This window comes from Eleutherodactylus coqui, chromosome 3 (genome assembly GCF_035609145.1).
Source record: "Eleutherodactylus coqui strain aEleCoq1 chromosome 3, aEleCoq1.hap1, whole genome shotgun sequence".
NCBI lineage: Eukaryota > Metazoa > Chordata > Amphibia > Anura > Eleutherodactylidae > Eleutherodactylus > Eleutherodactylus coqui.
In genome coordinates, this window is record NC_089839.1 from 81,570,084 (window position 1) to 81,691,979 (window position 121,896).

Sequence of the window (121,896 nt, forward strand, 5' to 3'; positions counted from 1 at the left end):
ACAATTTGCTCACTCTCTATCCAATTAACCCCCGAATCAGTGTTGCTCTGGCTACTATCTCTCCATGGATCCCAAGGAAACATAACACAGTTACTTCAAGGGTCAAGACTACTTATCCCTATGAAATGGAGATCTAGGGAATCACCCACAATCAGTGTCTGGTTAAAGAAAGTCGATGAAATGTATAGATGTGAGGAACTGGTTAGCTGAGAAATGAGAAAGCATATTCAATTTGTAAATCTTTTGAAACAGTGGAAGGGAATTCAGGGAAAGCGTGGATAATGCTGGGTAAGGTATTCCTCTTTCCACTCCGCCATTCGTAGGTGGATTATATTCATGTTATATGCATATTGTTCTTACTTATTACATACACCGCTCTGAAATATATAAGATTTAGTATGGACTTGCATGCTAAAGTATTATTTTTAGCTTTTAAGCAAAAGCCAGAAGTGAATCTAGAAGAAGAGAAGTGTACGGTTTTTTTTCTTATATTTCTTATTCCCTTTAAATCCAATTACAGAAAGACTTTGTGTTTTGGATATTATATGTGTACTAAAGGATATTTTCAAATAGAGAATTACATTGGAAAAGAACCTCAGTATAATGACACCAAAATCTTGGGTGAATATTCAGAAAATAATTGAAAATGTTTAACTTAATAATAGAGATGAGCGAACCTACTCATTTCGAGTAATTACTTGATCGAGCACCGCGATTTTCGAGTACTTCCGTACTCGGGTGAAAAGATTCGGGGGGAGGCGTCGCGGAGTGGGGGGTAACAGCGGGGAACAGAGGGGAGCCTTCTCTCTCTCCCTCTCCCCCCACTCCCCGCTGCAACCCCCCACTCACCCACGGCGCCCCCCGAATCTTTTCGCCCGAGTACGGAAGTACTCGAAAATCGTGGTGCTCGGGCAAAAAAGGGGCGTGGCCGAGTAGGTTCGCTCATCTCTACTTAATAATTATTGAATATTGCAATTTTAATTAACAAATCTTTTGTATTACAAACTTGAAATATAGGAAGGAGGAATTTACTTTGTCCTAGATGTGATGAAGAGGCTCTTTGCATTGTGTGTATTTTCTGGTTGTGCTAGAGGATAAGCAATGCTGGCAAATGGTAGTTGAAAAGGTAAGTAAGGTCATATAAGTTAATTTTCCAATTGAATTAGAGAACGGGGCAAATTACATCCAGAAAATGTGCCAGTTTTCTGGTGCAAATTCAGACAGAAAACAGTTTTACATGCATGGACTGGCTGGCACATTTTAGCCTGTGGGTCTAGCATATAGTCCAGCCTGAAGTTGGAAACATGGTGTGGCCGGATGCAACAGCCAAGCCATGGCCACACAAATTACTGACAAAATTGTGGGGCCATCGGTTATTATGTGTGAGCATGGTTTGGCCTCTTGTGGCCAGCCACATTGTGTCCTGCCACCACTAAGCTGTTTATCTATTTAACATATATACATTACAACATCCAAATCAAGCTAATATAAAAAAACCGACTAGAACCAAGAACTATATTCTCTCTCTATATGGCCAGTTTTAGAGACATGTATCATTGGAGCATTTTCCTACCATGACTACAGGTCTCCTGACGCAAACCCACAGCATGATCCCTATCTATGAAATGAGTGAGATGAAAGTAGTAGCAGTGGTACAAAAAAGACTATGGAGCTCCACATTTAAAACTCAGGACTTACCCCCACCCCCCAAAAAATGTATTTGATATATATATATATATATATATATATATATATATATTAGAGATGAGCGAGCACCAAAATGCTCGGGTGCTCGTTACTTGGGACGAAATTTTCGCAATGCTCGAGGGTTCGTTTCGAGTAATGAACCCCATTGAAGTCAATGGGCGACCCGAGCATTTTTGTATATCGCCGATGCTCGCTAAGGTTTTCGTTTGTGAAAATCTGGGCAATTCTACAAAGTGATGGGAACGACACAGCAACGGATAGGGCAGGCGAGGGGCTACATGGTGGGCTGCATCTCAAGTTCACAGGTCCCACTATTAAGCCACAATAGCGGCAAGAGTGCCCCCCTCCCCCCGCACTGTCAGCGTAAAGATCGTTCTCCTCTGCCATAGCTGTAACAGCTGTGGCAGAGAAGAACGATGTTTGCCCATTGAATTCAATGGAGCCAGCAATACAGCAGGTTCCACTGAAAGCAATGGGCTGCCGGCGATCGCAGGATGAATTGTCGGGAAGGGGTTAAATATATAAGCCCTTCCCTGCAATTCATCCAGAAATGTGTTACAATAAAAATATATACCGGCGTATAAGGCGACGGGGCGAATAAGACGACCCCCCCAACTGTCACCTTATACGCCGGCAATACAGTGGAGCAAAGAATAAAAATCATTACTCACTTCTTCTGACATTCTACAGCGCTCCTGCAGGCTGTTGCTCCCTCCTGGTCCACGGCAGAGTATTGCTTTCTGGACGCAGGGCTTGAAATCTCCGCCTCCATCATTGTCATTGGCTGTGATTGGCTGAAGGCACGTGTGTTTCTGGAGGCGGGGATTTAAAGCCCTCCGTAGAGAAATCAATGCTCTGCCGGGAACCAGGAGGGAGCAACAGCCTGCAGGAGCACCGCAGAACACCAGGAGGGAGTGACAGCCTGCAGGAGCGCCGCAGAACGTCAGAAGAAGTAAGTAATGATTTTTATTCTTTGCTCCACTGTATTGCCGGCGTATAAGGTGACAGTTGGGGGGTCGTCTTATACGCCCCGTCGCCTTATACGCCGGTATATATTTTTATTGTAACACATTTCTGGATGAATTGCAGGGAAGGGGTTATATATTTAACCCCTTCCCGACAATTCATCCTGCAATCGCCGGCAGCCCATTGCTTTCAGTGGAACCTGCTGTATTGCTGGCTCCATTGAATTCAATGGGCAAACATCGTTCTTCTCTGCCACAGCTGTTACAGCTGTGGCAGAGAAGAAGGATTTGTCTTCTATATGTTCTCAATGGGGTCGGCGCTGCTGCCGCCGGCCCCATTGAGCGCATATAGAGAAGATTTATGGTCTTAAGAAGGACCGTTGGGGTTCTTGAAACCTAAAATACTCCTAACACTCTCCCTGTAGCAGCTCCAACACGATAGCACATTCCCTGAACTAATGTCAGAATGCATCTGAGGCGAGCCGCGGGAGGGGCAGATTTCAATACTCGGGTGACACCTAATCTCGCCAGCCACTCACTGCAGGGGGGTGGTATAGGGCTTGAACGTTGCAGGGGGAAGTTGTAATGCCTTCCCTGTCTTTCTATTGGCCAGAAAAGCGCGCAAATTTCTCAGGGAAGAAAGTGAAAGTAACTCGAACATCACGTGGTACTCGTTACGAGTAACGAGCATCTCGAACACCCTAATACTCGAACGAGTATCAAGCTCGGACGAGTATGCTCGCTCATCTCTAATATATATATATATATATATATATATATATATATATATATAAAATCAGTGACAATTTGGAAGGTTGCCAGCTCGGCAAATTGCCTTCTTTCCTCCACGACATAGATAGCGGCACCACCAGAAAACCACATATAAGCCAGAAGTTTAGTAAAAGCTTGATAAATCAGCCCTTTTATTGCAGAAGAACAGCAGTAATAACAGTTAAACATTGTTGTTAATCGCCACAGGATACAAACACAACCCTGGCCGTCTGGCCGCCAAATAACAGTCATCAATCCTGACTATCATATGGGCCTGATGCCGTAACATAATGTCCATCAAATCATACCCAACCAGGGTGCCAGTTTAGAGGGCATCCTCCTCTATCAAGCTCGGGGTTCTCAGACTGGGTCTTGGCGACAGACTCCTAGTCTGTACCTCACCACCATGAAACAGCAAATGGACCGTAATTGACTGCAGTGGACCGTAATGGATATTGAGTTCAGCAACTCAGAGGTTTTTCTGTATTGCAGACACACTCCCACCTGTGCCTGCTGATTAACACGTGAAACCAACCCTTTCCCTGCTAAATATTTCCTTACAGACACTGCTTTCACAGCCCCTGGATTTTTTACTATTATTTTCAATAGGGGAAACCTCGCATTACACCGCATGCACCTAGCACGAGGTGCAATGCTGCCACTGGCCCCATTGTAAAAATGGGCGATGCGAGAGCACTCCCAAAGATAGGACGTGCCGCAAGTTTTTCCCACATTGCATCGCATTGCATTGCATGTGACAAAAAAATTGCTTATGTGTATGACCCCATTTAAAAGAATGGGGTTCATATTCATGTGAGATTTGTGCATCTCACAACGCACAAATCTTGCGTGATTTTCTCGGGCCGTGTGAAAAGTGCCTTAATAATACAGTTAATTATTAGAGATGAGCGAACGTACTCGTCCGAGCTTGATACTCGTTCGAGTATTAGCGTGTTCGAGATGCTCGTTACTAGAGGCGAGCACCACGCGATGTTCGAGTTACTTTCACTTTCATCTCTGAGACGTTAGCGCGCTTTTCTGGCCAATAGAAAGACAGGGAAGGCATTACTACTTCCCCCTGCGACGTTCAAGCCCTATACTACCCCCCTGCAGTGAGTGGCTGGCAAGATCAGGTGTCACCCGAGTATATAAATCGGCCCCTCCCGCGGCTCGCCACAGATGCATTCTGACAGAGATCAGGGAAAGTGCTGCTGATGCCGGAGCTGCTATAGGGAGAGCGTTAGGAGTGATTTTAGGCTTCAAGAACCCCAACGGTCCTTCTTAGGGCCACATGTAACCGTGTGCAGTACTGTTGAGGCTGCTTTTTGCAGTGTTGCACACTTTTTTTTTTTTGTATATCGGCTGTGCAGAGCATTGCGTCCTCAGTCTGCAGTCATTGTACAGAGTATAGGGCCAGTACTGGTGAGGCAGGGAAAGAGATACTCAGGCTATATAGGCAGTGGGCTTTTTCCAAAAAATTGGGGAAAAATACTGTATTTGGGCTGCCTGTGACCGTCTTCAGTTTACTGCGTGTCTGCTGGGGGTAGTATTCCTAATTAATACCCAGCTAAGCGTTACAGCAGGCTTGCGCAAAATTGTTTCCTGGATCTGCTGTCTCTGTTACATCAGCGCCGTCATCCCGCCAGAGGGAAACAGTATACATAATATTATACGCTGCCTACAGTATCTATCTGCTGGGGGTAGTAGTCCTAATTAATACGCAGCTAAGCGTTACAGCAGGCTGGCGCAAAATTGTTTCCTGGATCTGCTGTCTCTGTTACATCAGCGCCGTCATCCCGCCAGAGGGAAACAGTATACATAATATTATACGCTGCCTACAGTATCTATCTGCTGGGGGTAGTAGTCCTAATTAATACGCAGCTAAGCGTTACAGCAGGCTTGCGCAAAATTGTTTCCTGGATCTGCTGTCTCTGTTACATCAGCGCCATCATCCCGCCAGAGGGAAACAGTATACATAATATTATACGCTGCCTACAGTATCTATCTGCTGGGGGTAGTAGTCCTAATTAATACGCAGCTAAGCGTTACAGCAGGCTTGCACAAAATTGTTTCCTGGATCTGCTGTCTCTGTTACATCAGCGCCATCATCCCGCCAGAGGGAAACAGTATACATAATATTATACGCTGCCTACAGTATCTATCTGCTGGGGGTAGTAGTCCTAATTAATACGCAGCTAAGCGTTACAGCAGGCTTGCGCAAAATTGTTTCCTGGATCTGCTGTCTCTGTTACATCAGCGCCGTCATCCCGCCAGAGGGAAACAGTATACATAATATTATACGCTGCCTACAGTGTATCTGCTGGGGGTAGTAGTCCTAATTAATACGCAGCTAAGCGTTACAGCAGGCTGGCGCAAAATTGTTTCCTGGATCTGCTGTCTCTGTTACATCAGCGCCGTCATCCCGCCAGAGGGAAACAGTATACATAATATTATACGCTGCCTACAGTGTATCTGCTGGGGGTAGTTGTCCTAATTAATACGCAGCTAAGCGTTACAGCAGGCTGGCGCAAAATTGTTTCCTGGATCTGCTGTGCGTTCCGTAAGGGAAGTCAGCATCCAACCACAGGCCAATAAGCGGCACATTTAATTACAGCGTTCTGTTTCTGCACTACTGGTAATACAGCATGCTGAGGGGTAGGGGTAGGCCTAGAGGACGTGGACGCGGAGGCCCAAGTCAGGGTGTGAGCACAGGCCGAGCTCCTGATCCAGGTGTATCGCAGCCGACTGCTGCGGAATTAGGAGAGAGGCACGTTTCTGGCGTCCCCACATTCATCTCAGAGTTAATGGGTCCACGCGGTAGACCTTTATTAGAAAATGAGCAGTGTGAGCAGGTCCTGTCGTGGATGGCAGAAAGTGCATCCAGCAATCTATCGACCACCCAGAATTCTGCGCTGTCCACTGCTGCAACTCTGAATCCTCTGGCTGCTCCTCCTCCTTCCTCCCAGCCTCCTCACTCCATTACAATGACACATTCTGAGGAGCAGGCAAACTCCCAGGAACTGTTCTCGGGCCCCTGCCCAGAATGGGCAGCAATGGTTCTGAATTCTCTCCCACTGGAGGAGTTTGTCGTGACCGATGCCCAACGTTTGCAAAGTTCCCGGGGTCCGGGGGATGAGGCTGGGGACTTCCGGCAACTGTCTCAAGACCTTTCAGTGGGTGAGGAGGACGATGACGATGAGACACAGTTGTCTATCACTCAGGTAGTAGTAATTGGAGTAAGTCCGAGGGAGGAGCGCACAGAGGATTCGGAGGAAGAGCAGCAGGACGATGAGGTGACTGACCCCACCTGGTTTGCTACGCCTACTGAGGACAGGTGTTCAGAGGGGTAGGCAAGTGCAGCAGCAGGGCAGGTTGGAAGAGGCAGTGCGGTGGCCAGGGGTAGAGGCAGGGCCAGACCGAATAATCCACCAACTGTTTCCCAAAGCGCCCCCTCGCGCCATGCCACCCTGCAGAGGCCGAGGTGCTCAAAGGTGTGGCAGTTTTTTACTGAGAGTGCAGACGACCGACGAACAGTGGTGTGCAACCTTTGTCGCGCCAAGATCAGCCGGGGAGCCACCACCACCAGCCTCACCACCACCAGCATGCGCAGACATATGATGGCCAAGCACCCCACAAGGTGGGACGAAGGCCATTCACCGCCTCCGGTTTGCACCGCTGCCTCTACCCCTGTGCCCCAACCTGCCACTGAGATCCAACCCCCTTCTCAAGACACAGGCACTACCGTCTCCTGGCCTGCACCCACACCCTCACCTCCGCTGTGCTTGGCCCCATCCACCAATGTCTCTCAGCGCACCGTCCAGCCGTCGCTAGCGCGAGTGTTGGAGCGCACGCGCAAGTACGCCGCCATGCACCCGCACGCTCGAGCGTTAAACGTGCACATAGCCAAATTTATCAGCCTGGAGATGCTGCCGTATAGGGTTGTGGAAACAGAGTTTTTCAAAGGTATGATGGCGGCCGCGGCCTCGCGCTACTCAGTTCCCAGTCGCCACTACTTTTCCTGATGTGCTGTCCCAGCCCTGCACGACCACGTCTCCCGCAAAATTGTACGCGCCCTCACCAACGCGGTTACTGGCAAGGTCCACTTAACAACGGACACGTGGACAAGCACAGGCAGGCAGGGCCACTATATCTCCCTGACGGCACATTGGGTGAATTTAGTGAAGGCTGGGACAGAGTCAGAGCCTTGGACCGCTCACGTCCTACCCACCCCCAGAATTGCGGGCCCCAGCTCGGTGGTGGTATCTGCGGCGGTGTATGCTTCCTCCACTAAACCACCCTCCTCCTCCTCCACAACCTCTGTCTCGCAATCAAGATGTGTCAGCAGCAGCACGTCGCCAGCAGTCGGTGTCGCGCGTCGTGGCAGCACAGCGGTGGGCAAGCATCAGCAGGCCGTGCTGAAACTACTCAGCTTAGGAGAGAAGAGGCACACGGCCCACGAACTGCTGCAGGGTCTGACAGAGCAGACCGACCGCTGGCTTGCGCCGCTGAGCCTCCAACCGGGCATGGTCGTGTGTGACAACGGCCGTCACCTGGTGGCGGCTCTGCAGCTCGGCAGCCTCACGCACGTGCCATGCCTGGCCCACGTCTTTAATTTGGTGGTTTAGCGCTTGTCAGACCTGCTCGGAAAGGTGCGCCGGCTCTGCACACATTTCCGCAAGTCCCACACGGACGCTGCCACCCTGCGCACAGTGCAACATCGGTTTCATCTGCCAGTGCACCGACTGCTGTGCGACGTGCCCACACGGTGGAACTCTATGCTCCACATGTTGGCCAGGCTCTATGAGCAGCGTAGAGCTATTGTGGAATACCAACTGCAACATGGGCGGTGCAGTGGGAGTCAGCCTCCTCAATTCTTTACAGAAGAGTGGGCCTGGTTGGCAGACATCTGCCAGGTCCTTGGAAACTTTGAGGAGTCTACCCAGATGGTGAGCGGCGATGCTGTAATCATTAGTGTCACCATTCCTCTGCTATGCCTCTTGAGAAGTTCCCTGCAAAGCATAAAGGCAGACGCTTTGCGCTCGGAAACAGAGGCAGGGGAAGACAGTATGTCGCTGGATAGTCAGAGCGTTGAGGAGGAGCATGAGGAGGATGAGGAGGAGGGGGAAGAGACAGCTTGGCCCACTGCTGAGGGTACCCATGCTGCTTGCCTGTCATCCTTTCAGCGTGTATGGCCTGAGGAGGAGGAGGAGGAGGATCCTGAAAGTGATCTTCCTAGTGAGGACAGCCATGTGTTGCGTACAGGTACCCTGGCACACATGGCTGACTTCATGTTAGGATGCCTTTCTCGTGACCCTTGCGTTACACGCATTCTGGCCACTACGGATTACTGGGTGTACACACTGCTCGACCCACGGTATAAGGAGAACCTTTCCACTCTCCTACCCAAAGAGGAAAGGGGTTCGAGAGTGTTGCTATACCACAGGACCCTGGCGGACAAACTGATGGTAAAATTCCCATCCGACAGCGCTAGTGGCCGAAGGAGCAGTTCCGAGGGCCAGGTAGCAGGGGAGGCGCAGAGATCAGGCAGCATGTACAGCACAGGCAGGGGAACACTCTCTAAGGCCTTTGACAGCTTTCTGGCTCCCCAGCAAGACTGTGTCACCGCTCCACAGTCAAGGCTGAGTCGGCAGGAGCACTGTAAAAGGATGGTGAGGGAGTACGTAGCCGATCGCACGACCGTCCTCCGTGATGCCTCTGCCCCCTACAACTACTGGGTGTCGAAGCTGGACACGTGGCCTGAACTCGCGCTGTATGCCCTGGAGGTGCTTGCTTGTCCTGCGGCTAGCGTCTTGTCAGAGAGGGTGTTTAGTGCGGCTGGGGGAATCATCACAGATAAGCGTACCCGCCTGTCAACCGACAGTGCCGACAGGCTTACACTCATAAAGATGAACAAAGCCTGGATTTCCCCAGACTTCTCTTCTCCACCAGCGGACAGCAGCGCTACCTAAACAATACGTAGGCTGCACCCGCGGATGGAAGCATTGTTCTCTATCACCATCAAAAACGGGGACCTTTTAGCTTCATCAATCTGTGTATAATATTCATCCTCCTCCTCCTGCTCCTCCTCCTGAAACCTGACGTAATCACGCCGAACGGGCAATTTTTCTTAGGCCTACAAGGCTCAGTCATATAATTTTTCTAAACAATTTTTATACGTTTCAATGCTCATTAAAGCGTTGAAACTTGCACCTGTACCAATTTTTATTTTAACTGGGCTGCCTCCAGGCCTAGTTACAAATTAAGCCACATTAACCAAAGCGATTAATGGGTTTCACCTGCCCTCTTGGTTGGGCATGGGCAATTTTTCTGACGTACATTAGTACTGTTGGTACACCAATTTTTGGGGCCCTCGCCTACAGTGTAATCCAATTAATTTTTTGCCCACCTGCATTAAAGCTGACGTTACATCAGCTGTGATGGGCACTGCAATGGGATACATTTATGTACATCCGGTGGGTTCCAGGGAGCCACCCATGCTGTGGGTCCACACGGAGTTGTAACTGCATGTGTCCACTTCTAAAGAACCCCAGTCTGACTGGGGCATGCAGTGTGGGCCGAAGCCCACCTGCATTAAACATGACATTACCTCAGCTGTGATGGGAAATGCAATGGGATATATTTATGTACCGCCGGTGGCTTCCTGGCACCCACCCATGCTGTCGGTCCACACGGATTTGTAACTGCATGTGTCCATTTCTAAAGAACCCCAGTCTGACTGGGGCATGCAGTGTGGGCCGAAGCCCACCTGCATTTAATCGGACGTTACCTCAGCTGTGATGGACACTGCAATGGGATACATTTATGTACAGCCGGTGGGTTCCAGGGAGCCACCCATTCTGTGGGTGAACACGGAATTCCCATTGCGGAGTTGTACCTGCCTGTGACTATTTATAAAAAACCGCGGTCTGACTGGGGCATGCAGACACCTTGACAGAATGAATAGTGTGTGGCACATAGGTTCCCCATTGCTATGCCCACGTGTGCAGCTCCTGATGGCGTTGGCACAGGATTATATTTCTCATTGCTTCTGTACAGCATTGTGGGCTATCGTCCCGCCCCTTTCAAAGAGGGTCGCTGCCTAGCCATGCCAACCCTCTGCAGTGTGTGCCTGCAGTTCCTCCTCATGGCAGACGCACTTATAAATAGACATGAGGGTGGTGTGGCATGAGGGCAGCTGAAGGCTGCGCAGGGACAATTTGGTGTGCGCTGTGGACACTGGGTCGTGCAGGGGGGGGGGGGTTGGGCAGCATGTAACCCAGTAGAAGTGGCAGCGGAGTGTCATGCAGGCAGTGATTGTGCTTTGTTGGAGGTAGTGTGGTGCTTAGCTAAGGTATGCATTGCTAATGAGGGCTTTTCAGAAGTAAAAGTTGTTGAGAGGGGGGGGCCCACTCTTGCCGCTATTGTGGCTTAATAGTGGGACCTGGGAACTTGAGATGCAGCCCAATATGTAGCCCCTCGCCTGCCCTATCCGTTTCTGTGTCATTCCCATCACTTTCTTGAATTGCCCAGATTTTCACAAATGGAAACCTTAGCGAGTATCGGTGATATACAAAAATGCTCGGGTCGCCCATTGACTTCAATGGGGTTCGTTACTCGAAACGAACCCTCAAGCATTGCGAAAATTTCGTCCCGAGTAACGAGCACCCGAGCATTTTGGTGCTCGCTCATCTCTATTAATTATCTATTCCAAAACTACCTTTGCTGCTTGTATGCTTTGTACTACATTTATTATGTCTTTTAGATGTTGTCTTTTAAACAATTTGAGGCATATTTACTTAGACTGGCATTTCACACAGCGGTCTTAGTAAACTGTTCGCCCTTTTAACAGCAACAAGTGTATTAAGAGGCCCAAGCCAGATAAAAAATCTGTGCCAGCCAGGAGATGGAGTAGGGTTTTGGGTATAATCTACACCATTTTGTCATGTAGATTATAATAAAAGTGATGGGCCTCCTACTGTCAGGCCTGCCGATTTTTTGAAAAGTGGCGAGGGCATGGCAGAAATGTGAGAAAGGTTGCAATTTTGTTACTTGCACCAAAATTGTGACTTTTATCTGTCAGAATTCTGCCGCAAGTTAAATATTTTTTTGAAAAAGTCCGAAAAAGTGTGTGGCATCACTTTTCAGGAAAGGGATGTGACCTGAATACAACTTTGTGTGCCAAAAATGCACCAAACTGGCATAAAAGTAGGCCAACTAATAGACGTTATAAACTTTGATTAGACAGTCTAAAGATGCAGATTTATCATCCAGAATGAGTCACTGTGATAAATTGGGAACATTTTAAGACTGTCAAATCTGCCCCACCCGACTATGAGTAACAAACATATTAAGAGGCGCAAACCTCTTAATACATTTCATCTGGTGGTATCTCAGCGTGCTAAATAGAAAAAGACTACTCCAGCTAGGGGCAACACTGATTGGACTGACAATGCATGGAGTAAGGATTTCTGCTTCTCTCCACCAGTAGTGGATTTGATCTGGTTTTTCTCCCACAAAATAAAAAAATATGAAATAGTTCTCTAAGTGCGTTATGGTTATCATAAGAGCTGCCCAAATACCAGTAATGAGAAGCTAGTCAATGTGATAACCATTCCAAGGTATGGAGGATTAAAAGATTGTTACAACTGAAAACGAAGTGTTTTCCAGCATGCCAAATATTTATTTACTATAGATGGAGAGAATTTCAACCTCATATACATTCTAATCACTTGTAAATAATGTGGTCATCAAAGAAGAAAACAATGATTCTTCAGGAAACAGTCTAGGGCACAGATTACAAAGTCCTTCAGCACTGTAGCATAATTACTGTAGACACCCCAAAACCACTATACTGTACAAAGTGCCTTATCATCTGGAATGACAGTATGAAATGACATCATGTCACTTGTGATACAGACATGTTTGTCACTCCATATAAATTGTTCCAGATTATTCTACAAGGCTGATCTGGTCTCTTGAATAAAGCCAGGAACAGTAGGTAATGATGGCTGCAGATCACTATCTAACCACGTGCACAGATTTTCTTTGAAAGACCCTTTGCCTGCCACAATGGCATGAGATAAAGATGGAAATCCTGGTTTGTGAATATCTGGAAATAAATGAAAAGTGTCTGTCACTAGTGTTGGAGTAATCACTTAATTTAGGTGATACTCAAAGGGTATCGTTATCGTAGCCTTATCAGCCAGGAATGCAAAAATCGATGGTGCATCGGAGAAGAATACAATGTGAAACAAAGAAGTGACGTTTCAAAATTTGCTTTCTTCTTCTGAAGCTCTTTATGAAGTAAGTAGTATATAGAGAGGAATACACTGCAGCACAAGCTGATCCTAAGCAGATACTTCCTGGCTGTTATCTAATCATTGTATGACAGATGTTTTTTTCTCACACCTCATACACGCTTCATCCGGCGGTGCTCTAGAAGTGCTGAACGGCTGTGGAGGAAATCGCAAACGGCACCAGACTTCCTCCACTACAAATTCATGCTCAGAACCTACAACCTCGCCCTCCACCATGCCAAACAAGTCTACTTCACCTCTCTAGTCTCCTCATTATCGCACAACCCTAAACGGCTCTTTGATAGTTTTCACTCCCTTCTCAGCCCAAAACCGCAGCCCCCAGTGACGGATCTCAGTGCTGAAGAGTTGGCTGCTTACTTCAAAAAGAAAATAGACGACATCCGTCAGGAAATAACTTCCCAATCCCAGACTAGCCCTGACCCTAGTCCTGTCAGCACTGCATCTAGCTCCTGCTCAATGTCTGTACTCAGACCAGCAACAGAGGAAGAAGTCTCCAAATTGCTCTTCTCTGCTCGCCCCACCACCTGCGCTAGCGACCCTCTCCCCTCACACCTCCTCTGTTCCTTCTCCCCAGTGGTCATCTCCCATCTCACCACTATATTCAACCTCTCTCTGACCTCTGGCATCTTTCCCTCTTCTTTCAAACACGCCATCATATCCCCACTGCTAAAGAAACCGACTCTGGACGCGACTGATGCTGCCAACTACAGACCCATCTCAAACCTCCCCTTCATCTCCAAACTACTAGAACGCCTAGTTTACTTCCGCCTTGTAAGCTACTTATCAGAGAACTCTCTCCTAGACCCCCTACAGTCTGGCTTCCGACCTCAACACTCGACAGAAACTGCCCTTACTAGGGTATCCAATGACCTACTGACAGCCAAATCGAGGGGCGATTACTCCCTACTGATCCTCCTCGACCTTTCTGCAGCGTTTGACACTGTTGACCACAAACTCCTCCTCAGTATGCTACGCTCCATTGGCCTAAAGGACACTGCCCTCTCCTGGTTCTCCTCTTACCTATCTGACCGCTCTTTCAGTGTCTCCTTTGCTGGCTCTACCTCCCCTCCTCTTCCCCTTGCTGTTGGGGTCCCCCAGGGCTCGGTCCTTGGCCCCCTTCTCTTCTCTATCTACACAGCCCCTATTGGACAAACCATCAGGAGTTTTGGCCTCAAATACCACCTGTACGCTGATGACACCCAGCTATACACCTCTGCCCGTGACATCTCTGCACCCTTCCTCCAAAACATCACTAACTGTCTGTCCGCTGTCTCTAACACCATGTCCTCTCTCTACCTAAAACTAAACCTCTCTAAAACTGACTTACTGGTATTTCCACCCTCCACTAACCGACCTCATCCTGACATCTCCATCTCAGTGTGTGGCGCCACCATAACTCCTAGACAACACGCCCGCTGCCTTGGGGTCATATTTGACTCTGATCTCTCTTTTGCCCCCTACATCCAATCTCTGGCCCGAACATGTCAGCTGCACCTCAAGAACATCGCAAGAATCCGCTCTTTTCTCACTGTGGAGACGTTAAAAACGCTTATTGTCGCCCTCATCCACTCCCGGCTCGATTATTGCAACTCGTTGCTGATCGGCCTCCCCTGCACCAGACTCTACCCTCTCCAGTCCATCCTGAATGCGGCAGCCAGGCTCATCTTCCTGTCCAGCCGCTACTCGGACGCCTCTGTCCTGTGCCGGTCACTGCACTGGCTGCCCGTTAAATACAGAATTCAATTCAAACTCGCTACCTTCATCCACAAAGCCCTCCACAGTGCAGCGCCACCCTATATCGCCTCCCTCATCTCAATCCATCAACCAGCCCGGGCTCTCCGCTCTGCTAATGAAACCAGACTGAGCGCCCCTTTAATTCGAACTTCTCATTCCTGCCTCCAAGACTTCTCCAGAGCAGCACCGGTCCTCTGGAACGCACTACCAAAGGCTACCCGAGCAATCCAGGACTCGCAGAACTTCAGGCGTGCTCTAAAAACGCACCTCTTCAGGGAGGCATACCGCATTCCCTAAACAAACCTCTCTGTACTCCGCCTGATAACATGCTCCCTGACCTACTGACTGCAATCCCTGCTAGCCATCATAAACCGCTCCTGCAGTCACACCGTTTCTGCCGTCACACGGCTAAATGTCTGACCATTGTCTATGTGTATAGCATCGCTCACTCTCCACCTCGCCATACTGTGCACATCTCCAGCCCCTTTACCCTCTGTATCACCCCATTACTTGTAGTATGTAAGCTCGTTGGAGCAGGACCCTCACCCCTATTGTTTCCATCAACTGATTACTATATGTAACCGTGGTTCTGTAATGTTTGTATTTTGTCTTTCTGTATTCCCCCCTGTCTATGTAAGCGCTGCGGAATATGTTGGCGCTATACAAATAAAGATTATTATTATTATTATTATTTTTCCCAACTCAGCATACATCAAATTATTCTAAAAGTTTCAATTGACATGTCAGTTACATTATCTCAAATTTACATGTGAACATACAAAATTGCTAAATGCTAAAGCGGGCACTTACCTTATCTCAGTCTTGCTGTAAACATACAGTATACAAATCCTGCACCATGAATACATATTCTGCTACAGCCTCACCCAACTTCAACCACTGCTGACTTCTACTTTTGCGTGCCTTTATCACAGTAATGAACCATAAATAACCCTGAAATAAAATAATGTGTAAAACACTACAACAGGTTACTCTTACACCAGATCATCAATAAAATCGGCATGGTGTTTAGTAAAGACTCCTTCTGGTTGCCTCATTTAGCATTTGCAGTATTGATGATGAGAGTTGACCAACATGACTCCAAGGCTCAATGTTGGTTTTGCTAAAAGTAAGAATCACACATGTGTTTGACCTTACCAAAATAAAAGTATTGGAATATTAACTGGGCTGCCTAGCCATGTAGTGGAGGATGGTGTCGGCAATGGCGGAGCTTCGTTGGAGCAAGAAGGAGCAACCAGATACCAAGCTTTTTGCAAAGTCTTGTTTCCATCTTTTTTTTCCAGATTATCCTTTTGCTATGAGTAATAGGACCAGACTATTGGCCAGGGATACAGCTGGATGTCTGACCCAGCAATGCTCTTATAGTTGAAGAATAGGCCAGCATGTTCCCCAAGGTATGAAACTAGACTGGTACATGACACTCATGTTGAGCTGCATGCATGTACTCCCATGGTGCATGCTATAAATCAACTAGTGTCATATATGCTCTTTCTTACAGGGTCTAAATGGTGATAGACACTCTTTAAAAATCCATTTGATTACATACTGTGAGCCTTAAGCCACCTTACTATGAAGTAGCTTTTTCCTTTGGTATTGTGTGTCACTTTTTTATTCTCATGGTCCAGATCATGCAGCAAATGACACCCAGACACGATGCATTTTTAATACACTTTCACGGGACATTGAGCTTCTTACTTGGAAACAGTGTCAGCTTTCTGGACTTCAGTAAGATAACATGTCCAGTGAAGCTTGCAAGCAGCAGACATTTCATTCAAATGACACAGACTTTTATTTACTTTGAATAACCTTGCTTGACTTAGAAAACTGAAGCAACTTCCTCCAATTCCAAGAATGTTCAAGAAAATAGTATTGCTATGTCATTTGCTTTTTTCAGAACTATCTTCATACTTATAGTATATTATGCATTATAAATAGACACCATATTATATTAGTAGACTTACTAAGGATTTTATTTATGTATTAATATAAATTGTATTTTAATGAAGGGATTTAATTGCTATAGTCTATAATTTATATGAGTAAACCTAATTATGCCGCAGGATACATGAATCACACCTTCTCTCAGTAATGGTAATTTTTACCTCAATATAACATTCCAATAAATATCTAGAACTCCAAAAATCAATAAAAAAGATAAAAAAGAAAACATATATAACAAATATACATACGGTATTTGTTACATACAAAAGCAATAATTACACATTGAAGAATGGAATATTTCCTTGGTGACCTTTTCATAGCAGAAAGGTAATATGAAAACATACATTATGCCTGAGAGAAGCAATTTTACTATCAGTATTCTTTACTATTAAAGCGCTTTTCCAGGGAAATGCTATCCTCAGGATAGGTCATCAATATTTGATTGCCTGGGGTCAGCCACTCAGGACACTGGCCAATCAGCTGATTGGACTCCTGCTATCAGCGCTGCTACACACAGGGGTATGGAGCGAAAGATGTTGCTCCACCCAGTTTGCAGTGGCTGGGACTTTTAACTAAAGTTGCAGCTCATTAAAATTAATGGTATCTGCACCTGCAATTCCAAGTGGGAGCCACAATACAAGGGGTTGGAGCAGCAGCTTCTACTCCCTATCCCTGTGTGCTGCAGCGCTGACAGTGGGCACCTGATTAACTAATCGACAATGGTCCTGAGCGACAGACCCTAGCCAATCAAATATTGATGACCAATCCTGAGGTCATCAATACTACTTCCCTGGAAAACCCCTTTAAGTCAGTACGTCTGTTATTCCTATTTCAATGGAATAGAAGACCAAAACCTATAAAATAGTCCTAGCAGACACTTCTGCTTTCTTCTTTCTCCAGGGCTATGCTACAAACACTGCTCATAGCCATGTCCACAACATAATAATTCCCACTCCTGCTATACCCATCCTATAGTATACTCACCCCCTCAATGGATTGTCACCTTGTCATGGTGAGGGAGTTTGTGTGTTCCAGTTAACCAATGGGCGAAGCCCAGGGAGTTACGTGACCCCAGAAGGGCCTCCCTGGGTGGTAGGGCCACAGGGAAGGAACCAGATTAAACACAATCTGAAGGTCTCAACAGCGGAGCGGGCAGATGATAACATGGTGCACGTTACAACGGCTGTGAAGGAGGAGAAAGGCTGCAGCAAATTAGAAGCCGACGGTCATCGAGTTAACCATGCCGCTGGATGTGAACCTCATTCTGTGAAGACCGTGTGTTGATCTGGTGTGCACTGATCTCCACATATAAATCAAATTCACGCACAGGCATCTTCTGACAAAATTAAAAAGTCCCATGGCAAGCAACAAGTGGCATCGAGGGCCAGATTGTGAAATCTGGAAGCCGCTAGTCACAGACTGGCACGTGGGCAGTGGATATAGATTAAGTCGTTCTATCTCAGGGACCAAAGCAGTTGTATCCACAACTGAGCAGCCCTATGTAGGGCCCCCTCTGCTTACCCCACATAGGGAGGGGGCTAGAATAGCTCTTCTAAACATAGTCTGCCTCTCTTTTCCCTGACTGGACTACCACATCCAGAGGGGTCACTTTAGGACAAGGAGCATTCGAACACTATTGGACAATGTAGAGCAGCACTGCTATTGTAGCAAGGGAGCTGAGCCGCTTTAACATCGATATAGCAGCACTCCAACAACCTGAAGAGCAGGAGAGGGACAGCTGAAGGAAGAAAAAGGAGGCTACACCTTTTTTGGAAGGGCCTGAATGAACAAGAACAAAGAATATGCAGAGTTGACTTTGCAATGAAAAACAACCTAATGAAGAATCTGTCTAAAGTACCCATCGGCATCAACGAACGAATCTCAACAGTCTGAATTAATTTTGCAAAAAACCAGCAGGCACCAAGCCATGCACCACCTTTAGATGCTGACGAAGACATCAAGGAAAAAGTTTACTGTCAACAGGACACCATCCCCCAAACGCAGACTCCAAGAAAGAAAGATAAAATGTAAAATGAACACCCAAGCCCTTCAAGGGCCCTCAAAAAGAACCCTTCTCCAAACAACACTCAAGCATTATCTATAGAGATGAGCGAACGTACTCGTCCGAGCTTGATATTCGTGCGAATATTAGGGTGTTCGGGATGCTCGTTACTCGTAACGAGCACCACGCGGTGTTCTGGTTACTTTCAGTTTCCTCTCTGAGACGTTAGCGAGCTTTTCTGGCCAATTGAAAGACAGGGAAGGCATTACAACTTCCCCCTGTGACGTTCAAGCCCTATACCACCCCCCTGCAGTGAGTGGCTGGGAAGATCAGATGTCACCCGAGTATAAAAGTCGGCCCCTCCCGCGGCTCGCCACACATGCCTTGTGAGTTAGCTGAGGGAAAGTACTATCGTGCTGGTGCTGCTGTAGGGAGAGCGTTAGGAGTCAGTCTAGGCTTCAAGAACCCTAAAGGTCCTTCTTAGGGCCACATCTACCTGTGTGCAGGCTGCTGCTAGCAGTGTTTTTTTGTTTTTTTTTCTCAAAATCAGCAGTGCAGAGCATTGCACCCGGCATTAGGGACAGAAGTGGTGCATAGGCAGGGAGAGTGTTAGGAGTGAGTGTAGCCTTCAAGAACCTCAACGGTCCTTTCTAGGGCCAAATTTAAGCGTGTGCAGTACTGTGCTGGCTGCTGTTAGCAGTGTTGCATTTTTTTTGTTTTTCTAAAAATCGTCTGTGCAGAGCATTGCACCCTCCATTGATACTACAGGGACAGAATTGTGTAGGCAGGGCCACAACACAGTTATTGTTCATTGAATATACGCAGTGGGTCCTTCCCTTTGCAAAAAAGGAAAAGAAATTATATTTGGCCTGCCTGTGTCAGTCCTAAGGTCTCCGTGTACGTGTGTGCTGCGTGGACAACGTACAAAAATCAGACGCAACCAGCTACGGTTTACTGCAGGCTTGCGCCATTGTCTTTCCTGACTGGCAAATACCTGCTCTGCTAGAGTTAATAACTCTGCTACACTAAAGTTGTGTGTCACTTTTTCAGGGCCGACTGCTGCGCGATTAGGAGAGAGGCACGTTTCTGGCGTCCCCACATTCATCGCCCAATTAATGGGTCCACGGGGGAGACGTTTATTAGAAAATGAGCAGTGTGAGCAGGTCCTGTCCTGGATGGCAGAAAGTGCTTCGAGCAACCTATCGTCCAGCCACAGTTCTGCGCCGTCCACTGCTGCAAATCCGAATCCTCTGTCTGCTGCTCCTCCTTCCTCCCAGCCCCCTCACTCCACTACAATGACACATGCTCAGGAGCGGGAACACTCCCAGGAACTGTTCTCGGGCCCCTGCTCAGATTGGGCAGCAGTGGTTCCTCTCCCACCAGAGGAGTTTATCGTCACTGATGCCCAACCATTCGAAAGTTCCCGGTGTCCGGGGGAAGAGGCTGGGGACTTCCGCCAACTGTCTCAAGAAGTTTTTGTGGGTGAGGAGGACGATGACGATGAGACACAGTTGTCTTGCAGTGAGGTACTAGTAAGGGCAGTAAGTCCAAGGGAGCAGCGCACAGAGGATTCGGAGGAAGAGCAGCAGGACGATGAGGTGACTGACCCCACCTGGTGTGCAACGCCTACTCAGGACAGGTCTTCAGAGGGGGAGGCAAGGGCATCAGCAGGGCAGGTTGCAAGAGGCAGTGCGGTGGCCAGGGGTAGAGGCAGGGCCAGACCGAATAATCCACCAAGTGTTTCCCAAAGCACACCCTCGCGCCATGCCACCCTGCAGAGGCCGAGGTGCTCTAAGGTCTGGCAGTTTTTCACAGAGACGCCTGACGACCGACGAACAGTGGTGTGCAACCTTTGTCGCGCCAAGATCAGCCGGGGAGCCACCACCAACAGCCTCACCACCACCACCATGCGCAGACATATGATGGCCAAGCACCCCACAAGGTGGGACGAAGGCCGTTCACCGCCTCCGGTTTGCACCGCTGCCTCTCCCCCTGTGCCCCAACCTGCCACTGAGATCCAACCTCCCTCTCAGGACACAGGCACAACCGTCTCATGGCCTGCACCCACACCCTCACCTCCGCTGTCCTCGGCCCCATCCAGCAATGTCTCGCACCGCACAGTCCAGCCGTCGCTAGCGCAAGTGTTGGAGCGTAAGCGCAAGTACGCCGCCACGCACCCGCACGCTCAATCGTTAACCGTCCACATAGCCAAATTTATTAGCCTTGAGATGCTGCCGTATAGGGTTGTGGAAACGGAGCCCTTCAAAGCTATGATGGCGGCGGCGGCCCAGCGCTACTCAGTTCCCAGTCGCCACTACTTTTCCCGATGTGCCGTCCCAGCCCTGCACGACCACGTCTCCCGCAACATTGTACGCGCCCTCACCAATGTGGTTAGTGGCAAGGTCCACTTAACTACGGACACGTGGACAAGCACAGGCGGGCAGGGCCACTACATCTCCCTGACGGCACATTGGGTGAATTTAGTGGAGGCTGGGACAGAGTCAGAGCCTGGGACCGCTCACGTCCTACCCACCCCCAGAATTGCGGGCCCCAGCTCGGTGGTGGTATGTTCGGCGGTGTATGCTTCCTCCACTAAAGCACCCTCCTCCTCCTCCTCCTCAACCTCTGTCTCGCAATCTAGATGTGTCAGCAGCAGCAGGACGTCGCCAGCAGTCGGTGTCGCGCGGCGTGGCAGCACAGCGCTGGGCAAGCGTCAGCAGGCCGTGCTGAAACTACTCAGCTTAGGAGATAGGAGGCACACGGCCCACGAACTGCTGCAGGGTCTGACAGAGCAGACCGACCGTTGGCTTGCGCCGCTGAGCCTCCAACCGGGCATGGTCGTGTGTGACAACGGCCGTAACCTGGTGGCGGCTCTGCAGCTCGGCAGCCTCACGCACGTGCCATGCCTGGCCCACGTCTTTAATTTGGTGGTTCAGCGCTTTCTGAAAAGCTACCCACGCTTGTCAGACCTGCTCGTAAAGGTGCGCCGGCTCTGCGCACATTTCCGCAAGTCCCACACGGACGCTGCCACCCTGCGCACCCTGCAACATCGCTTTAATCTGCCAGTGCACCGACTGCTGTGCGACGTGCCCACACGGTGGAACTCTAAGCTCCACATGTTGGCTAGGCTCTATGAGCAGCGTAGAGCTATAGTGGAATACCAACTCCAACATGGGCGGCGCAGTGGGAGTCAGCCTCCTCAATTCTTTTCAGAAGAGTGGGCCTGGTTGGCAGACATCTGCCAGGTCCTTCGAAACTTTGATCAGTCTACCCAGGTGGTGAGCGGCGATGCTGCAATCATTAGCGTCACCATTCCTCTGCTATGCATCTTGAGAACTTCCCTGCAAACCATAAAGGCAGCCGCTTTGCGCTCGGAAACAGAGCCGGGGGAAGACAGTATGTCGCTGGATAGTCAGAGCACCCTCCTGTCTATATCTCAGCACGTTCAGGAGGAGGAGGAGGAGCATGAGGAGGATGAGGAGGAGGGGGAAGAGACAGCTTGGCCCACTGCTGACGGTACCCATGCTGCTTGCCTGTCATCATTTCAGCGTGTATGGCCTGAGGAGGAGGAGGAGGATCCTGAAAGTGATCTTCCTAGTGCGGACAGCCATGTGTTGCGTACAGGTACCCTGGCACACATGGCTGACTTCATGTTAGGATGCCTTTCTCGTGACCCTCGCATTCAACGCATTCTGGCCACTACGGATTACTGGGTGTACACACTGCTCGACCCACGCTATAAGGAGAACCTTCCCAGTCTCATTCCCGAAGAGGAAAAGGGTTCGAGAGTGTTGCTATACCACAGGACCCTGGCGGACAAGCTGATGGTAAAATTCCCATCCGACAGCGGTAGTGGCAGAAGGCGCAGTTCCGAGGGCCAGGTAGCAGGGGAGGTGCGTAGATCGAGCAGCATGTACAGCCCAGACAGTGCAACAGTCTTTAAGGGCCTGGCCAGCTTTATGGCTCCCCAGCAAGACTGTGTCACCGCTCCCCAGTCAAGGATGAGTCGGCGGGAGCACTGTAAAAGGATGGTGAGGGAGTACGTAGCCGATCGCACGACCATCCTCGGTGACGCCTCTGCCCCCTACAACTACTGGGTGTCGAAGCTGGACACGTGGCCTGAACTAGCCCTGTATGCCCTGGAGGTGCTTGCTTGTCCTGCGGCTAGCGTCTTGTCGGAGAGGGTGTTTAGTGCGGCTGGGGGAATCATCACAGATAAGCGTACCCGCCTGTCAACCGACAGTGCCGACAGGCTAACACTCATCAAGATGAACAAAGCCTGGATTTCCCCAGACTTCTGTTCTCCACCAGCGGACAGCAGCGATACGTAAGCAATACGTAGGCTGCACCCGCGGATGGAAGCTACGTTCTCTCTCACCATCCAAAACGGGGACATTTCTGCTTCATCAATCTGTGTCTAATATTCCTCCTCCTCCTGCTCCTCCTCCTGAAACCTCACGTAATCACGCTGAACGGGCAATTTTTCTTAGGGCCACAAGGCTCACTCATCTAATTTTTCGAAACAATTTTTATATGTTTCAATGCTCTTAAAAGCGTTGAAACTTTAACTTGAACCAATTTTTCGTTAAACTGGGCTGCCTCCAGGCCTAGTTACCACTTAAGCCACATTAACCAAAGCGATTAATGGGTTTCACCTGCCATCTTGGTTGGGCATGGCCAATTTTTACTGAGGTACATTAGTACTGTTGGTACACCAATTTTTGGGGGCCCTCACCTACAGTGTAATCATAGCAATTTGTATGTTCTTCGCCTGCACTCATGGTACAGAAGTGTGTGTGGGGTTGGCCTACACTTTAGCTACATAAATGTAACTTGGGCCTTGGCTATACTGCAGCTACTGAAATGGAACTAAGACTGCGCTCCCACTATACTGCTGCTTCGGAATTGTTACTGGGGCCTGTCTTGAGTGCTACTATTACTGACATGGAACGAAGACTGCGCTCCCGCTATACTGCTGCTTCGGAATTGTTACTGGGGCCTGTCTTGAGTGCTACTATTGCTGACATGGAACGAAGACTGCGCTCCCACTATACTGCTGCTTCGGAATTGTTACTGGGGCCTGTCTTGAGTGCTACTATTGCTGACATGGAACGAAGACTGCGCTCCCGCTATAATGCTGCTAGTGATATGTTAGTGGGGCCTGTCCTAATGCTACGGCTGAAATGTTACGAATTCTGGGCTCTGCCTATACCGCTGCTAATGGTATGTCTCTGGGGTGTGGAAACAGAGGCTTCCCAAAGACATGATGGCGGCGAGGCCATTTCCCACCAACGCGGTTACTGTTAAGGTGCATATAACCACGGACACGTGGAGAGGACACGTAGTGCCTCAAAAACATCCCCCTCCTCCTCCAACAGGGAAAACATTCTTGGCAAATGCCTTTGCATTGGTTCGTCTGGTGGCAGTCCAAGAATTTCACCTTTACCGACACTACAAGAGAGCCCCCCCACCATCCCCCCGCCACGGCCCACTTAATCCTGGCCACATTCCGAAAACCAACAAAATAAAACCACGCTACTAGGTCCGCAGTCACCACCACATTACCACCAACGCGGTTACTGTTAAGGTACATATTACCAGTCTGACTGGGGCATGCAGAGACACCTTGACAGAATGAATAGTGTGTGGCACATAGGTTCCCCATTGCTATGCCCACGTGTGCAGCTCCTGATGGCGGTGGCACAGGATTCTATTTCTCATTGCTTCTGTACAGCATTGTGGGCTATCGCCCCACCACTTTTAAAGAGGGTCGCTGCCTAGCCGTGCCAACCCCTCTGCAGTGTGTGCCTGCGGTTCCTCCTCATGGCAGACGCACTTCTAAATAGACATGAGGGTGGTGTGGCATGAGGGCAGCTGAAGACTGCGCAGGGACACTTTGGTGTGCGCTGTGGGGGGGAGGGGGGGCGGTTGGTCAGCATGTAACCCAGGAGAAGTGGCAGTGGAGTGTCATGCAGGCAGTGATTGTGCTTTGTTGGAGGTAGTGTGGTGCTTAGCTAAGGTATGCCATGCTAATGAGGGCTTTTCAGAAGTAAAAGTTGTTGGGAGGGGGGGGGGCCCACTCTTGCCGCTATTGTGGCTTAATAGTGGGACCTGTGAACTTGAGATGCAGCCCAACACGTAGCCCCTCGCCTGCCCTATCCGTTGCTGTGTCGTTCCCATCACTTTCTTGAATTGCCCAGATTTTCACACATGAAAACCTTAGCGAGCATCGGCGAAATACAAAAATGCTCGGGTCGCCCATTGACTTCAATGGGGTTCGTTACTCGAAACGAACCCTCGAGCATCGCGAAAAGTTCGTTCCGAGTAACGAGCACCCGAGCATTTTGGTGCTCGCTCATCTCTAATTATCTATCCATGGAATACCCTGAAAATGTTGAGGAACATTGGAATAAACTGAAGATCACAATTATTACAGAAGAAATTATTGGATACCAAACTAGGAAACATCAAGACTGGTTTAATGAAAATGATAACGAGATCCAACAACTAATCGATAAGAAAAGGAAATCCTTCCAAACATGGTAAAGAGACACCAACTGTGTTGCTAAGAAAAAGATATATACTAGTGCAAAAGCTGAGGTCCAAAGAAGGACTAGAGAGCTCAAGAACATCTGGTGGATAAAAAAGGCTCAAGAAATCCAACATTTTGCAGATATCCATAATGCACAGGGTTTCTTCCAAGCCACAAAAGTCATCTATGGCCTTACAAATCATGGCATACACCCTGTACGTTCAGCAGATAGAACCAAGCTTCTAAAGGACAAAAAAATCAATTGCACTACGTTGGAAAGAGCACTATCATAACCTCCTTAACTGCAGTACTGCCTATCTTGGAGGAAGTCAGCAAAGTCTTCAACCAATTAAAAAATAACAAAGCCAGTAGAACTGATAGAATCCCTGCTGAAATCTTTAAAGATGGTGGACCTCAGCTGACACAACAACTCTACCAGCTGATTGAAGAAGTGTGGGCGACCGAGAAAATCCCAGCAGATTTTAAGGACACCACTATAATCACCCTTTTCAAAAAGGGGGAAAAAACAGACTATGGAAACTATTGCAGTATTTTTCTTCTAACTTCCACAGGGAAAATCCTTGATTTCTACCCATTTCAGAAGCCATCCTCCCAGAAACCCAGAACGGCTTCTGCCCTTCCTGAAGAACAGTGGATATGATCTTCACGGCACAACAGCTCCAAGAAAAATGCAGGGAATAAAACCAACCACTGTACATGGCTTTCATTGACCTCACAAAGGTATTTACCACAGTGAATCGCAATGCTCTTTGGACCATTCTCCCAAAAATCGGATGCCCATAATAAACTCATGAACATCCTGCGGCTCCTCCATGATGAAATGATGGCTACGGTCTTGGACAGCAGTGGAGCTGTCATGGGGGGCCGCAATATGCGCGCCCCGGTAACGTAATCGCTGTTATCCATGTAGTCCATGTAACGTTTCAGCTTCCCTCACGGATCAAATCCGTGTCCTGGTTCCTGGTCACATGATTGCCGTTATCCAATGGATAACTGTGATCATATAAAAGTAAAAAAAGTGTAAAAAAAAAGTTTGTTTCATCTCCGATCATAGATCACATCAATGAGGGGAGATTAAATTACATACTTAATGGATAACAATGATCATGTAATAGTAAAAAATAAGTTAAAGTTTCACCTCCCGTCACAGATCAGAATTTTCCCAATTTTGGCACTTTTAATAAATATACACAAATTTTTTAGGTCTGTAAAAACTTTTACAGAGTTATTCTATGTTAAAGTGATACATGTCAGATTCCCAAAATTTCGCTTGGTCATTAAGGCGCAAACAGGCTTCATCGCTAAGGGGTTAAAAATCTTTGCAGAAGCATACAAAAAGCTTGGATCTCACTGAGCATCGAGAAAACCGAAGTGCTCTATCAGCAGGCACCAACTAATTTTTCTACAATACCAGATGGTGTAACATTGGAAAATGTTGACAATTTCCGCTATGTTAGCAGCCAACTTACCACAAAACCTAACATTAATGCCGAAATACAACATCATCTGAGCTCTGCGAGTGCAGCTTTTTTTTAATGGTGTTTGAGGACTATGACATTCGTAGGGATACCAAGATGCTTGTTTATAAAGCTAATGTACTTCCAACCCTGCTAATATGCCTGCGAAATGTGGACCATCTACAAACATCACTCTCAACTCCTGTAACAATTCTATTAGCCTTGCCTTCAATAAATTCTGCAAATTTCCTGGGAAAACAGGCAGACAAATGTCAGCCTTCTGGAAGAAGCAAAGACGACCATCATTGAAGCAAAGATCCTTCACCATCAACTTCGCTAAACTGGCCACGTTGTGCGAATGTCCAACTACCGTCTCCCAAAGCAATTACTATACTCTCTACTCAAGAACAGAAAATAGAATGTTGTTTGAGAGCAAAAGAGATTTAAAGATGGGCTTAAAGCTAACTGTGGCATAGACATTGAGAACTGGGAAGCGCTGGCGCTCAATTTGGGGATCAGCCATTACCAACAGTGCTGTGAACGTCAAAGAAGCACAAATGGAAGGTGAAAGGGAGAAATGTATTAAGAGGAAAGAATGTCAAGCCAACCTTTGTCAGGAATGCCTTCTACTTGGAATCCGATGTCCCCACTGCAAAAGAACGTGCTGATTAAGAATAGGTCTCTATTGTCACCTACGGACCCACAGCTAAGCCCCTTTACTTGGAAGGCAATCATGCTCGGCCACGAGTGATAGCCTATGATAATACTCATCTTGATCTTTTGTCCAAAGTGCCATTCATGACATTGTTTATTGCTACTGTGGTGCTGAGGTTATGGGTATAAGCCTTAATCAGTAAGGGTGATATTAGGCTGCTCCCCCATAGGTGTTGATTTGTGATGGTCTTGTTGCACTGTTTCCTAATTTTACAGTAGGGGCCAACTTATAAGAGCTTGCAGTGAAGTGGAAAGTGCACATAATCAGTTTGATCGAATTGTGCACTAAGGACCTTTAATATTTTATTCAACTTTAATGTGCCACTGGACATATGGGGTTACAGATGTTTAGTGGACATTCTAATAGGAAATAAAAAATTAACAGGGGGCATCATAGGAAGTATATAATAACTAGTGATTAGTGGAATAATCAGTTTATGTTGGCATCAGGCCGATTTCATCAAAATCATCAGGATGGATGATTCTGTCTCCTATTAAGGTCAATAAGAGTAAAAATCTTGTTCACTAATTTGCCCTCCCAAAGCTCCCCAAATTGCATTGGGGAACACTGTGCTCCTCCCAAAAATTAGTAACAATAGTGTACAGTGGCATGGGGGTCACTCATAGAAAAGGGGTGTCACTGAAAAAAAAGGAAGGTCCACATAGGGCCTCCTAAAACATTACACCAAGGGAGATAGCAGGTGTGCTGTTTGTTTTAAAGGTAATGTCATAAATTTTGCAAAGGACAAATTCCACCAGGTAAACAGAACACCCGAGCACGGGCCTTCTGATAGCACACTGGCAGTTCGTCAGACAACTACTTCTAAAGCATGTTGTGCAAGCTCAGACCACTTGTCCAGCTTAGATACACAGAAGTCAAAGGAGCCAAACCCATGTCAATAATAGGATATAGGAAAATATGGCCACTGACAGTGAAATTTGATCAGATTTTTCCTTTTGCAGTGATATGTTACAATATGTTGCAGCAAAGCAGACAAACAAACTACACTTTGGTGTGGGGAATATTACAGTTCTGTCAGATGCCTCAAATGTCACGAGTCCGGTCACTACAAATTATTTGCAGGCTTTACGCAGCTAACTGTGGGGTTTGTGGAATAAAATTATGCTGTGCAAAACAGGGACAGCCAACAATATACTAGCTATACTCTGTGGCCTTCTGTTCTCCCATATCATGCCACCCAAGGATTGTGGTCTTTTCTGCAAACTACAAAGTTAGCTGAAAAGTTTCATGAAAGTAAACTAAAAGTTAAAGCAAAAAAAACAACAACTAAATAATAAAAAAATGTGAAGAAATCAAGAGGCAGGGTATGTATCGTTAGTGGTGATGGTGGAGGTGGTTGAGGACAGGTCAAGTTGGCACTTCAAGCGTCTCCCGCTGAAGCAATACTCCAACGTGCAGTAAGAGGCCAGATAAGCCCGCTGCCATTCCTTAGAAGTGGTTCTGCTCATGCGTTGCATTTGCAACATACAGAGCAGGTCGTAGAGTGGTTGACAGAGCATGCCTCATCTGCTTTAGATTAAGGTGCCACCTATTTCTAAGCAATTGGGCCTCTATAACATATATGAACATCATTGACTGGCTAGTTTTTAGCTTCTATGACATTTCTGTGATGAGTCCCGCGTCCACCTGACCCTTATGTTGAGTGATAGCTGAGCTCTCGCTGCAATGGCCATGATCAGAAAAACTCTGATTCCTGTCATTTAACTCCTTAGATGCCACAGACAATAGAAACCATGGAAGGTGGTTAGACAGAAGGAAGGAGCTCCCTCTGTCCTTATCAGCCCTCCACACATGCAATTGTGGGATGTTGATGGGTAATCATGGCAGCCAGAGACTTAGGAAATACCCCCAGGCATGCCAGATGTATTCCTATTAGGATGATCCTTAAAGGGGTTGTCTCATGAAATCAAGTGGGTCTATACACTTCTGTATGGCCATATTAATGCACTTTGTAATATACATCGTGCATTAATTATGAGCCATACAGAAGTTATTCACTTACCTGCTCCGTTGCTAGCGTCCCCGTCGCCATGGATCCGTCTTCTGGCGATTTTAGACGCGCTTGCGCTGTGCGGTCTTCTGTGCGGTGAATGGGGCCGCTCGTGCCGGAGAGCTGGTCCTCGTAGCTCCGCCCCGTCACGTCTGCCGATTCCAGCCAATCAGGAGGCTGGAATCGGCACTGGACCGCACAGAGCCCACGGTGCACCATGGGAGAAGACCCGCGGTGCATCGTGGGTGAAGATCCCGGCGGCCATCTTAGTAAGGTAAGGAAGAAGTCGCCGCAGCGCGGAGATTCGGGTAAGCACTAAACTTTTTTTTTTTTAACACATGCATTGGGTTTGTCTCGCGCCGAACGGGGGGCCTATTGAAAAAAAAAAAAACGTTTTGGCGTGAGACAACCTCTTTAAGCACCACCGAATAGATTGCTTTGTAGTTTTAGATGCACAGGGAATAATTCCTTGCTGTACTGAGTATACCATCACATTGTGATGTCCCTAGTAGATCAAAATAGAAAACGGAATAAATATTAATAAAGTTTAATCTTAAAAAATGTATACACAGTTTAAAAAAAACAAAAAACTTTTTTTCCTATTTTGTAGAGGTGAAGAACAATACACACGATACACACGATATCACTGTAATCATTATGGTCTGTATAATCACCTCTATGCTGTCACTGTAGAAATCTCACTATACGAAGACCAACATTATCAATAATGAACAGTATGTAAGGTGCAAATAATACTGCCACATCATGATCACATATTACCACCACATAGTGACTACATAATACCACCACATAGTGATTAATACCAACATACTATCACTGAATAACCATTGCAGGGTTCAATATTATCAATAATAATACTATATGAGGTCCAAATAATACCTCCAGACTGTAACCCCATAATACCACCAGTGTTGCTGAAAAAAACACTGTTCAAAGACCATTATCACTCTGATGCAGTGACCATATAACAGTATATACTACATATACCCAGACATTTGCAGACCACATAAATGATTACAGTACCATTATATCCAGTGATCAGAGGCGTAACTTGAAGCTCCCGGGCCCCGATGCAAAACGTGTAACAGGGCCCCCAACTATAATGCTTTACTCATAGTACTGGGTTCCCTATATAGAGAAGAGAGGCCTTATGGGCCCCCTAAGGCTCCTGGGCCCGGGTGCAACCGCATCCCCTGCATCCTCTATAGTTACGCCCCTGCCAGTGATCACAGGTGACGTCCCCAACTGGAGTCGTTCAATTTCCCTTTTTCTCCATCTGGCCCTAGTGGTTTTAATGGCTTCTTCCAGTCACAATTTCGTCTCTGCAGAATTTGACACAGACATTTTGACTCCTCAATTTTCCACAAAATTGGCTTTGTTTTCCAAACTTCTGCATAGTACCATTCATAGTACCCCAGACAGCAGTACAGTGATCCCTTGTTTATCGCGGGGGGTCATGTTCCAGAGACCCCCACGATACATGAAAATCCACAAAGTAGCGGCATTATATTTACACAAATCAATCTTTGGTTGAACTGCCAAACAATTGCAAAAGTTAACGAATTATGTGCTTTTTAGTGACGGCAGTTTACACGCAACAAACAAAAGAACAGCAGTAGCCTGACTGCCAGAAGCTTTAGAAGGCACCGAATGTTTGAGTGGCATGGCAGGGCTTGAAATACATGATGTACTATAAATGCAAACTTGCACAAACTTTTCTCTTACGGGCATGTACGGGCACAGTATGGGAGAACAAACAGACCAATGCTACAATCAGTGAGCCAATCAGCACCCAGGATACAGAACACATTCCATCAGCCAATAGTGTGCCGTGTAGAATCTCGCATTGGTAAGTGCTAGTGGCATACTGTATTTCCTGTATGTACCACAAAACTCTGCGATATAGCGAAAAAATTCAGCGAAAACAGAATTATATATGGTCTATCTAAAATCCGCAATGCACTGAAGCCGCAACCATTGAACCGAAAGTTAGCTCAATGAATGGCTGAGTGCTGCCTTTGATTGCCTGAGTGCAGTGACTAATCACAGGCATCGCTCAGCTGTCATTCAATGGCTAAGCGCTGCCTCTGATTAGTCACAGCGCTCAGCCAATCAGAGGCAGCCCTTTCAGCAGGCAAGGATTTTAAATCCCCGCCTGCTGAAAGAACTTCAGAGCAATTTAGGAGGACAAGCAGCTAGATGCGCCTGAGCCCTGGCAGTAGCAGAGAGGTGAGTAAAGTTATATATATATATATTTTTTTAGCACATTCTAGGGATGATTTTCAGGGAAGGGCTTATATTTAAAGTCCTTCCGTGAAAATCACTGCAGGGGTTGCCATCAGCCTATTGTTTTCAATGGGGCTGCAGAAGCAATGGGAGAACATCGCGCTCCTGTGCCAGAGTTGTGACAGCTGTGGCAGGGGAATTCTTCATTCCCACGGGGAGTCCCCTTGTCACTGAACTCTGTGACAGTGCTGTCACAGTGTCAGTGATGAAGGGACTCCCCGCAGAGATGAAGAAATCCTCGGCCACAGGTGTTACATCTTTTCTGTATGTTGTCAATGCAGCCGCCACTGCTGCCGCCAGCCCTATTGACATCATACAAAGAATCCTGATGCCGCAGTTACTTGCATTTTGCAAGTCGCTGTCCTATTATTTACTGGTGCTAATTTTTTCCGCAGGTACAAATTGGACACGTGACCGCTGCCATTGAAAAGCATTGGTTCTAATAGATGCAAATCGCAAACGTAAAAAACATGCACAGCAAAAAACGCCCTTCTGATTGAGCCCTAATAGTACCCCCCTTTTTGTGTTCTCTGTAGGTCCCACACAGAATTGCCATGTTTTGTGCCCCACACACAGTAAAAGTACCTCCACTCAATAATAATGTTCCCCTTATGCCCCCACTCAGTAATAATGTCCTATACAGTCTCCACTCAGTAATAAGGCCCCCTACAGGCCCCCATTGTTATAATATGCCTCACAGGCCCCCACTCAGTAATAATGTCCATATAGGCCTGTACTCAGTAATAATATCCACATATGCCCTGGTGCCTCTCATAGTCTTCAGCCCTCCACTAATGAGGATCTTAATATATATATAGCAAAATAAACAAAAAACTTATATTGATGTGTGTCACCCCTCCAGCTCAGTGCCCATGCAGTTCATGCCTAGTGCCGCGCTGTTCACCCACTGGCTTCCAGTACAGAGATCATTTGATCGCTGTGGCGATTTCCTTGCTGCAGTGTTCACGTGTTTTTCACATGATCACTCAGCCCAGATTAGTGCGGCAGTGGGAGCGAACTGCAGGGGCACTGAGCAGGAGGAGTGACACAGGTCAGTATACTTTTTTTTAATTATTTTGCTTTTAGACATTTCACCAAATATATTTTTAAAAATTTATTCACCTCCACCGGTTTCAGAACCTGACCCAAATGAAATTTTCCCAGTGGGTTAAATGGCCAATCTACACCTGGCAGTATGGACGGAACAATAGAATATGAAGGGTATGTTTATACATGGCAGATTTACTGCAAATTTTCTGGAGTGGAAAATCTGCAGCATTTTCATATTTAAATCCACATCAAGATCTGCACCAGTTCTTCATCACCAGATGGTGTGGATTTTAATGCAGATTTTGGTACAAATTTGTTGTGGATTTTTCTGCTGCTTTGAATCCACAGCAAATCTACCACATGTGAACATACTCTAAAGGGGTTTTCAGAAGTTAAAAAATATTTTTGGAGGACATATACGGTTGTAATTACACACAGAGGATTTGCTGAGAATTTTCTACATTTGGTGCAAATTTTGACATGAAGTTTGATATGGATCTGAAGCAGATTTCACTCCTTCAATTTAAGAGGTGAAATCTGGTGCAGATCTACACCAAAAATTCACTTATTTACTGTTTCACTAGAAAATATTCTCTTTTTTTCCTTTTAATTAATGTGTTTTTGGAAATGAACAACTTTTTGTAATTGGTTTTCTTTAAAATTTCTGATTGTTTGGTTTCTGCAGACTGGAGAACTGCAATTTTAGCTAATTCTGTCAGTCAGATTGAACTGACTGGCTTCTCCCCTAGTCTTCAGCCATGCTGTGAAGTGCATTCTCTGCCTTTCACTGAGTTATTACAGAAGGCTGCATGACAGTGCCAGGAGAGGGTGGAAGAGATCGGGAGGACATAGAGCAGAGAAAACTACTATTACAAATTCACTTCAACTGAATTGTTTGCTCTTAGTTGCTGCTCAAAGTCAGGATAAAAGATAGCTGTGTAGTATTGATTGGGTGTGGTTATGTTACACAGCCTCTAAAAGAGGAAAGGGGAAGAAGAGCTTAGCTTGTGCATGTTCATGAGAAAGATGAGTTGATCAGTGTTGAGAATGCTTCTCAGTCAAAAACTTCAATGCAGCAAAGCCTGCAAACCAATTATGAGGCTTTTTAGATGAAAGAGAAGGAAAACGCAATGCAAAATTAAAAAAGTAAGTGCATTATAAGTGTGTCATGTTTTTCTGCAGGGACTTAGGGCTCATGACAACGGGCAGGTTTGAATTCCGGAAACCGCGTGGTGTACCTGCGTGAATGATCCGGAGTTCAAGCCGCCCATAGACTATTCATAGGCGCACGCAGCTTAATTAAAGCACATGGGTTTGTTTGGAAAACAAATCACAGCATGCTGCGTTTTGCCACGGATCTGCGGCACAACCGGAACTGTCACTCCGTGAAAAGTAGTAGATTAAAAAAATGTCCACTGCGCATGTACTGGGATCATGCCGTACGGCAGCCAGCCCACATGCCAGGAGGAGACACCGGACGACCCGCACGCATCTGGAATGTCCTCATGCTGTGGCAGGGTGGGATCCCGCAGTGGGGCTCCCGCCCACAGAACCCGAAGAACATGAGGCCTTATTAAAATATGTGTGTATTGATTCTTAATGAACAAAAGTTTCCATAGCCTGTAATATAATAGCTTTCTTACAGAAGATTTACCATGGATTTACTATGTCATGTATATATTCAATAATATGGAACATCTAAATATACTCTTTACCGTGTCCTTCATGAAATGTGTGTCCAGTACGCGGTCACAGACACCATGTTTATTTGTTGATACTGTACTTTTTTAAAGCTTTTGCAGATGAAAATAAATATTTTAACCTGGAACAGAGCAAGCAAAGGATTACTAGGAACAAATAATAAGTCAGCTGCCAGGTACACAGAAAAAATACATCGCTGAGCTACACATATTCTCTCGCCAAGTCACCTCCTAGGCAACACGAGATTTTGATCCAAGCTGATTTTCTGATTAAAATCCCTTTTCATTCTGCTTGTCCTGTGAATGATGCTGACTAATTCCCTTTGGCATAGAAGCTGAACAATGGTTATGCAACAAGCCAGCGGTGTCTGCAGTGGGAATGCAGAAAGTATTACGAGCAGACAAAACACATTATATTATCTTTATTAATCAAAAGGAGATTTCAGCTAGAACTGCCAGCATTTTAGTATTTGCAGATTTACCCCATGAGTAGACAAGCGATATCATCTGGAAGATACATTGTATCCTGGAACGTTCATAGGTCTTACTGAAATGTCATCCAATCTATTATTTTTTACTCTACTATTGGCAGGTATAACTAATAAAATTGAGTAGCGATTGCCGAAATTTAAAGAGCCACGAGACGTATGCTATGAGGGACCTTTCACACGGGACGGAATAGGCCGAACGACCCACTGCAAGCCGTGGTAAATTCTGTACCAAAATCTGTAGGCTTCCTAATATAATGGCTTAAAACCTGCCTGCAACTCCGCATCAAAATCCTCAGTTAGGACTTCTTCACAAGAACGTATTTGCGTAGTGAATAGAACTCATTAATTTCAATGAGTTCATTCTCATTTCTCTTTTTTGCATACACGGAAAAAGATGAAGCATGCTCTATTTTTGTGCGCATTTGTGAAAGGTGTGCAAAACAAACAAAAAAAAAGAACACATCTAAAACTCATTTGACTAAATGGGACCAGTAAAGTCTCTGCTTGAGTAGGTTTCCAATAGTTTCTGGCATTTCACGGCTGAGGCACCGAAACAGCTGTCTGTGCATGGTTATTCTGGTTTTGGCTTAAAATTCCCAGTCATTGTTAAAAGACTTATTTAAAGAGTCTAACATTAAGGCCTTCAACAGACAGGCATATGCACAAATACACTCACCACATCCATCTTCCCACTTTATGGCATTTGTGCTGGATAGGATAACATAGTCTACGGCTAGTGGCAAAATTGATAAATTTTGAGCCCATGTAGTCGTGTATGCATGCGTAATACGCGCCAATATAGTGCATACTGCGATCTTCTTTGCATGCGAATTTCACGCACTGTCTGTGAGAGACACAATTGAAAGTAATGTAAAATATGTAACTGCATATTACACACGCAAAACCCGGGCATGTAATACGCGTCAAACACTTGTATGAGAGAGCCCTAAGAAAAGTGAACAATAAACTTCTGCCTTATGCTCTTGCATGACTAGACTATTGTCAATGTATTAGGCTTCTATTAGGCTTCTGAATTCCCACACTGCGGCCTTATTCACACCAGCATTTTTACGCAACAAAAAAAATCACGACCATCTGAAGCATTGGATTCCATTGCATTAATTCCGATGACCGATTTTTAGCTGCATAAAAACATTGCACCGAGAATTGTGGGGCAATCTGTGACCGCATACGATGGCCGATATTATACATGGCGGGATAAGATAAGTCTTGTCCTATCTTTCGGCTGATATATGCTAGTGGCTCCCATAGACTCTTATCGGAGCTGCAAAAAAGGGAGGGGGAGGGAGTTTAGCAGCATCCAATGCTGCAAAAACATTACGGCTAGCTCTAGTCAATCCTTAGAAGCCATGCTGAGGAAAATGCTGATCAAGAGATTTCCGTGCTGTGGCGCATATACGCCACAGCTGCCCGTGTGAATGGTCGAGAAAACGCAAATTTTAGCTGTGACTCAATCGGTACTGTTTCTCGTTCACAAGTTTTTTGGCCACAATTTGGCTGGTGTGCACGCATCGCCCGTGTGAAAGAGGCCTTCTTCACCAGTCTCTCTATCCACTAAATAACACCACATGATTCTGTATGAGGTTGGAGAAATAATGGCCACTACGGCCTCTTTATTGAATAATTAAGATACAAAGTTACAGTAATTTACATAACACTGCAAAGAAATTACATAATTGGCATAATGAACATTAATTAGAACATTTCAATCTATCGAGAAGCGCTGTCAAAGAGATGAAGTCTTGGGTGGCCCACAAAACCCGCAGTACCATAAAAATGAGCCCCAGTCACTCCGTACTAGCTCAGGGGATGTCAAATCCTCCTCCCCGTTCATTTTTTAACCTATTCTCCAAGCCCCCAGCGGGAACAATATGTCCAGTGACCACAGCACTTAATTGAAGAGAGGTGACCATACCCTTGACAAACCCCAACAGCCTCAATAAATCCATGACCTCCTCTCTGCAAGCTGTTGCGACTAATGATCCTTCTTAAGCTACCAGGAGGAATGGGCTCACTCCATAGTAGACTAAACGCTATCTAAACTAATCCCTTCCCCTTTCCTTCTCAATCAAATAGGATATTTTCACTAAACTCCTAGCACTATTCACCCCTTTTTAAACTAGTTAACCCTTCCCTAACTGCCTATCGCCACAAACCTTTTGATGTCCAGACCTACACTATAAGGGCCCATTTTACCCTCTCTCTTATCTCATCATTGCTGGCCTCCTACATTCCACAGGGCCACTTATTTTCCTTGGTGCATGATAATGCGTCAACCATGGTACAACTGATGCCTCTATCACGGTGGCCAGGTTGAACTATTTTCCCATTGAACATTATAAGATATGTATAGTAGATTTGCACTGCCCCATGGAGTAGATGGAGCTGTTCCAGGCACTGATTTCTATATTCAAGGTAGAGGACAGAATCTAAATTAATAATTTCCTAAAAGAAAGTTAGAGGTAGCATGAAGGCAAAAAAAAGAAAACTGCTATAATGTGTGCTGGGGTAGTAAGGGTAAAATTTCTCCTTAGGCCTTGTTCATGCCAGCGCTGTTTTAGCACAGTATAGGCACGTGAAAAGATTGCGGCTATTCTGCACTAAAGACCGCGTGAACGGGTGATTTCCAGCTATTTTAATTACGGTAGCTGTGAAATTGTCTGTTCACATGGAAGGAGGTGCGTGTTATCCAGCTCCCGCAGGAGTCTATGGAAAGCACACACCAAAGGTAGCTCAGGTCCTATCTTTTGACGCACCACGGACCTTAGATGAGAGTTTTGCAGTCACATGTCCTATCTTACTTAGCGCATCTAAAATTCCATCATCTGAACGCTTCTATAGGAAACCATTGGTTCTAATAGAAGCGCTTTCTTTGCGTTGTTAATATTAGCACTGAGCTCCCCACACTGTACTATATACTATACTATGTTTGCATGTGTATCCCTTGATGCATTATCTGATTAATTTATTACTTATTAACTCTCTCAATATTGTTCACCCATGGTATTAATTACTTCTTAATTGTATATTACTCTCCAGCAGTGTTACCGCTTGGTCCTTTGATACTTTTAGCCTTTCTATTCTTTTAATTAGCGGTAATATGCCATTTTTCCAGGGTTATTATAAATATATATATTGTGGCAAGTTGGGGTTACTTGGCCAGGATTTCCTGTTTACTTTCCTCTGCCCAGGTGGCAGCACCGCAATGACATAAAGCAACACAGGGTAAAGTCCAAATGCTGGTTCCTCCAGCTTTTATTGCAGCATAGCCTAGGCATTCAGTCACATACAGTCCAGCATATCATATGCAACTTCACACTGTTGTCCGTCACAGTGCACACAGCAACACAAACCGCTTCCTTCAGCGGACTTTTCAGGAAGGTGACTTCGCCCTGACAGGCGATGAGCGAGGGGCCGACTACCCCCTGTCCGCTCCGTGCTTCCAGGTCCCTCACAGACCATCACCAGGTCTACATAATCCTCAGGCCCCACAGGTCTCAGTGGACCTAAGCTTCACAGGCTTCAAGGACCCTGAGTTTGTGAGGGAGGGGAAATTTAAACTGTGTAGCCGCACCCTTGCAGGTGCAGGTTAATTAAATCAAACACAGTGACTGTGCTCAGAGGCCCTCTACAGGTCACTCTTGCTACTGCACTGTCACACACACACATTATATATATATATATATATATATATATATATATATATATATATATATACTTTTTTTGTTTGTTTGCTTTGCTTACATTAGTTTATTAATTGGCAATGTTTTAATAGTGGTTTCTGTTAGTCACCATGTGACTCTCTGACATTACCCGCTGCCTGGAACCGTGGGCTTTTAAGTCCTCCTATATTTTGCATTGCCGGCAAGACAAAGGTGCCAGTCTGGCACAGAAACGCGTTTCTTTATGTAATAAAATTATTCGTTCTCTATACTCCTGGTCTTCCATACAGCACACCAAAATTTGTTCCTGAATCTGCGTCTGGTAGGTGTGAGGAGACTCATAAGACCGTGTAAGCTCCTTTGAGAAATGTATGCAAATGGGGGAAAGTACAATGCCTCTACAGAGCCACTTACTAGAAGGCAGAATTCCTGTAAGTCAATGTCTGACCTTTTAAGATGTCTTGAAACAGAAGGAAAAGATAAGCATGTGCAGACACACTGATTTCGGGTATTAGGTTTGATCATATGGGTCTGCTGAAGATTTCCTTTAATAAAATAATAGTAATAGGTCCCCTTTACATTTTTTCTCAATATAACCTATATGTATACATTTTTTCTTAAGCCGGAGTTGTAATCACATAGATTCATCTTCATCTTTAGATTACTGAAAAGCAAGTATAGATAAAAGGTTGGTATTTGTAAGGGAGAAGAAGCTGTCCTGTTATATTACAATCAAATGAATGCAGTGAAATGTCAAGATCTCAAATTAGGTACGATGACATTTTAATACATATCAACTATTATTTCATCTTAACACAAAATACCTCCAGGGCAGAACTTAAATCTCATTCACGTCTTCAGGAGATAATTTGTAATGATTTTTTTTCTTGTAGGTAATTGCTGATCAGAATCACGAGTACAAAAATATGTCCTCGCTGAAAATAAAATTGGTATAAAAGTATTAACTTAAGAAATGGTGTATTTAATATGTTAAAAGATTACACAAATTCATTCACTGCAAACTTAAAGACCTTCTTGATGATAATTTGTCAGCTGGTATTTAGCAAAGACAGGTAAGGGCACGTCTGCTCTGTGACTTGCTGCCATGTTGGGTATTGTTAGTCTGAGGCTTTTGCAGCATGAGGCAGGACAGAAGAGAAGTAATGGCTAATATATAGTACTCTACTTTTACGCGCTGTAGACCATGCTGACAGAATCTAAATGAATGAAACTCATAGCTAACACTACGTTATGGGGAAAACCAACTCTGTGAAAGACTGAATGAGCGCTGTTTAAACTGAACGATAAGTGAACGTGTCAAGGATGATCTATATGCCTGCAGAAAGTAGGCAAGGTAAAAGCAAATGATTCTTGTTCATCATTCAGTCGTTGGCTCGTGTTTAGAATGAACGATTGGCATTCATTTTCGCCCTTTTGAACGATAATTGTTATATCTAAAAGCATGTCTTGTTGAATCTTCTAATATTAGGAGGAAGATATGCAGAGTCCTTCCTATCATGAGGCAACTTAAGCCTCTGGCCTTAGGTGGAACTCTGTAGCTTCACAGAAGAGCTACTGTTAAAGGGGTTTTCCATGGAAATTCTATTGATGACCTATCATCAGGATAGGTCATCAATAGTTCATCAGCCGGGGTGTGTCACTCGGGCCCCCGACCGATCAGCTGTGCAGGTGGAAGCTGTCAGCGCCACAATAACAGAGGTAGGAGTGGAAGCCTCCACACCGACCTCTGTGTAGTGGCCGTCACTTGTAACTACAGGCACGGCTTTCACTGAAATCAATGAGAGCCATGTCTGCAGTTACAAGCAATGGCCACTGCATGGGAGGTCAGCACAGAGACTTTTGCTCCAAATACACAGAGGTAGGAACGGAAGCCTCCATGCCGACCACCTTATAGTTGCTGGCTATTGTAACTGCAGGCATGGCTCCCATTGATTTAACCCCTTAACGCTTCAGGATGTACATTTACGTCCTGCAGCATTGGGTTATGAGAGGGCAACCTCTCTTCATACAGCTTCATTCTGACAGCATGGCTGCCTGCGATGAGATTGCAGGCAGCCGTGCAGATGTCATGGCAGCCATGGTCCTTCTTAAAGGGCCCAGGGCTGTCTTAGTGATAGTGGTAGACTGCCTGTCAGATTGCTATCGCATTCCATCATACTGCTGTACTGATCAAAGCATCGCTAGTTGTGGTACCCTAAGGGGGTTAAAAAAAAGTAAAAATAAGATCAATAAAGTTTTACTAATTTTAAAAAAAAAATGGAATAACAGTTTTAAATCACCTCTTTTTTGGCAGATCTATATTAAAAAAATCTGAATTATAAAACAAAAATATATATTTGGTATCATTGCGTCCATAAAAGTCCGATCTATCAAAAAAGCACATTATTTACCCAGTGAATGTTATCCGAAAAAAAACAATTAAAAACGCCAAAAAAGCACTTTTTCGGTCACCCTGTCTCCCAGAAAAAATGCACTAAAAAGTGATCCAAAAGTCATATGTATTCTGAGATGGTACTCTCACGTAAACTACAGGACATCTCGCAAAAAATGAGCCCTCGCAGAACTTTTTCAATGGAAAAATAAAAAAGTTATTGCACGCAGAAGATGGCGGCAGAAAGTAATATAAAAAAATTAAATGTCTTTGAACAAAAAATAAAAGTAGTACAGCAAAAAAACCCAAAAAACTATTAATCGTGCTGCTGACCGGTAGAATAAGGTTATCATATCATTTTTCTTGCAGTTTGTGCGCCGTAGAAACAAAACGCACTAAAAGATGGTGAAATGTCTTTTTTTTCCATTTTACTCCACTTAGAATTTTTTGAAAGTTTTTCAGTACATTATATGGTACATTAAATAATGCCGTTTCAAAAATACAACTCGTTCCACAAAAAACAAGCCCTCATACAGTGACGATGGATGAATAAAGGAGTTACCATTTGTTAAAAGGGGAGAGGAAAAGACGAAAATGAGGGGAAAAAAGGGCCGCGTCCTTAAGGGGTAAGTGTGAGCCGTTCCTGCAGTTACAAGCGCCGGTCACTACACAAAGGTCGGCGCCGACCTCTGTGTTATTGCAGCACTGACAGTTTGCCCCCACACAGCTGATCTGCTGGGATCTCAAGCGACGGACCCTGCCCGATCAATTATCGATGACCTATACTGATGATAGGTCATCTGTAGTATTTCCATGGAAAAGCTACTGGCTGAAGGACATTATCAGCAGCTACTGTGCAAGACTTTGCTGCTAACGTAAAAAAAAGAAGGAAAGCAATAAAGGGGTTTCTTTAACCCATTGAAGATCTGATATTTTTTGTTATTTATTTATTTTATTTTATTTATTCCTGCTCTACAAGAACCATAACTTCTGTATTTTTTGATCAACATAGCTATATATGAGCTTTTCATTTTATGGGAAAAGTTGTAGTTTTCAATGGTATCATTATATATAGCATAGAATATATTATATAACTTGAAGGGCTTATTCACACGAGTGTATATCGGCTGGCATTTTAGCGGCCCGCTGATATATGTTACCATCTGATTCAATGGTTTCCAATGCATCAGATCACACAGGCGTATTCCCACAGTGTAAAAGTGCCCAGGCGGGCGATTTTACGCCAGGCAGGAAGGATAATCCTGGAACTATCTTCTTGGCCTAACTATGGCCGTTGTCATAGAATCCTTTGGGAGCCAATGACAGCGGCCGAAGAAGGGAGGTGGGAGGGAGTTTAGCAGTGTAACTGCTAAACTCCGCCTTCTCTTCTCCGCTCCACAAGTGCTGCTGTTTGTGATGGAAGGGGGTGGGAGGGGGAGAGCTAAGCTCCGCCCTGTCCCACCCCTCCCATTGCAAACAGCCAGAGGGGAGGAGAGAGGAGGTGAGTCGGTGAGGGGGAGGGTAAGCGGAGACAGCTTAGCTGTCTTCCCCCACCCGACGGTATATACGCCGAGCCAATGCATCACATAGTAGCGTATATTGGGAAAACCCTAGCCGGCATACGCTTGTGTGAATAAGCACTAAAAATGCTTGAATGGAATGAAATATAAAAAAAAAACAAATGTGCTATTGATTTTGGGGTTTTGTTTTTCCAGCATGCATAGTGCACTAAAAACCATGTTCACTTTATTCTGCCGGTCAGTATAGTTACAGTGATTCGAATTTGATATAATTTTTAATGCTTTACTTCTAAAAATGAAAATAAAATCCTTAATAAAAATGGTTTAGTTACCATAATCTGACTTATAGCTTTTTAGTTTTCTATAGAAGGGGCTGTTTGAGGGCTTGTTTTTTGCACAGCCAGCTGCAGCATTTATTGGTATCATTTTTGGGTGCATACAACTTTTTGATCACTTTTTATTCTGATTGCTTTTGTGGGGCAAATGGGTTCTCAAAAATGCAATTCTGACATTGTACATTTTTATTGCAACATTTACTGTGCAGTATAGATAATGTAATATTTTAATAGTTCAGACTTTTATAGATTTTTTTGCTTTGAGGAGGGGGCATAAGGGGGGAGATACTGTTAGAGGTACCTGTGTCTACCGTCCTCTTGTTATTCTGGACAGATGCGGGCGTCACTCTGCTATCTTTGTATGAATGTACCCTTCTCAGCACTCACAGCCCAGCTGCAGCTTAATAAGCAATTACCCTCCTATTTAAGCTAGCTGGTGACCCTCCCTCTTTGCCTTAGTGTTGGTGTGAGTTTGCCTCAGTCACCCACCATAGGTCTCCTGCCTGTACTTATATCTGTATTCATTTTGTCTGCTGCTAGATCCTGTCTCCGACTTTTTGCCTGTTCTTATTCTGTACTTATATCTCTGTATACATTTGTCTGCTACCTGATCCTGTCTCTGACTTATAGTTTGCTCTTATCCTGTATGTATATCTGTATACGTTAGTCTGCTATCAGATCCTGTTTGCAGTCTGGCCTGTTTCACAGTGCCTTGGACCGTTGTTTCTGACTCTTGGGGGTAAGCTGCCATCCTCACCAGGATGGTGTATGCTTGGTTCCCGGCAGCAAAAGGCCAGATCCCTGTACAGCGGTTAAAGGGTGAATACCGGGAAACTGGCAGGATAATACTCTTAGGTTTAGCCCAAAGTCAAACCGGTTGGTTGGCACAGTGGGTCCACACTTGCTGTCCGTAACAGCCCATATTTAGATCAAAACATATGGGCCCATCCACCACAGCCGAAGGCCTCCAATGAACTCTGGGGAAGCTAGATACCTAGCTATCTAATTTAATTGTGTCACCTGGTACAGATAGATAGGTGAATGGGTGCACGACATATGAGGGCAGTAACTCTCACACAAATGCAATGCGTACAAAAAAACATAAGTGAGCACTTGTAACAAAAATTAAATGTGAAGATGCGCATAAGCTGCAACTGCAACAATTACAGCAAAAGTAACACATGCCCCAGCACTCTTACACATCTAATATCTGAATAAAACTGCACACCTGCTGCTCATACTAATTGCATAAAAAGCTAGGCCTCTGCATCCTGGCCACCGGTGATGATGTGTCATATAGACCCTTCATCATTGCAGCCAATTAGAGACTAAAACAGCCAGAAAGGGTTACTGGAATTCAAGACAAATAAGGAGGAGAAAAGGGAAAGAGAGAGAAAAGAGCAGTGCTCCGATCACTGACATTTCCTATCTTAGGTCTGGGGGAACCTCCATAACATCAATTTCAGTTAACAATTGAGCGTGTGCAGAGATTATTCTCATGTCACAAAGTATTAGAGAAAATTGGACCTTCTCAAATGATTTAACCTTGTCTTGAAGGATGCTGGAACGTTTCTTATTAACCATGATACTTTGCTTCGAAAAGCCAGAAACATAGATGAGATTAGTAGATTAGTCTTTGAGTGTGTTTAGGAATATTGGTAAGGAGTTTATTCTGTAATGCCTGCCAGTGGGATTTATGAAGAGAAATCTGTGTCGCAGACTGTAGAAGGTGACAGAAGTATATCCAGATTGCCATACTGTGGAGCAAGTCTGCTAGATGTGCGATAATGAGTCTTCACCCCCACAACCCTTGAAATGATGGGAAGAGGATGGGGATCCCAGGAAGATTTGTTCCGACCTCTGAGGTGTTAAATACCATCACACAGGGAGTTTGTAGACATCAAGACTGTATTGATTGAGAAATTAACAATAGTTTCAGGCATATCTTGGGGAAACAAAATAGTTGCATTAATTAGATATATTACCCAATCTGCCTGGATTACTATTTGCAACAAATACTGTATGCTCAAAGAGAATATGCACTTAACTAAGAGCATCAATCCTTCTGGTAAGACTTTCTACAAGAGCTGTAAATGTTGAGCGGTAAGGTTGGGCTTGCAGTTGATATTCCTATTCATCCCAAAGGTTTTCAGTAGGGTTGAGGTCAGGGTAGTGTGTATATCTCTTCCGGACCAATCTCAGTATCCTAATTTTACTTTTTCATGTTCAAGGTAACCAACTCCTCAGTGATAATCACAATCAAAATAAGTATGTCAAGTGAAGGCAACTTGATCCAAACTTGGTATTTTATTATGCCCTATACTTTGTGCTTGTGGGGACTGCAATGCTTACAAGAGCCATACACATTAGACAGCTGTCGGACAAACACTTGCTCAACACCACCATAGACATATGCTCAGCTAAGCATACGTGTGTTCAGAATGCAGAGGGAAGTAAGTTGCTGCCAGAATGACTTATCTCCCAGCTACAAAAGGACTAAGCACGTGAAATCTTCAAATTCTGCCAATTCTAATCTCTCCAACATCTGCCATTGAGGGGAAGGTCACCAGGCCACCGTTCAAATTAATTGATCAATTGGACTAGCCAAAATCTGTGGGATTGGCTGATAGAATCTAATATATATGGACAGCCTAAACAGGCATGCAATTCTTTAAAGCTGGATTGTGTGCTGTATAACAATAATTTCAATTCCATAAGACCCTGGCCTAAAAATGAAATAGAGCGCTAGGAGTTATTCTTTCACGAACAAACTTTACAGTTAGTAATTATGAGTTTTTCTGTCATCCACAAAACCCATTATTATCAATCAGACTGCCAGGTGATGAACCATCCCAAAGTATTTGCTTTCTACTACTCCAGGCTTTGGTTATGGTGATTTCAAGTCCAAAGCCCCTTTTACACAGGACGACTGTTGGGTGCTGAAGTGCCTGACACAGGAGGGTTTGTCTCTCAGTGAAAGGAGGTGGAAAGGACCGTTTGCTTCTTGTTCATCACTTTGGTTCTCCAGGGCTAAAAATCATCACTGGTTCGTTTACTTCTTGTTGCGTTTAAGCACTGATCGTTCAGTGTTTCGCATAGGAATGTGAAACACTGAAGCCTCCTTCACATGGACTACAAAATCACACAGAAGTTAGCTGCACTAAAAAAGAAAAAAAAATCGCAGCTAGCACTGCATAAGATCGTGTGAATGGACAATTTCCCGCTTTTAAGTCCCAAGCTTAATTAGCGGTGAAATTGCCCATTCACACAATTGGGAGCTGTTAAAGCAAAAAAGTGTTGCAGCTATGGGAGGAGAGAGAGATGAAGGAAAGTCCCGGGCAAATCCCCTTCTCTGTGGGGATTCCCTTCATCTCAGCAGGGCTGGAGGAATCCTCCAGCAGCAGTGAGACCGGGATTCCCTGCAGGGGAGAAGAAGGAATCTCTCAGCAGTGGCGAGATCGGGTTCCTCTGCAGGGGGGAAAAAGAAAGGAATTTCCCAGCAGTGGTAAGACCAGGGTTTCCCTGCAGGGGAATACCTCTCTCGCAGCTGCTGGGGGATTCCTTCTTCTCCCCTGCAGGGAATCCCTGATCTCATCGCTACTGGGGGATTCCTTCTTCTCCCCTGCAGGAAAAAACCCCGTCTTGCTACTGCTGGGGAATTAATTACCCTTTGCCGGCTGCCTCGCATAGTCTCCCATAGAAGTCTATGGAGGCTTCTGCAATTTTCTGCAACAAGATAGGTCAAGAGCTATTTTTTCACACAGCAGGAAATTTCAGTCACTGAATTCTCCCACTGATGTCCTATCTTTTTTGGTGCGATTTTTCTTTATGTGGCTACAAATTGTTCATCTTCTGTCCGGACTATTGCGGCGGCTCCCATAGACTCCTATGGGAGCGTATGGTAGCTAACGGAGAAGGGAGGAGGGAAGGAGTTTAGGAGCATGTCTGCTAAATTCCCACCCCCTTCCCTCCTCCTCGCCCCTTACCGACTGTTTGAAATGCGAGTGGGCGGAACAGGGCGGAGCTAGTTGCTAAGCAAGAATTTTGCTCCTTTGAACGATTTTTTCAACAATGATCATGCTGTATAAAACGGCCTACATCGCTCCTTCACACAGGCATATGCGTTTTTGCATGCAACTCAGCGTAAGATATTTGTACTATGAACAAATCTTTTTTGTGCGCATATCAGGGTATTTTACTGCACTTTTTGTGCTCTCAGGGTATGTTTGCTTGCGAATGGCAGGCGAACACGTCCCAATTTAAATGTAATGTGTTCTTTTTCCCGCAGAGAAGATAAAATGTGTGAGTCCTTTGTTGCACCTTTTAATGGCTAACTGATGAATAGCATGCTTTTGCTTCCCTTCCCATATTGTTCTAAAGCTTTAAACTACAACAATATGGGAAGGGAAATGAGAGGCCAGGTAAAAATATACAGCTAATGAATGCATTTAAAAAGCTCGTTATTAGAAGTGTATAGAAAGAACAAAGGAAGGAAAGTAGAGGAGTAAGAGACACTGATCACAAACTAAAATGTTTCTACACAAATGCACAGAGCATGGAAACAAACAAGGTGTTAGGACTCGAACCTACAACCTCTCATGGGAGGTTGTAGTGCGAGTCCTAGCACCTTGTTCCTCTTCCCTTGTCTCCTGTTCCATGTTCTTGGCTCTGTGATCCTACATTGAGCATGGGGTTAAGTTCAATGACCCTGGAGGTCCCTTCTACCATTCTATGATTCTATGAGACTCCTTATTTTCTTCATCGAACATGGTCTAGCACAGTATCTAAAGAGTCACATATTATTCTGCATCTGTTAGCGGTAGATGTATATAATCTTTGGTATATAGTGTATTAAGATGTACTGTAGTATGCATTACGGAGGCTTAATATAATATTAGATATCAAAATCACTTTTCTCAGAAGCTCTGAATCTAACAAAATCCCTTGTGGCTTTCCATCTGCAGGCTGGTTTATGAGAGTGTGGAGCCTGCATTTATTTCACAGACTACACACTCATTATGATAAGTGAGAATTGTGCTTTTTAGATCGGAGCACAGATTAAAAAAATGAGTGAGAGGAAGAAGAGCGAAAAAAAAAAATTGTAAGTCAGATTGAGAGATAGTATTAGAAGGCTGCATTCCTGCAAGTCAAAGTCAGACCTTATAACAAGACTTGTAACAATGGCAAATCCAGAGTCTTTCCCAGAAGAAAAACATCACCATGTACAGACAGACTGTTGTGGAGTTTTGGCCTCTTACCAGTGTGCAGTAGGTTCATAGAATCATTGAATGGTAGAGTTGGAAGGGACCTCCAGGGTCATTAGATCTAAAGACATGCTCAATTCAGGATCCACTAAATAATCCCACACAGATGTCTGTCCAGCCTCTGTTTGAAGACTTTGTCTTCCTGTTTGAAGGTTGCTGGTTAAGCTGGGTTATAGGCCTATGATGTGGGTCAGAAAGGATATTTTTTGTCCTTCGAGAGAGCAGCTAGAAGGTGTGAGTAGACTTATAAGGCCATGCACGGGAAAGATCCAAATTGGAAGATGGAACAATGCCTCTACAGTGCCCCCTATTAGGAGACAGCATTTGTGCAATTCAATGTTAGACCTTTTAACAAGTCTTGTAACAATGATTTGGAATATAAGGCAAAGCCAGAGTCTTCTCCAGAAGAAACCATGCACAGGCAGACTGTTTGGGTTTTTTCCCCTCGAGATGCAGTAGATTACTGACTTTGCTGGGTGAGAGGCCTATGTTGTGGGTCACAAGAGCTAAAGTTGCTCCTTAGGGAGAGCACCTAGAAGGTGTGAGGAGACATAAGGCTTCTCGTGTTTATATATAAAAATCCAAAGACAAATTATTTTCTTCTATTGTGTATACAGAAAGAAATCTTTTCTTGAAATGCTAAACATAAAATACATCTGCTGCTTTGATTGAAACGTAGGGGGCCCCCTTAGTCGATTGAGTTGACATAGAAGGTGCCTTCCAGGATGTTCCATGGAACAAGAAAGGTAGGTAATAAGGGGCCAGTCAAGGTGTACTTCCTATTACGAACATCTCCTCTTCTGGAACTTCGCTGAAGAGGGTAACCGGCGGCCTCATCACACAGTACTGTATATCACATGAATAGAGGTGCGCATTCTGCGGTGTTTGGTGGACAGAAAGTCACTATTTTTACTTTCGCAGCAAACTTTTATTTGAAGTGAACAATATATACAGTCTCCTTGTGGCAAGGGGCAATTGATCTTAAACGTGTTTCCAAACTCAACCAGAAACTGGTTTTCAAACTGCGAGAACGAAGCTTAGGCAGTTAAAGTCACTTATGTTGCTGTAGCTGGCCTGGTCCCAATAGGCCACAGAAGGATGGCGGAGTCCAAAAAGTCCTGTTGCAACTGGATTTATTTCCTTTCTTTCTCCCCAGTTATGGACTAGGGTTTTCCCTCCGTCTTCTTTCCTGAGTGTACCCAGGCACCACAAACACCACCTCCGTCTTGGGGCCTGAAAGAGGGATACACAGGTATGAGGGAGTGAGTAGCGTCTGACTTCTCACATCACACTGTGCCCGACTTCTATTTGCTCAGCCCGCATGAAACATCCCTTCCCCTGCAGACATAAAACCAAACCAGTCAATCGGATTTGTTAGATTAACATTAGCCACATAACACTTTCTCCAGCTGTTGTTCAGCCATAACAAACGAGTCACTTATAAGCAAATTAAACGGCCATACCCCACCCCCATTACAGAAACACTGAGGTTATTGCGGTGGAATAGGTATTATCTTATGTTCTGCTCATCTTATGATGCCTGGAGTTGTACATAATAATGACTTTTTTCACTTTCTTTGAACTGCTAAAAGCTATGGAAATGCCACGTCAACTCCCACACTCTGTGACAAAGGCAGATGAGAAGTAGACTAATCCGTAGCAGTGAAAAAGAATCTAGACATTTGCAAAAACTTTGAAGAGTAAGATTGCCCCCTGCAGGAATTTAGTGCAGTAACTGCTTGGAATCATAATGTTATCTTCCACAGTTCAGTCAAAGAGTAGGTTCACCTCTACACAACACTGAGTAAGTGTACAGAGCAGTGAGAAATGATTTTTGAGGCAGACTTTCCGATGCTGATCTTCTGCATAATGTCTGCTGCGGACATTCCGCAGCAAAAAAGCCCCATTTGGACGCAGCCTTAGGGCTTTTACCCACTAGTGTTTTTTTAGCTCTGCGATATCGCTGTGTTTTGTTTTTTTAATTGGACTTTCTAATATTAAAATTGTATTGCATAAAAATCGTAAAAGAACAAACTTGCGATTTTTTTGCAATGCGATTTTAACAGCAGAAAGTCTCATTGAAAAAATGTCGCGATATCGTGGCGTTAAAAAAAAAACGCTAGTGGGTAAAAGCCTTAGGGTACGTTTTCGCAATGCAGAAATGCTGTAGGTTTTCTGCAGTGGAAAATTCTGCCTCAAAATCTGCAGCATTTCAGCAAAAGACAGTCAAAATATGGATTTTGACTTGAAATCAGCTGCACTTCCACAGCTGATTTCAAAGGACACCACTTTCCCTTTCAACCCCGAAGTTCATGAGCTCTCAGCGCCTCCTTTACTGAGCACCTGTACTCACTAGAGGCCGCCAGGTGCCTGGAGTATCAGAGGTAAAACCATGCGTCGTGATAAGCCACTAGCCACATCTCTTTTTGGTAGGGCTGTAAAGGATCAGAAACCCTGATCCATATTATGGCCAGTATACTCCAACATTCTGCAATTTAACGGAGCTTAGATCCCTCTCTAATGGTTCTGTGGAGATAGGGGACGGTGTAAGGGGGGCACATCAACCTCCCTGCTGAAGGCACCTCAAATGGACTGACATCCAGGGCTTGGCACTATGAATATTATGAATTGTATGGCAGTATTGTTTAGACATTGTGCAAGGTGATTCAAAAGCTCTTGCCACCCGGAATATCTTCTGAATTAAATACAGGTAGAAACTTTGTAGAACAATTGGTGGTGCCTTCTGGCACTATGGTGGACCATGTTGGTGGCAGCCACCTTGGATTCAGCGCAAGAAACTTCAATGGAAAGAAGTTCATGGAATACACAAATTTTTTGAAAATGAATCCTTTCCATTTCAGTTTTGGCCCTCGTCCAACATTAAGATTTCCCCGCATAGCTCTGATGTCGAATGATGACCGACACATGCTTCTGATGTAGTGGCCCAGAGTTAGGGCCCCCACAGCACTTATTTCGCTACCTCATGTGGAATGTCTATGTGTGTCTAACCTGCTCTGTGTCGTGTCAGTTGTCCATGTCTTGGTTAAGATTGGTTAGGGGTCGGGTTGTTTCAGTCAGGTTTGAGAGAAGAGAAGGAAAAATGTAGTCGGAGAGGAAGGATGTGAGAAGTCAAGCTTATGCTCATGTAGTGGCCCAGAACACCATCCTGGTCCCCTCCATAAATGTCATACATGTTTTGTCTCGTGTGGATCCACTGTGCCAAGCTGTCTTGCCATTTTCTGTATGTGTGTTGCACAGCTGCAGCGTCTGAAGGGTTAACTGTTATAAAATCATTGCCTGTCAGCTCTGTATGCTGAACGTATCTATTCTATTGTGTCATGTGGTATAAGTCAAAATATAAATAGGAGTGTCTGAGAGCAGGAAAGGAGTTCTATCTTCAACCTGTGAGTGTGATCTAGTTCAGAAACCCAAGACAGTGCTAACACAGAGCCACATAGAAGCACCTTCAGCATCCATGTAGGTGAAGATGGAAGAGGGGGAGCGATACCCGGAGCGTTTGGAGTGTGGATGTGAAGGAGTGAGTCCCACCAACAGAGAGAGAGAGCAACTCCAGTTTCTAAAATAGGTACCCGTTCACATCACAGGCTTTTCCTGTGCGTCCGTCCGTCATTTGGATCACCGCACAGAAGTACTCTAGTGAGACACCCACGCATCTGCTGTGTGGGTTGTATATTGGCTAAGCCTTCCTTGAATAATTGTTCTTGCCAGAGTGTATGCGGAGTAACCTCTACCCCCCCTTCCTCCTCTGGAGTGCTCCCAATCCAGGACCCGGTGACATACAGATAACGTGGACTGTAGGGCCGTATTTATCCTGTGTATCCTTCCTACCTCTGAGTTATAGCTTGTACATACTTAAAGTAAATTGTACCTGAATTACCTGTTATACAAGCTTATTTCAAGTAAAAGTTATACTGGGCCCTAACCATTCCTAGGGACCCGAGGTACGATATACCAGTCTCCATGTTTATAACTGGGCTGCATAGAATAATGGTGTGTGGGAACGGTGGATTCAAGAGTGAGATACACTACAACCCCTCTCATCCCCTTTATTGGCACTCCCTGCCAAAGGAGTGTCGAAGCTGGCCTATGATTCTGCTCTGACCTTGGCTGTATGTCATCCCTCAGAACCAGGGCCTGGTAAATGCCACCATAACGAGACAGCACCTAATCCTCCTAGCTCTTCACGTTAACCAGGTGCCCAGGCTCACCCCTCTGGGGTGTTGCACTCAGACCAGCCAGTCTGAGCCAAGCTTAAGTAGAGCCCAGCCTAGGTTTAGGTTGGGATTCCTCCGAGGAGAAGGGTGAAAGATGAGTTGTGGAAACAGCCACTAGAGAGTTTTCTTCCTCCCTGTCTAATTGTGGAAACAAGCCAGGGCAGACTCCGTGGATCCGGGAAGGAGGACAGTCCTAGAGATAGTGAGTGGATATTATCCTGGCTAAGTTAGAAGTCAGGGTGTCTAGGAAAATAAGTGAGAGACCATTTGTCTACCCTCATTCCTCCACAAATAACTGCCTAAAATAGCCACCAAATAACTTAGACTGGCGACTGCTAGGTTGTGCTGCTGAGACCTGTAGTACTATGGCTACTAGCAGCACAGCCCCACAGGTGGTGAATAATTGTGCTTGCTGGGTGTGGTGATCTTCTGCTAGCCAATCCCCTGGGTCTTTGCTCACATATAAACCCAGATCCTGTCAGTGCCTGTCTGGTCCCTAGGGTGAGCAGTCATGTTACTTCTGTGTTGCAGCTTGCTGTGTGACTGGTGTCCAGTGTTTGGCATGTGGCCAGACATTAGGCGTGGATAGCCCTGTAGGGGGTATACAGTGTGAACAGTGTCAAGTTCTGTATGTCTGAGCAGGTGGCTGTACATGAGGAGTGAATTGTCCTGTTCAATGTGGTTTGGTGCCTGGCATGCTAACCCTAGTGTGTTGCGGTGTGAGCTGTGTCTGGTGCTGCTGGACTCCTGGTTACTGTAGGGACTAGTGGTATAGTCAGGAGCCGGGAAGTGGCCCGCTAGCTTCCACGTTTTGATCAAAATGTCAACTAATACCTTTATATATAGCTTACTATCCGCTATAAGTGGCTGCATTTTGGCTGCTGTATGCTGTGTTTTCTGGCTCTGTGTTCTGTGCCTCTCATGTGGCATGTGTATGTATCCTGTTCTGGTGTATGGTTCCTAGGAGCAGCTAGGGCCCAGATCCGAAGACCGCTGGGCCGCTCTTTATTGGGTCAGCGCTTCATGTCTTCGCTTAGGTAGGGCAATGTCATCTTCCCGGTAGCACAGGGTAAGTTGCCTGAAACCCGTGTGCATCTCTCTTGGTCACAATTGTGTTGACCCCGTACTTAGTTGGCCCACACGATCGTAACAGCCGCCTTGTCTTCCCTAACAGAGAGAGAGTTAAGTAATATCAGCAACTCTACTGAAGTTATCCTTGTCTGTAACATCTGCAAAGTGTGAACTGTTTCTTGATGTTTCAAGTGTAGAGTAAACCGTGTGCCTCTGGTTTTACCAAAGCTCTTCAAGTAACTCTTCCTTGTTACTTGATACTCTGAGGCACTGGTGTCGCATGGAACTTTTACTACTGAGGCATCTAGCCACCCTTGTGTGATCCATCTACTGTGCAGGCCTTTGTTCCTCGCAGAGTAGCCACCACCGTGACTAGGCCTGAGTTAGAACAATCCACTCAAGTTACATCTGCCGACTCCAGCTCGCTGCACTAACGGTATGCAGGACAGTACTCCAATGTCAGAAGCTGTTCTACATATGTATGCTACAATATACAAGACAGTGCTCCATCAGAGCGCTCTCCTGCATATTGTTATAAACATGTTGTCCCTCGTCTGACATCAGAGCTATGCAGGGAAATCTTAATGTCGAACGAAGGCCAACACTGGATTGGAAAGGGTTAATAAAGGGTGCATTCAGGAGATTCAGACAATCGTGTGAAGATCAGTTATCAAACGTAATATTTTATTATAATGAAAATTTCCTACCTGTATCTTTTCATTATATCATTTTTTAAAACTTATTTTTCTAATTATTTATTTTTTGCATCTATGTTCCCTCATGATGACATATAAGGCCACTGTGGATCATTCACGCTGTCTTTTGTTTTTCCCCACACTTTTCGACTATAGCTGAGGCATCCATAGGAGCCCCAGTTACAGGGAAGACATCCCCTGAACTGAAAATAGTCATGAACAGACCTGCCCTGGGCCTGTTAAAATCCTGCTGCTCTGCTGTGACTTTGGGGCACACAGCGGTCACGTGATCATCATCTTCATTGCAGGAGCTTTAACTTTGCGCTGTACTTTTACTATTGGCAGGTATTAGTGCCCAGGACTAAGCTCTGTAAATTTACAGTGCTTGGTCCTTAATGGGGGAGCAGGAACGGAAGAGCAAGTTTAAGCAGAAGTTGGAGAGGAAGTAGTTCAGAGACGGGTGTGGCTGGAAGCATCGTCTCCTGGGAGTAGTACTGTGCAAAGATTGGTTCTAAGGGCAATTCCTCCTAGTTTTGTGACATATTCCCATACTCTGCAATGCACCCAAACCAGCTGGGCCTGTTTCTGCATATGGCTACCCACTGACCCAGTATGGTTGACCCTGGACATGAACTACTCAAGACTTCATTGCCAGTTGTAAAGGAAAGGTTGGCGCTAGTGGGTGAAACTACAATGGGAAGGTGATACTATGTATCTGGCCCTGGGAACTTACCACTGCAACCCCCACTTCTCTCCAGCCGACTACATTGCCGATTGGTATAGTCGAACATGCTGATAGATACCATTAGGTTCCTACCAGCAGGATCCTCAGTCATCCATATAATCATAAACAGGGTCATATGATCCGGCTGTGTCAATGAAAGAGACTGAGGAGAAGGAGGGAATGAACGGATCAAGCTTGCATTCTGCTATCTCCATTAAAATCTATGGCAGTTGAACTAGTGTGCTCAGTGGTTTCTCTCACTCTTATATCTTTTAACCCCTTAAGGAAAAAAACACACATGGGCTTATGCGCAACTACACTCTCAGCTATGGAGCGTAGTTGCACATAAACGGTTTGCTTATTTTTTTTCTCAGGCCATTCAAATTCACACCATAGCGCAGGACTTTGAAAAAAAAACAGCGGGAAGACAGGCCCTATCTTTTCTTGCCTGTACTATTTACCACAAGAATCCTGCTAGTGAAAACAAAATCATTGAAACTATAATTATCACGACCGCATAACAGGACAAAAAGAAACCATATGTTTAAGCCCCAAGGACGCGGCCTACTTTGGCCATACAGAAACAAAGATTTTGGTGGCATTTTCACCTCAACTTTTCAAAAGTCATAACTTTTTTATTTTTCCATCAGCATGGACGTATGAGGGCTTGATTTTGCGTGGCGAGCTGCAGTTTTTATTGGTAACATTTTTGGGTACATATTTTTTGTAGGTAAGGAAACACAACACTGCCATTGTTTGGTTTTTTTTACAGCAACGTAAATGACATGATACATTTTTTCTGTGGGCTGGTAATACTCATAATAAGATGATACCAAGCTATTATTTTGTTTAGGTTTTTTCCACTTCTACACATTAACCCATTAAGGACCGAGCACTGTAAATTTACGGCGCTTGGTCCCGGGATTAAAGCCCAGACATATGTAAAATTATAGCGGAGATTAAAGCCTCCTGCTTCTGCAATCAATCAGAAGCAGGACAGGTTGTCAGATGTTAGTCACAGCTGATAAGCTGGAGGAGGAGAGAGAAGTGGGTTTTAACACTTTCTTCCTCCTCCTTTCCTTAGTACACATTGCTCAATGAGCGATATGTATTGAAGTGAAGGTGGAAGTGTTTCTTCCACTATGGGAACCCAGGGGTCACGTGACCTCTGAAATTGCCTGCTACAGCAGAGCTGCAGGGTCATAGCAGACTCGGATCAGCTCTGCCAGTGACTATTGTCACTACAGGGGGATGGTTTTTTTTGTAACTACGGCTCCTATGGATGTGACTCCTATGGATGCCCCAGCTACAGTGGGAAAGGGTCAGATAAAAAAAAACAAACATGTGAATGTCCCCCAGAGGTCTTTCATGACGTCATGGTAGACATAGATAGTAAAGAGAATAATTACATAAATAAATAAAACAAAATTACATAATAAAATAAGAATATAAACATAAAAAAGAAAACAATACAAAGCCAGCGCCAACCAAAACCGTCGCCGTATGCGCCCTGTAATCTAAAACAATAGAGTAATGCAAACTTGCAAGCAGCATCTGGGGTGTAGTCCATAAGGAATATAAAGGTGTCCTGTTAATCCATCTTTATTTCATTATGCTTACAAAAGCAATGTTTTGACTAGATGACTCCAGTCTTTCTCAGGGCCTATTTTGGATTTTTTTACACATCATTGCATTCAAAGTCCTGTAACCTTTTCTATTTTTCCATGGACAGCGCTCTGTGAGGACTTGTTTTTTGCACAGCAAGCTGTAGTTTTTATTAGTACCAATTTGGGGTGCATATGGCTTTTTGATAAACTTTTATTGCATTTTTTTGCAAGAAAAAATGAACAAAATAAGTATTTTGACACCATTTTTAGGTGGGGTTATGTTTTTTTGCAGTGCAGAATGAATAGTGTGTGCCATTTATTGTACACATCACTATGGATACAGTGATAACAAAAATGTGTTTTTTTTAAAGTGTGCAAAAAATTGTGTTTTTGTTTTTTGGTTTTTTTTCACTATTTTTATTTTCAATGTCCCTGTAGGAGATTTGAACCATTAAAGCTCTGATTGCTTTGATAATGCATTGAAGTACAGAAGTACTGCAATGCAATATTGCTCACAATAGCAATGACAAGCCATGGCAGACCCGGATACTGCTGATAAAGTCGCAGAGGGAGTGCACTCCCTCTAGGAAGCCTTTACATGCCACAATATAGATAGATCGCAGTATATAAGGAGTAAGAGCGGGGAACGATTTTTTTCATCAACCCCTGCTTTTGCAGCGGGAGGCCGGCTATCAATCACCACCGTCTCCCGCTGCAGGATGGCGTGGGCTCACCTCTGAGAACGTGCCATCCTTAAGTTTGCATCCTGTTGTGTTAAATGGCCCCCCACCCCACCCACCCAGCCAGGACGCAAACTTACGTCCTGTGGCATTAAGGGGTTAAAGAATTATTACTACATTCTAAAGTGATGGCATGTAAACCATCAACAGATAAAAGTGCCAAGAGAGCAATGATGTGGCAAATATAGACACAATCACAGATAGAAAAAAACGGATAAGTGAATAGATAATAAATGCAATACAGAAATTTTACAAAAAGTGAAACTGTCAATTCTGTTTTTTAAAATGTTTACCCCAAATTGCATAATGAGGTGACATATGCCTAGTATATGATGGGAATGAAAATCTGCCACAGGAAAGCTGCATAGCATGGGAGGTCTTCTCAAACACATGGACTTTTGGAAAGATTTTACTATGCTTTCATTGTCCAGAAAGTAATCATTCTGGAGCATTTCTGCTTTGTGCGGTTCCTCTGTTATCCCTCCTGGAAATATGAAAATAACTGAACAATTGGGTGTTACTGTTGTTTCAATGGGGCTTGTCCCTACCTACCAAGCAAGACGGATGCAACCAGTCACCTCTTCTATTGATTTCTAGATGTGTACAGAGTTCCGTACTGCGTATCTTAGACCAGATTCACACAGGCGTGTTTGCGCGTGTATTTGCGCATGTAAAATTCGCACACACACTACACAGAAAATAGAACCCATTAATTTCAATGGATTTATTCACATGCACGTATTTCTGCGCATGTTCATATTGCGTATTTCGGTCTCGCAGAAAAAAATCACATGCTCTATTTTCCTGCATATTTGCCCACCAAGAAGTCAATGGGGATATGCAAATGTGCTCAAAATATACAGGCAACCTCCTAATTTGAGGAACTGTATAATCAGGAGTGCATTGCCCTCTGACACACAAAAAGGAACGTATCCCTGTAATGTAAGGAGCTGCAAGACCTTCTCACATGTACGGACCATGGAGACGATATGGATCCCCAACACGAAGCAGGACTATAACATCCCTTGGACATTCACATGTTCCACGTCCAATGTTGTGTACCTGATTCTGTGCAGTGAATGTCCTGTTGGGGGGGCTTTATATTGTGGAAACAGGCCACGAACTGAGAGCCAGGATGAGATCTCATCGCCACTCAGTTAGAAAGGAAAAGACGGAGTTACCTGTAGCAAAACATGTCACGGACACAACATAGAGTAGATGAGAGTTATCATACTGAAGGGCAACTTCAAGTGACAGCATCACAGAAGAATTTGGGAGTATGAATTTATGGCCATGTTTGATACCCTCAAGAATGGAATGAACCTGAGTCCAGGATTCTTGTATAAGTGGAGAATATAAAAGGTCTGAAGGGGGTCAAGAAGGGTGTCCTCTTCCCAATCATTGTTTCTTGTTTGTTTGTTTTTATAAAAACCATAAAAATTTAGAAATTGATTTGTAAGAATGTTGCCATCCAATAGGCGTTGCTGCAGGGCTAGTGTTTCCATTTTCATGTTTGGACTTTTAAAGGGGAGATAACAGACATCATAAAACTGTCACATTCCTTAGCTCAGTGGACTGATTAAGTATTTAGCTCTTTTCTCAGGTTGTTGAGTGTTATTCTAAGTCTTGAATGTGAGGCAGTCCCAAATTTCAGTGTGTGAACATTTATTTAGATCAAGAGGGGAGTCATCTCTGCATTTGTGTTATAATTGTGCCCCATCCAAACCAGTTTTAACATGATGAAGGGTCAATAAGAGAACCACCCGAAAGCTTGCTGTAACATCATGTATTTTTGTTAGCCATTAAAAGGTATCATATCTACAGGATTACTTGGTTTCTCTCACTGAGAACAATCACACTTTGCTTCAATGGCTAACACGGTTCCAAACCTTTTTTTCGTTTTACAAGACTAATTAGCCATTACAATCGTTTCCGCAAGCAGATGCACATAAAAAGGTACAGTAAAATGCGCCGATGCACGTACAAAAAAACAGCAAAAACGCTATGCTCATGAGCGTTCAAATACGCATGCACTCGTATTAATCTGGCCTTATTCAATCTGTATACATTTACAAAGGTATATAATTAGCTTAATTCAGGATAGGACCTATCAATTTAATGACAAAGACTTAATAATGCTTTGAACCTTGCTTGCATCGTCATATGTTTCCGCATCCCTGTACAAATTCAAATGTGATTGTAGATATGTACCTCAATCACACAGCAGGCGGGGAGCTTCACATGCAGGCTGTTCTCAGCAGTTAAGCATTCATTTGATAACTCAATTACTGGTGTCGGCATTAAAGCCTAGCAGGCATTTAATTAACAATTCAATATAAGGGTCATTAGATGCAGAAAAGGCTCGCTTTGACCTATGATAAATCTGTATTACGGTTCTAAATTGGAAATTACAGTTTGTGCCAGTATTCATTTCATAAAGCAATAGAAACAGTGAAGGATCTTTGAGGAGGCTGCTAGACCAGGCCTGCGAAGAGAAATCTTTCATTCTCATAAATCAGAAATAGGAGAGAATAAAGAAAATAAATTACTTTTATAACAAGCAGGAGACCAAATATGCAATTCTTAGAGGTTAAAAAGAGCCAGCTCAGTACTATAAATGTTGTAATCATTCTAGGAGTACACTGCCTAGAGGGCTATTCAAGTCTTCCCCCATAAATTGCAGCCACATATACATTGTTTAAAGTGTTTGTCCGGAATCAGAAAAACATGGCTGCTTTTTTTCCCCCAAAAAACAGCACCACACTTGTTTATGGGTTGTGTCCAGTATTTCAACTCAGCTCATCGAGGTGAATGGAACCAAGCTTTAATACCACACACACACACAGCCTGTGGACTGGTGTGGCGCTCTTTCTGGAAGAAACTAGTCAAATTTTACTAATCCTACAAGGGGCACACTTAAGGGTGTTTCCAGGTCCTTGGAACCCAACCCCATTAGAATGATCATTACTTGAGTGGTGCAATTTTTATTAAAAGTATACACTACAGGTGAAAAGCTTTAGAGCACCTCAATTTTTCATATTAACACAATTCAAGTCCAGCAAATAAAGTGAAAAAGTTCAAAAGTAAGTTAAAAACAAAATATGATGAAATTTTAACCTGCAACGTTAATAGTATGAATTGATTACTTTAACCAAAGGGCTTTTTTCAGGGAACATCAAGGACAGCTGCTCTGCAGCACAGAAAGCAAATTATTGTCTAAAATTAGATGCAAACTATTCCTACAGGTGTCTCAATTTTTCGTTTACTCTCAAACCCTCTGATTCTTTATAACCAGTGTTGGAACAGACTGCATTACAACATATTTGGACAGATTGGCTCTTCAAGACAGAACCAATTACTGACATAATGGCAAGGAAAAGGCAAGCCAAATAAGATAGAAAGACCTCTGCAGGTCTGTCCTACAGAGAAATTGCCAAGAAAGCCAAGGTGGCAGGCAGTCTAGTTTCCTATACCATCAAAAGGCACTTGGAAACTGGAGGAAACTCTGACAGGTAGAAGTCTGGCAGACAAAAGACCACTGCTAAATTAGATGAAAAGTATTTGAGAGTCAACAGTTTGTGTCAGAACTACTTAACTACTACTAGTTTATGTCAGAACTACTTAACCCCTTAGAGACCAAGCGTAGTAAATATATGGCTCTTGGTCTTGGGTTTTAATCCAGGATGACAGCAGAAGTACGGCATAGGATTAAAGCTTCCGCAATTAAGCAGGAGCAGGTTGGGTTCCTGGCTGCCAGACACAGCTGAGAGCCCAGAGGAGGAAGCAGACGTGGTTTTAATTGCTCTGGTTTCTACTTTCCCAAATATGTAAAAGAGAATAATGAAATAGAAAAAAATAATCAACTTGCCACAGACCACAAATACTTCTTCAGGGCAATGTAAGACTAAGTATTATTGTATCTTGACGCCACCAGGAAGTCCTGGTGGAGTCAATATTGACAGGGGGGTGACCCCCCTCTGTCTGTGATTGGGTGGACAGTTGGCTGGGCTTCAGGTCCTGGCAGCTCAGTAACATACAGTATACTGCAAAATTTCTTTTACATTGAGCCAGTAGCCCTGACTGTATTACCGCATCCGCCGCTGCAAGCGCACTCCCCGCTGCCAATGCCGCAGAACGCGGCACCCTCCACTGTGTTTACGCGCAGAGTGGGGTTGGCAGCAGGGAGGGGGGACCGGCGTGAGGCACCTTTCCTGGCTGTGGCTGACAAGCGCGCCTTGTCCAACACATGTAAGGGAGAAATTACTGGCGACAGCATAGGGGGAAAGGCAGTCACAGCCGCTGGCCCCAGACTGCAGGCTGTGACTGCAGGGAGAGCACAACGGGACAGTCGCTGACATGGTTCCCCTGCACACAGCTGTAGCACACTTGGGAGCCAAGTGTGGCGGGGGACTGTAACTCATGGGCAGCGGGCACAGACAGCAGCAGGAGGACAGCCAGGAGGGCAGAGCACCCGGGGAAAACAGGCGGGTACCTGCAGTCACAGCACTGGAGCTGAGCACCAGCCACTTCTGGAAGAAAAGCAGGGTAGCATGACATTCAGCTCTTGAGCCAATCACAAGCAAGGGGTGTGGCAGGGGGTGTTCCTCATCGAAGCCATGTCAAACTCCTAGCTTCCAGTAGCATCAAGATACAAGAATACCGAAGCAGCCTTCTTTGGATTTATAGAAGACAGTCATGGAAATTTGAATAATTGTATTTATATGTTTACAATTTGGGACTGATGCCCATATATTAATTTAGGGGTTGTGACGGAATGCCCCCAGTGTTGTATATATTGTGTCTGAATGTCATTGGAGAAGAAAAAGCATCACATACTTTGCATGACCTGGGTATGCTAGATTTGCCTCCGGCGTGCCCCAATCCCTTATTACCTTTCACCTTCCCCAATAATAGACTGAGACCAATTTATTCTTTGGATATTTTGGTCACAGCAGCCATTTTAATTAACAAAATAGCCTTAGAAATTAATTCTGGCACTTCTCACATAAAACTGAACCTTTACTCCAACCGTACACCCCATTCGGAGACACACCATGGCCTCCTCCCTGCTGTGAAGCTAGAATATCAAAAAATGATCCAGGCCACCCGGGATCCCTTCCTTGGCCTTACCTAATGCACCAGACCCAACCACGATGAACTAACAGGGCGGGAAGTCTTAAGAGTCAGGCTGTACCCATCAATCTCCCTCCATCCAATATAAAAGACCCACCTCCAAGGACACTCCCTAAGTGCTACAACCAGCTAAACTTACTCCCTAAGTCTGCGCAGCCCCCCCCCAAAAAAAAAGCAGTGCCCTCTCTATCCCCTCTTGTATTGCCAGTGTCCACATATCAGTCTCCACATCATTCAAATGTACCCCATCCCTTAACCAAAAACCGCCTCCCCCCCTTCCACATTAACATGTCGAACTCTCACCCCACCCCACCCCCATTTTGCGCAACAATTTTCTGGGAAGCATCTCTGACCACACTATCACCATCCCAGGGAATAACCTGTTCAACATCAAAAAGTAGTGTTGGATGTCCCTGCAAACCTCTCTTGCAGGGAGACCGCCGAAATCATTGCCCCAAAATATAAAACCAAAACGTACGGAGCGCTATCCATCTCTGCAAAGTATGTTACGTCCGGCAAGACCCTTCCCCACATCAAGCCTCTGAATCTCATCCAGCAAATAATCACGTCCCTTAGGCCTCCTTCCCACGAACGGATTTCCGCCGCGTAATTCGCGGCGAAAATCCGCTGCGTTGCCCGCAGCTATTAGGTTCTATTGAACCTAATAGCACAATGCTCACGATGCGTAATTCCACCGCGGAATTACGCACCGCGATTTCTCCCGTCCTCACCCGCAGCATGCTCTATTTTCTGCGGGTGAGGACGGGCTGTACGCACTGACGGCTTCCATTGCAGTCAATGGAAGCCGTCCGTTCACGCTATCTCCCGCTGTAACCAGCGGGAGATAGCGTGAAAAAACGCTTTCCCGCCCACCGCCGCGCGTCATATGATGCGGCCGGCCGCGTCACGTGACACGGCCGGCCGTGCACGTGACACGGCCGGTGACGCGGCGGCGGTGGGCGGTGACGGGCGGTGACGCGGCGGCGGTGGGCGGGGAAGCGATTTCACGCTATCTCCCGCAGGTAAGTATAGGGGCTCTGGGGGGCGCCGTGACGGGCTTCACTGCGTAATATTACGCGGCGGACCCCGTCACGCTCGTGGGAAGGAGGCCTTAGTGAGATGACTAACTGACAGCATTCCAGTTGAATCTTTGCTTGCTCAGCCGCCCAGAAAACAAACGAGTGCCCAAGAATCCATACTAACACCGGACCTTGTGCAGCGTCCGGCTGAAAACCCAGCCGATATACGGTCGTCTGAATAAGCCCTCAAGAGAAATAAATTTGAAAACATAGCAGATGACACAAAAGACCACAAAATTCTCACAGCAATCAAGATTCAGACCATGACAGATAAAAAGTCAAACGTCAGAGTTGTATTGCCTACTTTGACAAAACGTCCCAGTTCACAAAAAAACACTTGTAGAGAAGAAAAAAGGGTGTTTTACTACTCTCCTCTAAGGCTGCCTGTCCACGGGCGTTGCAAAACTCTGCAGAGGATTTCCTGCTGCGGGAGCCGCCGCCGCCCAGGAGCAGAAGCCGGATCTCTCTAGTGAGCCTATCTGACAGATAGGCTCACCGTGGAGAATCACGGCAATTCGCAGCATCCCTTAACCAGCTGGCTAAACGACTCAACACTCACTGCATTCACTTCGGCCTCGTTCACACGAGCGTGGTTTTAGCACAGTATAGGTGCACAAAACAATTGCGCTATACTGCACTAAAAATCGCCTGAATGGACAGCTCCTCACTGGGGCAGTTGTACTAAAAAAAGCACAGCTGCTCCAGGAGGAGGGGGAGAAGAAGCCCCCAGGGATACAATATTTCTCCATAGCAGGGAGAGAGAGAGTGGGGCTATGCGGGATTAACCCATAGTACCGCTCTGTCTCTCCCTGCTATGGGTTAATCCCCCATAGCCCCGCTCTATCTCTCCCTGCTATGGGGGATTAACCCATAGCACCACTCTGTGTCTCCCTGCTATGGGTTAATCCCCCATAGCCAGGCTCTGTCTCTCCTTGCTATGGGTTAATCCCCCATAGCCCCGCTCTGTCTCTTCCTGCTGTGGGGATCCCTGAGGGATATCCCAATACCGAGGGGGAGTGGGTGGGCTAGGGAGGGGGCAGGGCTATAGGGCTTCTCACTGGGTTTCCCTATAGCAAAGAAAGGGGGGAGGGCTAGAGGGGCAGCGCTAGAAGGCGGATCCCTATAGCTTCACCCTCTCCTCCCATGCTCTGTGAGAAGCCATGTAACCCCGCCCCCTATAGGGAAATCCCTTGGGAAGCAAGGTGGAGGGAGTCCCTTACTGTCCTCCACTGCTGGGGAATTGCCCAGCAGCGAGCTAGAGGAATTCCCAGTTTCTTACAGCGGGACATTTAAAACATGCTGTCCAAAAGCACATTTTAAATGTCTGATTGTAAATTCCTGTTAGTCCCCGTGAGGATTAAGGGAACCCTCGGAGCTTCCCGTCATCCCGAGGGGACTAACATGAGTTTACAGTGGGACATTTAAAATGTGCTTCTGAGCAGCACGTTTTAAATGTCCTGCTGTAAGCAGTGCAGAATTCCTTCCGTCAGCAGAAATCCTCCTATTGAGATTTGTGATCTCATTTTCCTGTGCAGGAGTCTCCATAGACTCCTGCTCCCATAGGAGTCTATGGAAACTCCTGCGCAGCTCACACCAAAGATAGGTCAGGTCCTATCTTTTCTCTCAGCAAAGACCTTAGATGAGGGTATGGTAACCACGCATGTCCTATCTTTAATTGGTGCGAGTCCAGAAATTCCTTCATGTGAAGGCTTCTATAGAAAACCATTGGTGCTTATAGAAGCGCTCTTTTCACGCGCCTCTAATGCCCGAAAACAGCGCTTGTGTGAACAAGGCATTCTACGGTGCAAGTGAAGATTGATACATTCAGCAATCTCCCTGAATCCCATAGAAGCAAATGGAATGGTGGCCATACTTGGGCTATGCTGCTCCATTCACATGGAGCATTCGATCAGAGTCACATACGGATTTGTATTCGGGCTCATGCCCACGGCCATCTGCATTTAAACACCGCAGGTCTCCCACAGCATTTTATACGTTACAGGCGGTTTGATACGAGCGTATGCGCAAATACACTTATTGGTGCAGTTTTTATTGCAACCAAACTGCCTCGTGTGAATGGAGCCTTGGAGTGTCTCAGGTTTGGCTTTTTTCTGTGTGATCTTCCATAGACTTCTCTACAGGAATTAAAAAATGTACTAAGAAAATTTTTGAAAATATAAAAAAAATGTTCCCCCTGAAAATCACTTGTCAAAAAAAATGCATAAAATGTATGTTGTTTTTCATAACAAAACAAAAAGTTAGAATAAAAGTGTGTGACTTGTCTGATAACCAGCAGTGTGATAAGAGTCAGGATGTGGTTATTCACACATTTGCTTCTACTGGAGGCCGCGGTACACTTCTCTGCTCTACAGTCACATAATTAGGGGATATGAGCAATAACGAAGAACATCTCTCCATATTAGATATCAGATACACCTCTGGTATATAACTTTATATGGGTTATTCCTAACTAGTTGTCTAATTATGTAAATGAGCACTTCTCAGTGTGTGCTGACAGTGGTCTGAGGTAACAGGAAGAGTAGAGGGCTGACCAGCTGTTACTCAGCAGTAAAGTTTCCTCCCTCTGTGAGAACTTTCTGTACTCCCCAGCCTGCAGCCCTCATCCTCTGCGCCTCTCTGCACTACAAGACTACATGGCTGCTGCTTGGAGCTGGGGAGTCCTCCTATTCCTGGCCGTCAGTGCTTCCGCTGGGGCCATGACTGGTGAGTAGAGCTGGAGACATTAGCCATAGGAGTATCACCGGTCGTAGGGGAAATGGTGATTAAAGCTTGGTGCAGTTTGTTAGGGTACCTTGTTTAGCATTAGTCAATGTCATTTTACATTCAGTTTTCATTATTTTTGAGACTGTAGCAGAAACCCGGAAAATAAACCCTCTTAAGGCTGCTTTGACACAGCCAAGAAAATCGTGTGAGATTTGTGCGATGCGAGATGCACGAAAATCAACCCTATTTTTTGGAAAAGGGTCATACATGAGTGATTTAGTTTATTTTTTTACAACATCGCAGTGCAGGAAAAAGTTGCGGCATGTCCTATCATTGGGTGTTCCCCCACAATGCATCGCCCATTGATTTTATTGGAGCTGGCAAAAGCACTGCATGGTGTGCGAGGTTTCTCATTGAAAACAATAGGGAAATGCTTGCAATATCTCTGGCACGGCTGACAGCTGTGCTAGAGGATCGCTACTTTCCTGAAATGATGCTAGGCGGTTTTGTGTAAAATGCCTCACATGCACGGAGAAATTGCACGTTGGTGAGCGCGATATTTGGCCAAGTTTCACAGCCCTATATCTCACTCGCCCGTGTAAAATTGTCCTAAGGATGCAGCCCCCCCCCCCTTTTTTTTTTTTCCTTACTGCTTTTTAAAAAAATCATAATTCTCATTTGTCCATCAAGGTAGCTGACATAACTCTGTCATGGAGTGTTAACCTTAATGCTGCAAGATGTACAGTTACGTCCTGCAGCTGCAGGGTGTCTATGGAGGGAGATCGCGGGGCTATCTCGCTCCATACATTGCAGCTGCCCACAACAGCTACACTAAGTCACGCGGCTGATCAGAGCTGTTGAATCTTTAAATGCCGCCGTAAATTCTGACAGGCATTTAAATCCCTCAAAGGGATCGCGGGTGTCATGGTAGCCGGAGGCTTTCTGAAAGGCTCCACAGCTGTCATAGCAGAAAGCCTATCTGATAGACTGCCTTTTTTTTTTCTTTTTGTTCACCACGTCTCCAATAAAAAAAGTCATAAGTGATCAAAAAGTTGTATGTAGTAAAAAATGGCTTCAACGGAAACTACAGGATGTCCCACACAAAATGAGCCCTTGCATAAGTATGTCGATGGAAAAATAAAAATTTATTGCGCTCAGAAGATGGTGGCAGAAAATAATTTTTAAAAGAAATATCTCTGAAAAAAAATAAAATAGTAGAGCAAAAAAAAAAAAAAATAACATATATTTGGTATCGTAGTAATCTTTATTCAATGGGTCAGCCTGGACTCACAAGACATGGGTACTTTCTGCCAATCCGTATGCACATGTATAGGGTGCCTGTTTACACGTAATGATTTGTCATTCAGTTTTCTGCATGCATCCATTGACTCCATTCGTGGTGTATCACGCGGCCGTGCAAGGCACGCATAATATATGGTGAAAACATGGTTGTGGACATGAGCCCATATATTTACCACTGAAGGGTTGCAAAAGAGAGGTTATGGATTCTTCAGTGAGTTATCCAACTGTGCAGTTTGACTTGGGCCAGGTCCACACAGGCGTAAGCACAATTGTGCGCACTTAGTTCGTTCCGTAAATGCATTGTGCTATGTTTTTTGTGTGCATATCTTTTGTATTTTACTGCTTTTACCCTGAACCCCCCACCCCCGCCCCCGCAGAGCATTATTATTTGTGTGCGGCAAACAAGGCACACATCTTGAAATGGCTAATTGGTTCCAGGTATGTTTTCTAGCGGAATTATGCAGCCTGTTGCACGCACACATTTGTGCACCCCATTGACTTCTATGGGGATACTTGGTGCTCAGAAAAGTAGAGCATGCTGCAGTTTTTGTGCAACCGCAATGTACACGCAAAATACGGAAATGTGAACGAAAGCACTGAGATCAATAGATTCAATTCCCTGCATATTGCGTGCATAAGTACACCATTGCGAAAAGGAGCCCATAGTGCAGTTTTTAATCTCTCTTTTGTTGCTTTGAATATAGCGCTAGCGTAGTGCAACTTCAGACACCATGATTGATGAAGAACTACACCTTGGCTAGCAGCAGAAGCGTGAGAACACATGGATGCAGTGTTCCTCATATGTGTACTGTATTGCTGCAGCCATGGAGTACCTGCACCTACGTGTTTATTTGTGGAAGGTGCTCAGGTTTTGTTTGTTTGTTTGTTTTGTTTTTCCTTATCCTCAATATGAGTAATCAAAGGTTATTGAGTAAACGAATGGGTATGCATAAGGGCTTATTCAGAGGACTGTATATAGGCCGCATGGCATGAAATCAGCTGCGGATGCGCAACTAATTTCCTATCAACATCCGAACCAATGATACGGATTTTGACTGTTTTTAGATATGGAAATGCTGCATAACGTGCTCCCTGCCTTTTTTGAAATGGCCCTGTACATTTTATAATGACGGAGGTAAAGTCATACATTGTGATAAGCCCCACCCCTGACCACACCCTTTTTCTCTTGCTTTGACCCAGGGAAAATCTGGTCACTTTAAGGGCTTATTCAGACGACCGTATATCGGCCGCGTATTCACGCCGGCCGATATACGGCGTCCCTCTCTGCGGGGGGAGGAGGCTGGAAGAACCAGGAGCAGTGCTCTGAGCTCCCGCCCCCTCCCCTCTGCCAACTCTATACCCCCTCTCCGCTCCTCTGCACTATTTGCAATGAGGGGTGGCAGGATGGGGGTGGAGCTAATTCCTGGAACTTAGCCCCACCCCTGTCCCGACTCCTCTCATTGCAAATAGTGCAGAGGGGAAGGAGAGGGGGCGGGAGCTCAGAGCACTGCTCCCGGATCTTCCAGCCTCTTCCCCCTGCAGAAGAGAGACACCGTATATCGGCCGGCGTGAATACCCAGCCGATATATGGTCGTCTGAAGCCACCCTAATGCTGTGAAAAAAAAATTGAATTTAACACGTAAAATACACATGTGAACGAACCCAATGAAATCAATGGGTTCTATTTTCTGCGTATTGCAAATGTGAATCGGCTGTCATACTGGGGGTTAGATCCTCCCATCCATGCTACATACGTACAGATCCTGGCACAAGACAGAACAATCCCAATGTTTCCCTTTTTCCCTTTCAGGCTTTGATAAGTAATGACAAACATGAGAATCGATTTCCCAAATGTCATTCAATTAGAGGATGTGGAGGAGATGGCGTTGTACGTCAACAGTAGACGTGGGCTGTTTAGTGTGAATGCAAGAGATGAACACATAAGATAACATATAACCTTACTCGGAAATGAAACTAAGCCACCGAGAACAAGGTTTGTTTGAGCTAACGAGGCTAAAACAAAATTGTATACCACATAAATGGGACAAAAGAGGAGAGAATCCAAAGATCTAAAGCAATATGAAATTGACTATAAATACAAACCATACCGGTATAAAGAACACGCGAAGAAAAAGCGCTCTCATATGTAAATGTTTAGGCATGCCTCCAACCGTCCTGGATCTGGTGGGACGGTTGGAATCCCCATAGCCGAACAACTCCATCTTAGAACGGAACCAGAATACTCAGCTGGTGCCATCCAGGTCCCCGCCGCTGTCCTCTGGAGCTCCGAGCAGGCTGCCGGGCATTTGTAAAGCCCATAAGGCATCTATTTCCCAGCGAGAGATCACTCTGATTGGTTCAGGAGTGCTGGCTCTGCCAATCAGATGGATTGGGATCTGCAGTACTCCTGTGCTGGTACTGTAAGTCAGTGAGGCCTTGGAAAACAGCAGAGTGTGCACTTTAAGTAACTGTATATAGACTTAGCAGACTTACTGGTAGGAATTCAAGGCTTGCAGTTTACTTTAGGGATTGAACATACAGCAGAGCTATAGGACTGTGTCTGCTAGCTGGAACGAACAGGACCACAAGACATTTCATCAAAGTACTTCTGTTTCCTACTAAATCCACCTGCTGCAGAACAAGGTCATTTGAATACCAGACTGCTAGCATTCGGCTAACTTCACACTGGCGAGCACGACATGGGCTTTGAGTTCCGCCCACATATTCCCTGAGGATGTGAGGCATTTTCATGCCAGAACAGCCTTGCATCACTTCAGGGAAGAAGCAATCTGTCCATGGCGGATGATCACGGTGTTTCTCCAATTGCTTTCAATGGGAGAACCCACAATGCTGCCACCAGCTCCATTGAATACAATGGGCTCGGCGATGCGAGTGAACGCGGGAAGATAGAACATGCTGCAATGTGTTTCCTGTATAGCACTGCATCGTATCGCGGTGACACGCGGGAAACCATCGCTCATGTGTATGACCCCATTCAAAAGAATGGGGTTCATATTTGTGCATCTCACAACGCACAAATCTTGCACGATTTTGACGGCCGTGTGAAGTCAGTCCTATGCTCTAGCTTGTTGCCCTTCTGTGGTGTAATTGCACTAACCTGCTCTTGTGTGCTATTGATTGTATTTTAATTTGAGTGTTCTACACAAATGGTTACGATTAGAGATCAGCGAACGTACTCGTCCGAGCTTGATGCTCGGGCGAATATTAGCGTGTTCGGGATGCTCGTTACTCTTAACGAGTACCACGCGATGTTCGGGTTACTTTCAGTTTCCTCTCTGAGACGTTAGCGCGCTTTTCTGGCCAATTGAAAGACAGGGAAGGCATTACAACTTCCCCCTGTGACGTTCAAGCCCTATACCACCCCCCTGCTGTGAGTGGCTGGGGAGATCAGATGTCACCTGAGTATAAAAGTCGGCCCCTCCCGCGGCTCGCCTCAGATGCCTTGTGAGTTAGCTGAGGGACAGTGCTGCTGGTGCCGGAGCTGCTGTAGGGAGAGTGTTAGTAGTGAGTGTAGGCTTCAAGAACCCCAACGGTCCTTCTTAGGGCCACATCTATCCGTGTGCAGTACTGTGGAGGGTGCTGTTAGGAGTGTTGCCCTTTTTTTTTTTTTTTTTTTTTTTTTTTTTTTTTTTTTAAATCGGCTGTGCAGAGCATTGCGCCCTGCAGTAATACTACAGGGACAGAATTGTGTAGGCAGGGCCAGAAGACATATATTATTGATTAAATATAGTCAGTGGGCCTTTTCTTTAACCAAAAAAGGGAAACATTCTATTTGGCCTGCCTCTGACAGTCCTCAGCGTTCTGGGTACGTGTGTGGTGGGTGCAGAACGTAAACAGAAATCATACGCAGCCAGCTACGTTTAACAGCAGGCTTGCGCCAATTTCTTTCCTGCCTGGGAAATCAAATCACTGGTAATACACCATGCTGAGGGGTAGGGGTAGGCCTATAGGACGCGGGCGAGGACGCGGAGGCCCAAGTCAGGGTGTGGGCACAGGCCGAGCCAGTGCGGTGGCCAGGGGTAGAGGCAGGGCCAGACCGAATAATCCACCAACTTGTTCCCAAAGCGCCCCCTCGCGCCATGCCACCCTGCAGAGGTCAAGGTGCTCTACGGTGTGGCAGTTTTTCACAGAGACGACTGACGACCGACGAACAGTGGTGTGCAACCTTTGTCGCGCCAAGATCAGCTGGGGAGGCACCACCAACAGCATGCGCAGGCATATGATGGCCAAGCACCCCACAAGGTGGGACGATGCCCGTTCACCGCCTCCGGTTTGCACCGCTGCCTCTCCCCCTGTGCCCCAACCTGCCACTGAGATCCAACCCCCCTCTGAGGACACAGGCACTACCGTCTCCTGGCCTGCACCCACACCCTCACCTCCGCTGTCCTCGGCCCCATCCAGCAATGTCTCTCAGCGTAGCGTCCAGACGTCGCTAGCGCCACAGTTTGAGCGCAAGCGCAAGTACGACGCCACGCACCCGCACGCTCAAGCGTTAAACGTGCACATTGCAAAATTGATCAGCCTAGAGATGCTGCCGTATAGGCTTGTGGAAACGGAGGCTTTCAAAAGCATGATGGCGGCGGCGGCCCCGCGCTACTCGGTTCCCAGTCGCCACTACTTTTCCCGATGTGCCGTCCCAGGCCTGCACGACCACGTCTCCCGCAACATTTGTATGCGCCCTCACCAACGCGGTTACTGCCAAGGTCCACTTAACAACAGACACGTGGACAAGCACAGGTGGGCAGGGCCACTATATCTCCCTGACGGCACATTGGGTGAATTTAGTGGAGGCTGGGACAGAGTCAGAGCCTGGGACCGCTCACGTACTACCCACCCCCCGAATTGCGTGCCCCAGCTCGGTGGTGGTATCTGCGGGGGTGTATGCTTCCTCCACTAAACCACCCTCCTCCTCCTCCTCCTACGCAACCTCTGTCTCGCAATCAAGATGTGTCAGCAGCAGCACGTCGCCAGCAGTCGGTGTGACGCGGCGTGGCAGCACAGCGGTGGGCAAGCGTCAGCAGGCCGTGCTGAAACTACCCAGCTTAGGAGAGAAGAGGCACACGGCCCACGAACTGCTGCAGGGTCTGACAGAGCAGACCGACCGCTGGCTTGCGCCGCTGAGCCTCCAACCGGGCATGGTCATGTGTGACAACGGCCGTAACCTGGTGGCGGCTCTGCAGCTCGGCAGCCTCACGCACGTGCCATGCCTGGCCCATGTGTTTAATTTGGTGGTTCAGCGCTTTCTGAAAAGCTACCCCCACTTGTCATACCTGCTCGGAAAGGTGCGCCAGCTCTGCGCACATTTCCGCAAATCCCACACGCACGCTGCCACCCTGCGGACCCTGCAACATCGGTTTAATCTGCCAGTGCACCGACTGCTGTGCGACGTGCCCACACAGTGGAACTCTACGCTCCACATGTTGGCCAGACTCTATGAGCAGCGTAGAGCTATAGTGGAATACCAACTCCAACTTGCGTGGCGCAGTGGGAGTCAGCCTCCTCAATTATTTACAGAAGAGTGGGCCTGGTTGGCAGCCATCTGCCAGGTCCTTGGAAAATTTGAGGAGTCTACCCAGATGGTGAGCGGGGATGCTGCAATCATTAGCGTCACCATTCCTCTGCTATGCCTCTTGAGAAGTTCCCTGCAAAGCATAAAGGCAGACGCTTTGGAATCAGAAACGGAGGCGGGGGAAGACAGTATGTCGCTGGATAGTCAGAGCAACCTCATGTCTATATCTCAGCGCATTGAGGAGGAGGGGGAGGAGCATGAGGAGGAGGAGGAAGAGACAGCTTGGCCCACTGCTGAGGGGACAGATGCTGCTTGCCTGTCATCCTTTCAGCGTGTATGGCCAGAGGAGGAGGAGGAGGAGGAGGATCCTGAAAGTGATCTTCCGAGTGAGGACAGCCATGTGTTGCGTACAGGTACCCTGGCACACATGGCTGATTTCATGTTAGGATGCCTTTCTCGTGACCCTCGCGTTACACGCATTCTGGCCACTACGGATTACTGGGTGTACACACTGCTCGATCCACGGTATAAGGAGAGCCTTTGCACACTCATTCCCGAAGAGGAAAGGGGTTCGAGAATGATGCTATACCACAGGGCGCTGGTGGACAAACTGATGGTAAACTTCCCATCCGACAGCGCTAGTGGCAGAAGGCGCAGTTCCGATGGCCAGGGTGCAGGGGAGGCGCAGAGATCAGGCAGCATGTACAGCGCAGGCAGGGGAACATTCTCCAAGGCCTTTGCCAGCTTTATGGCTCCCCAGCAAGACTGTGTCACCGGTCCCCAGTCAAGGCTGAGTTGGCGGGAGCACTGTAAAAGGATGGTGAGGGAGTACGTAGCCGATTGCAGCACCGTCCTCGGTGATGCCTCTGCCCCCCTACAACTACTGGGTGTTGAAGCTGGACTCGTGGCCTGAACTCGCGCTGTATGCCCTGGAGGTGCTTGCTTGTCCTGCGGCTAGCGTCTTGTCAGAGAGTGTGTTTAGTGTGGCTGGGGGAATCTTCACGGATAAGCGTACCCACCTGTCAACCGACAGTGCCGACAGGCTTACACTCATCAAGATGAACAAAGCCTGGATTTCCCCAGACTTCTCTTCTCCACCAGTGGACAGCAGCGATACCTAAGCAATTCGTAGGCTGCACCCACGGATGGAAGCATCGTTCTCTCTTACCATCCAAAACGGGGACATTTCTGCTTCATCAATCTGTGTATAATATTCCTCCTCCTCCTCCTCCTGCTCCTCCTCCTGAAACCTCACGTAATCACGCCAAACGGGCAATTTTTCTTAGGGCCACAAGGCTCACTCATATAATTTTTCTAAACAATTTTTATACGTTTCAATGCTCTTAAAAGCGTTGAAACTTTAACTTGAACCAATTTTTCGTTCAACTGGGCTGCCTCCAGGCCTAGTTACCACTTAAGCCACATTAACCAAAGCGATTAATGGGTTTCACCTGCCATCTTGGTTGGGCATGGCCAATTTTTTCTGAGGTACATTAGTACTGTTGGTACACCAATTTTTTGGGGTCCTCACCTACAGTGTAATCATAGTAATTTCTGTGTTCTTCGCCTGCACTCATGGTACAGAAAGGTGTGTGGGGTTGGCCTACACTTTAGCTACATAAATGTCTATACTGCAGCTACTGAAATGTGAAAGAGACTGTTATCTCCCTAAACTGCTGCAATGGGAATGTTACTGGGGCCTGTCTTGAGTGCTACTATTACTGAAATGGAACTAAGACTGCGCTCCCCCTATACTGCTGCTAGTGATATGTTAGTGGGGCCTGTCCCTAATGCTACTGCTGAAATAATAATTGTGGGCTCTGCCTATACCGCTGCTAATGGTATGTCACTGGGGTGTGGAAACAGAGGCTTCACAAAGACATGATGGCGGCGAGGCCATTTCCCACCAACGCTGTTACTGTTAAGGTGCATATAACCATGTACACGTGTAGAGGACACATAGTGCCTCCAAAACATCCCCCTCCTCCTCCAACAATGAAAACATTCTTGGCAAATACCTTTGCATTGGTCCGTATGGTGGCAGTCCAAGAATTTCACCTTTAACGACACAACAAGAGAGCACCACCACCATCCCCCCGCCACGGCCCACTTAATCCTGGCCACATTCCGAAAACCAACTACATAAAACCGCGCTACCAGGTCCGCAGTCACCACCACATTACCACCAACGAGGTTACTGTTAAGGTATATATTACCAGTCAGACTGGGGCATGCAGTGTGGGCCGAAACCCACCTGCATTAAGCACAACATTACTACCTCAGCTGTGTTGGGTAATGCAATGGGATATTTTTATGTACCGCTGGTGGCTTCCTGGCACCCACCCATGCTGTGGGTCCACAGAGAATTATAAATGCATCTGTTTCCACTTCTAAAGAACCCCAGTCTGACTGGGGCATGCAGTGTGGGCCGAAGCCCACCTGCATTAAGCACAACATTACTACCTCAGCTGTGTTGGGCAATGCAATGGGATATTTTTATGTACCGCCGGTGGGTTCCAGGGAGCCACTCATGCTGTCGGTCCGCAGGGACTTCACAATAGGGAGTTGTACCTGCCTGTGTCTATGAATTAAAAACCACGGTCTGACTGGGGCATGCAGACACCTTGACAGAATGAATAGTGTGTGGCACATAGGTTCCCCATTGCTATGCCCACGTGTGCAGCTCCTGATGGCGGTGGCACAGGATTATATTTCTCATTGCTTCTGTACAGCATTGTGGGCTATCGCCCCGCCCCTTTTAAAGAGGGTCGCTGCCTAGCCGTGCCAACCCTCTGCAGTGTGTGCCTGCGGTTCCTCGTCATGGCAGACGCACTTATAAGTAGACATGAGGGTGGTGTGGCATGAGGGCAGCTGAAGGCTGCGCAGGGACACTTTTGTGTGCGCTGTGGACACTGGGTCGTGCGGGGGGGTTGGGCAGCATGTAACCCAGGAGAAGTGGCAGCGGAGTGTCATGCAGGCAGTGATTGTGCTTTGTTGGAGGTAGTGTGGTGCTTAGCTAAGGTATGCCATGCTAATGAGGGCTTTTCAGAAGTAAAAGTTGTTGGGAGGGGGGGGGCCCACTCTTGCCGGTATTGTGGCTTAATAGTGGGACCTGTCAACTTGAGATGCAGCCCAACATGTAGCCCCTCGCCTGCCCTATCCGTTGCTGTGTCGTTCCCATCACTTTCTTGAATTGCCCAGATTTTCACACATGAAAACCTTAGCGAGCATCGGCGAAATACAAAAATGCTCGGGTCGCCCATTGACTTCAATGGGGTTCGTTACTCGAAACGAACCCTCGAGCATCGCGATAATTTCGTCCCGAGTAACGAGCACCCGATCATTTTGGTGCTCGCTCATCTCTAGTTACGATTACTAGATTTAGTTATACGAGAAACATGATCTTACTATACCATAAATAGTCCTATGTGCCCGCACCAGCCTCATACTCCTTATTCTCATTTTGTTTCATATTGTTAAGACAAATGTTCTTATTGTTTGTAATTATGTAGCTTCAATTGTAACGAGCTGTCGGGCAAATGATGCCCGGTACTTGTCTTAGTGATACCCGCTCCTGTGCTGTTGCACAGGAGCAACTACCGCTGACAACGTTCACAGTGCTGCTAGCGTCGGTGCGGAGTGGACCGGGAGCATTGTTTCCACGCTCGCCTCCATACACAGTAAGCAGGCACGTTGTTCAGTTCTCTGCATGCAGTGACAGTACGTCTGAACAATTCCTGGGAGATCTCCAGAGTGTGACGGGCAAGGGGAGTAGAGATGGAAAAATGTGTTTTTGCTGCAGTGGCCCTTTAATGTTTTTGTATGTGGTTTCTTTTTTTTTTTCCTTTTATGGCAAAGCAACTAAACGTAAGCAAAAGCTACAAGAATGGGTTTCGGCCACATTCGCTCTCATTTACACTGGATTTTCCATTTGGGGATTATGTTTTTCCCCTGTTATGGGAGTAGAAAAACAATCTCTAGTTGCATTGATCTATCCCATGACTGAATCAAACCCCAGTGACCGGAACGAACCCATTGACTATGAAGGGATCCGTCCAGCTTTTGTTCTGCCATCCAGCATTTTCCCAGATAAAATGGCACAGTATGTTGCTATATTTTGTACAGTACCTTATCTCCCTGTTTCGTAGGGATAAACTGGTAATGTCCTTGTCCTGCAGTGGTTACGCCAGAATCTGGCTCTCCATTTGGTAGCTAGCGGAGTTTGAACACTTTTAATAAGAAAAAAATGCAATGTTCACGTGTCCAAACCTGATAGACCTTTCTACATCGATCCAGTGTTGGCATAGCTGCCAGAGACAATACAGACCTGATGGGGGTGAATACTTATGCATCTAGTTTATGGTTTAGTAACTGGAATGAGTGATCCGCTCTTAGAGATTTGATTTCACAATGTTGGATGTTACAATGCCGTTGACTGGGAGTTTGTATTTTGTGTTCCAGATGTCCAGAAGGGCACCGTAGCCCCTGGATTTCCCCGAAATGTCAGCACTAATGACCCTGAAGTGAAGAAAGCGGTGAGGACCATGGTGTACGCTTTTAATAACATGACCAATGATATCTATCTTTTTAAAGAGTTAAAGATACAGAAAGCCATGATGCAGGTGAGAACTGTTTCACACGTTGTGGTCATATTATAAAGTAGTGGCAGACCCCCTGAGGCTGTGAATGTGCCCGCTGCTAACCTCTTACTTTATGGTATTTTAGATAATGTTATATGGTGGTGGCTCCTCCTCATGGTTGTTCCATAGGAAGGTAAATGTATGGATTAGTCTCTTACTAAGCATCGCAGTCCTATGTGGGGATGCTACACCTTGCATTGCTGATAGTGGACATAAATGCCCTTGGGACCAAATGATGTTGGGTATTCCTTGTGGATAGAGAGAGGATCACTGTTAATGTTGGGTCTCCAAAGCTGTGCTACATTTTGGGAGCATTCACACAATGTTCTTACTACTCTGGAAGCAGCAACCTAGATCCCCAAAGAAGAACCGTTCATTATCACTAGTGAAAAAGACACCACTACATAGAAAATTGACAGCAGAAAAAGCCCACATGGAGCGATCAAAGCATTGCAAATTGTTATTCCCTAGGGGGACTAAAAAAAAAAAAAGTAAAAATCTGAAAAAGTTTTACTAATTATTTTAAAAAAAGTAATAAAAGTTAAGCAAACAAAATCTTTTGCAATGAAGGAATCTAAATAATAAAACAAAAATACATATTTCGTATCGCTGGGTCCATGAAATCTATCAACGCATTATTTACCCCGCACAGGGAAATTCGTTTGAAAAAAAAAAAATAACAGAATGCCAGAAATGTGCTTTTTGCTCACACTGTCTCCAAGAAAAAAATGCAATAATAAGAGATCAAAAAGTTGTACGCAATACAAAATGGTACTAACGTAAACTACAGGACGTCCTGCAAAAAATGAGCCATCACACAACTATATTTGAAAAATAAAAGTTATTGGGCGGAGAAGATGGCAGAATTTTTTTTTTTTTAAATGTCTTTGAAGAAAAATTTCAAAGTAGTACAGCAAAAAAAACGATGCAAGTTTGGTATGGTAGTAATCTTACTGACCCACAGAATAAAGTTGTCATGGCATTTTTGTTGCAGTTTTATTGCACTTAGAATTTTTTTTTAAGTTTTTCAGTACATTATATGGTACATTAAAAATACAAATCCATCCGCAATAAATAAGCCCTCATACAGCTACATCGATGGATAAAGTTAAATTTACGAATTTTTTTAGATGGGGAAGGAAAAAAACGAAAGTGGAGGGAAAGCCCGTGTCATTAAGGGGATAACTGAAGTTTCAATTTTTTTAACCATTTATCCAATAGGGCTAAATCTTCCTCCATTTTCAAGACACCACCAGGAGTATCAACCCTATTGCACAGTTTTGAATCATCAGCAAACAGACAAACCTTACCTGTCACATTTTCTCCTATGTCACTTACCAACATATTAAAAAAGAATACCCACTAGAGCAGACCCTAGTGGTCACCACCTGTAACTTGTCATGGCTCAGAATACAATCTCAGACTGGATTCAGACGACCGTATATCGGCTGGGTTTTCACGCCCAGCTGATATACGTTGTCTCTCTCTCTGCAGGGGGGGAGGCTGGAAGAGTCGGGAGCAGTGCTCTGAGCTCCCGCCCCCTTTCTGCCTCCTTTTCGCCCCTCTGCACTATTTGCAATGAGGAGAGGCGGGGCGAATTCTCGAAAAGTAGCCCTGCCCCCTGTCCCGCCCCCTTTCATGTGTATATTTATTAAAAACGCCAAAATTGGGAAAATTTTTAAAAGATTATCTTTTTTTTCACATTTTCAACTGCAATATCTCAAATATGTGCAAAAATATTGTAGAAGATTTTGGAGATATAATAAAAAAAAAAATTCTCTCCATCTGTTTACTCTATTCTGGACACACATTGGAAACATTTCTGTGTTTTTTTAACCATTTAAGAGACGTACAAATTTAACATTGATATTTATTTTTTTTACCGTTTTGAAGAACATTTTCTTTTCTTACACCAAGCCAAGACTGCAAAGGCTCATAGGTGTCAGAATGATAGATACCCCCACAAATAACCTCATTTTAAAAACTACACCCCTTTAATATATTCACTATGGGGTGTCATGAGTATTTTTACTCTAGTTTTTTTTTTTAGAAATTAATGCAATTTAGGGGAGAAAAAATAAAATTTCATATTTTTGCAAATATGCCATTTAAAAGACGGGATTTTTTTCTATAGTGCACATGAAAATGAGTATTTTCACCCAAAATGGATCCCCCTGTTTGTCCTGTGTTGAGAAACATACTCATTGTTGCCCTAATCTTGTGTCCGTATGGACAACGGGGCCCAAACCAAAAAGAGCAGCCAGTAGCTTTCAGAACAGTTATTTTGCTTAAGTCCTTTTAGGCCCCATTGCCCACTTGTAGAGCCCTTCAGCGGCCAAAACGATGGAGAACCCCCACAAATGACCCCATTTTGGAAACTAGACCCCTTAATGAATTTATCTAGGGGTGTACTGTGTATTTTGATCCCACAGTTTTTGAATGAATTCAAGCAAAGCAAAAAAAAAAGTGATTTTTGTTTTTTTTGGCAATTGTGTCATTTTAAAAACAGCTTTTTTTTTTGTACAGCACACATATTGAAAACTAGACCCTTTTACGCATTCATCTAGGGGTGTACTGTGTATTTTTATCCCACAGTTTTTGAATGAATCTGAGCAAAGCAGAATGAAAAAATTATGATTTTGATTTTTTTGGCAATTGTACAAAAAAAATGTTTTTAAAATGACACAACACACCTCCTGAATAAAGACTTTCACCCCAAAATTGCCCCCCCCCCCTCCGTTTGTCCCATGTTCAGAAACATACCCATTGTGGCCCTAGTACTATGTCCGTATGCACAACGGGGCTCAAACCGAAAGGCGCATCAAACTTCAACTGTGTCTTAACTTCTACGTAATCACCATTATCCATTGGATAACGGCAATCACGTGACCGGGGACCGCTCACTGCGGCCAACGGTCACTGCTCCAGGCTCTCGGCTACCTTTAGTAGCAAGGAGACTTTAAATTTCCCAGGCCCTCCACAGCTTCTGCGCTTGCATCCGCCATTTTGCTGATGGGCACATGCGCCAAAGTTGGGGAAAGGTCTGCAGATAAAGATCCCATCGGGGGACATCACCGGAGGCCTTAGGTAAGTAATTTCACCTCCCCTCACGGATCAGATCGGTGAAACTTTTAACTTTTTTTTACATCTCTCTGCACTCGGCTACACATGGGAGCCAGGAGCCAGAGAGTTTTTAAATTTCCCGGGCCACGCGCCCAACGTGTGGTGCAGAAGGTTCCGTCGGGACCCGGGAGGCCAGGACAACGCGGGACATCGCTGAGGAGGCGGGTGAGTACTTTCAGCTGCTCTAATAGATCCGATGCATCAGGCAGCTGATTAAGTTTTTTTCACTTTTTATTGACTTTTATATGATTGCCAGCATTCAGTAAATGCCGGCGATCATGTAAACCCGGGAGGGGTGCCGGGAATGGCAGCTCCAGGTTGCCGGCTACCTTCGGGATCCAGCAGCATGGAGCTGTCACGTCCTCAGCTTGCAGGACCATTTTGATGAGGTTTTGGTTCATTTCAATTATATTTGAAGGTTAAAGCAATCAACTATGTATTAGGCTCTCCCAAAAGAATGGAAACAAACGAAAATCTGATCAATTTTGCATCTTTGGTCTCCATTTGACTGTCAATGGTAACATTTGGGGTTCCGTCTGAATAGGTTTTGGTTATTCAGATGAAATCCTGGGGCGTTATAGGTGAATAGAGGCAATAATGTGATGTGAATGCAACCTTTGTGACAGTGACCCATAAATAGGCCACAGTAGTGTCGAACTCTTTAGTCCCTACAGATACTGAACCAAGAGAGCTACCGCCACAGCCAACCACTGAATACAGCTGGACTGTTCCTGTCTTATGTAGGGTTGAAGTATTGCACCTTTCCATTTGAAGATTGTTTGTGTCCTACAGTTGCTATACCAGTGTTAAGTAAAACCTGTTGCATTGCATTCCACCAGAGCTATGTGTGAAGTTTGCAGAGCAGAAGGCCTGTAGGTTGAATCGCAATCATTCCAATATTTTTGCTCCATATTTTTGTAAAACTGACTCTTCACAGCCATGAATTTCATAAAATCCAGACACTCCTCTGCAGATATGTAATCTGTCAATTTTTATCAAGACTAGAATACTTAATGCGGTTGTCCCACTTTTAGCTGTCTTGCTGCAGGAAGCAGACAGCTCTGTACATTGCACAGTGGTCAGAGTCGGTACTGCCAGCAGAGTCTTATTCACTTCAGTAGGTCTGAGCCTGCAGTATCAACTCTGGCTATGGTGCGATGTACAGAGCTGTTTGCTTCCTATAGCTAAAGAGCTGGAAGTGGGACAGACCCTTTTTAAGGCCTCCTACATACAGTAAAGTAATTTTTTGTTTGTTTTTAAAAAAATGTTCATAGGTAGTGAAAGGAATTAAATATTTGTTAACGGTAGAGTTGGCAGAAACTGTCTGTAGGAAGAACACGGAGTACATCTTGGATGACTGTGACTTTCAAAAAGGGCGACTGAAAATGGTAAGAAAATGTCTTCATATATTAGTGGATATGGTGTATTTATTATATAATTGTTTTCGAGCACCATCAATTCTAAGGAACGGCACATATGGAATAGGGGTTTTAAGTATCCAACATGAGATATAAACTTGAACTACAGATCTAGTCAAGTTTAATTTGACTTGTTAAACACTGACACAGAAAGTTATTTACCGTTTTCAATGCCTTTTGTTGGTTAAGATAGCTTTTCAAAGGCTTAAGATAACTTGTCTAAGTTAAGTTGTCTAAGATAAGTTATCGCAGTCAAGTTAAACTTTGCTACCTATGTAAATGTGTGATAGAGAGACACCCTGGTCTTAAGTGCTGACAAGGGGAAGTATGAAGGAGACAATAGGTAAGGGTTGAAAGCACCTGTAGGGTAGTCTGGTGGCAGCAGGGTTATTTTAGGTTGCTACCTTCTCAGAAAAGTTGGGTTTTAGGTTGCTTTTCAAGTTTTCAAAGGTGGAGAAGTTTAATCATCTGGAAGCAGTGTGTTCCAGAGTGTAGGGGTGCATAGGAGGAATCTGGAAAATGGTTGATTTTAAAAAGCAGACGAGGGGATTGGAGGAGGAGGTCTTAAATTGACTGGAGATTACAGGTTAGTAGGTATCTAGGGATTAGGTCAGATGTATGGAAGGGACAGGTTGTGGACAGCATGCAAAAAAGTGCCAAAACATGGCAACACTTTTAATACATGAATTAGAATATATATATAATGCAATAGAACTGCATTACTGCTATATTGGTGGTCCTACACCTAGTTTTGTATGTTTTGCTTTTGGTAACCTGCATCTACATATAGATTTCACTTTGGATGTGCTATCTGACTTTTGTTTTTTGCATTGTGCATACGGAGGTGTGACTCTACTTGATTTTGGACATACACTGCTACCCATTGTCCAAGGCTTTGGAGGTTCTAGGTCCAAAGAGAGATGAGCTTGTTAGAATAGGAGTGTGCTCACCTTGTTGGCAGATGGACTCTCACAATTTGTTCAAAATGTGTGCTAGGTGTAAGGTTGTTGCTTGTGTCTGCCGCCCTTATGCGGTTCCGGGCAGCTGCAAGTGTCCCTCTGCTCTCCCTGACTGCTTTTGTTCAGCGTTGAGAGGGTTAGCCAGGTCTCTGCCTCTCAGCTCACCTGAGAGGTTAATTAGGCATTGCTCTCCTATTTAAGCTGAGCTGTTGCACTTCACGTGGCCTCTAAATTGATGATTGTTTGTTCCTGACACTCAGCTTTCTTTGGTAACTCTGTTATGTCTGAGTTCTGACTGATCTGTGTCTTGTCTGCCTCTCTGTGTTGGGTCTATTTCAGGCCTTCTGTTCAGTCTGAGGCTTCTTGCATATCTGATCTATTTGTACATTTATTTTCTGTCAATTCCCCTTCCTGTTTATGGTTGCCCTTGCTCTGTCCTGCATCCGTGTGCTCCTCTGTCTGCTGCTTGTTCTAGATTTGTTACACAATCAGGGATAGTCAGACCTGAGGTTCCAGCGCAGTGCTGCCCTTATCGGGAAGATCTTCCTGCTTGTATTGTAGGCAGGTATCCTGGGGTTAGTTGTATCGTTAGTGTAGGGACCTTGAGACAATGAGGACCCTTGAAGTTGGGCTGGCGGCTTAAGTGACTTGACCAATTCACAAACGAATTCCTCGTACTTTTATAGCGGTTCCATATGGTCAATCGTGCGGGTATGCTGGTGAGTGTTCTGGGTGTTTGGCGTCTGTCATTTCTCTGCCTGTCCGTGAGTATGTAGTCTGTCTCTTGGCACTGAGGTCTGTCTATGCCTTCTCAGTTCTGCCTGTATCTGAGGTTGCTCTGAACACCTGTTTACAGTCCATTTATCCTAGGAGTTAGCTACTAATCACTCCAGGACTGGCCTCTGCCTGGTTGGTTGGTCCAGTGGATCCACATTTCCGTAAATCAGTAACAGTATTCAGAGGCTGTAACACTAAGAATCTCGAATTTCTATAATCTAGAAAATATATCAGTAATGTGTTCGAGATCCATATATTAAACATTGGCACATCTATTGGCGTTTGTAGTGAGCTGCTACAGCTTGTTTTTATAAAACACAATGTTGCGACACCCCATTTAAAAACCTAAATGATAGCTTTCTTATAAGAGTCCTTGAATAAAGTTTCAGGAATGGGTCACATGATTATATGGCAGGAATGCAACAAGATTGAAATCAACCTGTGGGCTTATCTACAAATGGCTGTGAATTCTTGGGGGTAAAGTATACATACAGTCTGTCTGTACAGAAAATAACGTAGAGACTCTGTTGCCACCTTTTAGTCCTATGAAAGTAGGTGACCCATGGATGTAAGTTTTCGACTGGTCTTCCCCATCTTTCCATCAGTGTCACCGCTAAAAGACACCACACAATGCACTGCAGCAGCGGCTTTCTGCGCTAACACTGGGAGAACAAAGGGGTAGGTAAGTATAAAACTTACATCCCGGACTTAGCGGGTCACCTTCAGCCCATAAACCTAATTTATAGGACTATAAGCAGGCGACCGTCTCATTAAAGATACTCCTCCCCTTGAAAGTTGTAGCATGTAACATCCTATTATATTGTGCTGACTTTTTTTTTTTCTGCATTTCTTCTGTCTAGGTGGTCACGTGTTATTCGGAAGTATGGAAGATCAGCTGGTTGAATGTTGAGAAAGTAACTGTCTTAAAGTGCAGTTAGAATCTAGCTACACAAAGAATTCAAGACCTCTGTCCCCTCCTTTAAGTTTTCTAACGTCTGTAATAAAGACTCGTACAAAACTGTAAATATCATCAAAAAGAGGGAACATCACACGAACTACACAGCATATAAAAACCCTTGTGTAGACTTGGCTTACACCAAGAGTGTTCCGGATTTCAAGAGGATTCCTCCTGCGATGTAGCGGATTGACGATGTACGCATACCTGCACTTTTCACTGGCAATAGTTCCCAGTATCACAGACTGCTCAATGTATTTGTCTTTAAAACAATATAGATTTTTCATGGTGAATAAATACAAAATGTGTATTTGAATGCAAAAGATACGTATTTTTATTCTGCAAAAACAAAAAAAATTTGGACTACATCACAGTATGTGCAGATCATGGTTGAAATCTATGCAATATGGTCAACTGCAATTTTCTTTCCCATGGGGAGCAATTGAAGTCATGATTAGAGATGAGCGAACGTACTCGTAATGAGTACTTACGCACCCGAGTACCGCCATTTTCGAGTACTTCAGTACTCGGGCGTAAAGATTCGGGGGGTGGGGAGCGGCGCGGCGGTGCGGTGCGGTGCGGGGGGGAGTAGCGGGGAACAGGGGGGAGCCCTCTCTCTCTCTCTCTCTCCCTCTCCCCCCCCCCCCCCCACTGCTACCCCCCCGTGCCGCCACGGCGCCCCCCGAATCTTTACGCGCGAGTACTGCTGTACTCGAAAATGGCGGTGCTCGGGTGCGTAAGTACTCGTAACGAGTACGTTCGCTCATCTCTAGTCATGATGCAACCCAAATTCTACTGTGAGCCACATGAACTACTTAAAGCCCTAGCCTAGGGCGGCTTCACAAGGACGCCTGTGCAAAAACGCTAGCGTTAGTAATAGTTCTGTGAATGTTGCAGTTTTGCGCATTTTACTGTACTTTTTATGCTGCCCAGGACATTTCACATGGGTGCAAGACACACTTGTGCTGTGATTTAAAAGGCATTAATTAGTTCCAGGTGTGGGGTTTTTTACCCACAAAATTGCGCAGTGTAATGCACAATTCCTTGGTTTTAGGTGCGCCAAAGCACCTCTTTGGGGCTTTAGGCGTGCACTTAAGAGCATGCTGATGTTTTTTTTTTCCGCACGTGTGCAAAAACAAATGAGTAATCAATGGGTTCAGTTCTCTGTGTATTGCTCACGCAAATACGTCCATGTGAAGCCGCCCTAAAGGAGCTCCTTGGGATGTAAAGGCAATCGAAAATGTGCCTTTCTCATACTGCTACTCCTTTTTAATTTTGGTACTCAGTCAACCACACTGCTGTGGTCGCATGTAGACAATGGGGCACATCTACTACTGGAGTTGTACCAAAACTCTAAAATTTGCAACAAAAAAGGTGCAACGTACATCAAAGAAATTTACTATTAACTTGTGCCAAAAAAAACAAAATGCCTCTTACTCCTCTTCAAAACTGTCTAGAAAAGGGTGTGGGGTTTGAGTGGATTGATGCTTTGATGGATATCTATGATATACAGACTTGACAAAAAAAGCGATTGCACTCCAAGCGGTTCACAAGTTCAAAGAGTACCGTATATTTCAATATTTATTATGCCCAAATGGGACTCTATTTGCAGCTGAAGCTCCTTGCTCAAGTCTTAGACATCTGAAAGACATTCACATAGCCAAGACACTTGAATAGGGAAAAAAAAAAGTTCCACTCCTAAAGTATATCAGCTGACCATACCTGAAGTAGTGTAATAGACCATTATAAAATCAATACTTACCAAATCTAGGCATTCTATAGCAAAATAGAAAGCTGCATCACCTTGGGTTGCTCTGTAACTCTTCGACTTGGGCATACTCTGTGACGTGGCTAGCTGGCACATGCGTATAGCACAGAGCAACCTGAGATGGTATGGAGTTGGCGTTTTATTAATCTTGCTTTTAAATGCCAAGATTTGGCAAGTAATCTTATTTTCTAACCATCTATTACACAACTTGAAGTATCATCAGCGGAAATGTTTTAAGGGTGGAACGTTTTTGGTATTTAAAGGAGATGTCCCGAGGCAGCAAGTGGGTCTATACACTTCTGTATGGCCATAATAATGCACTTTGTAATGTACATTGTGCATTAATTATGAGCCATACAGAAGTTATAAAAAGTTTTATACTTACCTGCTCCGTTGCTAGCGTCCTCGTCTCCATGGAGCCGACTAATTTTTGGCCTCCGATGGCCAAATTAGCCGCGCTTGCGCAGTCCGGGTCTTCTGCAGTCTTCTATGGGGCTCCGTGTAGCTCCGTGTAGCTCCGCCCCGTCACGTGCCGATTCCAGCCAATCAGGAGGCTGGAATCGGCAGTGGACCGCACAGAAGAGCTGCGGTCCACGGAGGAAGAGGCCATCTTCAGCGGTGAGTAGAGAAGTCACCGGAGCGCGGGGATTAAGGTAAGCGCTCCGGTGAGCTTTCTTTACCTCCCTGCATCGGGGTTGTCTCGCGCCGAACGGGGGGGGGGTTGAAAAAAAAAAAAACCCGTTTCGGCGCGGGACAACCCCTTTAAGTGTTTTTTGCTATGTTTAGCTCTTTCATAGGTCTGTAACCTGAGGGAGTTACAGCTCTGAAACACTTCTAATTTGGGCATATGGTTCTTTATGGTTACCATTAGCCTTGGACGTATAAAGGAGTGTACCCTGGGGTTCATTATTGGTTACAGCCCTGTGCACAAAATCATAAGGTGAGCACACCATTCTCCTTTATCTTCTAAGACCATTATTTTGAGATCTAATGCAGGGAGGTGCTCTACCTATTTTTTATTTTTTTTTGTCTTATGACTTGTGAATCTTTGCAATAAATTTTGCATCCTTTTTTTTTTTGTAATCTCACTCCTGTAGCTGGGTGGCATACCAAGTGTCTCCACATCTTTGGACCTATTATAAAGATGAGAAATTTATCAACCTCACGCAATATTTCATAAGTGTGTCACCTCCTTAACTCCAAAGGGTGTACACATCCGCCAGGTGCAGGGATGATATAGAATGGAACCGGAAGCTAATCCTGCTCCATACACGGCGGCTGACAGCCAACACCTGCCTGCAACAGCTACGATCAACATTCACTGTGTAAATGACTATTACTCCTTGAAAACGTCTGAGTACTTCTTGAGGCCTGTACAGCCCTCTTCTGATGAGGTTCTGAGGTGCTATTCGATTATCATGGCAGCTGGAGTCGTTCTGCAGGCCCCCAAGACTGCCATGAATGAATGTCTATCAAGGTGTGCCTGTCAAAATACAGTATAATGCAATATTATGGTACTGCATCATACCGTATGGGCAAGAAATATATATATTTTACATTGTGAAAAAGGGGAGATATCAAAAGCTTAAAAAAAATAAATCCTTTTATCATATTTAATTTGGCTGCAGCCATAAAAGTCTGATCAAAATAACACATTTATCCTGAATGCCTTCAGAAAAATATACAGTGCCTAAGAAAATTTTTAATAAACAGTCCTCAGTCATATGTAGAGATGAGCGAGCACACTCGGATAAATCAGTTACTTGAGTGAGCCTCGCTCTTCTCGAGTAACTTCATTCTTGTCCGAGCGTGCTCGGGGCGGCGGGTGTAGCGTGGGGGAGAGATCGATCTCTCTCCCCGCTATCCCCTGCTGCTCCCCGCCCAGACAAGAATGCAGTTACTCGAGAACAGCGAGGCTCACTCAAGTAACTGATTTATCTGAGTGTGCTTGCTCATCTCTAGTCACATGTATTCCGCAACGGTACTGGTAGAAACTGCAGATTCTCCCAACAGAAAACAAGCCCTACACAGCATGTGACTTATGCCGCAGTGTGAATGCCAAAAAGACCGTTCCTCTCCCTCCCCCCCCCCCCCCCCCCCAAAAAAAAAGGGAAATAAGAAACCATGCTTCAGTGCATTATTTGTTATGTTAAATGGTCACATCGAAAAATAGAACTTGCCCTAGATAGTAACAGTGCTGGAAAAACTGTTATGGTTTTTTTTTTTGAAAGTTGGGGAAAGCAAAAAAGGGGAGAGGGTGGGGGGGAGCACTCCATTAGGATGCATTCATGCAACTGTATTTTTGCACTTTTTTTAAAAATTTCAATGGGTTCATTCACATGTACGTATTGTGCGTGCGCTCTATTGAAAAACACCAAAGTTCAAGGTCATCAATCTTCCTCCAGTCCCTTTTCTTCACTTTCTGTCTTTCACAGCATTGACTCTCCAGCATTCTGTTGTAATGCTTATGGCTTTATTTCTCCAGATCTTATCCATACTTTGCATTGCGCTGTGACCTGGCACAATTCGTTTTTAGTTTGTGTCCTAATTCTCTATTGTCAATTTTTGATCCAAAGAAGTAATTTTTAATCACCTGGGACCAGTAGCCTAACATTTGTAAAGGCAAATAATTAGTGCCTACATGTGGAATACTCCGCTCTGTTAAGGCTACTTGCATACAGGCAATTTAAAAGTTGCGTCTGAGAATCTTGGACACAACTCATATTGGGCATCCAGTCCGTGTGCTGTCCGATATCCACTGACGTGCTTTTCTCGTCAAAAAGTAAACATTGCAACATGTCCAAGTTCAAACATCTACAAGCATATAAGTCCAAGCAAAAAAGCAAACTGCCTGTCCATACACACATTCAAATGAACGGGTCCTACGTCTGTCTGATTTTTTTTTTAACCAATTTTTCAGTAAATCTGATAATGTAGACTAATAAGGTTTCCTTTTCGATATTTTTTTTTTTTTTTTTCTCCCTTTCACCCAAGTGGCAGTGCGGGTTCTGTGCCAAGTAGACAAATAGTGAAGATAATCTCTTAATTCTTCACCTTCTGTCTAATCTCCTGTTATTTCCAACAGGGAGTCTATTCAGCCCAATTGTATGTTTAGACATCTCCTAAGAGGAAAAAGTTTACTATGAAAATGAGACATGCAATCTAGAAGTAAGCCAAAAAGAAACGGCATGCGCTTGGGTTGCTGGCAGACACGAAGGCCCAATGTCCACGGGCGGCTTTCATTTGCAGAATCTGCAAATCAGGCCACCCATAGGGAAATATTGGGGGTCCGCGCTTCATTTAACACCTGCGGATTTGTCTTTATTTGATTTACGGATGCCACGCGTGGATAATAAATCGCTGCATTCATCTCTAGGGGAGCTTATGATCCGCAAATACATTTGCAGATTTGAAGTTTAAAATCAATTAAGATGGTGGGGTTGTGGATTTTTTCCACGCAATAAAAAAAACCCCGCAATGTCCCTCAAGCAAGAAAAAAAAAAAAAATAAAAAATCAGTTTTATAATGACTCACAGTGCAGCCGCTGCGGACATCAACATAAAAAGTCTGCGAGGGCCGTGGACATGAGGCCTAAGACGCATGTAAAAACCTCAAAAAGAAAACTAGATCCCAACTTGTTGATACACAGTATAAGGTGTCCTGGCAGACTAGTATATACACAAAATCCCTGTGCAGCTGGACGCCCCGGTTGATGGCTTGCACAGGCTTTAGGACTTTGTAGATATTTTTATCTGAGAAATTGGAACATCTTGTACTGTGTACCATCAAGCCGGAAAGGACCGCAAGGAGCTATTATGTTAACCCTGTCAACTCCTCTACGACTACAAGCGTATCCCTGTTGGTCCGTGGTGCACACCCACTACTCCCATCAGTGTTCTCATTGCAGTTTTTAGTGTCAGTCAGCAATCCAGACCCGCGGCGGTTTCTTTTTATTAGTTGTCCAGTCATTGTTTGACAGGAACCTCACAACCCATTATCAGTTTACAGACAGCAGCTATTTCATAAGACAATATTTTCAAAATGTTATATATTGCATGCAAGCAGCCACACCAGATATACTAGATTTATGTAATGTGTGCCAACCACATCCCCATTCTTGTAAAGGAACTTCATAGTGGATATAGATTTTTTTTTCAGGACGTTGGGTCACAATAATAGGAAGAAAGTTGTTAAACACAAAAAGTTATATATTTTGTACTGTATATTTAAGAGGCGATCTATTTGCCCCTCTGCTAATTTCTTGCACAAGAATTGTTAATCTGATTGGCCAATGCATCTCATGGGGACAGCACTGGCTAAATAAAGCAGCTGTAGACATTGTGCATTAGTATGCAGCAGTAGTGTATAAGGAAAAAGCAACAGCCAGATAATGCCTGTAGGGCAATAGGAAGTTACAAAACTTTTTTCAGTTGGTGGTTTCTAAACTCTAAAGTTGTGCTACGGAAAAAGGTTTCTTGTAACCTGAGGCCGACCATACATAGTTGCCAACAGCTATCTCTCTGGCCAGCCTCATCTGTATCCATGTGCTCTCCATAGGGTGAGTATAACTTCTGTCAGGCTTTCCTAGCAGCTGCTCATCTACCAGAGGATAAAAGGATTGCATATGCTGAACTCCAAAAGTGCCCGATCCTGCCATTGGAGGAAGAGTTAGGAGCCTCCCATACATATTAGATGATCATCCAGGCCTGTCAAAATGGTCTGGTCCAGCCTCTACATCTAATGTGCTCGGCCAACTTAAATGGTCACTGCACTTTGAGGTAACTTGTCTTAGTTAGCAAAGGTAGAAATAATTATTTACCCAAAAATGACATTTTTGTGCTAAAACCACTAACATGCTGGACACTAGGGATCTCCTATTTTTCTACTTTGCTGTACAGTGCCTGTTGCAGTGTCATCTGAAAGCCACTGCCAACTAGTAACCAGGACCTGCAGATGCCACTACATACCAGAAAATGGGAGGGTGTGATGAGCTAAAAGATCACCAGCTATGAGTGGCTTGTACAAAATACCTTGGCAATACCTATACAAATTATTCCAGGTCCAACCTTATCTACAGGCTATAGAACTTGCTGATCGGCGGGAGTCTGCCGAGACCCTCAATCCTGAGAACTGGGGTCCCATGTCTGGTATTCTGCTCGCTGCAGGCTTACTGCACCCATTACAATGAGGAGATTGAATGGAGCATCGAGAGAGAGTGTGCCAAGCGCCTGGGTATTTCCGACAGCTACATTGAAATGAATGGAGCACCGACAGCATGTGCTTGGCCAGCGCTCCATTCAATGTGACGTTACTGCGAGCGGGAGAAGCATCCTCACAGTGACGAGAAGAGGGGGGCATAGAAACCCCACTATCAAGATCCCGGGCGAGAACCCTAATGATCAGCAAGTTCTCGCCTATTCAGTGGATAGAGGATTGTTTCTAATTTTGCTATAGCCCCTTTAAGTGATAACTGCATGTAGCTTAAAGGTGTTGTCCAGGATTACAAAAACATGGCCTCCTTATTCCAAAAACATTGCTACAGCTGACTACATGTTGGGAGTGGTACTGCAGCTCAGCCCCATTCACTTCAATAAAACAAAGCTGCACTACCAGCCACCATCCATGGACAGGTGAGGTGACGTTTCTTAAAGACATTAAAGCAGGTTTTTCTAATTCTGTACATGCCCTTTAAGAGAATATTCACAACTTGCAGTGACACGTTCAGCATGGTGTACTTTGTAGACATTTACAAATAGTATCAAAATGTACTACTGCATTTCTAGGTCCTGTTCACTTGGCACCATTTTAGCGCAACTCAGCCTTAGCGGTCTTTGGACTGAAGAGTAAGATCCACGGCGGAAAACTTCATGTAATTTAATATGAACCCAACTCTGTCTTCAGCCGGCTATTCATTAGAAACAAAGAATTTATCAACAAGCGGTAGAAAAAAAAAAGAACATTTTATTAGATTAACAATGTAGGGATGCAGCTAGAACAGCTAAAACGACAACATCAATGCAGTTTCCCCCTATTGTTTCTGTTCGCCTCTATTGTAAGGTGGCTCTTGACAAGAAAAAAACAATAAAAATCTATTAAAATGACCAAATATTGCCAGCATGTTTGTTAGTGGCATCCGTTACGCAATGGTAAATTAACAGTCTTGTGTAGTAATGCATGGCTACATTAAGTGTGAAGCAACATGGTGTAACCCATGAAGCCTGTAGTTTCAGGTGTCCTCTAGATGACCGTTGACATCTTGGCAACTTTTCACATTTTCTATAAAAGGTCATACATAACAGATGAAAGATTTTAGCAGCATAACATTAAAAAGTAATTACACTTAAAAAAAAAACAAACATGTCAAAAGTTTTGAAGAGCGCCTCATTGAAATGAAGGGGCAGCAGTGTTCACCTAAGCTCCATGCGCTTTCGGCTGTCATCGTTTGCGGTAGGCTCCTCTCCATGCATGGTCATCGGCTGTTGAGAGAAGCCTACAGGAAAGGATGACAGCTGAAGGTGCACAACCATTGGGTGAGCACTGCCACCTCTTCACTTGAGCGATCATCGGGGATCTCAGCACCCCCACTGATCAAAACTTTTGACTTGTCAATGTAGTTACTCTTTAAATCAATTATCCTCCTATAAATATAAAAGGGGTCGTCTCAAGAAAACAACCATTTTTATAAGAAAGCCACCCTGGCACTTAGATAATTGCTGCAACTAATCACATATTTTCCTTGGAGTAGTCAGCAAGACAAAACAAAGTATTCTACGACTCCTATGGGTGACCGTGTAATACAAGGAGTTGCTCCCTTAGGAACCTTTCACATGGGACGGAATTCACCGCAGCGAAGATGCGGATTTTGTTGCGATTAGAAAGCCGCAACAACTCCGCAAGACGTCCTTAATTCCACAGCAGCAAGTTGCGGAGTATAGAACCCATTATTTCATCAAGTCTATGGATACAGTCATGTCATTCATGAAAGGTAGACTTGTTTCACATAAGTAGCAATAACTTGTATGTTCTCTGGCACCCCAAGAAATATATGCACTCCGTTACACTGAAACAACCGTATCTGTGTGTCTCCCAATATCTATAGGGCTTGGTGCCTTCAGATCTTAGAAAGTCATTTTTTCATTGCACCAATGCATTTAAAAAACAGAAAACTAAAAACAACTCTGAAAGTAGTTAGAAGTTTTCTACCATTTTGTGTGTACAGCTAACGAGCAGACCTATGTGTTTCTATAGTCCTTTACAGTCAGATCCTGCAGTTATGCATTGCTCTTCCATTGTCCGTAGGGTAGCAAGAAGAAGAGGCACCGGAAGCAGAGGAAAATTGGCTTACACGGGACGACCATTGCACCAATAGTTGCTCGATAGAGTATAAGGCTGCTTTCTCATCTGCATCAGAACCTCCAAGGTGGAGGATCCATTACAGATCCGGCTCAAAATACCATTATAATCGATTGGGTCTAGAGACAGAGTCATTCAGCTTCAAATATTGCCCTTTCCTGCTCCCCGATAGGAGCAGGAAAGCGGAATCCTCAACGCAGATATTAAGCAACCTAAGCGACGGTTGTTCCGTAAAAACACAGAAATCAACCAGGTGGTGAGCAAGTATTTGTTCACTGGTCGCTTCATCTTAGCTCACCTAAAAATAGTCACTGGTCAGTTATGGTCTGGCGTACACAGGTAATTGTTGTCTTTCAATGACTAGCCAATAACTTTTCAGGAAGGCATGTGCTTGTTTGGTGTGCACCTCCCACCGAACGGCTCCTGCCTTTTTTATTTAAACATTTTACCCTCCGTCTGAACAGTGATTGGTTCCCGAAAACACAGATTTGTGCAAGTAATTCTTGACTGAACAGTCCCTGTTGGTCTTCCTGCATGATGGCAATGCTTTCCCCAGTGAGTATACACTGAACACTCTATGCTACGCAGACTGAGTGAAAGAGCCAAGTGCTCATACTACAGACAGTCCCAATAGTCAGCTTATGGAAACTGAGAACGACAAGGAGTCTCCCTTCACCCTGGGAGAATTGGCATGCAAGGAAAGCAGATCGCTGAAGGATGAAGAACTTTTCTCCCACATGAACAGTTTCCAGGCAGTAATGAGCCGTATCGGGCAGCTGTTGAGGAGTTCAGAGACCTGGCACAGAAAGGGCGAGAATGGTTCAACCTGGTGGCAACCAGGAAGCAGTCGGATTACAACCTGGGGAGTCTTGTGACTCAAGCAGATCATCTCTTCAGGTGAGCTCCATGGTCCTTGTCACTCTCAGCGAAATCATTTTGCTCCCGCAGGAGGCAATGCACACAGATTTCTTTGCTGGCTTTTTCTTCTAAGGGGAAGCGCAAAAAGTGAATCTACAGCTTCCCTTGGACCAACCCCCTGCTCACCTCCATAACCTCAATTTTAAATGTCTGTCGTTGTTTGTATTCTGTGTGTTCTGCTAATAAAGGATGACTGCTGTAGAAGAAAAAAATAAAAAAATCGCTGTTACATCCAACTGGTTTTGGTCCAGTGAGAGAGTGCAGTGTCGAGTGTTGACTCAAAGACCGCTTGTACATATCTATGTGTGTTTAGTCGACTCAACAACCAATGGGCGTGCGCTGGGGGTCGGGGGAAAGAGTCGACATTTCAAATACACTCTTGAATAGTTAGTGGTTTTCTGGCAGACAACGATATTTCAGGCCATGGAAATGCATCGGAGAATTTGTTAACAGAGGACGATGCTACTAAACATAGGTCTGGTTTGTAGTCTATAACCATATATACACATTGGTCTGGATGGGAGCTGTAGACATTAGAAATAGTTTATGGAAAATATCCTATTACTAAAAGTAGTTTAATTCACTATTTTAAATGCACTGGAGCAACAAAAAAATACTTGTATAGATGCACTGTATCTTTACGTTTGTGCTATACAACAGCTTGCCATCACCCATAAAACATGGGGCAGAGCCATTGCTTTCCTAATAAAACCTGGTAACCCATGCCACGTGTCATCCTGGCAGCAAAACTGCAACTTGTCTCTTACCCCACATTACAAACATTCAACCACTGTCGGAGAATGGGTTGTGATTACTGTAATAGTTATTGCAATGCAATATGTTTTTTTTCCAGTAGTAGTTTGCTGCATGCACAAACCATACGGATTCATGCAATTCCCCATGCATATAAAGAAATTAGTACCAGTGTTTCAGGGATTGGAGTTGGTCACAGGTTCTAAACCAGCAGAGCCAGACAGCAGCCGTGTGCTTACAGGTCTTGTGATGATGTCACTGTCATGTTATCAGTGGCTGGGTCTCTGAGCTCCACCCCTGATCACACGGCGGTGACGTCATCACAGGATCTGTAAGCACACGGCTGCTGTGAGGCTCTGCATGTTTTAGGACCTGTGATGACGTCACCGTTGTGTGATCAGGGGCAGAGCCCCGGTGACTGATCACATGATGGTGACATCACCACATGTAACCCACAGAGTCACTCACAGACAGGTGGTAGTTAGTATTTCGATGCAGTAGTTCTGTATGAATAAGTTTAAAGAAAATCTTCACTTTACATTTTCAGGTGTCTGAAACTGCTAGAACGGGCTTTAAGAAAAATAATAAAGATGATATTAGAAAACTAGCAGCAATATAAAAAAAAGTTCTAGGAAAAAAAAGAAGCCACGTCTAGACTCAGGCTATAAACTGATATTTTAGGATTACACTGGCAACTACATAAGAAAAATGCTGAATATATCAATCACAATAATCGAGCCTGTATTACTATTGGACACGCACTGCTATTTGTGATGGAATGACTGGATCACAACCTAAAAAAAACCACAATGCACTGTGGTTTTTATGCTACAAATCTACAAACTATCCGACCTCTGCTACAAGCAACTCCTATTATTGGTCGGCGTACCTGGCACAGGTAAAACTCTATACATTCTCTAGAAAAACAAGGCCAAAATGTTCGTTACACATTATCCAAAACTGATTAAATACAAATATATATATATATATATTGTCAGGCTTCTCTGGAAGCCAAAGACTCAACATTTCTGTCCTATCATCCAAAATAGATCACAAAATTAGAGAGCGCCTGTATAATGATCTGGGGGCAGCCGTTGTGGCGACACCTGTGTTCTGAGGTCCTGCAAGATGTCCTTCAAATTATACGTAAGGGAAGCTTCAAACATCTTTAAGGTTCAATTTACAGACAAATGGTGACCGGAAAGATCCCAAATACAGGTATCCATCATGCTCGTGTGCTTCACTGATGTAGGGCGCCACCTCTCCGTTAGGATCATGGAAACTCCTCTTGTAAGACCCCTTCTCCCCGAGCTCTAAGACAAGGCTGTACCTGGGGACAAACTTCATCACCGTGTCGTGACTGAAGAGCTGCAGATGGAGACAAAGCTCAATATTAAGAAATTAAATTAAAAGGAACAGGTTACCCCTATAAAATTAGGGTCTCATAGATCAAGTTCCAAGGAGTCCGAGGATGTAGTTTTGATACTCATCCGGTTCCCCGTTCTTGCACTGTCACCTGTTAGCGCCAGCGGACTCATCTCTGCATAGAGAACGGTGTGGGCGCAAGCAGTCTGTGGAGAAGAGTCCATTGCTGTTCTCTATGGGAGTATGTGCGTACAGCTAAAGAGATGAGGCAGCTGACGCCGACCTCCATGGGTGACAACGTTGTCACGGTTGGACATGCTCAGCCCAGTGTTCTACATTTTGATGGTTAAACACTCTCCGGCCTCGTTCCCACTAGTGCTATTTTAGCGCATTAGAGGAGTGTGGCAAGAACGCTTATATATGTGCGAGTTCCCTGTAGGCTGTCCGATTTTTGGATTCTGGGAAGCAATATACCGATTAGTTTACTAGCTTGCCGCTAACCAGATTTTAGCACTATACAGGCATAGGGCCCTTTCTGAACAATAATCAGCTCGTCTAACGAGTGACATCATTGTTCGTTTGCGCAGCCCGTTTGGACAGGCAGGCACATGATTGGCTCGTTCAAACAAGAATCGTTTAGTCTTTCACATTCACTGTATAAGCAAATGTGAAAGATTGAATGAGCGCTGTTTAAACCAAACAAGCCAAGAATGATTTTTATGCCTGCATTAGAAGAAAAATCTACAATTCTCGTTCGCGGTTTAGTCGTTGGCTCGCATTTCGGCCAAAGGATTACAGTTCTCTTTAACTCGTTCGGTCTAAAAGCACCTATTTTAGATAATCACTGTATTTTTCCATGCTGAGCTTAGTTTAATGTGCCTAAGCGGTTATTTTTCAACATACCTTAAAAATGATTTTCTTAGCCCATGGTTTGTCTGCTAAGAAATCCATCATGGAAAAGCCAGGGTTAAGCCTTACAGCAGACATGGCCACCCAGTATCCTCCTGAACTACTAAGGCGGATATTATCAGGAAACCCAGGCAAGTTGTCCACAAACATGTCTACTCCGCCTTTTGTCAGACCGGACACATAATATCTAGACAGAATAACAAGAATGTACATTAGTAAAAGCACGAGAAAAAAAAATTATTTATATATATAAAATTGAATGATGTATGTATGTGTGTCTGTCTGTTTGTCCTTTATGCATTACTACACCATTCATCCAATTGCCATGAGACTTTGGGAAGTTGTTGAGTACACTCCTCCGAAGATTACTGGCATAGTACAACTATCCTACGATAGGTGGCGCGCGTGCGAGCATCGTCGACAGTTATGCCCCTCAGACAAAGATCTTGAAAAGATTTCCATTTCAAGCACGAAAGCAAAAGGCATTATGAGCAACGGGATGCGTGTTCAACTACAAAATGATGCATCCGCCGAACGTTTCGCAAGACAATTGCTGGATATTGAGAATGCTGAGCTAACATGAAAGCTGTGCTGTGATTGGTAGCTCTATATTATACTGCTGAGGCAACATGAAAGCTGCGCTGTGATTGGGTGTTATATATTATAAAGCTGAGGTAACATGAAAGCTGCGCTGCGATTGGTTGTTATCTAGATATATAAAAACGAATGTATGTATGTATGTCTGTCTGTCTTCGCAGCAACGCGCGACAGGTAAGCTAGTAATATATATATATAAAAATGAATGTATGTCTGCGTGTCTGTTTGTCCTTTTTGCGCTACTACACCATGCATCCGATCGCCATAAAACTTTGGGAAGTTGTTGAGTACACTCCTGGGAAGATTATAGGCATAGTACATCTATAGGCATCGTCGACAGTTTTCCCCACCAGACGTAGATCATTCGATTTCCATCTCAAGCACGAAAGAAAAGGGCATTACGAGCAACGAGATGAGTGTTCAACTACAAAATGATGCATCCGCCGAACGTTTCGCAAAACATTTGCTTGATATTGGGAATGCGGAGGTAAAATGAAAGCTGCACTGTGATTTGTTGCTATTTCTTATACTGCTAAGGTAATATGAAAGCTGCGCTATGATTGGTTGTTATATATTATACTGCTGAGGTAACATGAAAGCTGCACTGTGATTGGTTGTAATATATTATACCGCTGAGATAACATGAAAGCTGTACTGTGATTGGTTGTTATATATTATACCGCTGAGGTAACATGAAAGCTGTGCTGTGATTGGTTGCCATTTCTTATACTGCTGAGGTATAATGAAACCTGTGCTGTGATTCGTTGCCATTTCCTATAGTTCTGAGGTAACATGAAAGCTGTACTGTGATTGGTTGTTATATATTATACCGCTGAGGTAACATGAAAGCTGTGCTGTGATTGGTTGCCATTTCTTATACTGCTGAGGTATAATGAAACCTGTGCTGTGATTCGTTGCCATTTCCTATAGTTCTGAGGTAACATGAAAGCTGCGCTGTGATTGGTTGTTATATTTTATACTGCTGAAGTAACATGAAAGCTGCGCTGTGATTGGTTGTTATATATTATACCACTGAGGTAACATGAAAGCTGTGCTGTGATTGGTTGCCATTTCTTATACTGCTGAGGTATAATGAAACCTGTGCTGTGATTCGTTGCCATTTCCTATAGTTCTGAGGTAATATGAAAGCTGCGCTGTGATTGGTTATTTCCTAGAGTGCTGAGGTAAAATGAAAGCTGCGCTGTGATTGGTTGCTATTCCTTATATTGTTGAGGTAACATTAAAGTTGCGCTGTGATTAGTTGTTATTTCTTATACTGCTGAGGTAACATGAAAGCTGTGCTGTGATTCGTTGCCATTTCCTATAGTGCTGAGGTAACATGAAAGCTGTGCTGTGATTGGTTGTTATTATAGATGAGCGAGCATACTCGCTAAGGACAATTGCTCGAACGAGCATTGTCCTTAGAGAGTACCTCCCCGCTCGGAAGAAAAGGTTCGGCTGCCAGTGCGGGTGAGAGGTGAGTTGCGGCAGTGAGCAGGGAGGAGCGAGGGGGAGAAAGAGATCATCCCTCCGTTCCTCCCTGCTCTCCCCCGCCGCTCCCCACCTGCCGCCAGCAGCCGAATCTTTGCTTCTGAGCGGGCAGGTACTCGCTAAGGACAATGCTCGATCGAGTAATTGCCCTTAGCAAGTATGCTTGCTCATCTCTAGTTGTTATATATTATACCGCTGAGGTAACATGAAAGCTGCGCTGTGATTGTTTGCTATTCCTTATACTGCTGAGGTAACATAAAAGCTGTGCTGCGATTGGTTGTTATATATTATACCGCTGAGGTAACATGAAAGCTGCGCTGTGATTGGGTGTTATATATTATACCGCTGAGGTAACATGAAAGCTGCGCTTTGATTGGGTGTTATATATTATAAAGCTGAAAAGATGCGCTGTGATTGGTTGTTATCTATCTATAAAAATGAATGTATGTATGTCTGTCTGTCTTCGCAGCAACGCATGACGGGTAAGCATATATATGACATATACATATATCAGACTTTATGAAGACAAATTCACTTTTAAAATACAGTTTTTAGCAGAAGTGCATTAAAGCCCATTATTAAATTTGGTGCACCGTTGGCCAGTGTGGGTGCTACAAAGTAAAATCTACGCTAGCTATAAGAAGTCATAGATTTGCGCTAAAATTTATGCTAGTTTCTGTGCTAAATTACAATAAATCTGTCCAGGTGGGAAGGACATGCTGCTGAACTATAAACTCCACTCATGTTCCAAAAAGGTGCTTTTGGAGGCTGATGCTAGATGATTGCTAAAAGGGTGTTCTCCACCACCCAGTGCAGTGGAGACTGCTTATATGACAATCAAAAGGGGTCTTCCAAGGGAGATTGCTATTGATGACCCATCCTCAGGATAGGTCATCAATAGTAGATCAGCAGTGTCCCGTCCGTCGGGGCCCTGACTGGGCGCCCACTGACGGCACCGCAATTACACAGTAGTCTCTGCTCCAACCCCTCTGTAGTGGCCGGCCCTTGTTTGTATTTGAATGACTTGCGAAAGAATTTGCATGTAGATCCGCCCCACCACGCAAAACGATATCTCGGCAAACAACGAATGAACACCTGTGTAAAAGCTTTCAAACAACTCATTCGTACACTTCGGTGACTTCCTGAATGAGCCGTTTTATTGAGGAAGCAGAAGACAGTGAGTCTTTGTTTTCTTCCCTTTTCCCCATTAGCTATATAAATAAAGTTTTGGGCTTTCTTGTGGGGAGTTATTAGTATAGGGTGATGTAAGAGCACATGATACACACCACGCCGCCAGCACTTACCGCCTTACACGTGCCATTGTGGTTTCTGCAACAAGCACAAAGTCTTCAGCAGGAGAAAGCTGCACGCCATTGGCAAATCGTAATCCTCCCATCAAAACCTTCACTTCTTTTGTCAACGTGTCATACTCCAGCAAGCTACAAAGTAACAGAATTGAAAAATGGAAAGGTAAATTGCATGACTGTCATGTAGATGAACAAACGTGGCATTGTCAGAAAACACCCTTCCTATAGCATTTGAGTCCAATGTTATACAAATGCATCACAGAAGGGGAAATATAAAAAAATGTTTCAATGTTATACAAATTGGCACTGGCTGGACCTTAGGAGTATAAAGGACGGACCCACTTACGATTTAGCTCTATGCGATTATGTGACATATGACTCTCTGAGATATATGGCTGTCCTGTACGTTGCATAGGCTTTGAGGGAGGATGCAATATACAGACTTTTGCTGTGCTGCAATGTTATATGAAGCATCCGAGTGAGCACGTGTAAGGGGGGTTTGGGCGAGATAGAGATGGTCTGCATAGCTTTCAGTAGATTGCCATTTTTTGTAAAAAAAATACTCACCGTCCATCATCTGTGCCCTCCATGACTAGATAAGGGTAATCCCGTCTCTGCCATTTGCTGCTGGAATCAGAGAAGTAGATCTTCCTGCCATCACTGGTCACAGCAAGATCATTGACAAAGGACATTTTCTTCCCCTGAATTGGAGTGTCGGATGATACAAGCTGTTGCACGGCACCTACACAAGAAGGTAGGTAATGAGGATCACGTATGGTTGCCACCACAGGTACCAGCATGCCCCCGCATCACAAACCTGTAGTCGGATTCACTTCAAATATTCCTTGGTAAGCATCCGCAACAAAAAGTGTCCCATTGGGGCCAACACGGAGTCCGAGGGGTCTTCCACAGTTTGGTTCATTGTCTCTGGTTCCTGTTAATTAGAACCAATAAGCCAAAGACAGCATGTAAGCCCCAACAAATGGTAAAAATTGGAGACAAATACGTCCAGCATGGGCAATATGAACAGTTCTAAAAATTAAAATATGTTAATTTTTAATAAGCTGGTGAATACTGAAACCTGGGATAGGTAATGGCATAGTCTGACTTGAGATGCTTCTCGCCAACGTGTGAACAGCGCCAGTCCAGCCTAAGGCCGGAGTCACGTATGCAATCAAAGATACAGAAGGAAAAGCATTAGACGAAGGCTATGTAGCAACACTTGCAAGGACACACATTTCGCACCAAAAGTATTGCTATGCTACATCACAACCTGATGTAATATGATGAGAGTGAATTGGAACGCGACTCCATTAGTGTACATTAGGTTGTGATCTAGTATGGCTACACTGCAATACTTTTGGTGCGGAATGAGTTGCTGCACTGCCCTAGCCTTATGGTCCTTTTACGCAGGAGAAGCGATACCTGGTACTTGTCTCGGTGGTGCTCGCTCCTGTGCTGTTACGCAGGAGCGAGTATCGTTGGCATCACTCACAGCGCTGGTGGAATGGTGGCTGGGGAGCGTTACAACCAACCCCCCCCCCCATCCCAACCCCTTCTCGCCTGCATTCACAGTAAGCAGACAGACAATCAAAAGAGAATGACTGCTGTTTACGTGGAACGAAACATCGTTCAGTTTTCTGTATGCAGAGACGGAATGAATCTTGTTCCGCCACAGCATGCGGGAATCTGAACGATAATTGTCCCGTGTAAAAGGGCCATTAGGCTGGGTCCATACGGGGGGCTGATTTGCAGCAGAAGGTTCTCACATTTGGGTTTTATCACGTATCCCCGTGCAGAATGCATATTCCCCCCTTTGAGAAGAGGCGAATTCCACAGTGGAAACTATGATAAAATCGACATGCTGTTGAAGTGAATTCCGCACCGTATCTCAATTTCCACACAGGTTTTAGGCAGGTTATTTCTGCAGCTTGTGGATGAGATTTACGAAATCTCATGCACTTTGCTGCTGCTACAAGGCTAACTTCACATGGGCGAGCGCGATATGCGTCAGTGAACTCCGCCCCTATATCGCGCTCCCCATCATGTGAAATCCCTGTGGATGTGAAGAGTTTTCATGTCAAAACAGCCTTGCATCAATGCGGGGATGTAGAAGACAAAGTGGTTGCGATGCGAGGCCACACAGCTAGAATATGCCGCGATTCGTTTCCTGCATAGCACTGTACCGAGGTGGAAATCGCTCATGTGTAAGACCCCATTTCTCAGCTGTGTGAAGCCAGCCTTGATGCTATGGAGTTTCCACAGCAAATCCGCCCCATCAGGACCCCCTAAAAAACTTTTCCTCTTTTTGGATCCACTCCTAGCTTTGGTTCAAAAAACAGCAACAAAAACTGGATGTATCAATGTAGCCTTAAAGCATGGATACAGCTTCCACATCCAACAGCCGTAAGAGGGAAGTTACTGCAGTACGCTAGAATACAATGGTGGATGCACGACAATAATACAATATTAGATATAATCCATCACTTTCCATTTTATTTTTAACCCCTTAAAGGGGTTCTGTAAAAAAGAAACAAGTTCTATATTTACCTATTCCTCCCCAGACAGTCTTCCCACCACATCTTCTCCTCGCATTCTTCTTCCTGCAGGTCAGTGAAGGTCACGTCCCTGTGACGTAGCGTTCCCTGGCTAGGAAGGAATGCAGATCTATTGCAGAGACAGCACACATACGTAGTCTCGGCAATAGCTCGGCACTCCCTGCTAGCCTATGAGCACTACATCACTAAGGTCACTACACTGATCTGCAGGAAGGAAAATGCAGACAATGGACGCTTCGTCACAGGAAGAAGAGGAATCAGCCAGCTGGAGGTGAGGTGACCAGGGGGACTGCAGGAGCCACAAAAAGATAGTCGGGGAAAAGATGAGGTAAGTAGACTGACTGGGGAGGAATAGGTGAATAAAGAATTTTTTTTCTTTAATGACAAAACCCCTTTAACGCTCCATGATGTACAGTTATGTCATGGACGTGCAGGGTCTGTATGGAGGGGGAAATCAGTGGTCAATGCAATACAGATGCTGGCTGTTTCTTACAGCAGACACCCGCCCACCTGTGTGTGATCAGCACTCTCTCCCCTCCTCCCGATGTGATCCCAGGGTGCCATTTGATTGCTATGGCAGTCATTTATAATAAAAAAGAAATACCAAATATGTATTTGGGTTTATTTGTAGATATTTTTTATCAGTGCGTCTATAAGAATCTGATCAAACTAACACATTATTTACCCTGCACGGTGACAGTCATCGGAAAACAAAAATACAAAACATTACAATTGTGCTTTTTTGGCCACCCGGTCTCCAAGAGAAAAAAGCAAATCACGAAGGTGTAAGCACTCCAAAATGGTACCAAACAAAACTACAGGATGTTGCAAAAAAAAAAAAAAGAGCCCTCACACAACAAGGTCAACGAAAATTTTTTTTAAAAAGTTATGGCCGTCAGATGATGGCAGCAGAAAATAATTTTATTTTTTTCCAAAAGTTAAATTTGGTATCCTAGTAAATCGTACTGAGAAACAGAAAAGGGTTATCATGTTTTTGCTGCAGTATGTACCCCGCAGATTTGCGCTTCAACCCCACTCTTTAAAAAGTTTTTAGTACATAATATGGTACATTAAATAGTATCATTGAAAAAATACAACTTGTCCAGCAAAACACAAGTCCCCATACACGAACATTGATGGGTAAAGAAAAAAAAAAAGTTAAGATTTTTTAAAAGAGGGGAGAAAAAAATTTAAAAGAAAGAAAAGAAAAAAGGGGGGCGGTCCTTGAGAGGTTAATCAATGTATACACAACATCCCATAATGACAAAGCAAGAAGGTTTATAGAAATTTGTGCAGATGTAGTAAGGAATCTATGACCTCCAAAAAACTTTTCCTAAACTACAATAACCAGCAAAAGGCTTAAAATATGCAGAATCTGCAAACCGGGCCTTTATGTTACTGCACCCCGAGGACTCCAACACATGTGCAATGTAATGCGGGAGACGTCTTCATTAGCATGCAGCACACAGCGTGGGGATGTAAGGGCGTAGAAACATCCTTATTACAGATGCGGAATCAGCATCTTGTAAGCTGGTTAAAGAGGTGAAGGGTTTTTTGGAGATTTGTACAAATAAAAAAACTAAACTATTACAACGGCACTTAAAACTTTTCTTAGGACACTCAAAGTTTAGCTGTTTCCTTTGGCCAGGACTAGGAAAGCAGGAGGGAGAGGAACTGGCTTCAAGATAAAAATATTGAAAACTTCTAACTTTTTCTCTCTTCCAGTAACTGTGAATGTCTATGACTGATGTTCTATAGGGGTCCTTACTTTACTAATGCACACTTTTCTTTTTCAGCCCGAGTGATTAGATGAGGCTAAAACAGAGAACCGGCATTACATTTCTGGTAAAAGAAGGGTGAGCAACTAAATCCATAATTCGCTGCAGAATACTTATGGGGACACCCAAAACGCATCAGCGACATCCTGCACTAAGCCACGACTCAACTCACCTCGTCACACACATATTGCTAGTGTCCATTAGGTCCCCTTCAGACAAGCGCATGCGTATCTGCACACGCCTGAGCGCTGTGCTTTTGCAGAAAGAACATTGCGTTTTTGCGCACACATCGGCATATATTACTGTACTTTTAGCACACGCAGGGCATTTCGTTTGCACACAGCAGAAAAATGTGCACTGATTGAAATGGTTAATTCGTGTGAAAAACTGCGTAATTGTGCAGGAAAAAGATCACCTCTGAAACTCATCCTGATGTACTGCGCACGCATCTGCACACCTCTATTGACTTCTACGGGGACAACTGATCAGTAAATGCACAGGAAACCCAAAACAAGCAGGATAATACATGCATATGAACACAACTATTCAAATCAATGGGAATTGCATGTGCAAATAGGCACATCTGAGGGGGCCTTACAGCGTCCATATACACATTCTTTAGCAGATGATGTATTTGTCTTAGGGTAGCTTCACACGGGTGTTATTCACTGCCCGCATGAGACAGTCACGTGGCACGCAGCAAGTACGTAAAGACATTGCGTACTTCCTGCACGCCGCCCCTCGCCATGCACTCTTGGCATCTATGTAATACACACCATGATAGCAGATGTTGCAGGCTTTAGTGCGCACATACTTCGCGTAAAGTCTGTGAGCGGCAACATCGGAGCCTATTGCAGATTGCTGCAGTGTATTGCGTGCATCATAGGTTGTGACCACACATGTATGTGAAGGAGCCATGGTTCTAATCAATCTAGAGCATACATTAGTAGAGTAAGAATACCTACCATCGTTTGTAGCCATTCACAGTCACTCCAATAGATGACAAGTTACAGACATGGAAGAATTACTTTTTAATTCACCCTTTAATGGATGTTAAGTCTAATGTTACCATCTTACTACATTACATTTGGTTTTTCCTGTAATTGTACACAGGGAGTCAGAGCTGGAGCCAAAGCGTGGAGAAAAAGTTGAAAGCTTAGGTCAGGAGGGGTGTCGTGTCTCCTTAAGGAGAGCACCCAAAAAGTGTGTGGAGACACCTAGGGAATGAGTGGGTATAAGGATGGCATAGTCTCTCCCCAAGGAGAGCGCCCGCAAGGGGTGTCAAGACACTTAGAAGGTGAGTAAGGAGATATGTAAGACCATGCAAGCTCCTCTGGGTAATTTATGCAAATAAAGAAGATGGAATTACTACCTCTGCAGCGCCACCTATTGGATAGTAAGCATGATGTACTAAACGGCATAGACTTGAAAGAGAAGGAACGCTCATTGAAACTGCATTAGGCTGACTTCATATCTGCGTCAGAGGTTCTGTCGCAAAATATCGGAAGAAAAAGCGCTGCATACAGGTGCGTCCAAAGACGGGCACTTGAGCACAACACAAACGGACCCCATGGTAGTCAATGGGGTCCATTTGGAGCTGTTGAGTTTCGTCTTGAGACGGAGCCACTTAGCCACGGGGATTCCCCTTTCTTGCTCCCTGAGTGGTGCAAGAAAGTGGAACCCTGGACACAGATGTGAAACCACCCTAATGGGCGTGGATCAAACATTTGTTTGGCACCTGGTACTTTGTACATACAGTTGACAGTGCAAACAGTATATTTGCAAGTGTGGAAATACAAGGGCATATTTTTGTCACTCTTGTCCCCCATCCCACAAGACCAGTAATGAGTTTACATGTCAGCCAGTAGTCGTTACATCAAGGAGTACAGGAACAGAGAGAACATTTCCTGAAGCCTCTGATTATACTGATGGGATCATCTAACAAACAGAAAGTCATTTATCCAACTCAGTAATTCTGTACAATAAGCCCGTTAGTCGTCCATCACAGCAACTGCTTTACCCCAGAGCGAGGGCAGCGCAGAATAACCTGCAGCACCCTCTTGTTCAAGCCTGCTGGAAGACCGATCCTTTAAACAAACCATTTCTTCTTTAACCCCTTAAGGACACCGCCTATTTTGGCCATAAGGATGCAACGATTTGTTTGGGATTTTCATCTCCATTTTTCAAAAGCCAGAACTCTTATGGCCATAGTATTTATTGGTACCATTTTGGGGTTCATACCTTTCTTTAAAACCATTTTTATCGCATTTTTTGGGAGGCAAAATGAACAAAATAAGCATATTGTTTTCGTTTTTTTAGTTTTGTTTTTTTCTGCATGGCAAGAACTATAAAAAAAAAATAACAGAATAAAAAAAATAGATAACATTTTTAAAACATATGTTCAATTTATTGTAACGTTCAGTTTGGATACAAGGATACCAAATAGGTGTTTTTATTTTTTTCATTCAAAGAGGGGAAAGTGCGCAAGAAACAGGATTTTTTTTCTTAAAAAAAACCAAACATTTTTCTTGTCCCTGTAGAGGACTTGAACCAGAAAAGCTCGGATCTTTATGATAATGCATTGCAGCATTTCAGTACTGCAATGCATTATCACTCACAATAGTGATCACAGGCCATGGCAGGCCTGAACGTAAGAAGTTAACAATAAGAAATCGGTGTTCTCATGGATCCCCGCTGTTGCAGTGCGACGCTGGCCGTTCGTTACAGCTGGCTTCCGGTGGTGGAGTTTCACTTCTGAGCCAGTGCCATCCACAGGGCATAAGTTTACGTCCTGTTGTGTTAAGCACCACCTTGCCAGAATGTAAACCTAAGTCCTGTGGCCTTAAGAGGTTAACACCTTGTATCTTACAGTAAGAAGATTTCCCCTATGGCCTTTAATGTGAGATGTTTAGGAAGTGCACACAATTGCATAAAGTACTATGAGGTTATGAAAACATGCAAAGCTATAAAGGGACTACAGACCATAAGCAGACACAGAGATAAAGTAGAAGGAGTTGTAATGGTCGCACACTACAGATCAGGTTGGTAATATAAACTTCTTAATTCACAGCAGATACAAGAGAAAACGCGTTTCGGGGTTGTACTGGCCCCTTCATCAGGCCAGTCACCATTATCTACTATTCGGCTCCTCCTATCAAACCCAGCTCACTTTCCCGATTAGTGGGTGAAAAATCCAATGCTTGGTGAATTCTGCTTCACAGTGATAGGAGAAGAGTCAAATAATACATAGTGGTGACTTGCCCAACAGCCAGTATGGTCCTGAAACGCATGTAGATAAAATAAAATCTTGTTATTTGTATAGCGCCAACTTATTCAGCAGCGCTTTCAGGTAATTTATTTATTATCCCCCACCAAACTGGGTGCTTATTTTACCGACCACGGAAGGACGAGTCAACCTTGAGCCAGCTACCTGAACCAGGCGTGGATTAACCTTGCAACCTTCAGGTCGCGCATGAGAGATTAGGGCAGTCTCCACTGTGAATAAAGGAGTTTATACTTATCTACCTGCTCTGTAGTGTGCACCGATTACTGCTCCCGGTTTTTCTGACACGAGTCCTGGTCTGCAGCCAACAACAGCCATAGCATTTCCAAAGCGCATATTTTGCTGCGCCAACCAACTAGGTGAGCAGCATCATGCTTCAGCAGCGGGTCTGCACATGAAGCGTCCCCCTTCGCCCACCCACCAGTGATTCCCTATCCTACGTGGCCTTTGGATAAGGTTGTATAGCAGACCTCACGGAGAACATTTAACACCTCCATTATGAAATACGCTGTGACTACATTACGTCTCACCACAAGGAGGCTTTCCGAGTCTTGCTACGGTGTGGATTTTGCCATCTTCAATCTTCAGAATTTGTCCATCAGCAGTGCCAGTAAACAGGACATCTAGAGAAAAGCGTAAATAATCACACACCAAGTGGTCGGCTCTTGACATAAGAGCACATAGCAGTAACATAGAGAAAGAGAAATTGGAGGTTTGCTTATTTACTATGGTAGATTAAAAGGGCTTGTGCCAAGATCTACAAGCCCTTTAAGAATGCAGGGTCATCAGTGGGCACACTGAGACCTGACTTTGCTGGAGGAATCTATGGCCATCCTCACATTACCACTGCGGTCCTGCTGTGACCTTCTCTATATACTGGATGTTTGGGAGATGGCACTCTTGCTGCCGTCCTTTACACTACTACTGCCTTGTGAGTGGCCCATTAACATCAGGCCGGTGGAGGTCTGACCCTCGGCACCCACACAATCAGCTGGTTGAAGGGGCAGCAAGTCCTATTCAAGCATCTGTCAGATTTCTAACACCATGTTAAAGTGACTGTCACCAATATACTTTAACCCCTTAAGGACCAGACTGTTTAGGTCCTAAAAGGTCCAGACACTTTTCGGGGATTTTACCCATGACGTGGTTTTACTGCCCTACTTTTTTTTTTCTTAAGCTATCAAAATTATTTTTGCAGAGGTTTTTTTTCCCAGTTTCTTCGTTTTATTAGGGTAAAAAACAGTTTTTTGAAATTTTTAAAATTAGTATTGAAGTACAGGAATAGGTTCCTCATTTTGTTTCGGATGTTTTGATATAATTGGTATAGTTTCGGATCATAGAGCGCAGATGGCAACAGTTTAGGCTAGCCATTATAGTCACTGGCAGAGCTGAGCCAATCCTCCTAAGACCCTGCAGCTCTGTCGTGGCAGGAGGCACCCAGCGGTCACCTGATCGCCTTGTCGAATAGGAGAAGCGCCGCTTCCATGTTCTCTGTTCATTACACAGCACTCTTTGACCACTATGTAGCCTGCAAGATAGAATGCAGAAGACACTCCTGTCCTCTCCTATGGATGACCAACATCAGAGGACCTGACCTGCTCCTGTTACATTGTGGGAGCAGGAGCTTTAATCCCGTATTTTTGCTATTGGCTGGGATCAAAGCGCAGGACGAAGTGTCGTAAATTTACGGTGCTTGGTCTTTAATGGGTTAATAGAATTTAGCATAACTTTTCATATAAAAAAAACAGAAAGACAAAAACAAAACTACTATTTTACCTCCGATGTTTGCCAGCGATTCTGGGCCCACTAGTTCGCCTTCGTACAAGCGCTCAGCTTTCCTCAGCTTGACATTTGGCTCCAGGACACCGGTCATCAGTGGTGGGGATTGAAAGCTAGGACATATAACACAAAGTCAGCGCCTCAGTACGCTTATAATATACTACTGGTACACAATAGGTTGCCACCAATTTCCTTACACGGAAAGTCTTCTATGTTCCATTATGTATGCATTACTCCAATGAAAACAAACTGGCTTCCACTCTGATCTATGGCAGTGAAGAAGCTAGATGGAGTTCCCCTAATGCCGGGACAATAACGGCTCCAGATCCTGGATCTCCAGCCATATAACATGCTTTAATAACAAAGCAGAAGGTTCTTAGACCTTTATTTCATGGACCTACAACCCATCACACGGCTAATGGAGAATGCACATCTGAACAGAGATGCTTACCTCCCATCCACCCAACTAACATCACATTTTTGCCAGACATTTAACCCGTACACCGGAAAAAGCTCCGGACGTACACTAAAAGGTATTCACAGGGTCCCTTAGTCAGGCAGGAACGCGGACACTGTCCTACTAACCTCCATCTGGCTAGTATAGGTCATCCACGGCGGATCCAAGCCTCGCACACGCACCACACCCCCGCGGACAGGCGTATGCACAGAACATTTGGCACTACTCTGGGTAGGTTGGACTACCTCTTCTGCACATGCACTGGGCTGTGATCATGCGGTGCATGCGCGAGACCTAGATCATCTGATGGATGACCTAGGAGACCTCATCCACGTCACTCAGCTAGAGGGGGGCCGGGTTATGGAGTTAATTATGGAGTGAATGGGAACGATTTCTCGTTTGAACCACCCAAAGATGTATCTGCCGGAACTAACAGGCTGCCCGAACCAACTCTGATATAGTTTAAAGAACAAGTCGGCTGGTTAAGCAGACCCTTAGATTGGAAACTGTTCTAGGTATGCTCTGTAACCTGTGCAGAACTTATAGTGCAGGAAGGGGGAGGAGGTGAGCTGTGATCATCACCTACTGTGACTAGTGGATCCTGTGTTATCTAGATATGGGTGTTGCCTTACATCGTAATCCTGCCTGTGATGATGTAAGATAACTACTACTATAAGTTTTCTCTACGGAACAGGAGTGTCTGAATATTATTAGCCTTACGCCGGCTGCGCAAGGGCAGATTTGTATTGTGGAAACCAGAGCGGGAGTCCGCCTCTGAATTCCGCAGCAAGTACCGCCCATAGCATGCTGTGGCAAAACACTTTTTCCTCTACACGTGCGAAAATCAATTTAAATAAATACATCGCTGTATGCTCTATTTCTGTGTGGAAGACGTCCGACTCACAGCCTTTCCGCAATGACATTGCATAAAGGTCGCAGATTCCGCGTCATCGCCTAGTGACGACGCAGGAAAATCTGGGATTTAAAGAAAAAACTACTGCGCATGTCCAATGGCTCCCTGTATGGACCGTCCACAGTACAGACGAAGAAGAGAATCAGGTATGTGCGGAGGATGTTGCCTAGGCACAGGGCTGGATTCCGCTGCAGGCTCCCACATGCAGAATCAAACCATTAGTGGTCAAACGAGTACATGTAGAATTTTAGGAATAAAAAAAAATAAAGAAAGAATTAAAATTAAAAAGGTTTAACATAAAAACTTTATTTATACAAAAAGTTGAAGGGGCCTTCCAGGCAGCACCCACCAGAATACATTGGTGTCTGAGTTGAAGCACTGCTCCGACCACTGTGTAGTGGCCGATGCTTGTAATTGTAGGCGCAGCTCTCAGTGAAGTCAGTGTGACCCCCGCCTGTAATCACAAGCGCAGCTCCCATTAATTACAATGAGAGCTGTACCTGCAATTACGAGCGCCGGCCGCTACACAGGGGTCAGAGCAGTGCTTCCACTCCGACGCATCCTGGCGGGTGTTGCCTGGATCATCCCTTTAATTTTCTGATTACACATTCCCTTTAAGCATCTGGTAACACTATAAAAGCGTAGTGCCTGTAAACTTTGGCCATAGAAGACAAGAAGGGATTGCACAGGAGACGTGGTGTGTAAATATATATATATATATACACACACACACACACACACACACACACACAGTATACCCGTATCCACACACCAGCAGGAACAGGTCTGGCAAATAATTCCGGTTTATGGCTCAGAGGAACATTTTATAGGCAGACATACACAGCAGGTTAGTCAGATGAAAGGTTACTGCAGATAAGGCTCTCGTGTATCAGGATGACGGCCCCGCAGCGGTCTGACCCGTCCGAGAAGATCCCTCAACCTGAAGTCATCCTTTCTTCTATGAACAGCGAACGAGGAGTAAAGATCAGACGCCTCTACGGAGTCTTCCTCTAAGCGGTTACAATAGGTTATCGTACGGCTGCTCTTCAGGCGGACTGAGCGGTTGAGATAAGCCCTAGAAGATACATCTCATTCTCTCCGTTCGGCAGTAAGCACCTCTCACACTTCACTAGAGATGAGCGAGCATACTCGTTAAGGGGGTTTACTCGAGAGAGCATCGCCTTTTTTGAGTACCTTCTGGCTCGTCCCTGAAGATTAGGGGGGGGGGGGGGCGTCGGAGGGGAGCGGAGTGAAGAGTGAGAGAGATCCCTCTCGCTCCCTCCCGATCCCCCCCGCATCTCCAGAGACGAGCCAGCAGGAACTCAAAAAAGGCGATGCTCTCTCGAGTAAATCGCCTTAACGAGTATGCTCGCTCATCTCTACACAAAATATTTATGGGCCATTTACACAGGACAATTATCGCGCAAAACTCGTTCATACGAACAAAAATGCACGACAATCGTTATGTCTAAATGCAAAAACATGGTTTACTATTCCAGTATTTTTCGCTTTTTGCCAACATTCAAGCAGCATAAAAATTATCGCTGACTTCTCGTTGCGTGTAAACACTCCCCTCTCAGCGCTGCTCATAGAATGTTTGAGAAGTCAGCGGTGATCCAACTATCTAAACGCTCTGCATGAGCACTAACAACTGGCGGGGACGTCAGCGCTTGTGAAGTCCTTTAGCCAACAACCGTCCCGTGTAAACCCACCATTACTGTAGCCTAGACAAGCAACACGCACGACACTTGCAGTACTTTTACACGGTGCGATTTATCTTTCGCATAAGCCGACTATGACAGAGTTTCGCTCATTTGCTCGCACAGCCTGTCTATACAGGCAGATATGTCGTTCACCCATAAATCATTCAAATTCACAGTACCAGTGAATGTCAGCGACTAGGCGATCGCTATTCACACGTGAATCTTTATTTTAATGCCTGCATAAAATGAATGGCGAACGAGAAGCGAACAAATTGTTGGTCATTCAATCACTGCGGCGTTTCCACTGAATGATTGTCGTTCAAATTCGCACAATCCAGCTACTTTTTGAATAACTGTTCCATGTAAATGGCCCTCAGGGTATCTTTACACAAGATAAATATCAAGCCCAGCAGCCGTCCTACGGGCTATCACGACTAGCGCTCCTATGCTATACACAAGTGAATGGAGGCGCAGTGGCCAAGGATCGTTTCAGCAGCCAACCTACATTTACGGTAAACCAGAGTCGCTAAAACAACGAGCAGCTGCTGTTTACACGACTCGATGGTCGCTTGGACAGAGGTTCATAGTTCTCCAGAAGGAAAAAAAATAAATGTTGCCACACCTGTCCACAGGTAGGACCATTCATCCCAATGGAGCCGAGCTATAATACCACATACAACCTTTGGACAGGTGTGGCTGTGTTTTAGGAAGATAGTAGCCATTCTGTACCCCTGCATAAACCACTGGGGAACACGGACATGGTAAAGGACTTGGGGGTTTTAGTTAACTGTAAGCTTAACTGGAGCAACCAGTGTCAGGCAGCTGCTGCCAAGGCAAATAGGATCATGGGGGTCATCAAGAGAGGTCTAGGGGCACATGATGAGAACATTGTTCTTCCTCTTTACAAGTCACTGGGCAGACCACACATGGAATATTGTGGACAGTTTTGGGCACTAATACTCAAGAAGGACATATCAGAACTTGAGCGGGTTCAAAGGCAGACAGCTAAAGTAATAAACAGAATGGGCGAACTACAATACCCAGAGAGGTTATCAAAATTGGGATCATTAGCTTTAGAAAAATAGATGGCCGAGGGGCGACCAAATAACTATGTATAACTATATCATGGGACAGTAGAGGGATCGCTGTATTTATACCCAGGACTGTGACTGTAACAAGGGGGCATCCTCTAAATTTAGAGGAAAGAAGGTTTATAAACCAATATAGAAGGGGATTCTTTACTGTAAGAGCAGTAAGACTATGGAGCTCTCTGCCTGAGGATGTGGGGATGGCAAATTCGATAAAAGAGTACAAGAGGAGCCTGGACGCCTTCTGGAGAGTTACAACATTACATTTTATAATCACTGATTACTTCAGAAGGGTTGGGGGTCCAGGGATTATTCCAATTGTCAGATTGGAGTTGGGAAGGAATTTTTTCCCTTAAGGCCGACTTCCCACGGCCGTGACGGGCTCCGCCCACAGCGTCACATGACGCGCCCACAGCGCCACATGACTATTCAAAGACGTTCTGAAGCAAAGCAAAAGAATCCAGGCAAAGAAAGTCTCATTTAAATAAGATTTTCACAGGAAGCCAAAAAAAAAAAAAAATACAGCTGTGTTACATGTAAAAGTACCTTAGGGACTGCGGCTCTATTGGGCTCTCGAGAAGACACACAGCTGCCAGAGATGGTATCAAGAGTGACAGCGCCAGGCATGTGAAGGTGGCACGGAAGACTTTTCCACTGTACGTGCTGCAGAAGATAGAAGAGAAGACAAACATGTTACATTATCATATTGTCGCCCAGAGCTCAACATTTTAATGTGCATCATGTCCCTCACAGAGGCCACTGAAACCATACTGACACCACAGCTGGAAAACATATGGAAATACTGCCCAATAGGTACCTGGCAGTGCGTACCACAAGCCAGACAGCGCTCTAAGCCTAAGTAAGTATAGAACTGAAAAAAAAAAAAAAATTTAAATACCCAATTTTACACATGGAAAAGAGAAAAATAGTTATACGATGGGAAAAACTCCTATAGCTACTCTGACATATCAAGTTGTACAGCGAGTTGTGTTTCTTGCATGTCCCACTGAAAAAGCCCCAGAAGTCCATATACAATCTTTGTAATAAATATATCACACACTTGTTGCCTGAGGCCCTAAAAGTTTTTCCCCCCCTTGGTCTATAAAGGCTCTCAGTCTGTTTGTATGCAGTGACCTCTTCTTCCGCTTGTGTGGAGCTTGTTGACCACTAGACGCCTCCACAGCGCAGAGAAGAGATTTCACCCCGTTAACAGAGTCTGAGGGGGGCGCATTATTGGGGTGTGAGAAGTTGGATGGTCATACCAATGAATTGCTGCCACCGGGTCGTTCTGATCAGACTGTTAGGGGGTTTTGGGACCAGTGGATGTGTGAGAGCACACAAGGTGACTGGGCTAAAAAAAAAAAAAAAATTTAATTCCAAATTCCAACCAGGAAATCGAAATAATCCCGAGGATCGCCGACCCTTCTGAAGTTATTAATAACATAATATTGTAATGCTCGAGAAAGGCGTCCAGGCCCTCTTGTACTCTTTTAGTGAGTTTGCCACCACAACGTTCTCAGGCACAGAGTACCGTAGTCTCACTGCTCTTACAGTAAAGAACCCCCTTCTATGTTGGTGTAGAAACCTTCTTTCCTATAGATGTAGAGGGCGCCCCCTTGTTACAGTCACAGTCCTGGGTATAAATAGATGATGGGAGAGATCCTTGTATTGTCCCCTGATATATTTATACATAGCTATTAGGTCACCCCTCAGATGTCTTTTTGAAACTAGATAACCCCAATTTTGATAACCTCTCTGGGTATTGTAGTCCGCCCATTCCGTTTATTACTTTAGTTGCCCGCCTTTAAACCGACTCAAGCTCTGATAGGTCCTTCTTGAGTATCGGTGCCCAAAACTGTCCACAATATTCCATGTGTGATCTGACCAGTGACTTGTAAAGAGGAAGAACAATGTTCTTGTCATGTGCCCCTAGACCTCTTTTGATTCACCCCATGATCCTATTTGCCTTGGCAGCAGCTGCCTGACACTGGTTGCCCCAGTTAAGCTTACAGTTAACTAAAACCCCCAAGTCCTACTCCATGTCAGTGTTCCCCAGTGATTTCCTATTTAGTGTGTGATGGCGACGTGTTTCCTCTGCCCATGTGCAGAACCTTACATTTAATCAGTGTTAAACCCAATTTGCCACTTTCTTGCCCAAATCCGCAACTTATCCAGATCCTTTTCTAACCGCCTTGTGTCCACTCAGGTGTTAATTTCTTTACATATTCGCAGAAACTATTGACATTTTATTGTGCAATCCTTCCTATCAGCCTACGAGTTTGCACAATCTAGAGGTTGTTACAGCAAATATAGGGCGATATGCCACAGGATACCATACAGAAGCTGCATGACTCGATGCCCACCGGTATCACATCTTGTATCCAAGCTAGAGGTGGTACAACAGGGTACTAGAGCCTCCATGCCCGCAGTCATTACATCTTGTATTCCAGCTAAAGGCATCCCAACAGGGTACTAGAGCCTCCATGCCCGACCATATCACATCTTGTATCCAAGCTAGAGATGGCACAACAGGGTACTAGAACCTCCATGCCTGCCGTTATTACATCTTGTATTCAAGCTAGAGGCTGTACAACAGGGTACTAGAGCCTCCATGCCCGTCCTTATCACATCTTGTATACAAGATAGAGGCGGTACAACAGGGTACTAGAGCTTCCATGCCCGCCCGTATCACATCTTGTATCCAAGCTAGAGGCGGTACAACAGGGTACTAGAACCTCCATTCCCACTTGTAGCCCATCTTGTATCCAAGGTAGAGGCGGTACAACAGGGTACTAGACCCTCCATGCCCACCTGTATCACATCTTGTATCCAAGCTAGAGGCGGTACAACAGGGTACCAGAGCCTCCATGCCCACATTTGAGCGTAGTGAAATAAAAGTATGCCAATACAGCCACGTCTTTAAGATGAGGACGCCTGGTCTGTGACCCCTTCCCCAGCCATCGGCCTACCTCAAGCACTGAATAGTCAGCATGGTTGTTGTACGTGCTCCGGCAAACCTCTAGTGTAATCTACAGGCTGCGGCTCGTGCGTTTCATCACTACCATTTCACAATGTGTGCCCACGAGGTTGTCCTCCGATCACCGAGCAGCTGGCATCATCTTATCTCACAACTTCCTGTGTTGCAATAGGATTCATCTAGATTTTTTTTTGTGATTCGTATCTTGGCATTAAAAATGTGCCTACTGTTGATTTACGGTATGGTGGTCACAGGGAGCTTTAGTTCACGGATTGTATGAAATGAGTTATCCGTGACTTTTACCATGGAGGATAGATAGGTCATCAGTAGCTGATGAGCGGGGTCCACCACTCAAGATTCCTGCCAATCCCATGATCACAGGGTCTGCTGACAATACAGATAGCACTGTCCATATTGCAGCTGCCCAAGTTGGAACTGCAGGCACAGCATTCATTTAATTTAATGGGAACTGTGCCTGCACTACCAAACTGGGCCACTGCAATGTTAACAGCGCTGTCTGCTTCCAGCAATGTCCACTCTAACAGCAGGCTCTGGGAAAAGCTGATCAGCAGAGATCTCAAGCGGCGGACCCTCCACCTCAGTCTCAGGCTGCGCATTCATGTAGCCCTGTGATCCAGCGGTCCCAAGACAGCTGAAGTCACAGAGCTGTGCCCAAAACCACCAAGAGACGCATCAGTGTGGTGTGTGGGCATGTGATGGCAGGGACAACAAGTCACAGCAGTCATAGAAAAGTTAGATAGAAATAAATATTAGAAATAAACTTTTATAATAGAGTAACTAATCAATAAGCAGGGAGATATACATCTACAATCATTACATACAGGGAGGGAACTGGACGCAGATTTGTCCACAGGGATTCTGCATCTACAACTGCGGCTCAGCTGCATATCTGGGGTACTAGTGGGCTGTAGACTGAACCAATGCCAGTCAGCTGCTGCAAAGGCTAATAAAGTCTTGGGGTGTATTAAAAGAGTTATAGGGGCGAGGGACGAGAACATTATCCTCCCACTATATAAGGCACTTGTCAGGCCTCACATGGAATACTGCGTACAATTCTGGACACCGGTGCTCAGGAGGGATGTCACAGTGCTTGAGGGGGTTCAAAGAAGGGCAACTAAACTAATACATGGGAATGGGAGGATGGAATACCCAGAGAGGGTGTCAGAATTGGGACGGTTAAGGGGCGACCAAATAACTATGTATAAATACATGAGGGGACAATACAAGGATCTCTCCCATGATCTGTTTATACCCAGGACTGCGATGGCATTACATAAATAGTGCAGTGTACTATTCTAGCGATCGAACAATCGCATCCTCAAGTCCCTTCAGGAACTAAAAAGAGTGTAAAAAAAAGTTCAATAAAGTTTAACTTAATGAAAAAATTCCAGTTAAAAAAAAAAAAAAAAAAAAAAAAAAAAACACAATAAAAAGCTGTTTAAAAGTCATGTGACCCAAAATGGTACTAATAAAAACAACTCTTCCCACGAAGAAAACAAGCGCTGGCAGAGCTCCGCTGCCAGAAAAATAAGCGTTATCGATCTTACACTGCTGACTCAATAGTTTTTCTTTAAAAATGTGCTTTGATTGTGCAAAAGTAGTAAAGAAAATTAAGAAAAAAGATTCTCGGTATGACAGCGATCGGATCAGGTAAGAGCTGAACGCTGTAATAAAACAATGGTGGCGTTTCTGAAGGGGTTTGCCATCTCCTCCCAAAAAAGCTCTGCAATACATTATACGTACCCCAGATTGGGGCCATAAGTACAACGTGTCCCCAAAACACAAGCCCCCGTACAGCGCTGGCAAGGTACGGCTCCTGCAGTGCCACAACAATCACTTGGTCCTTAATCCAAAAAATAGGCCGGTCACTAAGGGGTTAAGGCAGACACTAGGCCGGTCACTAAGGGGTTAAGGCAGACAATAGGCCGGTCACTAAGGGGTTAACACCACCAGCCATGTGATGCCCCCTCACCCACCTGGAGCTCTGCGTCTCTTGGACCAGTGTCTCGTCGGTGATGACCTGCGGCCGGATAGGCCTCCTCTGCCGCAGCCCGTCTCCCTCCTCCATGGTCATCAGTCGCCCATGCAGCAGCTCTCACACCAAGGGCACCGGGCGCAGTCACATAGTGGAAGGGCACGGCGTTCTGTTCAGCCAATGAGCACCGACCTGTCAACACCGCCAGCCAATCGGTTTGGATTTCTAGTATTATCACAACCCGACCAATAGGAAGACAGGAGCTGAGAAGAATATTCAGCGCGCACTGACGTGCCCGTACGTGTGTGGACTGTAGCATGCTGGGATTTGTAGTTCCATGCGGTTGGATTCAGGCGAGGGTAACGCCGGTGGTAGTGTCTAGTGGTGTGTCATAGGGTGTATATAGAGGCTCTGCTGCACTCGTTATATAGTATATGGTGGTAGATATGCCATTGGAGAAGTGGGAAGGAAACTGCTGAGGAGCTGGTTATTACTATGAGGGGCTTACCAGGGGGAGCTGGTTATTACTATGAGGGGCTTACCAGGAGGAGCTGGTTATTACTATGGGGGGCTTACCAGGAGGAGCTGGTTATTACTATGGGGGGCTTACCAAGAGGAGCTGGTTATTCCTATGGGGGGCTTACCAGGAGGAACTGGTTATTCCTATGGGGGGCTTACCAGGAGGAGCTGGTTATTCCTATGGGGGGCTTACCAGGAGGAGCTGGTTATTACTATGGGGGGCTTAGCAGGAGGAGCTGGTCATTACTATGGGGGGCTTAGCAGGAGGAGCTGGTCATTACTATGGGGGGCTTAGCAGGAGGAGCTGGTCATTACTATGGGGGGCTTAGCAAGAGGAGCTGGTTATTACTATGGGGGGCTTAGCAGGAGGAGCTGGTCATTACTATGGGGGGCTTACCAGGAGGAGCTGGTTATTACTATGGGGGGCTTACCAGGAGCAGCTGGTTATTACTATGGGGGGCTTACCAGGAGCAGCTGGTTATTACTATGGGGGGCTTACCAGGAGCAGCTGGTTATTACTATGGGGGGCTTACCAGGAGCAGCTGGTTATTACTATGGGGGGCTTACCAGGAGGAGCTGGTTATTACTGTGAGGGGCTTACCAGGAGGAGCTGGGTATTACTGTGAGGGGCTTACCAGGAGGAGCTGGGTATTACTGTGAGGGGCTTACCAGGAGGAGCTGGGTATTACTATGGGGGGCTTACCAGGAGGAGCTGGGTATTACTATGGGCGGCTTACCAGGAGGAGCTGGGTATTATTATGAGGGGCTTACCAGGAGGAGCTGGTTATTAGTATGGGGGGCTTACCAGGCGGAGCTGGTAATTACTATGGGGGTCTTACCAAGAGGAGCTGGTTATTACTATGGGGGGGGGGGCTTACCAGGGGGAGCTGGTTATTACTATGGGGGGCTTACCAGGAGGAGCTGGTTATTACTATGGGGGGCTTACCAGGAGGAGCTGGTTATTACTATGAGGGGCTTACCAGGAGGAGCTGGTTATTACTATGGGGGGGGGGGGCTTACCAGGAGGAGCTGGTTATTACTATCGGGGGGGGGGCTTACCAGGGGGAGCTGGTTATTACTATGGGGGCTTACCAAGAGGAGCTGGATATTACTATGTAGGGCTTACCAAGAGGAGCTGGATATTACTATGGGGGGCTTACCAAGAGGAGTTGTATGTCGACCGCTGTTGCAATTTTTCTTTTTATATGTGCTTTAACCTCTGAAGGACTTGGCCTTTTTTTTCCATTTTCGTTTTTTCCTCCCCCCTTTTTAAAAAATCATAACTCCTTTATTTATCCATCGACGTCGCTGTATGAAGGCTTGTTTTTTGCGGGACGAGTTGTGTTTTTGAATGGTGCTACTTAAAGTACCATATAATGTGCTGAAAAACTTTTAAAAATTCTAAGTAGAGTAAAATAAAAAAATTAAAAAATTCCACCATCTTTCGGTGCGTCTTGTTTCTACGGCGCACAAACTGCAAAAAAAAATGACATGATAACTTTATTCTATGGGTCAGTGCGATTACTACCATACCAAACTTATGTAGCATTTTTTTGCTGTACTTCTTTTATTTTTTTCAAAGACATTTAATTTTTTTAAATTTTCTGCCGCCATCTTCTGAGCGCAATAACTTCCGTCAACATAGTTGTGCGAGGGCTCTTTTTTTGCGGGACACCTAGTAGTTTGCGTTGGTACCATTTTGGAATACATAACAGTTTTTGATTTTGCTTTTTGTTCTA

The 121,896-nt window shown here is 45.0% G+C and overlaps 2 protein-coding genes across 2 annotated transcripts; one reads left to right on the forward strand and one right to left on the reverse strand.

Annotated features, from left to right (window-relative positions):
* Nucleotides 1–65,805: 65,805 nt before the first annotated feature.
* Nucleotides 65,806–84,968, forward strand: LOC136619774 (cystatin-F-like). Its single transcript, XM_066594539.1, has 4 exons — nt 65,806–65,941; nt 77,235–77,395; nt 81,811–81,924; nt 84,551–84,968. Exons 1-4 carry the CDS (start codon nt 65,872–65,874, stop codon nt 84,626–84,628), a joined length of 423 nt encoding a protein of 140 aa, XP_066450636.1. The 5' UTR covers nt 65,806–65,871; the 3' UTR covers nt 84,629–84,968.
* A 7,386-nt stretch (nt 84,969–92,354) lies between these two features.
* APMAP (adipocyte plasma membrane associated protein) lies at nt 92,355–119,798 on the reverse strand. Its single transcript, XM_066595792.1, has 9 exons — nt 119,640–119,798; nt 115,212–115,328; nt 110,502–110,617; nt 109,256–109,348; nt 101,924–102,040; nt 101,674–101,848; nt 101,104–101,238; nt 97,706–97,898; nt 92,355–96,805 (listed from the first exon to the last, which is right to left on the reverse strand). The coding sequence occupies exons 1-9, from the start codon at nt 119,735–119,737 to the stop codon at nt 96,596–96,598; spliced, it is 1,254 nt and encodes a 417-aa protein (XP_066451889.1). The 5' UTR covers nt 119,738–119,798; the 3' UTR covers nt 92,355–96,595.
* Between the last annotated feature and the right edge of the window lie 2,098 nt (nt 119,799–121,896).

What these genes read in the sequence shown, in the direction of transcription:
- LOC136619774 (XM_066594539.1), top strand. Translation starts at nt 65,872, where the DNA reads ATGGCTGCTGCTTGGAGCTGGGGAGTCCTCCTATTCCTGGCCGTCAGT. An exon ending in TACAGAAAGCCATGATGCAG is followed by an intron (nt 77,396 to 81,810) that starts GTGAGAACTGTT and finishes AAATGTTCATAG; the next exon opens with GTAGTGAAAGGAATTAAATA. An exon ending in AAAAAGGGCGACTGAAAATG is followed by an intron (nt 81,925 to 84,550) that starts GTAAGAAAATGT and finishes TCTTCTGTCTAG; the next exon opens with GTGGTCACGTGTTATTCGGA.
- APMAP (XM_066595792.1), bottom strand. Translation starts at nt 119,737, where the DNA reads ATGACCATGGAGGAGGGAGACGGGCTGCGGCAGAGGAGGCCTATCCGG. An exon ending in ACTCGGAAAGCCTCCTTGTG is followed by an intron (nt 102,041 to 109,255) that starts GTGAGACGTAAT and finishes TCTAATTAACAG; the next exon opens with GAACCAGAGACAATGAACCA. An exon ending in CTAAGAAAATCATTTTTAAG is followed by an intron (nt 96,806 to 97,705) that starts GTATGTTGAAAA and finishes CTCCATCTGCAG; the next exon opens with CTCTTCAGTCACGACACGGT.